The sequence below is a fragment of the Eucalyptus grandis genome, chromosome 5, assembly GCF_016545825.1.
Source record: "Eucalyptus grandis isolate ANBG69807.140 chromosome 5, ASM1654582v1, whole genome shotgun sequence".
Lineage (NCBI taxonomy): Eukaryota > Viridiplantae > Streptophyta > Magnoliopsida > Myrtales > Myrtaceae > Eucalyptus > Eucalyptus grandis.
Genome location: NC_052616.1, coordinates 25058913 through 25199023, shown reverse-complemented (window position 1 = coordinate 25199023; position 140111 = coordinate 25058913). Strand labels below are relative to the sequence as shown.

Sequence of the window (140111 nt, the reverse complement as noted above, 5' to 3'; positions counted from 1 at the left end):
CACAATTTGCATTTTGGAAAACACATTCAACTCAAAGGCCTTTGCATTTTCCCAAAGACTTTCCCCAAAAGTCTTCCCAAACGCACCCTTAGTCCTTATATGCAATGACGTGCAAAATATGCTTTAACACTACATGACAAGTATATGATGATTTTTTTGTTTTTGTTTAATTTCGAAATTAATAATTGCCAAATAATTAAACATGCAATCCAAATTAAAAATCTAGCAACCTAAATTGATTGATTTGATTTTTTTATTTTTTATTTTAAAATTCGAAATAAGATTCCTATTCTAAATATGTAAACCCTAAAACATGCAATATTATAACCGAAACACATTCCAAGATAAACAAAGCAATCATGACAAGCTAAACCAAGGATATCACACATCATTTAGATCAAGGGATAATATTTCGCTGGTAAAATCGATAAATTGATCTTAAGCCTTAAAGATCAAAATATTAATTTTATTCCCGCTTAATTAATTATTTCATCTAAGGCCTTATAGATGAAATAAAAAATCCTGGCGCGGTTGCGAATCAGGTGATATGTTGAATTTACAATCATATACTAAAGACTAATTATACTAAAAAATATAAAAGTAAAATAAAATAAAATAAAATAAACTAAAGAAAACTACCTAATGTGTTATCTTTTTTTCAAAAAATTAGGCTTGGCAGCCGTGGGGAGTAAGCGCGGGTGGACCAGCGGCAGCGATGGGCGAGCAGGTCGCAGGCGGTGGTGGTACGGGCTGAGGCGCGGCGGCGGATCTGCGGACGTCGCTGGTGCAGGCGCGGGTGAGGCGGCGGGAGCAGCGATCCACGAACAGTGGCGTCGCGGGCTGCTGCAGGGGCGCGGAGGTGCGGCGATCAGCCCGAGCTGCTGGCGAAGGGAGATGTGGCTGTAGTGGCGGCGCTCGAGCGAGCTGCTGGTGGTTGCTCAGGCGAGGGGCGGCGACTAGCAAGGTGGCGCAGAGGTGCTGGCCCGAACGGATGCGCAGGCGGAAGCGGAGCTGAACCGCGGGTCGCTGGGCGGCGACGTTGGCAGCAGTGAGCGGATCGGCACGGGCTGAGGTGCGGCGGAGACTGCACAGGCTGCTGGTCCAGGCGTCGAACAAATGGGGATGGACCACTGAGTTGCTGGTCGCGGGTTGCGGGCGTTGCGGGGCTGGCGTAGATCACCGAAGGAGGAGCGCTGGGCTTAGGTGAGTGCCGAGCGAGGGGCTGCAGCAGTGGTGGTGCGCGGCGCTCGAGCAGGCGCGGGCTGTCGGTGCAGGGCTCGCCGGCAGGAGGAGGGAGACGTGCGGTCGTCGACGCTCGGCGGATGCGCGGGCGGGGGACCGGCGCGGATGGGAGACGCGTGCGACGAATGCAGGGCTCGCGGGTGGAGGTGCGGCCGTGGAGGTGGGCTGAGGCGATGGCCGGCGCAGAGGACAGCAGGCGGTTGCTGTGGGCGTCGAGCGGCACTGGACACCGGCTGAGGAGTCTTCACGAAGAAGATGAACAGTGCTTCATCTTTTTCCTCTCTTTTTTTCTCTCTCTGCTGCACGTCCTTTCTTTCTCTCTTTGTCGCTGCACTCTCTGCCCTCACGTCTCTTCCCTCTTTTCTTTTTTTGACTTTTTTGACTTTTTTTCTCTTCTAAAGCTTTTTCCTTTCGTACGCTCTCTCTCAAAGAACGAAGGAAATTTTTTTTACGAATTCTCTCTTGATTTTTCCGAATCCCCCCCCTCGGCTCACGAAAATTATGGCTCCTTTATAGTGATTTTCAGATGGCCATTTTTATAGCAACTTTCAACTTTCCATCTTCATTTGCATCCAAAAAAAAAAAAAATCAAGCACATAAATCGTTTAATCTATTCAGATTTCTTCCATTTTACAAAATTCTTGCCTCTTATTCACTTGATTTTTAAATTGCTTCTGCATTTAACGAAATCCAAATGATCATCGAATTTCAAATTTCCATGCATAATCAATTAAATAAATTTCCCCCATTTTTTCCTTTTATTTGTTCCAATGCAATTGTTATTTTCCTTATTTTCCTAGATTTGCTAAAAATAGGTGTCAACAAATACATATATATATAATTTTTTTTTAAAAAAAAGACCAAATCCTTCATTGAAATTTTTAAATTTTTATTTGCTTAAAATTGAAAAAATAATAATGTATGCAACATTTAAATATAAATTTTGACAATAATACTAAAAAAATCAAATACATACATATATATATATATATATATATATATATAATTTTTTTTAAAAGACCAAATCATTCGTTGAAATTTTTTAATTTTTATTTGTTTAAAATTGAAAATATAATGTATGTAACTTTTTAAATATAAATTTGAAGATAGTGCTAAAAAATAAAATACATATATATATTTTTAGAAAGACCAAACCCTTCGTCAGAATTTTTTTATTTGTTTAAAATTAAAAAAAAAAAAATAATGTATGCAACTTTCTAAATATAAATTTTGACAATAATGCTAAAAAAAGTCAAATATATAAATAATTTATCTTTAAAAAGACCAAAATATATTTAATTTTTTTAGCATTTATATAAATTTGATTTTTTTAGCATTATTTTAGCATTTTAAAAAATAATAAGAATGGAAAAATAAGAAATTTGAAGATTGAGTAATGATAGTTTTGGAAAAAAAAATTCAGCATTTGACTAAATGCTTTGAAAGGTCAAAGCTAGCATTAGGCTTTCAATATTCTCAAAACTAATTTTTTACTTGAAAGTTACTTCAAAATTATTGCCAAACAGTCTAGCATTTTTCTCTAAGGGATTTTGGAGGTGAAAAAATCCATTGAAAATCTTTGAACCAAACGCATCTTAAATATTGACTCGTTTGGAATTTTAAATGTTGTTTGAATGGAAGAAAAAATGTCATGTGTCTGGAGTTAATATAGAAATTTGGTTTCCCTAAATACAAGTTCGATGAGAACGGTTTCGACGAAACCCTACAAATTATTTCATCATTAAACGGTGGATCTTTTCACGTTCTAATTTGCCGCTGATAGATTCTTGGACGCCAACGGAACCTTTTCCCCGCTTAAAGCAGCCCCCGTGTCGCTAAATCGTACGGACAGAAGGTCATGGCGGGCCCCGACCCGTTCCACTTTTGGCATGTTCCACAAGATGTCGACTGTTGACGTGGTGCACAACGAGGCGATGGTCCTGCCAGTAGGCTTGTTTAATGTTTTGACTTTTGAGAGAGAAGAAGAAGAGGAAGTTAGAGGACGCTAGGACCCACGTAAACCGCTCAATTTGGGAAAGACTAATATATTCAATTAATTCCTAATTGAATATGTTTTCTTAAGAGATACAGGAGAATCACACGTGGATTAATAACTTCTGTACTTCATCATATTAAATTATCAAGTCTTATGTCCCTCCCCCCAATAAAAAAACACACACACAAATAGACAATCATTGCACTATCTTTGATCCTTTTTCACTGATCCAACTTGAATTAATAAATACTTTGTATTAAAGTAACACCACTTCACAACTTGATTTTGCACAACTATAGCTCGATCACTCTTTGACGATCTAAGGTGCAAAATCCATGGCATTTTCACACTTCTAATTTTGTGTCGTCTCTTCAGAAAAAGTAATAACATGAATGATGTTGTGAAAAAGAGAGCGATTGAATAATAAAATCGACAGAATAAAGAAATAAATCGAACATTAGAATTACGTGGTTCAGACGTAGTGAACTATGTTCATAGAGAGAGCAGCAATGAATTTTATTATAGATTAAATGATACAACAAAGATTGTACATTCGAATCATTCAAATACTCTTAAGCCCCAATTACACTTAATAACCCACTCAATATTTAGCCCTTAAATTCCATGCAAAATAATCTCTCAATCTCACAAAGAAATTCACAAATCTTAACGCAAGATTTTATGGCTCGAACATTGACATAATTTACGATTCCTCTACATGTCTTTGCCCAGTAAGCATTCACACACACGACGCTTCAATTTTGTGAGGAAAAAATTGGTTCAACGATTTTGTTAGATCTCACGAAACTCTTGTCCCAAAAGTTACAGAATCTAGTGCAACACGTAAATATGTCTAAAATCTTGAGGCCCCACTAGGAATCGAGGAAATCAATTATTACTCTAATTGGCCAATGAAAATGTGGCCTTTTGGCCAAGCACAGTGCACTTTAGTAATCTTGTTGTTTTTTGTTGTATTAATCTAATTTAACGGAACAAAACAGAAATTTATAGCAAATGTACTGATTAGAGATTTTTGAAGGTCAAAAAATTAGTTTTAGAAATATTTTTCACAGGTGCAATAATTTAGAATTTTTCGTAGTATTAATCTAAAAAGTAATGAGAAATCTTATTAGTTTTTATTAGCAAAATTCTTAGTTGAACTCAGGTACTAATCCTGGTGCAATGAATAGAATCAATTGCACTGTACCCAAGAACTAGAAGGTGAAGTTCGTGTTATCCTATCATATTCGGTCCACCGAATCCATAAATCAGCTTTCGCTCTCTGCGAATGGCAATCGGTTTAGTGCACCTTTTTTCCTCCCCAAAAAACTGGGGGTGAATCTAGCAAGTACTCTCTCTAGAGAGTGGCAAAGTGAGGTGGTAGAAGGAATGGTTTAGTTATTGAATTCAATGGTCAGAGACGCTTTCGTTTCGTGCATGGACGATGGCAAATAAGTGTCAAGAAGCTTTTCTCAATAAACTTCTCCTTTGGACTTGGAATTCAGCCGCTCTCTGTTTTCTTCTTTGTCCATCCTCTTCATCACTCCCGAATATGTCTTGATCCCCCTTTGGCTTTCGGTACTTTCTAAGATCCTATGCAAGCACCGCATGCACAATATTTTCTTGGGCGATTGGATATCGACAGTAGGTTTCCTATTTGGAAAGCTGATAACAGGCATGTGATGAGGCACAGAAGCCGACTAAGACGGACCAAATTTGGTCCGACTAGGATACGATGTGACATAAATCCATCATCTAGTTTCATGATCACAATCTCCACGATGCTGTAGGGTGCAGTCGAAATGGACATCCGGGTCATGCATCATCACTCTTTAAGATCAGGTGATCCATGAATTGCTCAACTCTTAGCAATCCATTAATGCCGAATGTTCCCTTCAATGTTCGTCACTTGCTTCTCCGAAGCGGGCCAGGATCAATATCTCAACGCAGGCCACCGCTGCTGTTGTTCACGACTGAGAAAGAGAAGCTTTCTTGAATGTAATTGCAGGTTTGAGTAGGGAACGAGTTGAAGGATAGCCAGGAACGTGGAGATGAAACTTCTTCCCTGCTCCAATTCTCCTTCTTCTCGCCATTATCAGCGGGGGTAACATGGAAAATGCAGGATGAAGAGAACACTGATGGTGCCGGCCGCGAGTGACCGATGGCGATTGGAGGAGATTTGCAGTTGAAGAAATCGAACATCTCGATGGGTTTTTTTTTTGCTTTCTTGTGATCCATGTTATTTCTTTTCTCTGGAGAGACAATGAGAAAGTAGAAGTGTGAAGACCGAGAGATTTGTTTTAATTGTAAAGTAGGCGCTTGAACTTCAAAGTGTTTCCTAATTATGGTTGGATTAAGAGAAACATTTTGGGTTGGGATGCTTGTTGGTTAATCTTTGATTAATCTCGGAGATGGAGTTCAAGGTTTTCCTCATTTATGGTGAATCCATATGCAAAATGGAATAGGAAAGTGAATTGTACGTGTGCATGTGTTGAGCGATTTTATCTCCTAATGCGATAACACAACATATTTATTACAAAATAAAAAAAGAGAGACAATCCCATTCTTCGCTTGTTTCACGGAAAACAAATGATCTGAAAAATATTTTTTTAAAAAAATCACTTGTATCACTCTCAAAAATAAATGAATAGAAGATATTTTTATCGTCTACAAAATTGTTTAAATATAAATTATTATCGGTAGCAAAAACATTCTCGAACAAATTGGCCGCAAGATCATCGGTTCTTGATTTCCCCTTAAACTCCAAAACCCACGGATTGGGGTCTCTGTTCAAATGAAGATCGATCCAAGAACGAGTCACGTGATACAAGATCCTCCGTCGACGCTGTCTCGTCATCAAGAATCCGAACTCTAGATATGGCTACATTAGCGGATCGATTTAAATTTATTGGAGGTGCAGCGGATTGGTTTCCTCTCTTCCTTCGTCAAGACTCGCCTGTCCTTTACTGTCAAGACACAACAGGAAAAGAACGTCAAAGAATCCAGCATTGCACCGAATTAGAAGTGCACCGGCAGTTCACGCCTCGCTTTCTTCTGATCCATGTTATTTTTTTTTTAAAGAGATGACATTAAATTAGAAGTGTAGAAATCCCACACATTTCACGCCTTAGATCTTTGAGAGTGATCGAACTATAGTTGCGCAATTGTGAAGTGCCTGATTGAACTATAGTTGCGTGTTTGTGGGGAGGGGGGCATAAGATTATATGTTTCCTAAAACATGATAACTTAATATGACAAAGTACAAAACTTATAAATCCACGTGTCATTTTCCAGTATCTCTTAAGAAAACACATTCAATTAGGAATTAATTGCATATATTAGTCTTTCCCAAATTGAGCGGTTTCCATGGATCGTGGCGTCCCCTATCTTCCTCTTCTTTTCCTCTCTCAAAAGTCGGAGAAAATATTGGGTCTCTCCAAAAGTCGAGCCCTATTGAAATCATTGTTTGATTGAAAGGAGAAAACAGGGCTGACATCGCTGTCCGGGACTTGCTTTCTTTATGTTACGTGGTAGTCAGATTGGTTTCGACGGAATCTACCCGACCGAAAGAGACGAGAGGGTTAGCCGAAAACGTGGAGATAAAAATTCTTGGCTCCGATTATTATTTTCATTGTCATCGTTAATGTTGGCAACATCAGAAACACGGCACGAAGAGACCATGGATGGTACCGGCGGCAGATGATCGATGATGATCGGAGTACATTTGGGGTTGGAAGAAATCGAAAGTATTCATGGATTTCTTCACTTCCTTTTGATCCATGCTTTTTGTTTTTTTCTGGAGAGACGGGCATGAAAGTCAAGACGGCAAGAATCTATCATTGCATACTTGAAAAGATCCACCCTTTAATGGTGAAATAATTCGTGGTTAGAATTTCACCAAAATTATTCTCACAACAAATATCTTTCATCAAAAGTAATTTAAGGAAAGTAAAGTTTTGTGTTAATTTCGAGCAGGAGATTTCTCATGCGAACCGGAAATCAATTTATTGGATTCAAATTCTTAATCGAGCGGGTTGAAAACATAAAAGATGCGGTACTGAGATAAAGATAGACATGTGGGAAGCCACAGTTAAGACGGTACACAAAAAGACAAGCTGCTGCATTGTTCGTGCCACAAGCAACCTTTTGGAGGACCTTAAAGGACCTTAAAGTAGAACTTGCGAGAGCCCTTGTTCCAGCACATCCCGACCTCGTCCCCGACCTTCAACCCTTGCCTTTTGACGAACAGCTTGGTCCAGCCACTGTTCAGCACGTAGCTGCGCGACGACCCCCAGCGGCGGAACACGAGCTGGTACTCGTTGCCTGTCTTTAAGTCCACCACGCCGACCCCCATCCCCTCCGTGCTCTCGACCTGCCTCCTCATCTCGTCGTCCATATCGCGGAGCATGGCCTTCAGGCAGTCCAGCGGAAGCAGCAGCCGTGCCGAGTGATCAACGTCACTTTTCGTTAGCTTCTTTGTGATCTCCCCCGGGTACAAGCGGAGCGTCAACTCCGTGGAGACGTCAGATGATCTATTCCTCTCTGCACAGACAAAGCGGGTTACGTCAAAGGTCGACGGCTCTGGGAGTTCTCGTTTCAGGTACACCATAAGACAGCTGGAAAAAAGTCTCCTTTTGTCTCTTTCCTTCTCTCCTTTCTTCTTCTTCTCTTTTCTTTATTAATGTAAACTACACGGAGGTCGCCATAGGATAACTTTCGTATATTTCAAATGAATGAAATGTGTCTACTTACCCTCTTGGTGTGTCACAATGTCAGCGTTCTGGATTGGAGAGGAGGGGAAGTTGCGGGGGCTGCCGAGGAAGTCGATCAGAGGGGGTGGGTCTGAACTTGATCCTGTCATTGCCCCAGTGTGTGGGTTGGGAGGGGGTGTCACAGTGTCGGCATTCTGGATTGGAGAGGAGGAGAAGTTGCCGGGGCTGCCGAGGAAGTCGATCAGAGGGGGTGGGGCTGGGCTTGATCCTGTCATTGCCGCAGTGTGAGTGGGAACAGAGTGTGGGTTGGGAGGGTGGTGGTGGTCTGGGGGAGCGAATCGGGGCCAATCGGTGATGGTATTTACAGGGAAGACTGGACAAAAGCGAGAGGCGAACGAGAGTAAGGGATATCAGACAACAACGAGAACGAAGGAGCATGAAAGGCCGACAAAAGCGACAGGTGAACGAGAGTAAGGGAGATTAGACAAAAAGGAATTATAACGAGAATGACGAACACAAATGCGAAAGCTGACGAAATCTTTCGGAAAGGGAAATCAAACCAGAAGGCAGGCGACGGGTGAACGAGATTATTTATCTTTTTGGAGCTGTCGGAGATTGACTAAGGATTCGATTGTAGGAAGGCGGCTTCAGCGACACGTGCACCAATACCGGCGTGTGTATATAATACATACGTACATGTATATTTATAATCCTTTTCTATTAATTTATTCTCTAAACTAATATTCTTATTGAGACACAATAATCGCTGCTTTCCTCATTGTTATTTCCCTGTTTCTTGATTGGACTTGCTGCTCTATTTTTATTTACTTTGTCAATAATATACTCCATATAAAGCGACGGCACTGTATACTGCAGTTATCATCTGCTCCCTCATCCGTAACAGGAGATCACTTCTACCTAATTCAAATTCAAGAAAAATTAATGAATTTTAGAGTCTATTTATTTTGCAAAACAATTGAACTTTTTCTTAAAAACTCTCTTTTGTTGGTTCTGATTTCGGTTAGTTTTTTTTTTTTTGGGTTATCTAATTCCATTTCTGCTGCTCCTCCAGAAGCCAATGACTTCTTGAGGCTATAGTTGGGATGCCAACAGGATACGAAAATTGACAAAGATTAAATTTGTCATAAATATATCAATTTAGAGTTTTTTGTAGTCAAAAAATTAATTTGTGGTGTATTTGTTACATACGTACCAATTTGAGATTTTTAGTGGTAAAAAAAAATTAGTTTGAAGTATATTTATCAAATGTACCATTTTGGATTTTTTGATGTATTAACCCTAAAAAGTGATGAGATATCTTATTGTTTTTCTCAACAAAATTCTTGTTTGGACTTGGGTACTAATCCTCGTGCATAGACAGAATTGATTGCACCGCATCCAAGAATGAGCAAGTGAAATTCGTGTTATACTATCATGTTAAATTGACTCAATCCATAAATTAGCTTTCGCTTTTCACGAATGGCAATTGGTTTAGTGCATTCTTTTTCCTCCCTAAAATACTGGGGGTAAATCTACCTAGTACCCTCTCTAGAGTGGCAAAATTAGGTGGTAAAAGGAATGGATCTAAAAAAACCTACATACTTTCTTTAGATTTATCATAGGACAAGTGAATTAATTATTGAATTCAATGGTCAGGACGGTCGGCCATCACTTCGACGATTTTCAACCGACGTGAGGTCTAACAAAATCATTGGACAAATTTTTTCCTCACAAAATTGACTTGCAATAACATATACTACAATATAAGTGTGGCAAAAAAACAATCAATCTTTGATCGAATCAATGTCGAAGAAGTTAATATTCAAACCGTGGATAAGTACTCACCAAAGTCCTAGATTGAATACGTGCATGCTGCTTTTCTTCATGTTAGATTTTATACATGCGTGCGGTTGTCACCGATCGAGAAAGATGAGCTTTCTCGAATGTTAGTGGAGGGTATTAGTGGGGTACAAGTTAGGTTAGCCGAAATCACGGAGATACAACTTCTTCTTGGCACCGATTATTATTCTCATTGTCATCATTAATGTTGGCAACATCTAAACGGCTGGACGAAGAGGGGGCGAGTGATAAAAAAATGAATGGAGGAGATTTGGGGTTGGCAGAAATTGAACGTATTCATGGGTTCCTTTGCTTTCTTTTATTCACGATCTCTAACTTGGTCCTGTGTTTGCCTGAGCGTGTGCGTGAACAGAAGTGTGGGAAAAGCTGTCTAGAGAAGTGTTTGCGTTTGTGCTTTCTTTCTCTTCTACAGCGTACATCGAGTCGAACCAAGAATCCTTGTCGGGTGTCCCAGACACTTCTGATAAATCTTAGGATTAACAAAAAGGCTTTCCTTGGAAACAGAGAAAGAAGAAAGATCTGATCCACCAGAAAAAAAGGGGAATTGAATATAAATCTTGGTGCGGCGTACTTATCAAGGTGAAAAGAAGATTCAGTCGCCTGTCTGCGTCGCAATTTTATTGAGATTTTGATTGATGTCTTTGCGAAGAACGTGCGCATCTCCTAGGCTGAGCAAGCTGAAATTCTAGCAACGGTGGAGACAATGAAGTTTCTCACGTGCGGCACAGCTCACTTTGGAGTCAGATTGTCTCAGCTTAGTGAACAGCTTCAAGTCTACAGAGCACGTGCTTTGGGAAGAATGTGCACTGATCAGCGAGGCCGGTGGGCTTTTGCTTCTTTTCTCAACTTTAAAGATAGCCCATTATAATAGGGCCTTAGTGTAGCTGATTGGATAGCAAAATGCCATAGGAATAAAGCCCTCCCCAAGAACTGGTTGACAAGCCTTTTGCAGGCCCTCTGGGATCGGCTCTGTTTGGATACCACCGCAAGTGGGTTTGGTTTTTAAACGAAGATATGAAGTTACGACCAAAAAAAAAAAATCTCAAGAAGCTTTTCTCAATGAACTTCTGCTTTAGACTTGGAATTCAACCACTCTCTGATCTCTTCTTTATCCATCCTGTCATTCCTGAATATGTCTTGATGCCCCTTTGGCTTTCGGTTCTTTCATAGATCCTCTGCAACACCACATGCACAATATTTTCTTGGGCGCTTGGAAATTGACAGTAGGTTTTCTATTTGGAAAACTGATAACAGTCATGTGATGAGGCATGGAAGCCGTCTAAGACGGACCAAATTCGGTCTGACTAAGATAGGATGTAATGACATATACCCATCATATAGTTTTGTGATCACAATCTCTATCATGCCATAGGGTGTGATTGAAAAGGACTTTTGAGTCATTCATCGTCACTCTTTAGGATTAGATGATACTTTAATCACCCAACTATTAGCGATCTATTCATGCCGAATGTCTTCTTAATTTTTCGTTGCTCGTTGGCTTGAAGCAGGGTGGGATCAATATTTCGATGCGGGTTGCTGCCACTGTTGTTCATGACCAAGAAATTGAAGCTTTCTTGAATGTTATTGCAGGTTTGAGTAGGGAACGTGGGGATGAAACCTCTTCTTGGCTCTGATTCTCCTTATCATCGTCAATGCTTGTAACATCGAAAACATTGGACAAAGAGGCCATTGACGGTGCTGGCGGCAAGAGGTTGATGACAATTGCAGGTATTTTGCAATCAAAGAAATCGAACATCTTAATGGGTTTCTTTTACTTTCTCGTGATCCATATTATTTCTTTCTTTGGAGAGACAGCAAGAAATTAGAATCGTGGAAATCCCACAGATTTTGGGTTGTAGATCATTGAGAGTGATAGAACTACGGTTGCACAAAATCAAGTTATGAAGTGCGCACTTTGTTGGATGCAAAACGCGCAACCCCAAGATTTCTATAACCAGAACAAGAACACAAACAATTAAATAAAAAGATTAATGCACCTAATTTAGAATACATCGTTCTTGAAGCGAAAGCAAAAAACCTATGTTCCACGTGCAAGTCATTCTCCTCTATTGCCCTTCATATCACTGGCTCAATGGAACGGCTCCCTCACCCTTTAGCGCTAGGTGTAAGTGTATATGTGATAATTATGGTTAGAGGAGAGACTTGAGCACTATTTATAGAGTTTCCAACCAGGCTCCCTCATTATGGGCTAGGCTCAACTCGATCCACACTAACTAGCCCCATATTAAACTAATTAATAAACATTCTATCTCACTTTAGATCAACTCCGTTTTACAATAACTGTAAAACAGTAAATTACAATATCAATTAATATAGTAAACATTAGGAAAACTCTTACATTCTCCTACTTGAACTATATTAATTGAAATTGTAATGTGTGTGCATACATTGGTTCAGAGATAATTCTTAATAGTCAATCATATCCCATAAAGTCTCAAATACCGAATCATGGCAGTAACTACATGTATATACACAAAGTATTCCATCGTCACGAATATTCTCAACTTTATTCATATGAATTCAATATAGTCGTGTGTCAAATGAATAACATCTCTTATAAAGAGATTTCATTTGTCAGTCAACATTCTCTTACCTTAAGCGTCACAAAAAAGTTGTGTCACTAGAGAATGTCTTTATGGTTCCAATGAACCCACATATGCCTTATCGTTACCGTTAACGTTTTTTTTTAATTTATAACAAGGCATATCTACAGGGCTAATAACCCGATGCCCCTAGCCTTCACTCAAGATTTATACAATATATTGAGACTTTATCAATATGTATTCAATATAATAGCAACACATTCAAAAAATATTTTATTGAATGCAAAGTGGATACATATTATACCGTTACTAAGTATAACGAACACAAATGTGAACTTTATCAGAATAAAACCAAAATAGCTCCCACTAAACAACAGTATCTCATTATACTCTTTACCTTATATTAATGACATGTCATTCAAGAATAGAAGAGCGCAATCCTTTAGTTAGTAGATCTGCAACCACATCATCTGTGGAAATATGCTATATTATAACGCCGCATTTTTGTACTGTTTATTTATGGTAAAAAATATTTGACTGACATGTATTTAGACCCCTTAAGACGTCTGTAGTTAATAAATAATAGTACAAATTAATTATCGCAATACAACTATATGAGTCTATACATAAAGTTAAATATAACCAACTCCTTAATGAGGTTCTAGAGCCTATTAGCCCAAGTAACAATCTAAAGGAATGTTACAAATTTTGCTTCCATAGTAGAATAAGACATAGAGGGTATAAGAAAAATAAATTTCCTCCCACTGACCTCAGAGTATTTAGAGAAAAATAAATTTCCTCCGGCTGCCATATTCACTCTGAAAGAATCTTTAAAAAATATTAGAAAGAAATATTTATTTCTTCATTATAAACTATGCACCACTCTTTCAGAGTGAAGACTTTATCATTTTTTATGGCATCTAATCACATACTTGATTGAGAACAAGAAACGACATTTGTATATATGTCGTTAAATCAACCATATAATGGATATTGTAATCATATTCTCACAAATATACTATGTAGTCTGATGGTATAATTGATTGTCTTTTCTTAACAAATCTCTTGAATAAAACTACAACCACTTCATTCTACACTTGAAAGGCTTGAGAAATTTCGTTATAACTATATCAAGAATAGTACCTTGAATCTCAACAAGTTTAGTCTATGATATAGGAGATTTCATAATTGTCTGTACCACAATTGTTTGTATAAGTAAAGACAAAGACACAGTGATCTTATTCTTACCTTTTACGAAAAAAAAAAAAAAAAGACACAGTAATCTTCCATCTCACTATTATCCTTAATAGTCTGAGAGCAGTTATTCTCTATAACTATGTCGAACTTTAGAAACTTTACTGTATGTGATTCCATAATTCTTATACTTTCATTAGAGTCATAAAATCAATACCCCTTTGAACAATATGGGTAAGATATAAAATAATTTTAAGTGAATCTAAATTCCAATGCACTTAAAATTGGATTAGATAACCTCTAAATTTAATATGATTCAAGTAATTTACATTCAGTCCATAACTCAAAAGAAGTTTATGAAACAACTTTGGTAAGAAATACCTTTTGTGTGTGAAAAAGTTGCTTTCAAAATATTAGCCCATAGAAGATTAGATAAATTAGTCTTACTAATCATACCTATCACCATGTTTATTATGATGTAATTATGCCTTCCGGCCAAATCTTTTTATTAGGATTTTCAAGTATAGTAATTAAGTTATCACCTCAGAATTCACCAAATATTTGATAAACGACCCTTTAAGTTATTTCTCATTGTCATACTTGCCAAAATATTCACGGCTACTATTAAGCCTGACAACCTTTAAGACTAATTCTAACAAATTTATTCTTTATCTCGATCATTTTACTTCCACAATAATCTATAGAAGTCTTTAGATAACCGTTAAGAGTAGACAGAATATCAACATTGTCAACTTTTCTACTCTTTCTTTAGACATGTGTGAGATTATTCTTTAAACAGAAAACTTTTGGAAACAAATTTTCAACCTTATATGAGACGTATATATTATTAGAACTTAAAAAAAAATCTTTGCATATGTGTCCTAATTTCGGTATTAAACAAAATATAATTTTAAGCCACTAAGGCTTCCATTATCTTTTAGTAGCGCAGTCAATAGTAGGGTTGAGCGGTGGTCAAGGGTCGACCCTGGACCGGCCCAACCCTGCCGGTCATAGTCCGGTTCTCAAGGGGATTGGGTCGGTCCTTGGTCCTGGAATTCCATGACCAACACTGTGCGGGTTGGTCCTCGGTCCTAAGAGTTTTGGGTCGGTCCAACCCTGGACCAACCTTGTATATTATTTATAATTCTTTTATATATTCAAACCTAAGTAAAATATTTGTTATATTATATTATATTGAGATATTCTATCAATAGCACTAATAGTAATTTTAATTTAAAACTTTTGTTGAGTATTAATTATGTGTCGCTTGTTTTGTTTTCAGGTGTTTAGAAATTCAAGTGAATTAACAAGATTTGAAGTTATATATTTATGGTTTATATTAAGTATTTTGAACTTTTTATGGTTTAATTGTATTTTACTAATGAATTTCAGCTACACTTTGCTTTTCAATTTGTATCAAATGGTAGAAGTTTTTGAAGAGTAGAGTAGTACTGCAGTTGCTACGGTGATTTGCTAGTCAAATGATGTGAAGTTCATTTTTTGGTTGAGTGGACTCTACATGATCAAATGCAGGAAAACGCTTTTGCATATGGTGTTATGAATATTAAAAATAGATGATTACAATAATTTTCCATCTTGTCCCATATCTCGATGAGCAGTGAGCAGGTACAAAATTTCTATTATTGTGTCATTTTAAATTTGCTAAATATGTATTGGTATTTATAATTTAGTTGCACAATACTGCATTGTCGATGGATGTGTAATTCGAATTTATAGGTTTGCTTTTTTAGGGAATATAAAAAATAAGACGAAAAAAATTATCGATCGGTCCCGAGTTGACCCTGGAACCGGACCGAACCCATTGGGTCGGTCCGGTCCTTGGTCCCAAGCTCAATAGGGTCGGTCCTCGGTCCTAAAAATTGAGGACCGACACTATACGGGTTGGTTCTAGGGTTAGGGGGTGGTCCGGACCAACCCGGACCATGCTCACCCCTAGTCAGTAGACAAGCCACTTTTCAAGTATTCCTAAATGGAACGCTTCATGGACAGTAAACAAATTCTATTACTCTTTTCCCAAGTAACAAATCATAAGTCAATTACTTAAAATTTGAACTAGTAAAAATCTCAATAATATTAGAGTTATTAATTACAGAAAATGTGACTAAAATAACAGGCAATGTATGTAATTAGCATCATGTGAGCACTGTGTAACTTGACGTACAAGTACACATCCAAAGAGTTACATACAAAATCATATAATCATCTTTGGGCTAAATACATGACATGTAATTGTGTACTCCCCACACATGATAACGGTTATGAGAATATATTCAAATCTTTGTGAATTCATCACCTTTGGGCATATGAACCACTAGGATCAGTCACTTTCCACCATACCATCATATATCCCTCCATGAACTAATACATAATCACCTCCTTTGAGAGTATGACTACGTATTAAACCAGGAGACATCCCAATCAGCATACGAGATCGAAATTTCTCAAATCCAATCAAGCGTGCCACTTTGGCGGTTACTGAGAGTGCTAGTATGAACACCTAGAGGGGGGTGAATAGGTGTTTAAGATAAATCTTGGCAAATATATGCGGAATAAAATAAACTTTAAACGAAGGAGTTAGGGAAGAGAATAAGAACACAGAAATTATAGTGGTTCGGCTTAATCCAAGCCTACGTCCACTCTCTCACGCTAACAGCCTTCTTGGCTGGATTCCATTATGCAATCAACAATAGATTACAACTCCGAGTGTAAACACTTAGTAGATCACACTATCTCACCAAGTCACTCTCTTGGTATTTCTCTCACGATTATAAACGTTTAAGCTCTCAAGAGACAAGTATATGATCGAAGGTCGCTCAGACTTTGGAATTATAAATTCTACGCTCCGTCTCTTACTTGCTCATCGGTCCATGATCTCCTTAAATACTCCTCCACTTCCAAACTACCCGTTGGACAGCATCCCGGAGAATCATCTTCCAATATACCCATTGGACAGCTCTGTATCTAGAAGATTTGGTAGCCGTTGAGTGACAAAGGTAAAATCCCAAATTGATTCCGATCGCCCATACAAACGAAATCTTGGTTTCCATAAGTAAAGCTTCTTCGTATAGAAAGATCTTGTCTTCAACATCCAATTGTCAATCAAATAGATTGAATCAATCAAATCAATCTTGATGTGGAATCCAAATCAGATCACTAGCCGTTATATGATTGGGCTTGAGTTACGTTCTGTCGAATTTAGATGTAAAGTCTGAGAGCTGTAGACTTTACAATCTGAGTCTGTAGACTTTACAATTTGGGTCTGAACATATCTGCTTACGAACAGATTTAGCTTTAAGGTCTCGTACCCAATTCAGCTTCAGCATAGAGTCTGTCTTCTGGTTCATCATTCACGTTCAGTGCAGGAATTAGTCGAGTGAGCGGACTTCGATGTAGAACAGACTTTGACACTAAAGTCTGGCGGTCTTCGACTTTGAGTCTTGAGTCCGGCGGTCTTCAGACTTTGACACGAAGTCTGGAAATCTTCAAAATATACTGGACATATGTTACGTTCAGTCTTTTGGTCGTCTTCACACTTTGACAATATCCTTTACATGTTCTATCATTTGCATGGTCTATTACTCAACCATCAAACATGTTAGTAGCCTTTAATTTATTTTGTCATCTTCAAAACATCATAAGGGATTTCCCTAACAATCTCCTCATTTTTGATGATGACAAAACAATCTCTGAATATGCAGATTTGTAAACACGCTTTTATTAATTTAAATCAAAAGATATCAGAAGATAACAAATAGATTGAGCATAATAATATTTAGAAAATAATCGCAGCTCAATATTATGCAATAAATAATATCAACCAATCAACACATATGCATATTCATATCTTCTCCCCCTTTTTGTCATAATCAAAAAGCGATAATGGATTCACGTAGAGAATGATAACAAATATCTTGCATGAATCACAATTTCCAAAAATCAGCTTTTATCAAATATTAAAGATATGCAATATAGCTCACTTCGATTATATCAGCAAATATCCAATAAAAATCACGGATGCATCATAAAATTTACGTACCATTTTTGTCATAATAAAATGATAATATCAATAAGAGATTTGTTAATGACAAAATGTAATAAAAGATGCACTAACCGGATTTTGTAGATCTTAACAATTCTGACACATTTACCTTCCTTCTTTTCATAACAAGATCACGATCAATCAAAAAAGATTTTTCCATAATTGATCAAAGCTCCCCCTCAATTTGTTGCATTTTTGAGATGATCACGATTCTTTTCCTTTTCTTTTGGATTTGCTTTCTCCCCCTGTGATCATGACAATATTTGCAAATAGAATTGTTGCTTGTGCACGTTGAACATAATATATTTCCAGTATTTCCTTTGTAGCAACAACATCCGCAATGATCACTTGCATTTTGAAATTCGAGGCAAATTTATTTTCTTCAATCAAGCTCATCTCGAATTCAACCTGCATCAACTTAACAAACTTTTTCCATAAATAATATCCATGTAATATATAATGCCATTTCTTCAAATAAATAAGTTGAATAGCATATATAAAATTATCAAATATTAAAATTCAGAACTATTCAATCTTTTGTACGATGCATAAGGGATTTCCTCAATAAGCAAAAATTTTGCACAAGGAATGGAATCTTTGAACCTCCAGAAGATATAATAAAATCTTAATGGTTTTCTGATCGAGTTTTCCAAAATCCATATGGAAGATTCTGTTGATACCTGCAAATTCTTGTATAATAGATAATCATCTTTGCAAAAATGTCACGTAATATTTTTCTTCGATTTGCGGATCAAACTTGCTAGATATAATATATCTTCTAAGAATATAGCAAGAATATCCATGAATATGCAGAATATCTTTCAAGATCAAAGAGATTTCTTTGAGCATAAATTTCAAATATGCATTTTGCAAAAGGAAAATAGATATTTATGTCACGTGCCAAAATTGCAATACCTTATATTTATGACAGAAGATATTCGCAATATAATAAACAATCATCCAAAATCATGATAAATGCACGTAGAGATTTGCAAGGCGGGATAAAAGATTTCTCTTACCCGAGGTATATATTTCAAATATACCATTGATTAAAAAAATCATTACCAATTGTCGCAGGAGATATTTTCTGATTGCACCAAAAATTGCGTAGATTCGCAATCATCCTTGCCTTATTGAATTTCCTGCAATCAACTCATTTCCCTTTTTGGTATCCATCAATTTGGATCCTTCCATTTTGTTAGAGTAAAATAGAAAATCTCCATAATCAAATATTCTTTCTTAATTCATCGTAACAAAGTATTCAAAGAAATAATATTATGCACAATAATATCTTGAAAAATAAATTCTCACTTAGTCATAATACGATAAAATCAGAGAGAATAAAATCCTTGAGTATCTCAGAAAAAAATATCTTGCAAAATTAGTATCACGTAGAATCAGATTTTTACTTTGCAAAATATGACAATTTGAGAGCATAAAATTAAACCAAATAAATTCATTTGTCTTTAAGCATGATATCAAAAATGATTACACCTATCAAATTAAATCTCGTCATAAAAACAAATCATGCGATTCTTTCTTCAGCAAATCAAGGAATATGATCATTATAAAATCTCAATCAACCAAGGATATATCGAATATCAAGTATAATGAGAATTATTGCCCAAGTCAAATTGAGAATAAAAATTCCTTACCAAATCCTCTTTCTTCTTTATATCCTGCAAAAATGACTCATCTTTTCTTTGGTACCCATTTTTTTCTTGGGTCCATGAGAGTTAGTAAAATATGCTGCTTTTACCCAATTTTTCTTAATAGGTCTCCAGACTTTAGGACAATCTTTCTCAAAGTGTTTTGAATCTCCACAATTTGAACATTTGACGTCATTTCCACCAACAGGTTTTACAAACAATTTTTGAAAATGACTTTGCTGACCACCTGGCGCCGCTGGGCTATCGATCAGTGACAGCCAACCACCCAACGCAGTGACTATACCTAAGGGGAAGCTAGCACAGGATCTCATTACCATGACCCCCCACTTAAGATATGTTAGCAATGCGAAGATTCGAACTCATTATTTCTGCACTGAGGTAGCAGAGCTCAACCAGCTGTGCTGCCCATCGGTGGGTAATGATGAGATTATTCATGATTAGAGTTTCACCAAAACTATTTCTTGTAACAAAATATGTTTCACCGAAAGTAACTCTTCGGTTTTTATTTAAGGAAATCAAGGTTTTGTACTAACTTGAGACAAAGGATATCTCATCTTCGATTGAAACAAAGCTGTATCATTCCAAATTGAGCTGGAATTATCTTGTTTTCAAAATCCTTATATTCTCCATTGATACATCCAAGTTATCTTGTCATTTCTTATTTTTTTATTCTCATGTAAAATATGATGAATAATAATAATAATAATAATAATAATAATAATAATAATAATAATAATAATTTAAAACTTAATGAATTTTTCTTTTTTTCACTGGTCGAGTCTTGGCAATCCTCACTGGCCCATATTCACTTCCTGATTCCATACTTTATTCTACCAAAAAAGGGAAGAAGTCCAGAATTTATATTTGCGTCCCAAAAAGCTCGTCTTCGTTTTCTCTCTCTCGATATCCAAACTGACAGTGGAGGATCAGTCGTTATGCATATAATTGAAAAAACTCGTCTTCTTTTTCTCTATATCCAAACTAACAGTGGAGGATCAGTCGTTCAGCATATAATTGAAAAAGCTCGTCTTCTTTTTTGCTCTCTCTCGATATCCACACCTGGTCGGGACGATAAAAAGCTCGTCTTCTTTTTCTGTCTCTCGATTTCCAAACTTGGTCGGGACGAATTTAGTGACCGGCGTCGGAGGTTGCCTCTCCCTCCCTCCTTCCCTCTCTCTGAGTTCCCAATGGTCATTTTTAGTCTTAGGTTTCAATTTATTCAAACTTGCTATCTCCATAATAAAGTCGGTTGAAAGAGTAACGGAGATGTCAATGAGTTTGGTGTTAGATTTGCCCACTATGATATATGATTTCTTATTTAGGGAATTATACACAAATTTGAAACAAACATATGGTTTTTTCAGGTCATGAAATGATTTGCAGGCTGACAAATTTAAGATTTGGATTCGATCTAAAACCACATTTATTTATTTTGTTATTGTCATAGACATGGAGTGATGTGTTAAAATACCAAGATGATTTATTTGGTGAGAAGACATGCTTTGATTAACTATTTTAAAACACAAATGATATCCAGCCAATTAGTAATGAAATACACACTTGCTAATTAGGCAATGTTAAAATATATGCCACGTATACATTGTTGGACCGTTTAAGCTTTTCTTTGAGGAAAAAAAAATCTGTCTTGTATGGAGCACGAAGCAAGATAAAAATTGACGCTATCCATTTGTTTTGTGAAAAATGAATATTTTTTAAAAAATATTTTCCTAAAAATGATCATCCCTATCGTTTACAAAAATTGAATGAGCGAAAAATATTTTTATCATTTACAAAAATGTTTCAACATAAATTGTTGTTATTAATAAAAATGTTTTTCATTAACTAATTATATCAAGCGATACAAGCAATAATTTTTAGGAAATTTTGCGATACAAACGGAGCCTAAACTTCACTTTTTTTTAAAAAATCTAAACAAACTCAGGTTAAGTAAAAAGGCACATACCTCCTGACTCCGAAATGATTGAATCTGGAAAGACGATGTGAATAATCAATGTTAGATGATTGTCCTAGTTGAAGCACTCAACGCATTAGTTTTTCCTTAATCCCATTTGAGTTAGGAAGCTAGAAAGATTGGGATTAATACAAGAGTTCGCCTGTTTCGCAGATAATCCATATATTGAAAAGTGTTTTTCCTAAAAATGATAGGTTTGTCACTTACAAAAATATATAAATGAAAAGAATTTTCATTGTTGGCGAAAATTTTTAGGCATAAATTATTTTCAATAATGATTTTTTTTTCTAATTATTTCAGGCAATATTATTAGTAATTTTTAGGAAAATATTTTCTAAATCATTCATTTTTTAGCGAAACAGACAGATCTTAAGAGTATTGCTAAATAAACTAAAACCAATCTACTGATGATGTGTCGGGACATTTATTCAATACCCAATTAATATTTTCTACATCATAATAGTAGTGTGTCAATCTTATCTTAAGATCTAGCATTTCTCTTTAATTTGCAGCACTAAATGTATTTGAATCTTTTAATATTTGCTAGCATTAGTCTCTTTTTAGGGAATCGTACGACTATAGTAGTCGGTAATTCCAATCCCTCTTGTTATTTGAAATTGGCTGAATTTTTCATTGCTTCCCATTATGGGCATAAAAATCCTCAATTCACTTATTCAATGAAGAGTTTTGAGTAAGATATTTCCATAATTCGAAAAGAATTATAAATTTTACGTGACAAAACTACCCTACAATTTCAAATCTCTCTAGATTAGCATGCAAAGATACCATTCCTAACATAAGGTATCTCTCATCGCAAGATTATTTATTTATTTATTAAGACAAAACCCAAAAATCTGAACTTAAACAGCAAAGAATTTTCTAATTCAGGTAGGATTAAGAGCATATGGTAATGAGTGTGCGTGTGCATCTGCCGTAACACTATATATTTCCTAAAATGCGATACATTAACAGAAATATAGAAAAATTATAAATTAAAATCGTTCTATATAATTAAAAAAAAAAGAGTCTATCACTGGAAAATTAAGTAGAGATTAATGTACTTGTCCTGTAATCCCTTAAGAAAGAAAAAAGGTGATCTTCTAGTATTAGTAGGAAATCAATCTTGAATCTTTTTATTTCCTTTTTTTTTTTATTAATTATTCCCTATGCGCACTAATCTTAACCTGACTCAAATTATTCCCTTACCGACCCCGTCTCTTTTCTTTATTTTGTGTAATTTTTTTGCAATGTAACTACCCGCTTTTTTTTTTTTTTTAATAAACCCATCATTATGAACATTTTAAATTCTTCATTTTGTTAAAATAAATCAATTTTTTCCAGCCTTTTGAAAGTTCTGTCCTATTACATGACAAAAATAATGTAACAAATTAGGAAATAAATCTTGAATCTTCAACTTATTTCCTTTTTTATTAATCTCCACGTACACTAATCTTAACCCGACTCAAATTAGGAAAGAAAACTCTCACTCCTCAGTGCACTCTCAAAACTTGACTGTGAAGATTGATGATGGCACTCCCCATCCTATTTCCAACGGTAAACTAACTATATATCCCTATTTAACCTCCGAGTCCTTGTCGTCCTCTTTCTATTATTCTCTCCAACGTTGTCTTCTCTCTTTTAGTTCTATCTTAATTTCTCTGAACCGTGTTGCCCTATGTTGTTTTCGCAACGCATTTTTCTGTTTCTTCAACCGAAAACCCATGAAGCTCATCGATTTCTTGGGCCCCAGATCGCCTCTGACTGGTGACGACGGCCCCAGAGGTGAGGTACGCCCGCTGCCATTGATGGACTCTTCATCGCGGCGCCTTTCTTATCTGCATGATCACAAGAAGAATCGCGACAATGAGGCCAGAGGAATTTCATCTGCAGCAGCGGAGGTGGCGGGTTGCGAGTTCTTCCCCTCACGCTTGATCCGAAGGTTTTCTTGGGCACGAAGGAAATCAGCGACTCTCATCAAGAAGCCGTTCCCACCCAACCGAAGCGAAAGTCCACAAACTCACTCACTACTGATTATGGAACCCGGTTTGTGGAGAAGAAGGCAAAGTGTTGTATGTCGCGACCTACCCCTCGATAGGGAGGAAAATATGTTTAGAATTATTACCTAAAAGACAGGCTTATGCCCTTAGTTTTAAACTCAGGCTCTCACAATCCCATATCCCACGTGACATTGGGTATTCAAATTGACACTTTAAGAGTTTTCTAATGAAGAGTCGCCACTAACCTATTAGGATCAGCTATAAACCAAGTGAAGCATGGAAGCGTACTTCACTTCCTACGCAACCAAAGAAATTAAGGTTGGGGACTTGATTACACTGATTAATCAACTAGTGCTATTTTGGTACCTAAACTTGTTCAATTCTAGAAAATTTGTGTCAGGCAATCTAGATTGATTTTAAGTTTATCCACTAATGTATGAGGTGATCATACGGTTGCGCAATCATTAAAGTAATAATTAGCAACGTGGGAATGTTAATAAATTTCAAGTTAAAGCGAGCATCTAACGCTAACAAAAGTGCCATTTCTAACACGATCAACATATTGAAAGTGTGCAATCAAGGGCATTAGTCCCAAAGGGAAACATTCAAACCCTATTATAAAGTCCTAGGTTTGTTCAATTTTGAGCACCATTTTAGATCAAAAGGCTTCCACTTTTTAAAAGAAGATTACGCAAAAAAAATATTTTAAAGCTTTTAAGGCATTCCAACTTTTTTTGGAATTTTTAAATTTTTAAGAACTTTTTGAATATTCCAAAATTTTAAAAAGCTTAAAAATAATTTAATGCTCAATATGTACAAGTTCATCAATTCGACTACTTTCGTAGGTCAATTTTTGACTTTCCTAGCTAAGTGGCACTCTCTCTTCTATGAATTTACAAACTCATATCTTGAAATTGATAGAGATTTCATAAAGAATGAGTTATGAAAGAGCATATTTCTTGCATTAATATTTTATGTATATCATATACTGGATTTGGAATTAATTAGTTATAATATTGTTTTATTGAGGTGCATAGTGAATGTTTCATCTGCTTAGAAAAAAAAAATATTACTCACTGGGTTGTGATTGCTTATTTCATTCATCTTACTTGCTTTTCATGTACTTCAGTGAGCCATAAGTAGAATGAAAACATTACCGTTCCCAAGATGACAATATGATTGAGGGGATTTTTTTTGTATGAGTTGCATATGGTCATGATGCCTTTTTGAGTTAGTTGTTTATTGAATATGTGTATATATCTTCTTCTTCTTCTTCTTCTTCTTCTTCTTCTTCTTCTTCTTCTTCTTCTTCTTCTTCTTCTTCTTCTTCTTCTTCTTCTTCTTCTTCTTCTTCTTCTTCTTCTTCTTCTTCTTCTTCTTCAATGGAATGTAGAAACTTTGTTATTATAACCAATTAACTCTTTTATTAAATACACACACACACACACACACACACACACACATATATATGAATATACATATTTTGATAACAGGTAATCGACGATTATATTTGATGCCGTGTTCTTTAGGTGGAAGAACAAAATAGTCATGCTTGTGTAGTTTTACTATTGGTTGAGCCTAATTTTGGGAACTGTTTCATGGACTAAATATATCTCGAAATATGGATGGATTAACTTCAAGTTGTAAAAGGTTCTGTATTGATTGTGGACAAAAAATTTAAAGGTATAAATATTAAGAACAAGTGTTGTTGGTAATGTAAATTCCATAAAGTTTTTTTTTTAAAAAAGATAAATTTTCAAAAAAAAAAAAAGGAAGTGGAAATGTACAATTAATTAAGGTGGAGTCCTTGCAAAGAAGACAATGTGGGTACTTATAACCATAGTTGATGGTTATCAAGAAAATAAATTTGTCCTATTGAATATCGAGTCACACAACTCTCGATAACACTCTCACAAGAGAAGCTCTTAAGGAAGGAAATGAATACACTACTTTACTCACTGAAATTTCTTTGCACTCTCCATTACTATGAAACGATTACAAAACTCGCTTATATATAGGCTTAAAACATGACCCTTAACATACCTTACATACATGAAAAGACATGTCTAGAGACATAGCAATAGAGACATTTTAACGTGTGTGCTGAAAAGACTTCCATCGAAAAATTGAATAGCCTTTTGACCAAAACACGAAAAGTCACGAGAGATAGGCGGTGATATCTTCAATACTCCCCCTCACCGACTACTCTCTCTAAGGATAGTCCTCGCGACCATACCAAGCTGAGCTCGGAACTCTTCAAACTTTGTAACTCTAAGACCTTTGGTGAAGATATCAGCAACTTGATCACCTGTCTTGATGTACTTCATCTTAATCTCGCCCTCCAACACTTTCTCTCACATAAAGTGATAGTGGACTTCCACATGCTTAGTCCTAGCATGAAAAATTGGATTCTCTACCAAGCTTATAGCGGATAGATTATCACAATACAATATTGTCAAATAATCTATTGACTGATGAAGATCATCCAATAACTGTACTAGTCACGTGCTCTCCTAAGCTGCCGTTGCTGTTGCTATATATTCAGCTTCTGTTGTAAACAAAGATACAGTCGGCTATCTTTTACTATACTAGAATATTACCGCTGATCCAAGATTAAACAAGTATCCAGTAGTTGATCGCCGTGTGTGTTGATCTCTAGCATAGTCGACATCACAATGACCAACCAACTCACTCGATGATTCCTTTTTATACAAAAGTCCAAAATCAAAAGTCTTTTTTACATACCTCAAGATATGCTTGGCTACATCCAAGTGAGGCTTCCTTGGCTTCTCCATGAATCTACTTACTACTCCAACTGTAAAAGTGATGTCAGGCCGAGTTATGGTAAGGTAAATTAGACTACCTACCAGTTGCCTATACATAGTCAAATCTTCTAGCTCTCGACCTTCTTCAGCACATAGGTTTGCGTTCCCATCCAACATAGTAGATATAGGTTTGCAATCAAGCATTTCAATTTTTTTCAAGAGATCTCGTTTATACTTTTGTTGACATAGGAAAAATCCTTCCATTGTCCTATCAATCTCGAGCCCCAGAAAGTGTTTCAGTTCTCCAAGCTCCTTCATCTGGAACCCCACAAAGATTGGCTCTAATTCGACATATCTCATCTTCATCATCTCCAATAATGATAAGATCATTCACATAAACAAACACAACTGCAACCTTTCCATTTCTACTTTCACGAACAGGCTTGAGTTTGCTGGAGCTACATTATAATCGTTCTTCAACAAGAATTCCGCAATCTTTCCATATCACGCTCTTGGGGCTTGCTTCAAGCCATACAACGTTTTCTTTAGCTTGTAGACATATTCTGGATGAATTTGGCTCTTGAAGCCATCCAGTTGCTCCATGTATATCTTTCGCTTGAGTTCTCCATGTAGGAAAGCATTCTTCACATCCATTTGCCACACATTCCACGACTTGCTTGCTGCAAGTGCTAATAGAACTTGAATTGTTTTAACCTTTGCCACCGGGTTAAAGGTCTTTTCATAACCAACCCCATATTTTTGCAAAAATCCTCGAGCCACTAGACATGCTTTATACCTCTCATTCGACCCGTCTCGTCGAGTTTTAAGTTTATAAACTCATTTGCAGGAAATAAGGCATACCTCTTTAGGTTTCTATACCAAGTCTCATGTCTCCTTGTTCTTTAGTGCGAGGATTTCTTCTTCCATGGCCTTCCTCCATTATGTACCCTTCAAGGCTTCATCATATGTTGAAGGCTCGACCATGCCAATATCTTCAGTCAATGCTGCATTGGCATACTTGGGGTTTGGCTTCCTTTTCCTCATCAATCTCTGAAGTTGAGGCTCCTCCTCTTCAAGTTCTTCGACCTAACTTGGTTGAAGTTCTTCTGTCGACCTTGGACGCACAACATATGAACTTGTTGATCTTGGTGATTGTGCTTCAACATCTTTTTCAACAGGCTGATTCTCATCGAATCTTTCAGCCTTTCTTCGACCTCTTCGTTGAAATGCTGTGAATTTGGCAATTCGACAACTTAAGGTGACCACCAAGACGACATTTCGTCAAACACCACATTCCTTGAAGTATAGCACCTCCCTATTATAAGGTTGCAGCATTTCCACCCCTTTCGTTGATCATCATATCTCACGAATATGCAGTGGATTGCCTTCTTGTCGAATTTGCTGCAAAGATGATCAGGCACAAATGCATAACATATGCATCCAAAAACTCTAAAATGACTTACCATAGGCTTGCGATTCCATAGCTTCTCGTATGGTGACATAAAACCAAGCCTTTGTTTGTGGCAACCTGTTAGTCACATGAGCCGTCGTCTTCATACATTTGGCCCAAAATCTCGATGGAACATTCTTCACGTGCAACATGCTCCTACATGTCTTATCTAGATGCTGATTCTTTCTTTCGGCAACACCATTCTGTCGCGGCGTATACAGAGAAGTATACTGTCGACGTATCTTGTACTCTTGCAAATACTTCGTAAACTTGTAGGAAGTGTACTCTCCCCCATTATCGGTGCGTAGGTAACGAATTTTTCTGCCTACTTCACTTTTAACCTTCTCTTTAAACACCTTAAATTTGATAAACACCTTAGATTTTTCCTTCATGAAATCAACCCAAACGTACCTGGAGAAGTTATCGATGAAAGTGATCATATACTTGAATATGCTAACAGATAGCTACTTCACTAGATCAAACACATCCAAGTAAACGAGCTCGAGAGGCATCCGAGCTTTGAACAACGATTCCTCATATAGAAGTTGATGTGCCTTCCCATACTAGCACCCTGCACAAACCACAGTTTCTTGCACTTCTAACTAGGGAAGACCCCTTAGCACATTCTTTTGCATCATCATCTTCAACTTGTGATAACTTACATACCCAAGCCACGCATGCCATAAATCAGGTGTATCATTCCTTTGGATTTTGTTTATATATGCCGTTTGAGCAGACATCACGTAAATGGACTCTAACTGACATCCCTCCATGATTGGTCAACCAGTGGGCTTCATACTTCGGTACACATTAACATCTCGTGGACTGAACACCACATAATTATCCGAGTCTATGAGCTGGGACAGAGATAATAAATTCTTCATCATTCTTGGCATGTGATACACACTTTTCAATTCAACTTGCTGTGAATTGAACCGAGGAGTTATCATCTTCTCGTTGATATAAGTAATTGGCAACCTCGAGCCGTCTGTAGTAATAACAACACATCCTCTAGTATAATTACACATGTTTTACAGCTTGCTTTGATCTCCAGTCATATGACTCGAACATCCTGAATCAACAATCTAGTCGTATTAATAATTAATCGACTTTTCACTTATAGAGATTGATGCCATCGCATTGTTTAACTCAACCGTGGAAGAGGCAGCAAACTCATTTGACACCACCATTGCAATAGACATTTGGAAATTCCATTCCTTATCTTCATCAAAATCATTCCTCTTCAATGATGCTGCGACATTTCCTTCAACTTTCTTCACTCGACAATCTTTGGCAAAGTGGCCCTCCTTGCCGTAGATGTAACATCATCCACTACGTCTTTTGCCATCGTGCCGCTAGGCTCCCCCTGGTCGAAGGCTCGACTCTCCTGGACACTTTTGCCATCCTTCATGAGTTGGCTGCTTTTGCCATTCAACATGGCTTTTCTCGGACTTGACATCTTTATTGTTAGCTTCGGTCCGCCTTTGGCCCTTGAACCCTCTTTTATCATTGAAGATGTCACTTTCTTCTTCCTTAATTGAAACCTTATACATTTGACTATCTAAAGTCTCTTGGTTAGCTAGAATATTCTCCAGATTGGTCAACGTTAGTTGAATTCCCCATCCACGAGTAGCCGTAATAATACCGTTATAATTCGGCTTTAACCCGTGAATAATAATTCTTCTCATTCTTGTTTTTGAGATGGCATTAGTGGGATCTAGCCTTTGTAGCTTGGCATCATTCAACCTTGCGAATAACGCTACCAAGTTATCCCATGCCTCCTTGGGAGTCTACTCACTCTTAATGTGCAGCAATAAGTCATCTTCGACAGTTATAGCAAGAGCATAAAGAGCCTTACCCGCTCTGATCCTCCATCTCCTCTGTTCATCATCGTCTCTGGGTGCTGTGGTATTGTTGATGCCAACAATATCCCATAAATCCTAACCCAGCAAATAAAACTGCACTCGGATACTCCAGTTATTGTAGTTGGAGTTGTTGAGCTTCTCAATGCCATTCGTCAAATTTGAAACATCTGCCATCTAACTTGAAATAATGCCCGGCACTACTCCAAGAAACCTTGATCCCCCACCAATCGATCACAGTCCCTGATTGTACACTGGCAAAACTTCGACGTATTCCAGTCCTCGATCGCCTGCGCACAAACAATGGTCATTGACCATTGTCTTCATGAACTACACTCCGGAAGACTTGACTCACGGTCCTTGACAACCGTGCTCTCGGTCCTAGATAACTTGGCTCTGATACCAATTATTGAATATCAAAGTCACACAACTTTGATAACACTCTCACAAGAGAAGCTCCACTACTAGGAAACGATTACAAGACTTGCTTATATATAGGCTTAAAACACGACTCTTGACATACCTTAGATACATGAAAAGACGTATCTAGATACATAGCAATAAAGACACTTTAAAATGTGTGTCGAAAAGACTTCATCGGAAACTAAACAGCCTTTCAATCAAAACAGGAAGAGTCACAAGAGATAGGCGGTGATATCTTCAATATACCCTATGTGGCTTCTATTATTTAGCTTATCTTGTCAATTTCCTTCGAGTTGTCAACTTTTCTCTTCATTGACATCTTCCGATTTCACCAAAACTTTACTTACGTCGATTATATTTGTTGCTTATTGATAATTATCGAAAGTTATTCAATTTTTTTTTTCAACATGAAAATTTCGAGGATGCCTTTTCGATCATTTTGATTGGGTCCACTAAGAAATTTCCAATCGCTCTTGTACACGTAGGCCTTTCTTTTGCCGCATGTTAGTTGATCCCAGGGAGGGTCCATCTTACAATTTACTGCACTCACATTAATGGCAGCTTAAAACCAATGTATTAGCGACTAATTGCCTTTGTAGAGAAGGTGTTTTTTGTTTTTGTTTTTTTTTTTTTTGCCAGTTAGAGGGTGTTTACCCAAAGAAAATGATTTCTGCATACCTTTCAACAAAAATTCTGAATTCGTTCCACGATGTGTGAAGTGAAAATTGAGCTGTCATTAATGGAGAGCTTGTGACAAACAAATATACCCATCAAACAGGTAAATCGGATCGAAAATGGTCAGACCTAAATTTAACCATTTTGACCAATTTATATACAATACAAAAATTAGTTACTCATACCGTACCCAAGATCCATTTTTAGCAGTTTTTCTTCTTAAATTGTTGCATGTGATTAATGGACGCCTCCATGGACTGACTCATCAAATTAGTGAAGGAGCTCGAATGTCGAGTTTATAGACAGGGCAATAAGTATCAAAAGAAATATTATAAAGGAAAATGTTTCTAGGATTTGTAGCTAAGATAATTAGCATGGACGATTCCGACAAAAATTTTATGGAGCTCGTCTCCTGTTTCATTTTCTTTTGGGGGGGTTGAAACCCTAACTTTTCGTATTACTTGAGAGGACATATTCATACTCATTCAGTCCGAAATTTTGTTCTTTCATAAACAAATTTAAGGAGATTGGAATGTTTCGGATAAACCTGTACGTTGCCTTCAAAGGCACGTACCATCTAATTAGAGATATATTTGGGAATCCCATTAATGCATTTGATACATAACCACAAAAATAATTAAGGCGTTTTATATTTTTCATATAAAACAGAGAGAAAATGTTTTCTAATTAATTTTCAAATTTTAGTCCGATATTGAAAAATATCGTCATTTTTTTAGAAATCATTTCTTAAAAATGCTACGTTTTTCGCAACAGCTAATTTCCCAATTCTTACGACCGAGACGTGGGATGAAGCCTGCTATTGGTCTGTACCGGCCGGGGGTGGGGTTTAAAGCTAGACTAGTTCTCCTTAAAGGAAGTCGTTTTGGAGCTCCACCAATAAGATCGAAGTCCACGTGGGTTAGTGCCAGGCGATGGGACGGTTGTTGAGAAAATATTGGGTGGGTTTTACCCTCCACGTAGGCGAAATGTATCACCATACAAAATTCGACACGTGGCAATTTTGGGCCCACCTGTTAGCGCCCACTCTCCCCCATTAACTCCGTCTCTCTCCCATTTACCCTCTCTCCTCCCCTCCGTTTCTGCCCACAACTGTTTCTCCCCCTCTTCTCTCTCCACTTCTCTTTTCTTTTTTCTTGTGTCTGCCATGGCTCGAGCTCGAGTCGGCTCATGGCCGCTTCAGGTCAAGGAGGGACGGCGCGCCGCTGGATGGAGACTGTGTTGAGCTTCGTTGGCAGTGAGATACTTGAGGCCGAGCTCAAAACTCGAGCGCTAACCAAAGCTCCAAGTTTGAGGTCGAGCAAGTGTTGTCCATGGCTGGCCACAGTGGCCGCCACTGCCTTGATGATCGTCTTGCTTGAGGAAGATGACGAGTCCGGCGGCGGCGCTTGGAGCGAGTCTATTACAGAAGGAGGAGGAGAGCCGGGGGTCGGCGGCGGCGAACGACATGGAGGCGGCCTAGGAGAGGAGGGCGCGGACACAGGAGGGGTCGGCGGGCTGCTTCGGGGTGGTGATGCGCTCCACTCCGGAGCGGCGGTTGGCAACGCACTAGGACTGGATGAGGCGGTGGAGGGTGTGGTTGGGGATGAGGGCGGAGTCGAGAAGTGGGGCGCGGGTGACGGGGCAGGTAGTGTTGCCGGCGGCGATCCAGGGCTCGATGCTGGACAGGTCGTAGGTCTGCCCCGTCGACACCGTCACCGGGTCCCGCATCAGCTCCAGCGAGATGGGGCACTGGAAGTGGTGCGGGATCTGGACGCCCACCATGTCCAACGGCTCCAAGCTCAGCCCCCACACATTTTTCTCTCTCTAGGAACGACGCAAAAGCTCCCTTTTGTTCGTTACTACACTCCCTCTCTCTCTCTCTCTCTCTAGAATGTGGGCACTGGATGAAGTGAAGGATCGAGCCTTGCAGAGCGCGCAGATGGGCACTGGCGAAATTCCTTCTCCGTTCGTGAGAGGACGCTGGTTTCTTCCCTATACAAAATCGGGAGCAGAAGAGAGAGAAAGAGGGACGAGAGAGAAAGAGGGAGGGAGAGGACAATCGACATCCTTTCTCTGACAGCTGGTTTTTGTGGGCAGAAACGGAGGGGAGGAGAGAGGGTAAACGGGAGAGAGACGGAGTTAATGGGGAGAGTGGGCGCTGATAGGTGGGCCCAAAATTGCCACGTGTCGAATTTTGTATGGTGATACATTTCGCCTACATGGAAGGTAAAACCCACCCAATATTTTCTTGATGGTTGTTAAGCAAAATCCGGGATTGGCCGACGGTGCTGACGTGGAATCCTTTGGAAGGCCCAAAATTCCAGCTTTTTCACAGATTTACCGATATAAGTGAAACCCAAAAATCGTGGACACTCATCATTTTATATGAAAAAGCGTTTTATATAAAAAATCTGAAGTTGACACTGTCGCGGACATCTTTTTATATATATATTTAAAAAAAAATTGCATATCATAATGTATAATTGGAAAATGATTATACATTAAGTAATATAAGTAAAATCCGAAAATCACTAACGTGGACAGTTGTTTTTTCAAACATATGTGTTTATGTCATAGCTATTTGTAAATCCATACTAAGTTTGGTCTTGATCATGGTTATTTGAATTATAGGATATACATTTCAATGTCAAAAACACAAACTCAGAAAGTTGTGGTCTTTATAATCTAGGGGCCACGAGCGCATTTTGACAACTTAGAATTTCATGGAACAACTTGCAACAATGATGAACTAATTAAGTATTAGCGTTTGACCTTTGTAAGGGATTCTGAACTAAAAAAGCGTGGTAAGATTACAATGAGTGACCTCTAATTTCCAAACTGAAATTATCGCCATATCACAATAAGTTATATTGGCCCTGTTTTTTAAAAGTTGTTTTAACATCAACCTTTTACCAATTGACTTCACAAAAGCTTGTGTTTTACATTAAATTAATAAGAATATAAACGTGATTCGAAAGTGAGCTAAATCTCTCACGCATAAATCACAATTCTTTAAATTTTTGTTAGTGTTCAAGTTAAATCATCTTTCTTTTTGGGTAATTATATTAAATCATTCTTATTTTGCACAATAATTAAGTTTATATTCCTAAATAGATTGAATCTCCCCAAACAGAAAAGCATTCTTATTTAATTAGGCTCTATTTATTTCATGAAAAATAAATGATTTCAAAAATATTTTCTTAAAAATGATAGATTATATTGCTTAATATAATTAGGCAATAAAGAATATTTTCAATATCAACAACAATTTATGTCCTAATATTTTCATAGACAATATAAAAACTAGATGTTCATTCATTTTTATGAGTGACATAATTGATCAATTTTAGGAAAATATTTTTCAAATTATTTATTTTCCGTGAAACAAACGGAGTCCAGGTGTTGTTTTTCCTTCCGACGATAATCGGACTTCTGAAATCCTTCAAGCACTCAATTAATAATAATTTGCATTAAGCACGATACTCCTCTCGTTCTATACATATTTGTCTACACGCATCAAATAATTATTGCTTTTCTATATAGATTAGTATGCTCATAACAGTTACCTCACTTAATTAAATAACTCTTTCTCAAGTTAGGTTTCTCTTTCTTATTACTCCAGTTTTTTGACCGGTGATATCAGCAGCATATGAAGGTTAATCGTATGTAAGTGATGGTTTATACATTGAGATAATCAAGATCAATTGAGGATTGGCATGTCTACAATCGTCATGCCATTGATTATTTTTGTTTCGTGCAGTCTAGATAAACATTTTTGTCTTTGGCTTTGGCTTGAAGTTTTGAAAATCTTCCCATGCATGTTATTCTGAATAAAAATGTCTGGCAAGGTTACTTTAGAAAGTCCTATGTAGTCCTGGGATGTATTGAGTTTGTGTTTGTGCAAGTGAGAGCTTCATTTTGTTCACTAATCATGATGGGAGAGTATGGCTTTTCATTTTTATTTTTTTTTATCGATGTGTATATATTAGTCTCTTGATGATATAAACGCATGTTTCGAATTACCCACTAAATAATAAGGATCACAGTTTTTTGAATGAAAAATTGGTCATGCTTTTTCATTTGTAAGTTTGAATGTAGTTTAAAATCAATAAAATATTGGGAAAAGTGCCAAAAAAGTCCTAAACCTTTTGGCTTTGTGCCGATTTAGTCCTAAACCTTTTTTTTGGTGCCGATTTAGTCCTAAACCTTTTTACGTTATGCCAATTAAGTCCTTTCCGGCCAATTTTGACCGGATTTTGTTGACTGGACGCCGGTCGGCGACGTGGCATGATCGGCGGCGACGTGTATAATTTTTAATAGTATTTTAATTTTTTTGAATTTTTTTCTTTTTATTTTTATTTTTTTTATTTTTTCTGCTCATCTTCTTCCTCCAGCCGGTCGCCGGAGCTCGGCGCGGCGGCCGGCGAGGTCTCGACCTCGCCGGCCACCTCGCCGGGGCCGCGAGGGCGGCCTTGCGCCGGGCGGGCGAGGCTCGCCCTCGCCGGATCCGGTGAGGCTCGACCCTCGCCGGATCCGGCGCGAGGAGGAGCCGGCGGGGCTCACCCTCGCCGGATCCGGCGAGGGCGAGCCTCGCCGCCCGAGGCCTCGAGGGCGGCCTCGTGCGGGTGGGCGAGGCTCGCCCTCGTCGAATCCGGCGAGGTCGAGCCTCGCCCAAGGCTGGCGAGGTTCGACCTCGCCGGATCCAGCGCGAGGAGGAGGCGGCGGGGTCGCCCTCGCCGGTCGTGGGCGAGGCTTGACCCTCGCCGGATCCGGCGAGGGCGAGCCTCGCCGCCAGTCTCGAGGGCGGCCTCGCACCGGGCGGGCGAGGCTCGCCCTCGCCGGATCTGGCGAGGGTCGAGCCTCGCTCACCTGCTTTGGCGAAGCTCGACCTCGCCCGATCCGGCGCGAGGAGGAGCCGGCGGGGTCGCCCTCGCCGGCCGTGGGCGAGGCTTGACCCTCGCCGGATCCGGCGAGGGTGAGCCTCGCCGCCCGGGTCTCGAGGGCGGCCTCGCACCGGGCGGGCGAGGCTCGCCCTCGCCGGATCTAGCGAGGGTCGAGCCTCGCCCACTGCCGGCGAAGCTCGACCTCGCCAGATCCGGCGCGAGGAGGAGCTGGCGGGGCTCGCCCTCGCCGCCCAGGCCTCGAGGGCGGCCTCGCCCGCCCGGCGCGAGGCCGCCCTAGCGGCCACCGGCGAGGTGGCCGGCGAGGTCGACCTCGACCTCGCCGGCCGTCGCCTCGGCCGGTCGCCGAGCTCCGGCGACCAGGCGGAGGAAGAAGATGAGCAGAAAAAAAAAAAAGAATAAAAATTAAAAGAGAAAAATATTTTAAAAAAATATTTAAAATTATTAAAAATTGTACACGTCGACCCGGCCGGCGTCAATCAGCAAAATCCGGCCAAAATTGGCCGGAAAGGACTGAATGGGCACAACATAAAAAGTTTAGGACTAAATCGGCACCAAAAAAAGGTTTAGGACTAAATCGGCACAAAGCTAAAAGGTTTAGGACTTTTTTGGCACTTCTCCCATAAAATATTAGCTTGTGAAGAATCAATCACATGCGCATTGCTGTTATGCTTTTTGTCACTCTAAAATATTTGTTTCGCGTGAAAAATGTCGCGTGCAAGCATAAGCAAGATTTATCTTAGTTTCATCTTTAACTATACATAATAGATAATTGTTTTGTGTGTAAGATCAAAGGGTCGAATGTTTCTGACGCAAACAAAGTATCTTTCACCAATGTAATTCTCAAATCTCTTATTATAAAAAAATGTTGAACATTCAATTAATTTTAAAAGATCATAACTGAATACACAGAAACAGGCGAAGTGGATGCTCATGAGTCGAAGAAAAAATGGCATATAACATACAAATTTTCAAGAACTCGAAGACTATTACATATAACAAGCCACACAATAAAATCAAATTTTGGCAGGTTTGGATTAAACCAGATATTCTAATGCCAAACCATGTTTTTGCTTATTTTCTCGTATCAATTTTGCCAACAAAAGTATAAGCTGAGTATACTCGCTCGAAAAATTTCTTGTGAAAACAACTCTATCCTCAGAAGAACTGCAAGGAGAGAGTGTCCCACAAAAGCTGCATGAATCACGACTTGAGATAATACTAAAGAAAGACCCATATCTTGCTTCTATTCAGGTGCTTTCTTTTCTCCTTTGATGAAGTCTGATGTTGCTTTATTTTAAGATGGCTGGTAAAAAGAAATAATAAAGAAAGACCTGAATGAATTTGAGACGTACTTACACATTCTTTTATAATCACGACAAAGTAGTCTTCACGTTCGTGCCGTTCGAAACACTTTCTTCCCTCATCAACGGCTGGTCTTTTGATTACTATTATGACGACTGGGGATCCAACAAGAATAGTCTGATCCCGAGGGAACGTTAGATATACGATGGTTCCAATTTAAAGAAAGGAAAACTTCCAGAAAGGCTTATTTTATTTGGGATGCTTCCTGAAAGCATAAATGGGAATCTCAAATAAAAGATCATTTGACCCCACACACGGACGTATAATCCGAATAATGCATATAAGTGACCATTTCAAAAGAGATTACGTTTGCTAATACCACAAACGGATCATCAATTATAAATATGACTCCTCTCAAACCGATGCTTCGCAGGACAGGTTCATTTTAAGTTTTTAGACAACCTAATAACATCATCTAGGGGTCACCACTAGTCTCTTTGTTGGGGCCCAACTGGATGCTCAGTCAAGGGTCAAAAGACCTCCCTTATTTTCTACCAAATCAAAGATTTATGAGGTCGAGGGACTTGCATTATGCTAAGGATTTCTTCTAGCGCCATTTCGGTACCTATGAGCTTGGTTGTTTATCTAAGATAGTCAATCAAATTTTTTTTTTTTTTTTTACATTTTCGTGCAATTTGTTTGGAAGGAAAAAGTGGCCATGCATGAAAGGTTATTTCGTGCAATTCTATGTTAACCAGAACGCAAAAGTAAATCACACAAGAAATGAAATTGCGGTGCAGAAAATAAAACACCCAAGATAAGCATGTAAAGAATTATTCTAAGTGCAAGAGAAGTAAACCCACAGCTCATCAAGTATTTATACAATATGAATTGAAAACCGAAGACATATGTTGGGGAATGAATAACTACAAATAAACAAAGGTCAAATTGGACATCAACCATAACACCATCTTCAAGTCTTCTTGGCCACACCCAGTTTGGATCGTTTCAAAGAACTAATGCTAAACTAGACATTCATCTCGCTCAATGCATTCAATGCAATCACAAGAGTTCAAACAAATGCAAGCCATTCAAGGTAATTCATGATCACAACGCACTGGCCCCAAGGTCGATATTTAAGGTTCATGTATATCTAGCCCTCTTAAGACCACTAATTGATTAATTTGTAATTATCGATACTTGGCCATCCTTTTGCATTCGTAAATGGTGGTCAAGATCAGACGATCCCGAGTTTAGGGTCTAGGTTTTGTCCCTTTGGTTTGCCCCATGACTATATATTGGCCCTAGCATACATAAAAAATCACACGCATAAAAGAAAATGCATGCATTGAGACCAGAAAAGTCTTGGTTCTTCAAGCAATCAATCAATATGAAGTGAGCCAAAATGGCTCACTTAGGATGTATTTGGTAATATTTCTATTCAAAAATTGTTTCCGAGAACAGAAATAAAGAAAATTATTTCTGTTTCAGAGAATAATTTTTTAACATAAAAACGCGTTTGGTAATCGCACAAAATTTTTGTTCTGGAATAGAAAAAGAACATAAAGACATTTGATAAACTTGTATAATATTTTTGTTTCTTTTAATTTTTTAATAATTTTATTTTATTTTTCCTAGTCTATTTTATTTTTCTTTCTTCTTTTTGGCCGGTTGCTAGCCTCGGCCATGGTCAATGACCAGTCGATGAGGGCTAGCGGCCTCGGCCAACCACGACAAGGCTCGCTGGGCCCTAGTGAGGCGGAGCCTTGCCGTGGCTGGGCGAGGTTCGGCTTGGCTTCACCTAGGTGAGCTCGCCTAGATCTAGTGAGGTTGAGCTCGCCCAGCCACCGGTGAGGCTCGGCCTCGCCGAGCCACCACTAGGTCGGCCATCGCTAGGTCGCGTGGCACGAGGTCGGCCTCGCCTTGGCTGGGCAGCTAGCCCGGATCCGGCGAGGCCAAGCTCGCCTAGCCAAGGTGAGACCAAGCCTCGCCGGGGGCCGACGACACTCCGGCGAGGTTGCCGGCCCTCGATAGCTGGTTGCCGTCCATGGCCGAGGCGACAACCGGCCAAAGAAAAAGAAAAAGAAAAATAAGTGTTTCTCGAAATTGTTCCCGGAACAATAAACAAGTTTTTTTCTACTTCTTGTTTATGTTCCAAATCTATTCCCGGAAATAAAATAATATATTTTTTTATCTCGGGAAAAAAGTGTAAACAAACATGTTTCTGTTCTTTTTTTGTTCCCTGGAACAAAAGAACAAAAATTTGTGTTCCAGGGAACAAAAACAAATTTAAACAAACAGCCCTTTAATCAACATATAACAAGTTAGGTCATTTCAAACTTTACAATCAAAGACAATACTTTTATATAATTGCAAAGAAGTCCTAAAAGAAATATTTTCATGTTTTGGGTAATGGCAAAAGAGGACCTCAATTTTTTTGAATTATGAAAAATTTGATGTTCGTCGGAAATAAATTCTAGAATCCGAGTGTGGACAATTCAGCACTCTGGTCGAATTCCTTAAACGACCAAATGTTTGTCAATTTCAACAAAATTGACTTCTAAAGAAAGATTAGATCATCATCTTTAACTTTCGTATTTCGAAAATCTTCAAATAAGAATACTGACTTCATCGAAATTACCAATGCACCTCCAGGTATCCAAGAAAGACCTGGGGGTGAAATAAACGACACTCTGATAAGGTCATTTGGATGCCTTAATGAGTTTCAAATTCAATAAAATTAATGTCGAAATCGAGGGTGTATTTGTTTGACGGAAAACGTAACGTTTTTGGAAAATGTTTTATGGGAAATCATTTTCCAGGAAAACGGTTAGTTTTCTTTTATTTGGTGATACATGACTAAAAATATTTTTGGGTGTTTGGATTGCATTTAAAAAATAATTGAAGTTGTAAAAGACGCCGACGAAAAGGAAGAGGAGGGAGCGAAGCCAACGGGAGCGTGGGAGGGGCTAGGGTTGGAGGAGACGGTGGTGACGAAAGGGAGGGGGCGAAGGAGAAAGAGAAAGGGGAGGAGGAGTTAGGGTTTATGTTCACAGGCAAAGAAAGAAAAGAGAAAACAAGAAAAAAAAAAAGAAAGAAAAGAAAATATATAATAATAACAAATTCAAAATTGTTAATTAGAAATTCTTTTTAATAATAAATTTTTCATTAAGCAAGGACCTTAAAATATTTTGGAAAACGTTTTCCGATTCTTTCAAAAGGAAAATCGTTTTCCTGAATTTAAACTTTGGAAGGAAAACATTTTCCATTGATTCATTTTCCTAAATGAACCAAATGCTGGAAAATGAGGAAAACATTTTCTCGGAAATTGTTTTTCGCAAAACAAACACTCCCTAATTTCCAACAGCAAACAACGGTAAACTATATATTCTCTCCAACCACCTAGTCCTCGTCGTCTTAATCTTAATTCCAACGTTCTTCTCTCTTTCTCTCTCTCTCTCTCTCTCTCAATTTCTCTGCACCGTGTTGCCCTCTGTTGTTCTTGCGGAGCACCTTTTCCTGTATCTTCGACCTGAAAACCATGAAGCTCATCTATTCCTTCACCCCGGAATCGCCTCTGGTTGGCGACGTCCCAAGAAGCGAGGTCCACACGCCGCCACCGTCAATCGACTCTTCGTCATGCGTTTCTTATCTGCACGACCACAAGAGGAACCACGAAGAAGAGGGTGAAGAAACTTCGTCTGCTGCAGTGGTGGTGCCGGCTCGCGTCTTCTTTCCCTTCACGCTGGATCCGACGAGGGGTTTATTGGACACGAAGGAACTCAGTGCCGCTCCAGCCCGACCGGAGCGAAAGTCCATGGCCTCACTCACTGACGACGGAACTCCGATTGTGGATAAGAAGGCGAAGCGCTGTAGAAGCCAGAAGGGAAAGAGAGGGGCCTCAGAATGTGAAGCAGAGGAAGAGAGATGCGGGGACGTTTCCACGGAGCTGGTGCTGCGCTATGACCCTTACAAGATCAAGAAGACGCTTACGAAGAGCGATCTTGGCCAACTGTCGAGGCTCTTGATCCCTCGGGCGGGCGTGGCGACCTACGTGCTCCCGTGCATGGATGAAGAGAGAGCGACGCGAGTCAAGAGCAGCGAGGGTGCCGAGGTCGTGGTGTGGGACGAAGACACACACTCCGAGCACCAACTGGTGTTTGCTTACTGGGCATCGTCGGGGTCCTACGTCCTGAAAGGGTGCTGGATGAAGGAGTTCGTGCAGCGGAGGGGGTTGGCTGAAGGCGATGAGATCGGGATACATTGGGATCCTATCGCCAGCAAGTTCGATTTCAGCCTTCTTCACAAGGCGAATTAGCATCTCGTGAAACCGACCACTGATCAATTAAGTGACCGGCATATCATTCAATTAGATCTGAACTTGAATTAGTATTTCTTTTGTTGTTAGGTGACCAAGGGAAATTTTTTTTGATCTTTAGAACTAGAATAGTAGTGATGGAATCTTGCTGCTATTCAATTCTTGTTGTGTTTCTTTTAAAGCCCGATTCTAATGTCTTCAATATTCTTGAGTAATTTCTTTTCTATTATGATAATATACTAAATATTCCAAATCAATTATGATATATTATATACACGTATGAAGGTATACTTTAGAGAGAAATATTTTATGTTGGGTTCTTTAAATGATATTTGAATAATCTTGAACATGAAGAAAGTTAACGGTTTCCTGCTTTGTGGTGAGAGCGCACGCGAAAAAGAATAGGGAAACCGAACCGCGTATGTACATTGGTTGCATGGTTTATTTCTTGATGCAATAACCTCATCGTCTCAGTGAGAAATCCATCATAATTAGGCAATTGTTAGAAACGAGTCAACGTATACATTTTGACTGTTTAAGCTATTGAGAAACAAAGTGTGTAGAATTGATCCGCAAACTGACAAATTTAAGATATCGAATTGATCGAAAGATATTCCCCAAATATATTTATTTTGTTATTGTTAAGAGTAGACATGGAGTGATGTATTAAATCTGCCAGATGATTTATTTGGTAAGAACAAATATTTTAATTAACCATTTTAAAACACAAATAATATCCAGCCAATTAGTGATGAAATACACACTCGCTAATTAGCAATGGTTAAGAAATATGCTACGTATACATTGTTATATTTTCTTTGAGAAAACAGACTTGTCTTGCAAGGAGTACGATGCGAGATAAAAACTGACACTTTCCTTTTGTTTCACGGAAAAAAATGAATAATTAAATGTTTACCTAAAAATGATTATCTTATTGCTTTTAACAATTGATCAAATAAAAATTACTTTCACCATCCACGATAATATTTAAAAATAAATTATTATTTTTAATAAAAATATTTTTCATTGATTAATTATTTTAAGGGATATAAGCGATCATTTTTAGGAAAATGATTGTCAAATCATTTATTTTCCACGAAACATATGCAGTTTAAATTTCCTTTTCTCTAGAAAAATCTGAACAAATTGGTTAAGCATAAAGACACATACCTCCGAACTCAGGCATTATTGAATTTGGAGCGATGATGTGGATAATTAACATTAGATCATTGTCCTAACCGAAGCACTTAACGCATTAGTTTTTCTCTAATCCCATTTGAGTTAGAAAGCTAGAAAGATTGTGGTTAACTTAAGAGTCCATTTGTTTTACGGAAAACATTTTTCCTAAAAATAAAAGCCTGTGTTGCTTATAAAAATGTATAAACAAAGAATATTTTCATCGTTCATGAAATTTTTTTAGTATAGGATGTTATCGATAATGAAAAATATTTATGAAAAATATTTTGTTGCCTAATTATTCCAACTAGTATAATCAATAACATTTTGAAAACATTTTTCAAATCATTTATTTTTTAGCAAAACAACAGAGTAGAGCAAAATATACTAAGACCAATCTATTGATAAATGTGTCGCATATATACAAATATTGGGTCTTTTTGTATAAAAAAATAGAGTAAATGTATGACATCGATATAAGTTTAAATTTTCCTTAAGTATACGTAACTTATTTTCTTATTAATTGTTTGTTATATTCTGGATTTGGGTTAAAAGAGTTGCGTTTGGTTTGGTAAATATGCAAAAGTGGGTGCTCGATCCGCTTAGCAGAGATGCATTACTCATTGAACTGTGGTTGCTCACCCCTCTATTTTCCAATCTTTTTTAGGTTCCTTGACTAACGATGAGTAGGAATGAGAGCGATATGGATGTGAGAACTTTTAGGAGTTGAATTTTAGGAGCTCTGAGGCTGCGTTCTTCAGGAGGAAGAACAGATGTGTCATCCCCCATTCTTATAGGTTTTGGGGTGTGACAGGGTGAGTTGCCAACATCGTAAGGTGCAGGGGAGCTGGCCATGGGGGGCGATATAACTGGCCATCCCACCCTCCAAGAGGATTGGCGTGGCTTGAGCTCGGCAAGGCGCGGGTGCCATAGATCAGCCGACAACGCAGAGGTGGGGTTTTCATGCTGTGGAGATCGACTAGCTCTTTGAGAGTCGTTATCTCCCCATAGCAGCCACGGATCGGGTCCCGCTCTCGGGTGTTGGCTTCATAGACCATGCTCTCCACTGCAGCTGCTCGCTGGTCCAGTGGTAGCTTCTGGAAAAGTTTCTCACCCAATGTGTCAATGATCACATGGACATGGTAATGCATGACAATGCAGGGCTTAATTTATTCAAGTTAAGCTTGTGGCTACAAAATTTGATGTTCTGTTAACGCAGAGGCGGGGTTTTCATGCTGTGGAGATCGACCATGACGGTGGCGCAGAGAAGTGTGGGGCGTATATCCCACATAATTATATCGGTCGGTGAGGGCGTCTATTATCATTACACCAGGAGAGTATTTTAATCAGTAAAATGAATAGTGGGGGACGAAAAGAACGTAGAAAAGGGAAGCAGACAGGTGAAAATTGGGCGGGGACGGGGGAGAGTCTTCTCAAGCAAGTCCCTCTAGCGAATAATTTAGTTCTAGTAGTGAATTCCAAGTGGGACATACATCATTGAAAGTATGTCCAAGGGGAAGAAGAAAAAGAAGACAGGAATAGTCGAGCGTGCATGGCTGAGCTAGTGGGAAAGGGAGAAAATTTGTTAAAGAAACTTTTTTCCTATCCACTGACCAGCGGATCAAGACAAAAGTAGAAGTTGCTCTGCATGTGCACCTGGAAGGGCTTCTTTATCTTCATAAGCCCTCAGAGCCAGGTAAAGAAAAGAAAAAGAAAAAAAGAGATAACCAAGAGGTGCAAACGAATCCAGCATGCAAAGCTCATACACTATCGCGGAATGCATAGTCTACAAAGATAAATTGCGCGACCAGAGAGGGAGGCCCCCACGAACACTATAAATACCTCTTTTCCGCCACATCCCTTGTCTCCAAAACACACACACACACACACACACAACCCACCGAGCAAAGCTTCACTCTCTAGCAAGCCAGAGAAGAAAAGAAAGGATGGAGGGCGGTGATCCTCTCAAGAGGAAGCCTTGCGCAAAGTGCCGCACACATAAAAGAAAGTGCCCCGAAGTAGGGGATCGGTTCCCGGTTCGGTCCGGTTCCAAGGTGGAACCGAGAACCGGATCGGGAAACCGGTTCCCAATTTTGGGAACCGTGGACCGGACCATCGGTTCCGGTCCGGTCCGGTTCGGTCCAATAGGATCAACACTTTCTTTTTTCACCAAATAACGACCATTCATTAAAGAACGATCATGCTTCGGACCGATCAATCCAATTCGGTTCCTAGCGATTTAATAAAACTACTCACATGTGTTTTCATGTGCAAAATATTCAAACTTCACTTGCGTGAATATTAATCATAATTCATGTGTTTCACTCTTAATTTTAAGCATAAAAGCCATGAACAATTTGAGTAAAATTTGTGCTTGGCTTAGGTTTTATACATAATCTCTCTTCTATGCTTTGAATGTTTAGTCGATGTCGGATTCTTTGAGGCTTGAAGTGCCTTGTCATTTGCAAGTGAGGGGAGCAAGAGAGAGAGTGAGCATGAGGAACTCCTAGAGCCTTATCCCACATCGAGTAGAAGATAAAACTAACAAATAAATTTTCTAAGAGCTTTGGTGGTCTCTTGGCCACATAAGATATTGTTACCTCAATTGCAATTCCGATTACAACAAGTTTCATATATAATATTCATATATTATATGTGTTTATATATTATATGTATATAAATTATATATAAAAAAATTTAGTCCGGTCCGATCGGTCCGGTTGGTCCATTCCCACCTTAGAACCGGAACCGCCCAAAACCGGCCGGTCCGGTCCGATCCGAGCCCGATTTGGGCGGTTTTCGCTGCACACCCCTACCCCGAAGACTGCCCGAGTGCCGAAGCTTCCTCAGCGTCCATAAAGTTTTCGGCGCAGGCAAAGTGGCGAAAGCCTTAAAGGTTCGCTCCCTTTTTCTCTTTTGAAGCAAATTTTTTCCCGCTATGCTCAAACTTTTTACCAAGTCTTACGGGCCCAATGGTTTGGCTCGGTTCAAAACGGGCTTTTAGGAAAACCAAACCAAATCATTTGGACGTGTATTTGCTCGAGTCTTCTCGAGCAAGTCCACTAGCATATAATTTAGTTCTAGTGGTGAATTCCAAGTCCATGGCAATCATTGACACACTTGCATGAGAAACTTCACAGGGGTTGCCCGAGGATCAGCGAGCGGCCGCCGCGAGTAGTATGGTGTCCGAAGCGGATGCCCGCATAAAGGACCCGGTCAATGGCTGCGTCGGGGAGATAAATGGACTTCGAGCAGAAGTAGAGATGCTTCGGGGCCTGCTCGCCGAATGTGAGGCCGAGGTGGCCCGTCTGAAAGAACTGGTCGAGACAGGCCAGTCTAAAACCGATCCGAGACCCAACGACGACGGGTCGCCCCTCCCACCGGCTTAAGGGTCTCTCGCGAAGCAAATCCAGCCACCCGCATTCCACGGACCTCCATAAAGCGTAAGTTGCTCTGCATATGTACTGGAAGGGCACCTGTAAAATTTCATGTCCAGCCAAATCCTCTATTAGCTAATAGCCGGAGACAAGCCGAGGGCGAAGTCGCTTTATCCCGCACGCCTCTCTCTCTCTCTTTCTCTCTGTCCGACGATGAGAACGGGAGAGACATGTTATTATTAAATAAATATTCTTATTTTTAATTAATTTGATTCAAATTCATAAATAAATAAATAAAAAGAGTTTATAATGAATTTACACTAATAATATTAATAAATCTATTCATAGAAAATTTAAAAGATAATATTTATAATTAATGCATACCCATATTTGGGAACATGTTTTTAACTTTAACAAAAATTATGAATGAAACTAATGACTAAAAAAAATAAAATCAACTTTATTTAAATAAATTTATGATATTCTATAATCATCAAAATTTATTATTATTTAATATTTAATATTTTTATTTTTCAAAATTACTTTTTAACTCATTTATTTATCAAAAATAATTTGCTGCTCAAAATTATTCCCCTGAAAAAATCTCCCAAAATTATTATTATTTTTTTGGGTAAAAACTCTCAAAAATTATTTCCCTCTTTTTCTCTCTAAATTCTCGTCGCCAAAAAATCATTTCCCTCCCCGTTTCTCTCTCCCCCTCCCCCCCCGCCCCAAGATCTTCCCCTGCATTTCTTCCCTTCTCTCTCCCGCCCCCTCCCCTTCCCTGCACGACAGCACCTGCTCCCCACGCCACCCCAAAATCTTCCCTCGATTTCTTCCCTGCTCTCTCTCCCCCGCTTTTCATCAACTATAAGCACTCGTTCTGTGAAAGAAACTCGAACTATTCCTCCTCCTTCTGAACGCGTTGTCGAAAAACTGGGTCAATCCATATCTAAGGACCTGAAAAGAGTGGATGTATCTGCTATTGAAGGAGGCAATACTGCTGAGCAGAGTGATTCTAAGCCCGAATGCAATGGTGATGTAGATGCTGGAGTACTTGCTAAGCCTAAGAAACTGATTAACAATAATGACCCTCCTGTTGAATTGTCACAACTTTCAAGGCAGAGTTCCTGGAAGCAACCCATGGATCCAAGACAGCCGAAAAGTTCTCCACTTCCTAACAAAAAGCCAGGTTTAATCAGTCAGATCTCCTTGGATTCAAAGTCAGTGAATAAGAAGCATCTTGCCCCCAAGAAGCAAACGATAATTAATTCTACCTATCAAGATACATCAGTTGAGCGCCTGATACGTGAGGTGACCAATGAGAAATTTTGGCAACAACCTGGTATAATAACATCAGCCATGTTTCCTGTTCATGTTTTTTAAAAAAAAAATTTGGTAAAGTTGTTCATGTTTTTAAAAATTGGTCTCTGTGCACTGGAAAATTTTGCTGATGCTACGATGCATATGTTTCATTCCTTTGGATAACTTTTTTCCAATAGTATTTTGATGAATTTAATGCTTGAAAGACATCAAAAGGGCATATTGTGCTGTGCAATCAAAACTCTTGACTTTTCATCATTGCCTCTTAGCTTCACTGAGAAGGGCAGGGCTTCCCATGAAAGGCCATGCTTATTACTTAGACATTTGTGTAGCACGTTGTAAGAACCAAGAAGGTTCTTTCTTTTTGTGCAAGGTTGCTGTAAAGTTTACAGTTAAAATCAAGGGGCTGTTTTGGCTGGTTGGGCTGGAAATCAGTTTATAGTCAAGTCTGGTCTTGCCTACTTAACCATCTCTGACCAAAACCAGATCAAACTGAAATCAACCCAATTCGACTGGTATAATGGGGACAATTGGACTGGGATGGCTAAAACCTAAGTTGTTACTTGTAATTTGAAACATGCGGTGAGTATAAGAGTCAGTTGGATGTTAGGGTTTCATCGATTATTGAAGTGATTCGGATCTGGATGTTTCCTATTCAATGGGAGTTTTTGGCCTGTATGTGAGATCTGAGATCCAGATTAGAGTTAATCTTTCCACAGATGAATTCTAACCCTTTCTTTGGCTGGCATGAGACTCCTGCGTGACTATCCATTCATTTACCTGCTTATTGCAGCACTTGAGAACATGTGTTTGAGTTTGGAAGGGGCCCAGAATATCTTGGTCCAAATGCATGTTCTTTTATTTGTATGCAGTCATACCACAAATGGTGATATCGGCTTTTATTAGCCTATACTGTCTTGTTTGTTTCTGCAGGTGATGATACTTGTTTCAATTAGCTTAGTTATGTGTCTGATTCCTTACTGGTTCTCTTAAGTGTAAAAGGTCATGTGGCTTCTTGTGTTCTAGGGGAGACTGATCTACAGTGTGTTCCTGGTCTGTAGAAGAGTACATCAGAGTATTTGAGCCTTTACTTTTTGAGGAATGCCATGCACAGCTTTATAGTACATGGGAGGAGTTAACTGAAACAATTTCGAGAGATACACATGTAATGGTTCGAGTGCAGAATATCGAAAGGAGGGAAAGAGGTAATAATACTTTTGCCAAATTGGAGGTATTTTCCTTTTCAGGAATTTGGAGCTTATGTTGCATAGTTTTGAGGACATTTTACACATCTATCATTTCCATATCACTCTTTTTATGTACAACATCGTTTTGTAGCCAACATTTTGAAAGGGTTCTGTCTGAAGTGGAATCACATTATGTAAGGCATGTTGCGCATTTGCTGCAGCAGTGGTGCTTTTGTTATTTTGGGCCAGACTCTGTAATTGATTGACCTAAATAATAGCTGAAAGTGAGTAGGCCTGTCCATGGCTGATTGGATGTTGTATTTCTTTAACAGGTCAAGCATTTGATTTTTACTTGGCTTACATGCTTCAGTCTTGTGAATTTATTGTTTAAGAAACATTCTGACTTCTGTCTTACCCAGTGGGACGTTTTAATAGTCTGTCTAGAAATTGAGGATTTCTTAAGTCGGTCATTTGGATGTTGTCAGATGTGAAATCATTAATGCATGGCCTTGTGTATTCTTAGAGTAAAAAATTTTTGAGGAATTGTGTGGTAGGCATGAGGCACAAAAAATTCATCTGAGAAAGTTCACATAAACCATGCTGCTCTTGTACTGGATTTAAATGTTGTGGACCTCTGACCCAGCTTTTGTTCCGTTGAAGTTCTTTTGTACCTACTCTTCCATGATGGATTTATGTTCATTAGGTGTGCTTGCAATTGAAGATTAGTGCTTGCATGGTCTTATTCTTTACTAAGCTTTGTTTTAGCAGTTCAGGCATCATAGGTTGTAGAAAGTTAAGTTGGTAAATGTACTAATTATGGCTCTCTCTCTCTCTCTCTCTCTCTCTCTCTCTCTCTCACACACACATGCATGCACGTATGCACGCACTCGCGCACATGCTCACATTTTTATATGTATATTTGTACTGATTAAATTGTTTCTCGGGATGGTACGAAGTGATGGTTCTTCCAATAAATGAGTGCAAATGGATGTTTAAGGAGGGGGGTGTTGGGGTCCTTTCAACCCCTAGGCCTGGATCATTCAGATCCAAAAGAAACAATTTCTCTGTCAATGGCGAGGGGGACGAGCATGAGATAACTGGACGTGTGGCTGGTACGGTTAGGCGATTTATGCCTATTGATACTTGTGACCCTCCTGGAGCAATCCTTCACTTCTATGTCAGCGATTCTTATGATCCCAGCAGGTTAAGTTTACCGTATTCAGCGTTAGATTATTTTCCCTTGAATGGAATTGTTTCTATATATTATCTATGTTGTGTCATACCCATGTACTAACTCTAATCGTGTTCTCCTAATGGACATTTTCAGTGAGGGCAATGAAGAACACATCTTAAGGAAAATCCAGCCTAGAGGCATCTGGTATTTAACTGTCCGGGGCTCTCTTGCTACCACTCAACGGGAGTATATTGCTTTGCATGCATTTCGTCGCCTTAATTTGCAGGTACAACTGGATTTTTTTTTTTTTTTTCAATATAACTGCAATTTTACTTGGGTTAAATCACGTCTAACTGATTCTCTTCTTTTCAGATGCAAACAGCGATACTTCAGCCTAGTCCTGAGCAGTTTCCTAATTATGAGCAGCAGATCCCTGCCATGCTGGAGTGCTTCACTCAGAAGTTTGCAGAACACTTAAACAGGACCTTTAACGGACCCCAACTGTCAGCAATAAAGTGGGCTGCTATGCATACGGCTGCTGGTACAAGTAGTGGGACAACAAAGAGGCAGGAACCATGGGCCTTCACTCTCGTCCAAGGCCCTCCAGGTACAGGCAAGACACATACTGTATGGGGTATGTTGAATGTGATCCATCTGGTTCAGTATCAACATTATTACAACTCATCGCTCAAGAAACTGGCACCTGAAAGCTGCAAGCAACCTAGCGAGGGCAGTTCTGATAATAATGCAACTGGATCAATTGATGAAGTTCTTCAGAGCATGGATCAGAGTCTTTTTCGGACTCTTCCGAAGTTCTGCCCAAAGCCTAGAATGTTAGTGTGTGCTCCTTCCAATGCAGCAACAGATGAGCTCCTGGCTCGTGTTTTTGATCGTGGTTTCATTGATGGGGAAATGAGGATATATAAACCTGATGTAGCCCGAGTTGGAGTCGACTCACAAACACGTGCAGCTCAGGTTGTCTCTGTTGAAAGGAGAACTGAACAACTTCTTGCCATGGGTAAAGAGGAGGTGTATGCCTGGTTGCACAGATTGAGAAGTAGTGAAGCTCAATTCTCTCAGGAGATAACCGAAATTCAAATGAAGCTCAACTGTGCAGCTGCTGCTATTCGTTCTCAAGGATCCGTAGGTGTGGATCCTGATGTTTTGATGGCAAGGGACCAGAATCGTGATGCATTGCTCAAGCAACTTGCTCAAGCAGTTGAGAACAGGGACAAAGTGCTGGTTGAGATGTCTTGCATCCTCATTGTAGAAGTAAAGTTTCGTACCGGTAGTAATTTTAATTTGGAAGAGGCCCACGCCAGTCTTGAGGCAAGTTATGCCAATGAAGCTGAGATTGTCTTCACTACTCTTTCAAGCAGTGGTAGAAAGTTATTCTCTCGCCTTTCTCATGGTTTCGATATGGTGGTCATTGATGAGGCAGCACAGGACAGTGAAGTGGCAGTCCTTCCTCCCCTTTCTCTTGGTGCTGCTAGATGTGTTCTGGTTGGGGATCCACAGCAGCTTCCTGCCACTGTGATCAGCAAAGCAGCTGGGACTCTGCTATACGGCAGGAGCCTTTTGAGAGATTTCAACAGGCTGGATGCCCAACAATGTTGTTGTCTGTTCAGTATAGGATGCATCCACAAATCCGTGATTTCCCTTCCAGGTACTTTTACCAGGGACGCCTGAGCGATAGTGAGAGTGTATTGAAGTTACCTGATGAGGTATATTACAGGGATCCATTGCTAAGACCTTACTTATTTTATGATATTACACATGGTCGGGAATCCCACCGAGGTGGTTCTGTCTCCTACCAAAATATACACGAAGCACAGTTTTGTCTCCGTATATATGAGCATTTACAGAAAACTCTGAAATCTATGGGTGTGGGGAAGATTACCGTGGCAATAATTACACCTTACAAGTTGCAGTTAAAATGCCTTCAATGTGAATTTGAGGAGGTTCTGAATTCAGAAGTAGGGAAGGATATTTATATCAATACTGTTGATGCTTTCCAAGGACAAGAACGTGATGTCATTATAATGTCGTGTGTTCGTGCTTCTAGTCATGGAGTTGGCTTTGTTGCAGATATTCGTCGAATGAATGTTGCTCTAACTCGTGCTAGGGGAGCTCTATGGGTATGGGTTCATCTACTCTGTTCTTTTACATTTCTGTTTTTTGCTCTCTCCGTCCTGTCCGCTTGTCAACTCACAGGGACAGATTCTGATTGTTTTTGTGTCTGTTTATCTTAATAGGTAATGGGAAATGCTAATGCTTTAATTCAGTCTGAAGACTGGGCTGCATTGATTGATGATGCCAAAGCCAGAAATTGTTACATGGACATGGATTCTGTCCCCAAAGAGTTCTACATATCCAAAGGACCAACTCTAGCTCCCCTTCCAGGTAAGGCTCCTTTGAATTCAAGGGGTTTGAGGTCAAGTGGGTCGAGGCATAGATTGACAGACACAAACACAGAGCCCAGGTCAGTGGTGGCACCAGAAGATGATGAGAAGTTGCCAGCATCCCTAATCTCTAGGAAAGGAAATTTCTGGCCTCTTAAGCCACCCGTGGAGAATTCGCCGGAAGGTGTTGATAGGTGGGTGACAGATCAAGAGAATCTTGGCAATACGGTGCACAGAAGAAGCAGCAGGGTTCCTCTGGACCAATGTGGAAGAGAGATCACTAATTGCTTGTCCTCTTTGTATTTTGATCTTTGCCAAACTCAAGCTCCACCTTGTGTTCTGTTTATTAAAAATGCGGAACACAGTGCTTGCCTGAGGGGGCGAAAAGCTCCGATGGCTGGAGATGTTGCTCAAACGAGTGAAAAAAGGACAGAATCAGGTCTCCGCTGAACTACTTTTCTACGGATGTGGCTGTGCTCTTCCACCCCACACTCGCACACGCACACACTCACCCCACCGAGCAAAGCTTATCACTTCCTAGCAAGCCAGAGAAGAAAAGAAAGGATGGAGGGCGGTGATCCTCTCAAGAGGAAGCCTTGCGCAAAGTGCCGTACACAAAAAAGAAAGTGCCCCGAAGACTGCCTGTTGGCCCCATACTTCCCTGCCGCCAAGCGCCGAAGCTTCCTCAGCGTCCATAAAGTTTTCGGCTCAGGCAAAGTGGCGAAAGCCTTAAAGGTTCGCTTTTTTTCTTTTGAAGCAAATTTCTTCCCACTACGCTCAAACTTTTTATCAAGTCTTAGGGGCGCCAATGGTTTGACTCGGTTCAAAACGGGCTTTCAGGAAAACCGAACCGAATCATTTGGATGTGTATTTGCTCGAGTCTTCTCGAGCAAGTCCACTAGCATATAATTTAGTTCTAGTAGTGAATTCCAAGTCCATGGCAATCATTGACATGCTTGCATGAGAAACTTCACAGGGGTTGCCCGAGGATCAGCGAGCGGCCGCCGCGAGTAGTATGGTGTCCGAAGCGGATGCCCGCATAAAGGACCCGGTCAATGGCTGCATCGGGGAGATAAATGGACTTCGAGCAGAAGTAGAGATGCTTCGGGGCCTGCTCGCCGAATGCGAGCCCGAGGTGGCCCGTCTTAAAGCACTGGTCGAGACAGGCCAGGCTAAAACCGATCCGAGACCCAACGAGGCCGGGTCGCCCCTCCCACCGGCTTAAGGGTCTCTCGCGAAGCAAATCCATTCTTCATACTCCGAGGGACGTTATGTTTTATGACTATGTACTTTTTTCTTTAATCTTTATTTTATGACTATGTACTTAATAATTAGAAAAATAATGGAACTTAAATTATCCGGGTTGAAAAGAGAAGATGAGGCTCATGTTTCAAGTGTCTAAATTGGAGGCCGCGGCCCTACTCACTCCCTTTATCTGAATAGGCGTGGAACAAAAGTAATTATCCTGTTTCAAAAAATTTAAGACTAAATTGATACAAATACAAAAGATTTAGGATTATTTTAGTACTTTTTCCACTATATTTCTAGTCGCCATATAATTTTCACGGGACGTCAATGAATTGCTCCGCTAGCTTATAATTTAATTTTAGCGGTAAATTTCAAGAGGGAAAATACTTTATTCCCCACCTATTAGAGTAAGTGGTGGGCGGGGCCCTCCACCCACCCGCATTCCACGGACCTCTATAAAGCGTAAGTTGCTCTGCATATGTACCGGGAAGGCACCTGCAAATTTTCATGTCCAGCCAAAGTCTCGCCCAGCAAAGCCGGTCTGCATATGTACCAGGAAGGCATCTCTAAATTTTCATGTCCAGCCAAAGTCTCTCGCCCAGCAAAGCCGGGTGAGTTGCAGACATCGTAAGGTGCAGGGGAGCTGGCCTCGGGGGGCGATATAACTGGCCATCCCAACCTCCAAGAGGATCGGCTTGGCTTGAGCTCGACAAGGCGCGGGTGCCATAGATCTGCCGACAACGCAGAGGCGGGGTTTTCATGCTGTGGAGATCGAGTAGCTCTTTGAGAGTCGTTGTCTCCCCATAGCAGCCACGGATCGGGTCCCGCTCGCGGGTGTTTGCTTCATAGACCATGCTCTCTCCACTGCAGCTGCTCGCTGGTCCAGTGGTAGCTTCTGGGAAAGTTTTTCACCCAATTTATTCAAGTTAAGCTTGTGGCTACATAATTTGATGTTCTGTTGGACGTGTTGCTCTTGCCTGTGTGTATATGTAATATATATAATCCTTTTTCTATTAATTATTCTCTAAATTAATATTGTTATTCAGAAATAATCATAACTGCCCTCCTAATCATTGTTTTCTTGTTTCTCGATGGACTCGTTGCTCTATTTTCATTTACTTTCATAATATTAGACACAAAAATAAAGTAAAGATCATACTTATTTCACTCTTCCTTTGACTTAAATACTCCCTTTTTTTTTGTGTTTTGATCATATTATTTACGCCAAAGGCGTAAAAAAAAAAAAAAAAACGCATTGCTCTTGCTTTTGTGTGTGTATATATAATATATATTTATAATCCTTTTTCTATTAATTTATTCTCTAAACTAATATTCTTAATCAGATATAATCATCGGTGCTCTCTTAATCATTATTTTCTAGTTTCTCCGCTGGACATAAAGTTCAAGATGGTGAATGCATACGTGAAACCGAATAGAAAACTGAATTGTACATGCGTATGTGTAGTAAAATTTTATTTATTTCCTAATACAATAACTCTATAGATTTCTCAAAGAACAAAAGTAAAAAGATAATCTCTTTGGGTTCACAAGACTCTCGAGTTTTAATTTCTTGAAACTTGCTAATTCCACAATAAAATTGGCTATGCACATTAGCCAATATGTATAAGGAGAAATAGGGATGTTGCGTAGTTGGTATTAAACGTGCTCGTTATAATATATGACTTTTCCAAGGATATATAGATTATGTAACAAATATATAATTTTTTTCCTGTTATGTATTAATTTGAAAGCTAACAACTTAAGATGTTTATTCATTGAAAAATATCTCCCAATATATTTTTGTTATTGTTAAGAGTAGACATTATGTTTAAGAAAACCTAAACAAACTCAGGTTAAGCATGAAGACAACTCCAAAATTATTGAATCTTGAAAGATGATGCGGATAATTAACAGTAGATGATTGTCATAATTGAAGCACTCGACCCATTAGTTTTTCCCAATACCATTCAAGTTAGGAAGCGAGAAAGATGGGATTAACTTAAGAATAGTGCTAAATATACTAAGACCGATCTACTCATGATGTGTCGTACCCTAAGTGGGCATTTATTCAACACCCAATTGATATTTGCTACGTCATAACAGAGTATCAATTTTATCTTAAGATCTATATCTTAGTGTTTCTCTCTAGAAAAAATATTTTTCAAATCTTTGTCTCTTGAGAAACAAAATGAAGCCCAAGTTCGCAATGCTTACTCTTAGGGTGTGTTTGGTAACATTTCGTTCAAAAATTATTTCAGGGAAAAAAAAAAAAAAAAACTATTTTTGTGCCGGGAACAATTTTTTAATAGAAAAACACGTTTGGTAACTATACAAAATTTCTATTTTTGTAATAGAAAAAGAACATAAACACGTTTGGTAAACTTGTATAATTTTTTTGTTTCTTTTAAATTTTTAATATTTTTATTTTATTTTATTTTTCCTTTTTTTTTTTTCTTTTCCTTCCTTTTGGCCGGTCGCCAGCTTCGGCAATGGTCGGCGACCAACCAACGAGGGTTGGCAGCCTCACCTTGGCTGGGGGAGCTCGGCCTCGCCGGATCTAGGCGAGCTCGAGCTCGCCCGCCTAAGGCGAGGCCAAGCCTCCCAAGGGCCGGTGACGCTTGGCCTCGCCGGGCCAACAACACTCCGGTGAGGTCGCCACCATCAATGGCCAAAGAAAAAAAGAAGAAGAAAAGAAAGAGAAGAAAAAATAGAAGAGAGAAAAATTGTTTCTTGGAATTGTTTCCGGAAACAAGAAACAAGTTTTTCTTGTATTTTGTTTATGTTCCAAATTTGTTCCTGGGAACAAAAAGTAGATTTGGAACAAAAGTGTAAGCAAGCACGTTTTTGTTCTTTTTTTTTTTTCCCCAAAATAAAAGAATAGAAATTGTGTTTCGAGAAACAAAAAAAAAAAAAAAAACACAAACAAACACCCCTTAGTGGTTTCAATTTCTTGACACTTGCTATTTCCAGTATAAAAATGGTTGCACACACGGCCAAAATGGATAAACAGTAAAAGCCATGTCATGGATTCGGGGTTAGATGTGCCCATTGTAATCAATGGTTTTCTTTAAGGGAATTATACACAATTTGAAACAAATATATGATTTTTCCACGAAATGATCTGCAAACAGACAATTTAAGATGGAGAATTGATTTTAAAATATATCCCCAAATTTCTTATTTTGTTATTGTTAAGAGTAGACATGAAATGATGCATTAAAACTGCCAGAGGATTTTTTTTTTTTTTTTTTTTTGGTATTCAGAATAAATACTTGTTTTTGGGCATGCTCGTGTGTTGAGCACATGATGCTAACTCCTATGGTGCATGTAGGAACAAATATTTTAATTAACCATTTTAAAACATAAATATTATCCAGCCAATTAGTAGTGCAATACACACTTGCTGATTAGGCAATGGTTAAGAAATATGCTACGTATACATTTTTGGACCGGTTAAGCTTTTGAGTGAAAAAAAAAAAAATTTCTTGCACGGAGCACGAGGCAAGATGAATGTTGACACTCTAGATATTCCCTTTTTTTCTAGAAAAATCTAAATAAACTTGGGTTAAGTATAAAGACACGTACCTCCGGACTCCGGAATTATTGAATCTTGAGTGACGATGTGAATAATTAACATCAGATAATTGTCCTAATTGAAGCACTCAACGCATTAGTTTTTCCTAATACCATTTTGAGTTAGGAAGCTAGAAAGATTGGGATCAACTTAAGAGTCCGTTTGTTTCCCGGAAAATTCACATGTTGGAAAACATTTTCTTAAAAATGATAACTTGCATTGATTACAAAAATGTATAAACAAAAATATTTTTACTGTTTATGAAAAATTTTAAACATGGATTGTTGTTGATAATGACAACTTTTTTGTTACCTAATTATTCCAATCGATATTATCAATTATTTTTAGGAAAATGTTTTTCAAATCATTCATTTTCTAGCTACATAAACCAACCCCTAGAGTAGTGCTAAATATACTAAGAGCAATCTACCAATGATGTGCCGTACTCTAAGTAGGCATTTATTTGATACCCAATTAATATTTACTGCTTCATATTAGTATTGTATCAATTTTATCTTAACATCTAGAATTTCTCTTTGATTTGCACCACTAAATGTATTTGAATATTTTAATGTTGCTAGCATTAGTCTCTTTTAGGGAATCCTACAATTGTAGTACTTAGTAACTCCAACCCAATCCCACTTGATATTTGAACCTGGTTGAGGTTTGAACGAAAATCAAGTTTCGGATACTTCTTGTATATATTCTACATCTTATTTTCGGGATTAAAATCCTTAATTCACTTATTCGAGTAAGGGTTCTATAATTCAAAAGGAATTATTAATTTTAGTTGACAAAACTACCCTGCAAACTCATACCTTAAAGAAAAAAACACCAAAAGCCCTAAACTATGCCAACTATGACATATTTATCCCAAATTCTTTTTTACAACACAAAAAATCATATACTTATACCCATGCAACATATTTACCCCAAACTTAGTTTGGGGTAAATGTATTGCACAAGTGCAAATTTGAGGTTTTTTATGTCACAAAAAAAAATTAGAATAAATATATCACACTACAAAAAAATTTAGGGTAAATATGTCACACGAGTATATGTGTTGGGGCTTTTTGTATTACCAAAAAAAATGTTTTGGGCAAATGTATCATAGTGAGTATAATTTAAGGTTTTTAGTGGTTTTTTCCTGTCTAAAATAAGGTATTTACTCATTTTATTGTGCCTAATAAAATAGCTGTTGTTTCTTTGTGCAAGATATTTTTAATTAAGACAAAACCCAAAAACCAGTGTGTGCGTGACCGGTACGAATTGCTCAAAGTGATCAAATTATAATTAGAAAGAATCAAGTTGAACTACAAAGTATTTCCTAAATCTAGTTGGATTTAAAGCGCGTGGTAACAAGTGCATGTGCGTATGTAATGTAAGACTATATATTTCCTAAAATGTGATAATTTGACTGGAGTAAGTAAAACAATCACAAATCCATGCGGTTCTCTATTATTGAAAAAAGAAAAAACCATTAGTGGGAAAATTTAAGTGGAGATTATTGAATTTGTCCTTCAATCCCTTACGGAAAAGGAAAAGAAAAGGCGATCTTCGTTAGGAAATCAATCTGGAATCTTGGATTTATTCCCTTTTTTTAATAATCCCCGACGTACACTAATCCGAACAGGACTCCCAATCCCGTTTCCAACGGCAAACAACGGTAAACTATAAATTCTCTCCAACCTCCTAGTCCTCGTTGTCCCCTCTCTCTCTCTCTCTAAATTTCTCTGCACCGTGTTGCCCTCTGTTGTTCTTGCGGAGCACTTTTTCCTGTTTCTTCGACCCGAAAACCATGAAGCTTGTCGATCCCTTCACCCTGGAATAGGCTCCGACTGGCGACGTCCCGAGAGGCGAGTCACACACGCTGCTGCCGTCGATCGGCTCTTCGTCATGCGTTTCTTATCTGCACGACCACGAGAGGAATCACGAAGAAGAGGGTGGAGAAACTATTAGATGTATGCCCTAAAGCTGCTATGTAATAGTTACATATTAAGGATTTCAGTTGTATTTTCATTATTATTATTTAATTAATGGCAATGACGTACTCATTCATTTGTCCAATTATTTTATATTGATGAATGATTCCATAAGATCAGTTGCAACTAGATCTATTCTTGAGACGTCAAGAATATATGTGGCGGATTCATAGTTAGACTGAATCTTTAAATTGTTCCCGGTCGATGGATTATTGAGTGGATATTAATAATCATGTTAAGACCGGTGTGTTCTTAACTTCGTCATTAAGTATTGGATACTTAAGGGAATGATGAGTCACATGTCATTGGGTATTATGATACCTGAGTTAGAACACAGGTGTTTATATTAGACAAATTCACTGAACATGACGCATATGGAACAATTAGCGACATGGAAGCTTTTAGCGTGGTCAATGTCTAATTGTTCATGCTTTGGTCTTGTGTAAATAATCCTTAGACCTGAGGCACGGTGTTAACTTGTGTATCGAACAACTATGGTTCACGGGTGCACATAATGTCGGGTTGTCGATCCGTATTTATACCTGATGGTCATAGTTTGTTCATATACGAAGTTACATGTGTGCGCAATATAGAATCTGTCTCCTTGTTATATGCAAGGTATGATAATGATGTCCTATGCGATCTAATTATGACACTGCATTGAAATCCTCGGCCGGGGTTGTAATCGAGAATAAATTGTTTATGTCTCGAATAAAATGCATGTTAATTAGATTTGTGCATATGATCGAATTAATCACTTGACTAATATTCCATGGTCTTTATTTGATCGGGACATAGTAAGATAGAGGGATTGAATTACACTGTAACCAAAGCTGACAGATTCATTATGTTCTTAAAATATTCACACTATCTGGGTAGCCATGACATATTGCTAGATGTCAATCATGGCTTGTAAGACCCAAAGATTAATCGGGACAATTAATTCTTGTGGGAGTACTAATGTGTTAGTACAAGTCTTCCTACCAGCTTAGTGATGAACCTAGGGATGTCACACACCATAAACAATTAGGATAACGTAGAACAAGAGAGAAATATAATTGCAAATGTGTTTGCAATTACTGCAATCGAATTATGTCGATTTGAAATTAAATTAAATGTTGTATTATAGTCACGAGCCTATTTGCATATGATGCACACGCATGCCCGAAGTGGATATATGTTAACGTATTCTCAAATGTACATATAAAGAATATGTTCTTTTTATTTTTAAAAGGGATTGATTAATTAATTATTTATTAGTTTAATTAATTAATTAATGCCTTTTAATAACTAATAAAAAAAATTAAAGTGTGCATGTGCACGAAATCGTGCACATGCACGATTTGCATAAAATCGTGCGAGATGGTCATCGGTTGCTGACCATCATGCACGTAGCATGGGTGGTCAGCAATGCTGACCACCATGCACAAAATTGTGCACGAACGGTCAGCGGTTGCTGACCGTTTATGCACAATCGTGCATAATCGTGAGGATCAGCAACGGTTGCTAATCCCACGATCAGCAACCGTTGCTGAACCGTGAAGTGCTCGTCCAAGAAATGTCTTAAAAGGGTTAAAAAATTGGTGCGAAAAGAGAAGTGCTCATTGTTGAAAAACAGAGAAAAGTATCATTGTGTTTTGGTTTTGTTCGAGAGAAACACAAGCGAGGAATCAGTGATGCTTTGCTGAAAATAGAGAGCAAAGTGTATGCGTGTTCTTGTGTCTTTGAGACGCAAGAAAGAAGAGCGTTATCTCGTTCGGGCCGTGACTATTATATATCAAGAATACAACGGATTGTTTCCACGTGATTGCTAGCACGATCGAAGTGGCGAATATCTGAAAAATTCTCTCTTCCGTTCGACGTTCGTTGTTGGTGTGTCTGAACTAGAGGTCCGACGCTTGTGGGACTTGAACTGTAGAACATCTGAACCGACTCGTTTCAAAGTGCGATTCGAGAGGTATTTCGTTTAACTCCCTTTTATGTTTATATTTTTGATTAAAATGCACGAACAACGCCTTAGGAGAATCATGTGTAAAATATATTTTTGTTTCCGCTGCGTTCATTTCGTTAATTTTTCTTATACATGATTCATAAAACCCCAACAGAAACTTCGTCTGCTGCAGTGGTGGTGCCAGCTCGCGTCTTCTTTCCCCTCACGCCGGATCCGACGAGGGGTTTCTTGGACACGAAGGAACTCAGTGCCGCTCCAGCCCGACCGGAGCAAAAGTCCACGGCCTCACTCACTGACGACGGAACTCTGATTGTGGATAAGAAGGCGAAGCGCTGTAGAAGCCAGAAGGGAAGGAGAGGGGCCTCAGAATGCGAAGCAGAGGAAGAGAGATGTGGGGACGTTTCCACGGAGCTGGTGCTGCGCTATGACCCTTATAAGATCAAGAAGACGCTTAAGAAGAGCGATCTTGGCCACCTGTCGAGGCTCTTGATCCCGCGGGCGGGCGTGGCGGCCTACGTGCTCCCGTGCATGGATGAGGAGAGAGGCGAGTCGAGTCAAGAGCAGCGAGGGTGCCGAGGTCGTGGGGTGGGACGAGGACACACACTCCGAGCACCAACTGGTGTTTGCTTACTGGGCATCGTCAGGGTCCTACGTCCTGAAGGGGTGCTGGATGAAGGAGTTCGTGCAGCGGAGGGGGTTGGCTGAAGGCGATGAGATCGGGATATGTTGGGATCCTATTGCTAGCAAGTTCGATTTCAGCCTTCTTCACAAGGCGAATTAGCGTCTCGTGAAACCGACTACTGATCAATTAAGTGACCACCATATCATTCAATTAAATCTGAACTTGAATTAGTATTTCTTTTGTTGTTAGGTGACCAAGGGAATTTTTTTTTTATCTTTAGAACTAGAATAGTAGTGATAGAATCTTGCTGCTATTCAATTCTTGTTGTGTTTCTTTTAAAGCCCGATTCTAATGTCTTCAATAGTCTTGAGTAGTTTCTTTTCTATTATGACAATAAACTAAACATTCCAAATCAATTATGATATATCATATACACGTATGAAGGTATACTTTAGAGAGAAATATTTTATGTTGGGTTCTTTAAATGATATTTGAATAATCTTGAACATGAAGAAAGTTCAAGGTTTCCTGCTTTATGGTGAGAGCGCACGCGAAAAAGAATAGGGAAACTGAACCGCGTAGGAACATTGGTTGCATGGTTTATTTCTTGATGCAATCACATCATCGTCTCAGTGAGAAATCCATCATAATTAGGCAATTGTTAGGAACGAGTCAACGTATACATTTTGCCTGTTTAAGCTATTGAGAAACAAAGTGTGTAGAATTGTTCCGCAAACTGACAAATTTAAGATGTCGAATTGATCGAAAGATATTCCCCAAATATATTTATTTTGTTATTGTTAAGAGTAGACGTGGAGTGAAGTGTTAAATTTGCTAGATGATTTATTCGGTAAGAACAAATATTTTAATTAACCATTTTAAAACACAAATCCAGCCAATTAGAGATGAAATGCACACTCGCTAATTGGCAATCGTTAAGAAATATGCTACGTATACATTGTTATATTTTCTTTGAGAAAACAGACTTGTCTTGCAAGGAGTACGATGCGAGGTAAAAACTGACACTTTCCTTTTGTTTCACGGAAAAAATGAACAGTTAAATATTTACCTAAAAATGATTATCTTATTGCTTTTAACTATTGATCGAACAAAAATTACTTTCACTATCCAGGAAAATATTTAAAAATAAATTATTATTGTTAATAAAAATATTTTTCATTGATTAATTATTTTAAGGGATATAAGCGATCATTTTTAGGAAAATGATTGCCAAATCATTTATTTTCCACAAAACATATGCAGTTTAAATTTCCTTTTTCTCTAGAAAAATTTGAACAAATTGGTTAAGCATATAAAGACACGTACCTCCAAACTCAGGAATTATTGAATTTGGAGCGATGATGTGGATAATTAACAATTAGATCATTGTCCTAACCGAAGCACTTAACGCATTAGTTTTTCTCTAATCCCATTTGAGTTAGAAAGCTAGAAAGATTGGGATTAACTTAAGAGTCCGTTTGTTTTGCAAAAAACATTTTCCCTAAAAATAATAGCTTGCATTGCTTATAAAAATGTATAAACAAAAAATATTTTCATTGTTCATGAAAATTTTTTAGTATAGGATGTTATCGATAATGAAAAATATTTTGTTGCCTAATTATTATTATTATTATTTTTTGTAACCGAGGACTCCACCATGGACCCTCCCTGTGCCCGAATAGCTCCTGAGGGCCAGGCCCCTATACCTCAGAGGAGACTAGCCCAGTAACCCACTGCCAAAGCTCCCCACTTAAATCGTTAGCAACTACAAATTTCGAACTCTCGACCTCTGCGATGAGGGAGGAACTCTCACAGCTACCCACAAATGGGTCTAATTATTCCAACTAGTATAATCAATAATTTTTTGAAAATATTTTTCAAATCGTTTATTTTCGAGCAAAACAACAGAGTAGAGTGAAATATAGTAAGACCAATCTATTGATGATGTGTCGTATTCCAAATGGGCATTTATTCGATACCCAATTAATATTTGCTACTTCATAATAGTAGTGTATCAATAAAGGTATTCGAATCTTTTAATATGGCAAGCATTAGTCTCTTTTAGGGAATCGTACAGTTTTTGGACTTAGTAATTCCAATCCCACTTGGCATTTGAAATTGGTTGGGGTTTGAATGAAAATCAAGTTTCGGGTGCCTCTTGTATATATCGTACATCTTATTTTCATCTCTCCCAAATTTTAACATCAAAACATGGGAATCAAAATCCTCAATTCACTTATCCAAGTAAGGGTTTGAATAAGATGTATTTGTAATATAAAAGGAATTATAGATTTTAGGTGACAAAACTACCCTACAAATTCAAATCTCTCTAGATTAGCACACAAGAAACCATACTAAAATGACAAAAACCACTAAGAACCCTAAATTATGACAAATGTGACACATTTACCCAAAAAGAAATTATGACATAAAAATTTTAAACTTGTACCAATACAACATATTTACCCCCAAACTAAAGTGGGATAAATGTGTCGCATCGATACAAATATTGAGTCTTTTGTATAAAAAAAAGTTTAGAGTAAATGTATCACATCGATATAAGTTTAAATTTTTTTGTGTTACAAAAATATTTTGAGTAAATGTATCATACGGGTATAAGTTTAGAGTTTTTTGTATCAAAAAAGAATTTGAAATAAATATGTCACTATGGGCATAGACCTTGTTTGTGTTTGGTAGTCAAGATAAAATTCGGAATAAGATAAAATTTATCATATTCTATATTTGGTGCATACTCAAGATAGGATAATTGGGGATATAGACCGGATAAAATTATCCCAAAGGGAAGTGGAATAAAGATGAATAAGATTTATAACATCCATAATAAGAAAATTATTTTTCTTGAATGACAGACTTTTTAAATTAACAAAATTAAGATCATATCTCAATATAAATAATATTTGAATTCTAATATAAGAAATTCAAAATAAAAAAATAGCAATTTTATTTTTTTAATGTAATCTTATATATATATATATATATATATATATATATATATATATATTAGAATTTAAGTATATTTTATATAATAATTTCAATATATAAGTATAAATATATATTAAAATTTATTAGGTTTTTTTAGCTATTTTAGTATTTTGGTTATATAAGCACAGTCTACTATTTAATAAAATTTTGTTAGAGAACGATGGGAGGGGAAGAAAAAAATAAAAGAGAATGATGGGAGAGGAAGAAAAATTAAGAGTGCCATGAAAGATAAAAAGAGAGGAAAAGCAAATAAAATAAAGTAAATAAGAGTGCCATGAGAGATAATTATTTTTCTCAAATGAAAAAATTAAAATTAATAAAATTAAAATTATATCTCAATATAAATAATATTTGAATTATAATATAAGAAATTCAAAATAAAAAAAAATCAACAATTTAGTTATTTTAATTTAATCTTATTTTTATTTTCATATATTCGAATTTAATTATGTTTTATAAAATAATTTCAATACAGAAATATATTTATATTTATATTTATATTTATTATATATTTTAGGTATTTTAGTATTTTGATTATATTAGTACAATCTACCATTTAATAGAATTTTATTAGAGAATGATGGGAGAGGAAGAAAACATTAAAAAGAAATTAATAAATAAAATAAATGAAAATAAAATAAAGTAAGCAAGAGTATCGATAGAGATTTTTACTATCTTTATTTGTAAAATTTTTGGTTTAGTTTTATTAATATGTTGTTTATACCAAATAATATACATGATATGATGTGAATATATCCAATTTTATTACTGTAATCATTAAAAAGTAGATAGGATATATCAAAATCTCTGAATTTTATATCTTATCTTATATATTCATTTCCTGATCAAAAATTCAAAGAGCCCACTTAAATGGATTTAAAAGTTGAAAGCCTAAAATAAACGGATCTAATGGGTTGAACTTTAAAACTAATTTCCAACCCAAGGCTCACACACTATCTTTCCCTCTTTACCCTTGTAAAAATAATTATTTAAAAAATTATGTTTATTTTTTATATTTCTTTTTTCTTTCCCTTTTTTTTTTTCTATTTCCTTTCATCTTCCTTAGCCGATGGCCTACACAGTGACGTGCGCAGCGACTGGCCAAGCAAGGGATGAGCTTGTTGGAGACCAATGAGGTCAATATTGCCGGATCCGATGAAGCTAGAGCCTCGCTCAAGGCTAGCAAGGCTCGACTAATTAGAATTAGGTGAGTTCAAGCTCGCTTGTGGCTAGTTCTCGACCGTTGTCGTGCCTAGTTGCCGACCGTCGTCGTGCCGACAACTGATCGAAGAAAAAGGAAAAACAAAAATTCTACTTAAAAAAGAAAAATAAAAATAATTTAAATTTTGATTTAAAAAAAATAAAAATAGAAAAATAATTATAATTATAAATTCGATTTAAAAATAAAAATATTTAAAGGAATGCACGGAGGAAAATTTAGTCATTTTTTTATACCAAACAACAATAATTATTTTCTAATTTATTTTTGGATGTTAAGCAAAAACCAAAAAATATTGTATTTTTCCTAAAAACTACTTCTTGGAAAATATTTTTCAAGAAACAAATAGAGGCTTACTTTTTAAAAATATATATAAAAAAAATTCTACTAAATTTCTAGGAAAAATTCTTAATAAGAGCTCGAAGTGCACTCATTTTCTCAAATAATAGCTTAAAATGAACTTTATTTAAAATAAAAGCCTGAAATGGCCATATCAATATCAAAGAATGATGTAAAGTGGTTATATTTGTTTAAAATAAAGGTCTAGCCTCACCAGCTCACCGATCAACAAAAAATTCCAACCAACTAGAGGCATTTCACAATTTAAATTTAGATTAAATTATATTTTTTGGTCTAAAAATTAAATTTAAATTTAATAATAAAAAAAGAGGCGAGAGGAGGCCGTCGCCACACCCTAGTTGGCACCTAGGCAAGGGCTGATGACTCTCGCCAACCGAAGATAAGGGCCTATTGGCCCTCGCCAAAGGCAAGAGAGGACAACGATCCTCTCCTAGATTTCGGCAAGGGTTGCCCGCCCTTGCCCCCACCCGGGCGAGGGTAACTAGCCCTCTCATAGATGCTTGGCATCCCTCGCCCAATATCCATAGACTTCGTCCAAATCTAGGAGAGGATCATCGCCCTCTCCTACCTTTTAGTAAAGGCCTCACATCCAGTTAATAAGGGTCACCGGCCCTAGCCCGAGATGCCAAAGAACCCCACCGCCATCGTTATTGCCCAACCGGGGAGGGAGCCCTCCCTCCCATCTCTCGTTCTTTATTATTATTATTATTATTATTATTATTATTATTATTTTGGTTTTTTTATTGAAAGAAATGGAAAAAAAAAGACAAAATTGAAAGACAAAATTGCCCTTGTCAAATAGTGAGTTAAGATCTTTTTTAGATTGATATAATCACTTTAGACCTTTATTTGAAACAAGATTTACTTCAAGCCCTTTATTTGAGAAAATGATAGTACTCAAGGCCTTTATTTGAAATGATGTCTACATCAAGCTCTTATTTGAGAAAATGATAAAGACTTCGATTCTTATTTGGAATTTTCTAAAATTTCTATTACATGAAAGTGTTTTAGTAATACCATTTTTAAGAGAAAAAAATATCATGATAAATAAGCTTTATAAGGTTTAATTAAATGGATCGGGTATATGTTAGGAATTAGTCGTGTTGAGTATGGATCAAGAATTTTGCATTACAACAAATGGATCAAAAAGAAGTTAAATGGGTCGATTTGAATTGGATAATTTATAACCCAACTTGATTGGATCCACCCATTTGACAGGTCTAAGTAGACATAATTTAGGGTTTTTAATGACTTTTCTCTACTTAAAATAAGGTATTTACTCATTTTATATTGCCTAGTAAAATAGCTGTTAGTTCTTTTCGCTAGACTTTTTTATTAAGACAAAACCGAAAAGCCGGGGCTTGTATGTGAGCAGTACGGATTCCTCAGGGCGGGTTGGTTGTTGTTAAGAGTAGACAATTTAAGATGGAGAATTGATTTTAAAATATATCCCCAAATTTCTTATTTTGTTTTTGTTCAGAGTAGACAAGAAATGATGCGTTAAAACTGCCAGAGGATTTTTTTTGTTATTCAGAAAAAATACTGGTTTTTGGGCATGCTCGTTTGTTGAGCAGCATGATGCTAACTCCTATGGTGCATGTAGGAACAACTATTTTAACTAACCATTTTAAAACACAAATATTATCCAGCCAATTAGTAGTGAAATACACACTGCTAATTAGGCGATGGTTAAGAAATGTGATATGTATACACTTTTGGACTGGTTAAGCTTTTGAGTGAAGAAATTTATCTTGCATGGAGCGCGAGATGGATATTGACACTCTAGATATTCTCTTTTTTCTTGAAAAATCTAAATAAACTTATGTTAAGTATAAAGAGATGTACCTCTGGACTCCGGAACGATTGAATCTTGAGTGACGATGTGGATAATTAACATTAGATAATTGTCCTAATTGAAGCACTAAGCACTCAAGGACCTAATACCATTTTCAGTTAGGAAACTAGAAAGATTGGGATCAACTTAAGAGTCCATTTGTTTTGTGAAAAATCCACATTTTGAAAAACATTTTCCTAAAAGTGATAACTTGCATTGCTTACAAAGAATGTATATACGAAAAATATTTACACTGTTTACGAAAAAGTTTAAACATAGATTGTTGTTAATAATGACAACTTTTTGTTGCCCAATTATTCTAAGTGATATAATCAATTATTTTTAGGCATATATTTTCCAAATCGTTCATTTTTTTATCGAAATAAACGAACTCCTAGAGTAGTGTTAAATATACTAAGACCAGTCTATATATGATGTGCCGTACTCTAAGTGGGCATTTATTTGATACCCAATTAATATTTGCTGCTTCATATTGGTATTGTATCAATTTTATCTTAGGGAATCGTACAATTTTAGTACTTAGTAACTCCAATCCAACTTGATTTGAAGCGAATTAGGCAACACTTTGTAGTTCAAGCGCCTACGTCACAACTTCATCTTGTCCGACTGTAGCTGGATCACTTGCAACCTTGTCCGGAACCCGATTGGGTTAAAACAAAAGGGGAGGACGGTGACTAGGACAATATAAGGGGCTCTGATAAAAGAACTCTTTTATCTTAGTGGAAAGAAAGAAGTAACGTCGCTTCTTCCTTTAGTGGGGGTCGGTCAATAAGGGTTTGAACGGGAGAGGACCCGCATGCAGGGACGTAAATGGTTCGGTTTGGTTCGGTTTTTCCGAAAAACAAAACCAAACCGAACCAAAAGAAAATTTATTGAACTGAACTGAAATCTAATCTGAATCGAAACCGAACCGAACCGAAGTCATGGTTGAGTTCGGTTTTTTGTTTTTTACTTTTGTGTTTGTTTTTTCCCTACATACACCCTTTTCTATAAATTTTTTATTTTTTTAATTATTTTTTAATTATTTTTCTCTCTTTTTTTATAAAAAAAAAGGACTTATAGGTTTCATTATCATTTTGAGAAAAAGCGTGATGCAAAAATTTCATTTTCATAAACAAATTGCTCTTTTTTAAAGGCAAATTCTCAAGACCTCATGGTTTTCCATTAGTAATATTCACTTCCTACTCAATAATCTCCCTTTCAAGCATCAAATAGAAAAACTTGATTTTTGCTTACGGTAAAGGTTACACAGAAAACACTATAACGATTATCACATGCTTGCAACTAAAACAATTCATCCCCACCTCAATGTAGCTCTCAATTCGTGAAATGTCATTGCCGCAATTTTGGCCGGGTCATTATTAGGCAACACGACTTCACCAATGCTTGCACTAGAATTTTTTTGCAAAAAAAATGAATGCTAAATGGTCAAGTCCCCAAAACAGGGGTGGAACGATAGGTTTGATTAAAAGACAATACCTCGACATGACTTTTGGTAGAACTGGGAACTGAAGCCACCAATCCTTTCGATTTCTTCCCTTTCTTGTCCTTAGAAGTCGCCGCCGACTCAAGTGTCGACAAATTCAACATGCCCCTTTTGGACACCATTTCGCTCGCTCCAAGCAAGACGATAGAACGACCAACCCAAAATCTTGAAGCAGCCGTGAAGCTACAACATGCAAAAAAGTCAGCAAATTTTTAAGGAACCAAAGCAAGGCTTAGCATCACAGAGTGAAACCCAGGATTTGAAACTACCGTCGCATTGTCGCTTAGCAGTCAGCTTTTGCTGAAGGACCGATCGAAGTGAAAAGGGTAGTCATATGGAAAGAAAGACTATAAAATTCACGCTGGGTTCACGCAAAAATGAGAGGTGCTCGAACGAACCTCTAAGAAAGGGTGGCAAAACCCCTAAACCCTAGTCGAAAAATGCTTGCCTCATGGATGAAAGAATGCACAGAGGGTGGCAAGACCCCTGAACCCTAGTTGAAAAATGATGAAAGAATGCACAGAGGGTGGCAAGACCCCTGAACCCTAGTTGAAAAATGCTTGCCTCATGGATGAAAGAATGCAGAGAGAGAGAGAGAGAGAGAGAGAGAGAGAGAGAGAGAGAGAGAGAGAGAGAGAGAGAGAGAGAGAGAGAGAGAGAGAGAGAGAGAGAGAGAGAGAGAGAGAGGCAGTACGGTGTTGCTGAGCAAGGAAGAAGTGATGCAGCATGAGGGCATACCCGAGACCTCACCGAACCACGAGGGAAGAACTGCCAAAAGCGTGGAGGTCGTGGGAGAGGTGAGCAAAATCGGCCGTTGGGAGAGAGCGCGATTTAGGAAGAAAGGCCGTCGTCGGGAGGGAGCGACAGTTGTCGGAGGAATCGCTAGACCGGAAGGAGTGTCGGAGGAGGAAGAGAGAGCAAAGAGGAGAGAGAAGACAGAGGAGATAGAATGCCCTGCCCATGATTATTTTACTTGCAGAAATTTTGCAGGCCAGAAGAGAGAGAAGATTATCTTACATGCAAAAATTCCATCTTGGCGAGCTGACCCCACAGCGCTTTGTCGGTCCACATGGCGCTCCATGATTGGTCTGAGATCACGCTGACATGGCACTCCTAGACCATCCAATATTGGGTCACTATCTAGGCACCCTAAAAGAGGGGTCCCACGCCGACGTTCGGTGCCTACATAGTGAAAGGTTATGTGCTGGAAGCTAAGCAAAGTCAAGAAGCTGGCTGACTATGCTCGAGTCTTACTTGACTACGCTCGAGTCTTACGCTCGAGTCTTACTTGACTACGCTCGAGTCTTACGCTCGAGTCTTACTTGACTCCGCTCGAGTCTTACTTTTTGTAAAGCTCTGTTAGTTTCTCCGCTAACCCCTTGCTTTTGTGGTTCTTTATATGCTCACCCATAAACACATCTTCACCACCACCCTCCCAAACCACACTCTCCACATACCGCTTCGTTTGTGCAGAGAGGAAGATGCCATTAGACGTCTCCACGGAGCTGGTGCTCTACAGAGACCCGTGGGAGATCAAGAAGCAGCTAATGGAAAGCGACGTCAACGGCTCGTCACGGCTCCTGCTTCCACTGGACTGCCTGAACGCCCATGTGTTCCCCAAGATGGGCGAGGAGATGGTGAGGCGGATCAGGGGCGGTGATGACGAGAAGGTCCTCGTGCTGGACATGGACACAGAACGCGAGCACCAGCTCGTGTTCCGCCGCTGGAAGTCGGGAAGTTACGTGCTGAAAGGAGGTTGGACCAAGCTGTTCGTCAGGGGGCTAGGGTTGGAAATTGGGGACGAGATCGGAATGTTTTGGGACGAGGCCTCTGGCAAGTTCTACTTTAAGGTCCTTCACAAGGTTGCTCTTGGCACGGGCAATGCAGGGGCTTGAGTTATCTTTTCTGGCACTGTATTTTTAAGTTTCCTTCCTTGTTCGCGTCGTCGATCAAATAGCTGCATGTGTTTTTATCTTAATACTACATCTTTTGTATTTTCAAGCCGCTCTGTTTAGAATATGAATAGAATCAATCCATCTCTTTTTGCTTGAGATATCCCCCACTCAGAATTAGCAGAGAATCTTAATTTCCTTGAATTACTTTGGGAAGTGATTGCCTAATGGTATTGTTAGCTTGGAAAAGAGACCGTCAATCCTCAACCACGTAATTTTCATAGGAGAGAGAAAGGTTTGTGTTTTGTTTAATAATTTCCCACGCGCTTGTGTGTGAAAAAGGAAAAGTTTGTTATTATCTTTGACTATTATACCATTGTACCACCCTGCTAGCACAATTCAATTACTTTTGATGAAACATATTTTGTTATGAAAATAATTACAGCGAAATCCTAACCATTGATTATTTCATCATTAAAGGGTGGATCTTTTCAAGTATGCAGTGACATATTCTTGCCGTTCAATTTCGTGCCCGTCTCTCCGAAAAAAATAGCGTGGATCAAAAGAAAGCGAGAAACCCATGAATACATTTGTATTCTTCCAACACCAAATCTCCTCCGATCATCATCGATCACTCGCCGCCAGCACCACCCATGTTCTCTTCGTGCCGTTTTCCGATGTTGCCAACATTAACGATGACAATGAGAAAAATAATCGTAGCCAAAGGATAAGTTTTATCTTCATGTTTTCGGCTGACCCTAAACTTTTTATCTACTAATACTCCGCCCTAACATTCGAGAAAGCTTGTCTCTCTCGGTCGGGGACGTCAAAATAGATTCCTTCGGAACCAATCTGAACTGCCATGTGACATAAACAAAACCTTTTTTTTTGTCGAAATTCATGAATGGTTTGACTATTAATTATTTCGACGTTGAGTCGATCAAGTATCAATTTTTTTGTTTTTTCTTATTTGCCACATCTTATGTGGTAGTATATGTTCTTGCGTACTGATTTTGTGAGGAAAATATTTATTCAACGATTTTATCAAATCTCACATCAGTCGGAAATCATTGATGTGACCCGCAAGAACAAAAAAAAAAAGAAACAAAAAAAAAAGAGGACCTCTTGTAATAGAAGTGAGGGGCCCCATAATGAATCATATGATCAAAACACAAAAGGAGAAGTGAAAAAACGCGACCCTTTGTTACTCTTTTTTAAAGGGAATTATACACAATTTGAATTTTAATATATGATCTTTCCACATTATGAAATGATCTACAAACTGACAAATTTAAGATTTAGAATTGATCAAGAAATATCTCCGCAATTTTTTTTTTTTTTTTGGTTATTTTTAAGAGTAGACATGGAGTGATATATTAAAACAGCCACATGATATATTTGGCAAGAATAAATATTTTAGTTGACAGTTTTGAAGCACAAATAATATCCGGCCAATTAGTAATGTAATACGCACTTGCTAATTAGGCAATGGTGAAGAAATATGCTACGTATACATTGTTGGACCATTTTCTTTGAGACAAAATTAAATTGGTACTATCCGTTTGTTTCGCTAAAAATAAATGATTTGAGAATATTTTTTTGAAAAATGATTGTCCGTATTGCTTACTAAAATGAACAAGCGAAAAATATTTTTGTCATCTATGAAAATATTTAAATATAAGTTTTTGTTATTAATAAAAATATTTATTATTGACTAATTATTTCAAGCAATCATTTTTAAGGAAAATGATTTTCAAATTATTCATATTCCACAATGAATGGCGTCTAAATTTTCCTTTTTTCTTGAAAAATCTAAACAAACTCGGGTTAAGCATAAAGACCTATGCCTCTAGACTCCAGAATTATTGAATCTTGGAAGACGATGCAGATAATTAACACTAGATGATTGTCCTAATTGAAGCACTTAACGCATTAGTTTTTCCCTAATCCCATTTGAGTTAGGAAGCTAGAAAGATCGGGATTAACTTAAGAAGTCGGTTTGTTTCATGGAAAATCCACATTTTGGAAAAAAATTCTTAAAAAATGATAGCTTGTGTTGATTATAAAAGTATATAAATGAAAAATATTTCTATCGTTCAAGAAAAAGTTTAGGTATAGGTTGGTGTTAATAATGAATTTTTTTAGTTGTCTAATTAAGTGACCACCATATCATTCAATTAGATTTGAACTTGAATTAGTACTTCTTTTGTTTTTTGTTAGGTGACAAAGGGAGAAAAAAAAAGGAAAATTAACCTTTAGAGAAAGTGATGGAATTTTGCTGTTATTCAATTATTGTTGAGCGTTTCTTTTAAAGCCCGATTCTAATGTCTTCTATATTGTTGAGGCGTTTCCTTTCTATTATGGTAATTATGGTAATATACGTACTTTTCCGTTCCGTTCTTACATATTATATACACGCACAAAGGTACACTTCAGAGAGAAACATATTGTGTTGGCTTCTTTAAATGATATTTGATTAACCTAGAACATGAATGAAGCTCAAGGTTTCCTACTTCGTGGTAAAAGCTTGTGCGAATTGGAATGGGAAACTTGACCACGGATGTGCATTGATTGTTGGTTTTATATCTTAACACAATCACATCATCGTCTCGATAACTCCAATCCAACTTGATTTGAAGTGGTTAAGGTTTGAATGAAAATCGAGTTTCGGGTACTTCTTGTATATATTGTACATCTTATTTTCATCCCTCTAAATTTTTAACATTAAAATGTGGGAATTAAAATCCTTAATTCACTTATTCGAGTAAGGGTTCGAGTAAAATATATCTGTAATTCAAAATGAATTATTAATTTTTGGTGACAAAACTACCCTGCAAATTCAAGTCTCTCTAGAGTAGTAGGCAAGAGCCCATACCTTTAAGCAAAAAAGAAAAAAAAAAACCAAAAACCCTAAACTATACTAATTGTGACACATTTACTCCAAATTCTCTTTTGTAACACAAAATATCATAAACTTATACCTATGCGACATATTTACCCCAAACTTAATTTGAGGTAAATGTGTCGTACGGATGCTAAATTTGAGATTTTTTTGTTATAAAAAATTTAAAATAAATATATCAAATGAGTATAAGTTTAGAATTTTTTGTATCATAAAAAATTAGTAGTAAATATGCCACATGAGTATAAGTGTGAGGTTTTTTGTATCACAAAAAAAAGAAGTTTAAGGTAAATGTGTTGCAGTGAGTATAATTTAAGGCTTTAGTGGTTTTTTTTCCTACCTAAAATAAGGTGTTTACTCATTTTATTGTGCCTAATAAAATAGCTATTGTTTCTTTTTGCGAGATATTTTCTATCAAGACAAAACCCAAAAACCTGTGTGTATGCGACCAGTACCGATTGCACAAAGTGATCAAATTACAATTAGAAAGAATCAAGTTGAACTACAAAGGGGAAAGTGTTAAAAAAAAGTCATAAACTTTTTGCATTTGTGTCAATTTAGTCATAAATCTTTTTTTGTGCCAATTAAGTCCTAAACATTTTTATGTTGTGTCAATTTAGTCATTTCCGGCTAATTTTGGCCGGATTTTATTGACTAGACATCGGCCGGGTGACGTGGCATGATCGGCGCTGACATACACAACTTTTAATAATGTTTTAATTTTTTTGAATTTTTTTATTTCTTTTTCTTCTTTCATTCTCCTCCTTCTTCCTCCAGCCGGTCGCCGGACCTCAGTGACCGGCAGAGGCGACGGCCAGCGAGGTCGAGGTCAACCTCGACCTCGCCAGCCACCTCGTCAGTGGCCGCGAGGGCGGCCTCGCGCTGGGCATGTAATATAAGACTACATATTTCCTAAAATGTGATAATTTGACTGGAATAAGTAAACAATCACAAATCCATGCGGTTCTCTATTATTGAAAAAAGAATAAAACCATTAGTGGGAAAATTTAAGTGGAGATTAATGAATTTGCCCTTCAATCCCTTACGGAAAAGGAGAAAAAAGGCTATTCGGAAATCAATATGGAATCTTGGATTTATTTCCTTTTTTTAATAATCCCCGACGTACACTAATCCGAACCGGACTCCTAATCCCATTTCCAATGGCAAACAACGTTAAACTATAAATTCTCTTCAACCTCCTAGTCCTCGTCGTCTTGATTTCTATTCTCTCTCCAACGTTGTCTTCTCTCTCTCTCTCTCTCTCTCTCTCTCTCTAAATTTCTCTGCACCGTGTTGGCCTCTGTTGCTCTTGCGGAGCACTTTTTCCTGTTTCTTCGACCCGAAAACCATGAAGCTTGTCGATCCCTTCACCCTGGAATTGCCTCCGACTGGCGACGTCCCGAGAGGCGAGTTACACACGCTGCTGCCGTCGATTGACTCTTCGTCATGCGCTTCTTACCTGCACGACCACGAGAGGAATCACGAAGAAGAGGGCCGAGAAACTTCGTCTGCTGCAGTGGTGGTGCCGGCTCGCGTCTTCTTTCCTCTCACGCCGGATCCGACAAGGGGTTACTTGGACACTAAGGAACTCAGTGCCGCTCCAGCCCGACCAGAGCGAAAGTCCACGGCCTCACACACTGATGACGGGACTCCGACTGTGGATAAGAAGGCGAAGCGCTGTAGAAGCCAGAAGGGAAAGAGAGGGGCCTCAGAATGTGAAGCAGAGGAAGAGAGATGCGGGGACGTTTCCACGGAGCTGGTGCTGCGCTATGACCCTTACAAGATCAAGAAGACGCTTACGAAGAGCGATCTTGGCCACCTGTCGAGGCTCTTGATCCCGCGGGCGGGCGTGGCGACCTACGTGCTCCCGTGCATGGATGAAGAGAGAGCGAGGCGAGTCAAGAGCAGCGAGGGTGCCGAGGTCGTGGTGTGGGACGCGGACACGCGCTCCGAGCACCAACTGGTGTTTGCTTACTGGGCATCGTCGGGGTCCTACGTCCTGAAGGGGTGTTGGATGAAGGAGTTCGTGCAGCGGAGGGGGTTGGCTGAAGGCGATGAAATCGGGATACATTGGGATCCTATTGCTAGCAAGTTCGATTTCAGCCTTCTTCACAAGGCGAATTAAATGACCACCATATCATTCAATTATATTTGAACTTGAATTAGTATTTCTTTTGTTAATTCTTAGGTGACCAAGGGAAAAAAAAAATTAACCTTTAGAGAAAGTGATGGAATTTTGCTCTTATTCAATTCTTGTTTAGCGTTTCTTTTAAAGCCCGATTCTAATGTCTTCTATAGTGTTGAGGCGTTTCCTTCCTATTATGGTAATTATATTAATACACTTACTTTTCCGTTCCGTTCTTATATATTATATACACGCATGAAGGCATACTTTAGAGAGAAATATATCGTGTTGGCTTCTTTAAATGATATTTGATTAATCTGGAACATGAACAAAGCTCACTTCATGGTAAAAGCTTGTGCTAATTGGAATAGGAAACTTGACCACGGATGTGCATTGATTTTTGGTTTTATATCTTAACACAATCACATCATCGTCTCAGTGACCAATCTTTTAAGCTTGAAAAAATATAAGAGGTGATTGCTGTAGATTCTCGACCATCCAAAAAACATGGAATAGAGAGTTGCAAATTTTGCTGAGAACCGCAATGGCCAACACACCACGATCCTACCAAAAGGATCGTAAGTCAGAATATCATTAAGGGCACCGAAACTGGTTCGCAATCCTCACGAGCATAGAACAATATAGGAGCCAAACCATAGTCATTACATTTATATATGAAAGATTATATATCACACGCCCTTGATAACACTGTGCATAAGAGGGGCCTAAATTAACATAGCATGTACAATTCCGCGATATTTCGGCAGAGACAACATCTGAGTGACGAAAATTCATCATGCATTTTGGGGGAGAAGGCGTCATGGGCTTTTACAGAAAGCACAGACAAAGGCTACTTTAAGAACAACACGATGCAGCTGCCGCCCTCTCGGCAGGTCTGTCCATGAGAACCATTCCTGACGGGTTCGGTGCTGGCTGAGCTCTGGGTAGTCTTTTAGCTGTATCCATGAAAAATCAAACAGTAAGTTACATGGAATCGACAAACTAAGAAAATGTGCACCACAAAAATTGACAGGAACATTTCATTATAGAAGGTATTGTAGATAATTCGCTGATATCACCAGCCTCGGTTGAGAGCAGAGACAAATTATAAGCAATATCCAAATTTCTAAACCTAATAACGGAGTTCACAGCATGCAGTATCTACAGCTAAGACGAGTACATGTACATGAAAACCAGTCAAGCAATGGCATGCATGCTATGAACTAAGCATTCGCGAGACAAATACATTGACAAGACAGTAATACCTATTTCATAGAAAATGTCATTGACGTTTGCAGCAGTTTTTGCAGATGTTTCCATAAAGAAGAGACCGTGTTCTTGGGCATATGTTTGTGCTTCCTGCAGTAAAATGGGACCAGACATAAGCAATTTATAGAGGACAACAATTGAAAATGAGTCTCATTATCCAACAATCTGGACCAAACCTACAGTTTCTCCTTTGACTGATATCAATTATAAAGATGATCAATTAAAACCTTTATGCTGACTGAAAACCAAGCCATAAAATCATTGTCAACAGTGCCATTGCATAATCAATCAACTTCTTCTCATGCCTTGCCTATTGACAGTGAGCTCGACAAAGTTAGGCTTGGTTTATTAATACAAAGCTTGACTTCCAATTGAGCTCCAAAAAAGTCAGTCATCTCCGTAAATGACAATGACCACTTTGAATTGGAGTCAACTCACATCATAAAAAAATCAATGAAGGGTTGGATAGGCATCAGATTGTGCAAAGATAAACACAAGTATCCACAAAAGATTTCTCAAACAAGATGTTGTCTACAGAGAAGGGAGAGGAAGAGGAGCGTGCACAGAAGTACACAGTAAATAAAAATGAGTATCGGTTCTTCTCAATTAATTTCTTCTCCAAACATTGCATGAGATTGGAGGATGTAGATATCCAACATCTAGCGTATACTGAGGTAGGCACCCCTTATTGCCACCTCAATGAAATCGCACTTACCTCTTGATAAAAGAAAATATAATTTCAGACAAAACAGAAGCAATCACCTCAAAAGCAAAACAGCAGGAAAACTGTAATTACCTCAGCTGTAACCTTCCGGGCATCCAACAAATCTGCTTTATTTCCGGCGAGCCATAACCATGTTAGGGTTACCTTTGATAGGAATGGAGACAGCTAGTTAGCTCAACTACTACCCATGAAATTATTATAAGATGATATAAGGTTCTTGCTGAAGAAACATAAGGAGGTCAAATCCAAACACCTCCATGATAAATTACACAATAGAATTGTGTATACCCCAAGGTTATACTAAGCATAAAAAAAAAATTAATAAAAAAAAAAAATTTCTCTTTTAACACAAGAAAAGAAGAACAAAAAGTCACAAGCATATTGGAGATCAAGAAGTTAAAAAAGTCTACCTACTTAGAAGCCACAAAACATAAATAAACATAAACGCCAATGGCAAAGCCAAACACATAACTATAACATAGAGAAATTAAACAAAAAGATTTAATCACTACCCTGTGCCTGAAGTTCTTGAACCCACTTTTTGGCTCGCTCAAATGATGCCTACAAGCAAGAAAACAGTCTTGTCACTTTGCTAGGAAAACATCTAAGCCAAAAGAAAGCACTAAGCTGCAGAGCACCGAAGCAGATGCAGAACTGTACAGTTAAAGTCTTCTGATATGGACATAGATCTTTAGCAAGGCAGATAAATACAACCATATTTGAACAAATCATACGTCATGTCATACAAACAGTCAGATCATCAATGCCTCACCTCCATATACAAGCCTGACACTCAGGTAAATATGAATAGAGAAAAAGAAAAGCTAGATTATAAGGGCAATACGAGTAATTAGCAAGAGGAAACACGAACATCATGCAAAGGCAGTTGAACATAAGAAGGAAAATTGGATCATGCACCATGATTAGAATAATACATCAACAACAAGTTTCAAGTATATCCTGTGGAAAAAAAGAGAGAATAAATCTTCAACAAAAACAGTTGAACATAAGCAAGGACAATAATATAGTATGCACCTAATAGAGATATACTCAAGACAAGCACACTTATGACACCACAAGATCATTAAAATGCAATGTTGATATCAAAGAACAGAACAATTGTGAGACTGCCAACATTACCACCATTGATGTGAGACTGCCAGTGTGGAACGTCTTAAGCAATTAGAATTGTTATACTCATTGAGTTTATAAGCCATCACTTCCAGATACACAGCAAGAACAAAAGCACTTTCACAACCAAAACCAAACAATTAATCATAACTCCAACCCAACAAAGGTCAGCCAGGTCTCTAGAGAAGGATTAATTGGTTCGCTCTTTGATAATTCCACAGAGAACTCATACCATGGGAGCAAAATTCAACTAAAGAATATGTAATGACCCCTTGAGGACACAACCTTGTACGTGGCAATTTGGCCATGGTTCCCAAGAATCAAAAGTAAGGGACCAGCTTAACTCCATTATCAGAAAATGATCATCTTTCAAAAACTTAGGTGCTAGAATGCTAAAATTGGAAGCCAAAAGAAGCCAATTCGCATGTTACATGAATTCATTGTAGTGAAAATTATTATTTTGCATGAAGATCTCTTCCAACAGTCAAAGATTAGTAGACTTAGCAACATCATACAGCATTGGAGGCAATAATTGGATTGTTAGCTTCACTTACTAGGTTTGTCATGTCATACACAATGATTGCTGCTGCAGCTCCTCTATAGTACATGGGAGCCAAGCTGTGGTATCTCTCTTGGCCAGCTGTATCCCAGATCTCAAACTTCACAGTTGCATCATTTACAGCCAAAGTCTGAGAAAAGAAGGCAGCGCCGATGGTGGATTCCTACAACATCAGAAGTACTTCATAGTCAAGCTACTATGACAAGAAACGAAATCGGCTGAAAATTATAAATCAATACTCTAGTTTTGTGAACCTGAAATTCAACGAACTGGCCTTTAACAAACCGCAGTACTAAGCTAGATTTTCCAGCTCCAACATCTCCAAGAAGCACCTAATGTACAAAAAAGAACGAGCAAAAACAGAAGGTTCAATGAAATAAGTAATCAGCTCGTGAAGAAGCGCAGAAATAAATAGATCACGACACTGAATCATAACCATTTCAAGTTAAAGCAAGCATGAAACCTTAAGAAAATATAGATGGGGTCATCAACAAAAGCCTGCAATTATGAAACAGCGAGATGATACGCTTTTTGCTGTGCAAGTTTTCTAGGTAAGCAGAGGAAAGATATAATATGTTTATCACACTTATCCTTCCGGTGTCATGATCAACATCAGTAATGCACTAGATTCTCTGCAACCAGGTCATTGGCATAAGGCCGCAAAGTCACAGTAATGCAGAAAAATCACAAGGGCCTCTAGCCACTAATCTTTATTTTCTCATTATCTTTCTATTGCACCCATAAGCAGTTTTGATCAACTATACATTGACTTTTTCAATCTAGCGTTGCCAAAATTTCACTTTTCTACCCTGCTATATTCCCACCTTAAAATTTTCCTTTTCTTCTTTTTTCGTTGCACCTCTTTAGCACTATCTTCTCCAAATGATAACGTAGCAAAGCACAATAGGGCATTCAGGAAGTTTAGAAAGATGACATGAGGAATAGAACTCCCAAGAACCAGAAAGACAAAGCAAGAAATGATCAAAACAATAATTTTCATTTCAAATTTTGAAGTCCAATCGAAGCTGCACACCACACGCAGCCCGCAATATGAAGCACCGCATATTCAACATAAGCAAGCAACAGCACATATTACAGAACAGAGAAGCCGCAGTACGAAGACTATCAACCACGTCATCACAGCTCGAACACACAAATTTACCGCGAGCATCAAAACCAAAATTGCTCCACGAAGCTAAAACGAACCCTTCCTTACTCATAAACAGCGAAAAGTATCGAATTCCCAACGGAGAAGACGTACGGAACAAAGCACGAGCACTTTAGGTCATCCTAACCCCCAAATCCTAAGAAAAAAAAATCAAACGGCCGACGCTCAAGTAGATCGAAACTCTCCCAGCGAAAAACGCACACGCCCGAGCAGACGATCATCCTCCCTAAGAAACAATCCCTCCCGATTCCGCGACCGAAACCGACAGGAAATCCGCAAGCCGAGGGAGCTCATCCCCGACCCTAAAAAAAAAAATCGCGATCGAAGAAGACGGGGCAGGAAATCCGAAATCCGAAATCCGCAACCGCATCAAGCCCCCGGGGAAAGACCTCGGGAACACCGACCGCAAAAACGAGCGCCGCGATTCCCCCGATCGCCGGCGACAAGCATCGAGAAAAAGGGGAGGGGGAGCCAGGGGGCGAGCTTACCAGTTTGGCATTGATGTTCTTGTTGCCGGAGGTGGCCATCGGTCGGGATCGGAGATCGGCGGTCGGCGGTCGGCGGGCGGCGGGCGGCGATCGAAGGGAGGGCGGAGGCGGAAGGGGGAGGCGTTGACGGCGGAGGAAATTGGGAGGAGGAGGAGGAGGAGGGGCGAACGTTCCCAACCAACGGAGCTGTTTTCCTTTTGCTTCTTCTTCTTCCTTTGCTTCCTTCCTTCCTCGTCGTCGTCGTCGAAAGCGATTGATTTTTTTTTCGCCTTTTCAAGCGACGCCAGCGTATGCGATTTCCTACCTTTTATTTATTTTTTGTTTTTTTCCGCTATTGTTATTTTATTTCTTTATTTTTCTATTTTCTGTTTCTTTTGATTTTTTGTCTTAATTTCGTGGTGTCGACGCAGAAATTCCACGCGGCGACACCGCGGCCGCCGGCCGGTGCGTCGCCGCTCGGGATTAACGTGTTGCATGCGTCCGTCTTTTCCTTTTCTTAGTCAGTCAACGCTACCAAAAATTTCAATATTGTTACATCTAAAATTAAATTTCCAATTGATATAATTATAATAAATTTATCTTTCATTTTTTATGTTAAATTTTATTATTAAATTACTCAATTTGATAAAGCGTGATAATTGACGCATATACCAATTTAAAATTTTACTATACATTTGTTATAAATGTATCAATTTGTGATTGAAAATGTATATTTGTCGCAAATATATTAATATGAATTTCAATGACCAAAAATTAATCTAAGATAAATTTAGAATTTTTAATAAAAAATAAATTGAGATAAAAAAATTTATGCTCAAGATCTCGCCGAGCTCGCCGGGCAACCCACGGCCCGTAGAAAATGTGGTGCACCCCGAACCAAGCGTCAATACTTAGGAGAAAGCTAGCACAAGACCCCATTATTATGTTTCCCATTTAAGACATGTTAGTAGCTATGAAATTTTGATCTTTAGGTGGTTGGGCAAGGGAACTTTTCATGAGAGATCCCGAGTTCGATCCACGGTGTCATCAAGCATTTAAGAGGTCGAAGAGTGGTGGTGACTCTACATGTCCCTGGGTTTACCCCATTGTATGCAAGGGTGGTGGTAAAAAAAAAAAATTTGATCTTGAAATCTTTGTGATGAAGTGTCCAAAATCGAACCAATTCAATTGCCCACCGGTGGGTCATTTGAGATAATTTTTTTTTTTTTTATAACCCAGGGAAGCCCTATACACCGCGGACAGTTGGAGTAAACCTTGGGGGCAAACTGGAGGACCCACCACCCCAACTATCAGGTAAGGCGCAAGCGTCTTCGTAGAGAGTCGAACCCTCTCCTTCCAAGAAAGGGTCAGTGGGTCCCCCCACGATGGGAAAGACTAACTAGCGGAACCACCGAAGCGGGTGATCATTTGAGGTAAATTCTTTACGTGTACCTATTTTGAGTTTTTCTTTTTCGTGACACTAGCCATGTTTGCTTCTATTTTTATTTCTTTAATTTCTTAATCTTAGTGTAGGCGCAGAAATTCCACGAGGCGACATCGCGGCCGGGGCGTCGCCCTTTCGGGAATGACGTGTTGAATCCGTCCATCTTCTCCCTTTTTTTTTTCTTTTTTTTTTCGGTTTTACTTTTCGGTGTTTTCCTTATTTTATTTTTTGTGGGAGGTCAACTTGGGGTTTTCCGTGCCCATCTTGCTCTCGTCGATTGAAAAATTCCCAGCTGTCTTTCCTTGATCATGTCTTCGGCCATCTTTTGATTGTTGAAAGGGAAAAAAAATGTATGAGACGGTTTTATTTAATCACAAGTGCACCCACCGTGACGATAAATAATAAAATAAAAATCTAAAGAAAACAACGATGATGATGGAATCTCAATAGGATAATAATCCTATTAAATGTTTGGCTCAAAATTTTAACCTACAAATATCTCGATGAAACCAGAAAATAAGTAGTTTAAACTCAGCATTGAGTTAATGATAATTTTAAATGCAAAAAAGGAAATACGATATCATCCAATGATAATTTTCTTTGACCATTTTGAGTTCCACGGTATAACATTAAATGAATTATTCATTCAAATTCACTGATTAAGTTAGTTGACGGATGAAAGTCGTCGAAGGTGCTCAACAACTTCAAGTGCCGAAAATTAAAGTGTGATCATCAAATATGCAAAGTAATTATTCAATTAATATATTAACTAACGTAATAAATTATAGTTATATGAATTCAAATGAATATTCCCATATGAGAAATAAAAAGTAATACGATAGTGTACAGAAAATGAGCGAGAAAGGGATTATGAACAAAAGTAAGAAAAAAATTAAAGCTAGGTTGGCTTTTTTTTTCAATTAGTAGTTGCTAACTTAGTTGTTTTTTCATGCGGCTACACAGGAAATTGACATCTAAACCATCGAGCACCATCATCACATTAGGAGATTTTGAGTTATGAGAGTAAGATAAAGAAATTTGTGATGAAAATGGACAACACGAGCAATATGCAGTGCTCTTTATGGAAAAGAATAATATTTTTAAAATTTTGAAATCTTATAAAAAAAAATTGTTATAGGATAGAAAAATTTTCAATATTAAAACGTGTGAAATGACACATTTGTCCCTGGACACGATATTCACGAAATATAGAAGTCAAAAAAGATGATTGAGACCCTTAACAATAGAAGGCTCGTTTATTTACATCGGTCCAATACGCAAGTCCTTTCCTAAATCACTTCTCGTTCATTTGCTGAAAAATGGAAAGACTTCTTTAAAACATATTAAAAATATATTTATTTTGCCGAAAAATTCCTGATAAAGGAATATATTTTTCGTGAAAATCATCTTTGAGAAAAATGGTTGATTTTCATTTGTTTAGCAATCTACATAAAGTGATTTCTTTCTTACCAAAAGGAAAATTTATTTTTCATCAATCTAAACTTGTTTTCCATAGTCAAAAAGCAATTTCCTAAAACACTTTTCCTTTAAACAAACCTATGCCGGCTCAAAAGATTCGCTTTTAACTTGCTTAAAAGATTCGTTTTTAACTTGCTTACTTCTTACTCCTAAAGATCCACCCACTCTTTCGGCTTTCGATCACCTACTTTTATCCCGTCTTACGTAGATCTTTCCCCAAAGTTGAACCAAACGGGCCTAGCCCCCCTCCAACCACATCATTTTTGCAGGCACATTGCCTTCTCTTCTTGGGTTTCATCTGCCACCCTTTTGTCTGTGATGATTGCTGTTCTTGGCTTCATCGATCATTGACTCTCTCCCGTTTGGCTGCTTACCTTCCTGGCTTGTCGCCCTCTCGTTTGATTTTTTACCATGTGAGAAAAGTCTCAATCTTTTCCATGTTACTTGCAATTGCCAGTGGCCTTGGAAACCATGTTTACTTGTACTCCATGAACCCACTTGGCATTGCAGGTCTCAAAACAGATCATGTGAGTGCATCATCAAGACTACAAAATCAGCAACACCAGTCCACAAAGTCAAGAAAACCTCACTCACTTCTTCCCATTATATATGGCATCGGAATCAGAAACTATTGACATGTACAGTGACAAGATTATCAGTCAGTTTGATGATCATATTGATTCTGTGGGCTGTTTAGACTTCTTACTATGAGGGTAACGTGACCACAAATTTTACAACAGAGAATCTAGGAGGGCATGTGGCAAAACGGATGGCAGAATGTACGTGTGATCTTCACCGCTTTTTAGCTAATGTCTTCATCAAACCCTTGATGATCTTCCCAAACCACATCAGGTTCATGAGCGCAAGCGCTGCCGGCACCACAAAGACCAATAGATACCCGAATATGTGCATCTCAATGACCTGCCAAGAAGACAAAAGTGTCATGGTATCATCGCTGAGATTTGTTTGTGAATACAGAAGTAACCGATGGACAGGTCAAAAGACAACAGACTACACTACTACACAAGAATACCATTGAACTAGTAGGTATTGGACTTCTAAAAAAATATACTTGCTGTACTATTAATATGATTAAAAACGATGAGATATGCATCACATGCCTGGGAAGCCAGAAAAATAATGTTTAACAGGCTGAGTTCATTACGTCTTTCTTTTTCCCTGAAGGGCACTTACTCAAATCTTGTTAGAATCCACAAATTTCTAGTTCTAATATCAAATTCTTGACATCTCCAACAGCCAGTGCTGTCCATTAAAAAAGGTGCCATGACTTTGTATGCACACCACGAAAGAAGACACTAACTAGTTATGATGAAGGACATAACAGGTCTTCCAAGGAATCTGAAGTTGGAGATTCCTTGGAAAGTTGGAGATGCAAATTAAACGCATGTTCTCAGAAAGCTGCTGTCACCTGATGATAGTGCAAATAAACGTGGTAGAACAAGTAAACGAACAGAAGCACCCTGGCTACCTGCACATAACATAGAGTATGCTTAGCACTATATCAGAACCAGCTCAAAAAAGAGCTTCTCCCTCATAAGTCATGACAGTTCATGATATATCTGAATATGAAGTGGGAAAATATCTCTACAAGGTTGACAGACACAATCAGCATACCCTGGCCTAGGTGTAATAAACAACCCTCCAAGCAAATATCTAAGATATTTTCTCTGTCCCGATATTGCCTCTGAGAGTCTAGATCTCGGAAGGACAAAGAAATAGAATAAAGACTCACCAACCAGGCAATGAAGATGACTATGCCATTGATGAGGTACGCAGCAGACTTCTTCATCCCAGAAGTGTCGAGAAACCTTCAAAATGCATATTACAGTGACTACTTGAAAAGCTAATAAAGGACTCCAGTTATAACAAACATACCATCTCATATTGATCTCTGGAGTCGTAATCTCGGATATAAGGACCATGTATGTATAAAGCTGCCCTTCCCCAGAAGCCATAGCATAGGCTACGGCAATTCCAGAAAGTGAATGATGTATAACCTGAAACCAAGGGGCACTGACTCATCAGCAGCTATTACTTGCCTCTATGAAGAAATCTACCCTTTTCTCTTGTTCAGTGTATTTGCATAAGTCAAATCATCCACAATACCATATTTGAGCATATAACTCTGTTCAAGGTTATTGTTTCAGAATTGAACTTTGTTTTGACAAACGGTATTTAGTAAATTCAATAAATCATCAGACTCAGCCAAAGATCTGTCTTAATTATGAAGATTTAACTCTTTTTCAATCTCCCTATTCATTTAGCTAGCAATTCAATGTTAAGTCTCACTACCTAGCTAAATAGAAAGAAATAAAATTAGTTTGAGATGACAGTACAGACGAAAAGATGCATGAGCAAGAAAACTTTACTGATGCTCCAAAAGGAAGGGAAACTTAATATAAAATCCATGGATCCATAAGCAAGAAATCACTTACATACTCCATTCCACCTAAAGAAGGATAGAGCCAAAATATCATTCCGAGATCTGAAAGAAAATACCCAACAGAAACCTGCCAAAAGATTTTCCACCAGCTGAAGAACCATCGCAACATATATTGGCAATAATGCAAGCTATCAATGCAGCAACAAGGTGCATCCATAGAAAGTATATATGATAACAGAAGTAAACTTCAAGTGAAGCCTACCATTCTAATATATCATTATCACACAGGATAGTCCACTTAGCTCAGGCCACTTCAGTTCACACAGCACTTACCTGTGTTTGTTCAGAGGAACTCTGTTGATTTCCCAAACATGAAGTCAAATCTAAGCCAAGGTTCACCATTCAAAAAGTGTCCCGGTGAATGTATGAGATATTTCCAAAGTACAAGGTATGAGGAACAAAATTTACTCAAGAATAGCCGGGAATCCAGTGTAGTGTATTTTGTGGTAGTGATTGCCGCTCATTGACTACTAGAGCTACTCTGGTTCAAGCTGGCACTGCATCTATAATTATGCTAAGATCTATTTATGCTACTAAATACTTTGTTCAAAAATTGATCACTGAGTGAGGATTGACAGTAGGTAAGAATGATTATGGACAAAAATTTCTCAGAATTTTGAGCTCATTTTGAAGAGGAAGGATTATAACAGGCTAGAGTTCATTAATTATATAACTCTAAATGCGTTACTTTGCATCTAGGAGTGGAAAAGCTTGAAGGATGATGGAATTGTGTTTTAGATTTCTCAATTGAAAATATAATGCAGAAGAAGAGATATTGGATCATACAAATTTCGAAAATTCTAGCTTCTTTGGAAAAGCATTGGGGTCCCTAAGTGGTGCATGATAAGCAGAGAATAGGCCAGGGCAGGGAGGATCATGGAGGGCAAGTGATTTCACTTTGAGCAATATCTTCATAAGGGCCATAACTGTTGATTATCTAGGCAAGCAAGTAAAAGGACATAATGAAAAAATGGTGTTGCAACCCTGCAAAACATTCCCTGTAAAAAATGTTACAGATTCTTTTCAAAGAAGAACATAATCAGGTGAACCTTATCTTGGACTGCTGCCAAGGATAGCCAATTTAGCACATAACCAAAGAAATTGTTTCTACAAAGAAGTGGTGTGCTTCTACAAGTTCTTTAAATAGATTTGTCCTCCAAAAATTTTGGTGCTGCTGACAAACTTCAAACATCAACTAATTAAGAGCAATGATTAATAAAATGGATCATAATACAGCTGTTTTTGCACTGTCTACTGATGGCAATAAATATAATTTGCTCCTCAAGAGGCAGTACGCATTATGAGATCTACATTTCAGAATGGCTACTGTACATATAACTTCAAATCGCAGTTAACAATTGCTCAAATTTGCTACTTTAATTTATGTTTTCACTTGGACTGGAGGAACAATTCTCTATCCAATCAGAAGGCTTCTCTGCTTGTTCAAAAATTCTGGCATCTACCTAGGGAACTTGCTAGCCCTCTCAATGAAGACCTACAGAGTGTTTGTTACAACAGAAGAAACTAAACCTCGCTAGAGAAGACTTGGGAGAATAAAAATTATGAGAGCGCATCACCACCAAAACTGGAGGCTGGGGCTGGGGGAATAAAAAACTATCATCAAGGCAGCGGAGGTCTGTATAAAAGTTACAGCTAATTTTGTTCATAATTCACAAGGTTTTTTGTTAGTGTCTTTCGCAAAGTCATATTTAAGTTGGATTTGAGGTGGCTTTATCACTCATGTGCACACCCCGCAAAGATCCGGATAAAACCTTAAGCACGATTTCCCTCTTTGTAAATGCAAGGCTGTAGGGAGTCAATTATTAAGGACTTGTCCTATGGTTTCAACATGTTTATTGGAAATGGAACCCCGGTGGAGACTCTTTCTATCCACAGTAGTAGTGAGAAATGAAGAAAATAAATAATTTCAAGAGTAGATGGCTCCTCTTAACCAGATTTCAAAGCAATTTATGCAGGAAAACTTCCCCATATCGAGTTTTGACTTGAATATGTTGTCCTCCCCTTTTTACTTTGTTGAAAAGGAAAGAAATGTCAGGATTCAAAACTTATGTCATTGCAAATATATATTCATTTAATGAGAAGTCACATAAGAAAGGAGGTGGAAAAGCACAACAATATGATATAGGCTATCTGACTAAAGAATATGCTCATAAACTCTACTTATTGCCCAACACATTGCCAGTTAAATCAATCCTAGTTACATCGATATAATATGAACGTATCAGTCTTAGAAAATAAGTTTCTGCATACTATAGACATAGGACCTTTCCAAAGGGAAAAAGACTTTCATTAATAGATAGTCTTCTGGCATAGAAAGGCTTAGAACTAGTCTACATTGCATTCTATGCACGGACGGTCATGTTCCAACCATTCAGAAAGAAGACAAAACTTCAAATGAGTTCAGAAGGAGAGAAACTTACCCCAAGGAAAAAATTAGAGAGAGGTGAATGTCGAAAAGTCACAGGGCCAGCAAGTCGATCAGAGAAGAGATCAGACCAGAACACAAAGTATAGTGACATGGTCGTGATGAAAATGGCATGGACTGTTGACATACCACTAAAAAAAGATTGATATTAGAAGCAACCATAAAGCTATACTTATAACTCACTAAGCAGGTTTTATCATATCCACCCACCGGTTATTCCACTCAGTGCGTTGTGTTTTTGTCAGACTTGAATAAGTTCTGAAGTAAAACATACTGACTAACTCGGAGAGATCATACACCTGTAAGATATTTGAATGTCAGGAAAAGGAAAGTAAAGGAATAACAACGCTACTAATGTAGAAAGAAGATGTCTGATCACATGTATACTTTTCTAGTTAAAAGAGGTTTTGTCACTGTCAATTATGGAAATAGCATTGCTACAACCGAGGACCCAGCCAAAACTCAGAAAGCCAAGCAAAATTGGAGAAAAAAAGCTTCACATTGGAAGGGAAAAGAGTAAATTCGCTGAAAGAGCATACCAATTTACAGGCCAAAATGCCAGCTACGACGGACGTAAATGGAACTATGGTATCAGCTAATAGATAGCTTTTGACCAACACTTCAGCCTGGCTCCTGTAAGCCTCCATAGTCGTAACAGTGTTGTTGGAAATTGCCCGCATGATGAACTCTTTTGGTCACATATGGATCTCCAGGTTGTTTGTGCCTCCTGCCTCTTCTAGTACTGTCTTCCCCTATCCATTTTGGCTCTTTATGCTGCAACAGCAATTCATAAGAGAGCTGGTAAATTTGCAAGGCATATGAAAGGATAAGTCATCTCCAGCACCATAATGACAAGTTCACCTGATAGAAAATAATTTTCAGCGTCTTAGTGAAGTTGATAAAGAAAACTTCCCTATGTGCTTTTCATGTACGAGCTAGAAAGAGTCATATCTTTAGAAAGGCTTGCCAATTCAAGAACTATTATTGCAAAAGGAAAAGGACCAAGAAATAAACTCCAGTAATTGAGAGCAGCATCAGCAAATTAGTCAGTCGTAGCTAAGAGCCTATGATGGATTTTCCCAACAAATTATTGAATATGCTTTAGCAGACTATTACTCTCTGGACAATGTTTAAGCATAACCAGTTAAATCATTCTAATCTGCATCAACCTCACATCAATGCTTGTTGTTCTTTCCCTTACTTTGTTCTCTCTAAACTTGCACAACGATAATGTTTGAAAGGAAATTATTCAAGATAATTGAACACATCACACACACCAAGAACTCTACTTTGGGAACAGCCAAAAATAAAGAACATGAAAATCATTCAGAGCTTCAAGATTATCCATCATGGTTTTCATTCTACTCTTTAATGCACACATCAAGCACTTTAATGTGATATTATGACCCAAAAGAAAGAAAAACAGGAGTTCAATGGAGGCAAGGTATCCAACACAAGAGCTGTTCCGAGAAGACACTTTGAAGGTGTCAACGGGAAAGTATGTAACGTCAACAAGTGAGGCATCAGGGCATGGACAAACAAATAACAGCGACCAAAAGAGATCTGAACCGCAAACACACATCGATGCATGCCGGCACTGATCAAACAACCAAAAGCACAACCAGAAATAAGAATGCTCGCACGCTCTGCTCTGTTAACCAAAACACGGTCATCCCACGAACAGATGTTACCTTAAAATCGCACCACAAGATGGTGCTAGATAAGTCCTTACTAGCAGAGCAAAGATCAGCTGCCAGAACAACAACAAGTACAAAACTCGAACTGGAAGAACTCTTAATACAATCACACACCTATAAATTCCATCTATCCCGCAAAAAACGAAAAGGGGGAGCAGAGAAAAGCAAATGCCTGCAAGGTAATGAAGAGGGTGCTCGAGCAACACACGCATAGAAAATGGACTCCCAGCCCAGAATCACTTCCCAAGAAAATAGTCCACAACCCAAGTCGCAGAGCACAAATTACCACGAATACAACCGGAGAGCACAATGCGGGGAAACGAGAACGCCACTCACCCGAACCGAAAGAGCGCGAACGCCGGCCGAGCGCCCGAACCCAGATGAGGGAATCGAAGCCGGAACCGACCCAGAACGCAGCCAATCCAGGGGGAGAGGGAAAACGCGCAATGCGGGTGGGGGAGGGGTTTTCGACAGATGGGCAAATCGGAACTCGAAATCACAAGGCGAAACGACGAGAACCCAGATGAGATTCAACCACCCCAGAGGCTAACTCCCGATCGAAATGGAATCTCCCACCGAAAGCAATGATTTTTGGGCGAATTGCCAAACCAATAAAGTATGAAGGAAGGCTAGAGAGAGAGAGACAGAGAGACAGGGGGATTGGGTGGGCAGGCAGGCGGGCAGGCAGAAGTGCGTGAGGGCAAATAGGAGTTGCTGTCTGATTGTGAATTCTACTTTCTCTCTCTCTCGGATTGGGTCGTTGGATGGGGTTCCCATTCCTTGCAATTCCATCCAAGAAAAATCACAACTTTAGATTTCATTTTCATAAAATAAAGTTCCCCTTCTCCTTTTTTTGCCAACCACCGGGAAAATTAATTGAACAATTCACGGGATAATTCGAACACCCCGATGCCTAGGGCATTGGAATTTAATGTTCCCAAAGTCAACTTTTCTTGTTTTTACCTAAAAAATTGGTCGAATGACCAAATTCGTTTGCCTAGGTTTATGTGAGATCAATCTTGTTTTTTTTGCTGAAGTTATGTAGGATCAATCGTGTCTCCCACCCAACCATAGGCAACGTAGTTAGTGTGAATTATCTTCTTCATTGCAGAGTTCAGGATTCGAATCCTCTTATTGTTAAAGTGTCCGAAGGGGTTCTAGTGTTGAGGTTCTAGGATAGCCTCTCCTGAAATTTACATCTAAATAATGCCTTGCGGTAAGTCGTGTGATTCCCGAAATGTGTTCTTCAGCAATTCCTCTATAAAAAAATTGTCGTTTTTCTCATGTAAAACTCCTTCTATATCAAATTGTTACGAAGGGGTCATGCATGGTGGGTCTATGAAGAATTGTCAAATCGAAGAAAATCGATGAAGTTGATTTAATGCATTTCGATTACTCATGCTTTTAAGTTTTTTTTAATGGAATTTAATCTAATGAGATAACTTAACAAGCACGGATGTGTGAGCTTTCTGTATCATCTAATTGAGGTATTGAGAATATGTCACATGTCCCCCACGTCATGAAGGATGCGGCTATTCACTTTCGTTGATTTCTAAGGAAAACGAGGCTCGTTTGACTTGTATGACAAGATTTAGAGTTTTTAGTTACTGAATTTTTTGTTTGAATTCCGACTTATTGACTTGTATTTTGGTATTATATGATCAATTAATACTTCAAAAATTAGACTTCTTCCAATTGGATCAAAAAGTCAAAAAAATTTGAGAGCTCATGCCAAAATTAAGAATTTCCTCAATTGATGGAAGAAATTCTCATTTATTTTTAAGATCGCAAATAGTGTAATCATTTTAATTGGATTTTATAATAATCACATAATCAACACTTACGATTAACTCGATTATCATGATAAACAAACATGGAAAGTTAAGGTTAAGGGTCTGCAGGGTAACATTTTTATTTCTTTTGATTTTTGTTTTTTATTTCAATTTTGTAATCTTGACATGAAATAGAAAAGTGGTAAGAAATAGATTTGAAACAAATAAAAAATAATAACTTTTTATTTCCAAAATAAAAAAAAATCATTTTTTTCTTTTTTAATTTTCTTTTGTTCTTCTTCCAACCGCCGACGGCCTTCGGCCACCCACGGTCACCGGAAACTGTTGGCAGAAACTCCGTCGTTGTCGCAAGATTGCCAAATTGTCGTCATGGAAAATAATTAAAATACTTTAGTTTACCTGGTACCTGAAGTAAAAATAAACTATTTCTGAAAATCCTCCAAATAGAAACGTTACCCTAAATTACCCGCCTGTGTTCCCTCCCTGCATTCCCCCCTTCTTCTTCGAGGTTTACTAGGGTTTATCTTTTCCACCATCCCTTGCGTTCCGCCGGAGCCGAACTCGAGCTCCGGCGCGCGTGACCCGGAAGCAGCCGTCGGTGCTGGCTTCGCCGCCGCCGCCGCAGAGCAAGCCGTCAAGACCCTCCTCCGGTTTCTCTGCCGCCGTTCCATTTTCAGCTGCAGAGTCGGCCGCGAAGAGCCATGGTGAATGACCCACGAAGCCTCTTCGCTTAATCATTCCGCATAGGCTCAACCCAGATGGTGCCGTGACATGTTTACGGCCAGAATCCGCGGAAAGTTGGCCCCTTTGTCTAGAATGATGGCTCAACTCGGTGACCGTCTGCTATGCCCTCCTCGTGTTTGCGAAATGTCCCGAACCAAAATGGACCCGTCTCCCATTTCCTTGAAGTTTCGATGTTTTAGCCGCTCGAGCCTCGAGCTGGGTGAATCGGCGGGGACCCGGTTGGCTCACCGGTTCTCTCGTGTCACCAGGAGCAAGGCGCAGGAGGCGCTCTTCGACTACTTGCACTGCACCAGGAGCTTCAGCTTCTCCGACGCCGAGTACATTAGCAAGAACTCGCCGAACTTCGTGCAGGATCTGCTCTCCAATGTCAATGCTGAAAAAGAAGTTGCTCCGGCTATAGAGAGATTTCTTAGGTATAATCCTATCAATGAGTTCGAGCCCTTCTTCGAGAGCTTGGGCGTGCGCCCATCTGAGGTGCAGTCGCTTCTTCCGCGGAACATGATGTTTTTAAGCGATGATCATCTCATGCTTGAGAATTTTCAGACTTTGTGTAATTACGGGATTCCGAGGAACAAGATTGGTAAGATTTTTAAAGAAGCGAGAGATATTTTTCGGTGCAATATTGGGGTGTTGATATCGAGATTGGAGGCATACGAGGATATAGGTCTAAGTAAATCGACAATAATCAAGCTGGTGATTTGCTGCCCTACACTGTTGGTCGGCGGCATTGATTTACAGTTTGTCAAGGTCCTAGATAAACTGAAAGGGCATGGCGTAGATATTAATTGTATCGGAGAGTATTTATCTGATAGTAAAAGATACAGTTGGGGCAGAATTCTTGACACCATAGAGTTCCTTGAGAAAGCGAATAATGGAGAGAATCGGATGGGTGAATTATTCAAGAGAAATCCTGCTTTTCTGTTCAATGGCTCGGGAAGGAAGGTGTATGTGGTTTTTGGCCTATTATTGAAAGTGGGCATCAATGTGGATGAGGCCTATGTACTGTTTGCTGAAAATCCCTACATTCTGTCTGAGAAGTCCTTGAAAAATATCTCAAAAGCTGTAAGCTTTCTGACTGAAATCAGAGTGGAAATGGATTTAATAGCTGATATAGTTTCCAACCACATGAAGCTTTTGGCCTCATCTTCCCTCAAAGGACCCAAAACTGTCTGTAAAGAATTGAAAGTAATAAGAGACTGCTTAGCTGTTATGATAAAGGAAGATCCTTTGAAATTGTTCCAGCTGGCATCCAAGTGGAGGGTAGGGACACTATACCAAGATCCAACTAAATACATAGAGAAAAAAACATTCTTGATGAGGTTAGGCTTTGTTGAAAACTCAGAGGAGATGACAAAAGCATTGAAACGGTTTAGAGGAAGAGGGGATCAGTTGCAGGAAAGGTTTGACTGTCTTGTACAAGCTGGTCTGGACTTCAATTTGGCCTCAAAAATTGTTAAACAAGCTCCTACAGTGCTGAACCAGACAAAAGATGTCATTGAGAAGAAGATTGATTACTTAATCAACCGATTGGGCTATCCACTGGAAATCCTTGTGGCCTTTCCAGCATATTTATGCTATGATATGGAGAGAATACAAAAAAGAGTATCAATGTACATTTGGTCAAGGGATAGAGGTGCAGTCAAGCCAATGATGTCCATCAGCTCCATCCTTGCATGCTCGGATGCTCGTTTTGTACGGTATTTTGTAGGTGTTCATCCTGATGGTGCAGAGATGTGGGAAAGTATAAAACATTCACCAAATTCAGGCTAAAGATACCCTTCCTGACATTCTTTTTAGTGTAGATTCTCTGATGCCATCAGTGTACACAAAATTTCTAAAAACGCTTTCAATGAGAGCATTTTGGTACATGGTGCTAGGTTCTTTTGCCAATGAAATTAAGTAATGAAAAAGTTGCCAGATGCTTTCGTCCCGGTTCTTTGCATGTAATTGCTCATCACTGTAACATTTAATCATAGTTAGATGTGCTTCAACAATGTTGTCTGTGAATCGTACTAGGCAAGGTTGATTGTTTTGATGATTTGGGGAGACTGTATGGGCCTAGGACTCTCTCTTTCAGCTGTGAAGGATTGTTGCAGTTATAATTTTCTCTCTAAATTAACAAAGAATCTTATTAACAAGTGCCTTCAAGACCCTGCTTAAGCAGGCAATCAAGGAAAGTTTGCAGTTATCAATGCACTGCGTTTCTCATTTTGTGTAATCCTTGCTTTGAAAATCGAATGTTCTGAAAGTTGCCCCATGTTATTGGTTTACCAGAGTCCAGACCTATAAATAAGCATCATCTGAACATGCTGGTTTGCTTTCAAAGTCGCAAGTTTAGTGGATCACGTCCTCGTTCCCATGTCCGCGAACCATTCCTTTATACGTGACATCCTTAAGTTCTGGGTGCTCTCTTGTCTAGCATATCTAAGCAATTCTCTAGTTTGCTCTCTTGTCTAGCATATCTAAGCAATTCTCTTCTAGAGACCGTCAACCATGGCATCAGCATTGATCTGCACCCGGAAGCAGGCCGGGGTTTGTGCCGCAGCCACTGTCGATTGGTAACCAATCTCGTCAGGAGGGTATCAAGCAAATATCCAGGAGCATAAATGGAGATCCCAACCTGCAGGATCTCTGCAGTTTTCTGAAGGGTACTTTTCTCTGCAGTTACATTCTGTCGCTGCTGTAAAAGAGTGGAGTGCATTTGGTTTAGTCCCAATCTTTGTGGCGTCACCTACCTCGAGAGGTATTAGGGAAAGATTTGATAATTATATATATAAAGGCAATTATAAGTTGGGCCAAATTTTTTTATTTTTTGGGACCAACTATCGATATAGTGATGAATACGGATTGTGAAATAGAAAGATTACAAGGGCTGCACACTTCAAATTAATCCAAGAAAAGGGAGTTAATCCTTGGGATTCTATAACTTTTCATTCAAACTGAACATGTTTTATGAAGAGATAAAAGCGAAACACATGGAATCTAATAATCTTTCGTTATTTGCTTACGTTAAATCATCACATTTTAGGAAACGTGTAGTTCTGCACTCACTGCACTACCTGGAAATTTCTACTCTGTATTTAAAGTTCGCACTTCACAACTTGATTTTGACTTAGGAAATGCATGTTCGATTTCTTCAACCCCAAGTCTCCTCCGATCATCATGGATGGAGGCTTGCCACCAGCGCCGTCGTCGGTGGCCTCTTTGTCCTGCGTTTCCGATGCAGCCCACAACAACATTGATGATGAGAGGAGGAATGGGAGCACGCGAACCATCGTCTTATTCCCTACTCAGGCCTGCACCGACATTCAAGAAAGCTCCTCTTCCTCGGTCGGGGACAACAATGGCAGCAACCGGCATCAAGGAACCGCTCTCGCCACGCGTGATGGGTGGGAATCTTTGGAGCCGTCGGCCTCCGACGAAACCCACATTTCATGTGTGGAGACGAGGCGATCGTCGGGCAGTGCCGTCTTAAGAAGGAACAACAACCGGCCTGTCCCGAGACGCGAGGAAGGAGAGGAGCGCTACCCGGGCGTTTCCACGGAGCTGGTGCTCTACGAGGACCCGTGGAAGATCAAGAAGAAGCTCAAGCCCAGCGACCTCGGGCACCTGTGGCGGCTGCTGCTTCCGCGTGAGGATCCACGTGCTCCAGTGGATGGGTGAAGAGACGGTGAGGCGGGTCAAGAGCCAGGAAGGGATGGAAGTGGCTGTAAGGGATGTGGACACGGGCGACGAGCACCGGCTCGTGTTCCGGCATTGGGCGTCGTCGAACAGCTACCTGCTGAACGGGGATTGGAACCGGCGGTTCGTCCAGCGGCGAGGGCCGGGGAAGGACGACGAGATCGGGATGCTGTGGGACACGAACGCGTGCGTCGTCCATTTCACGGTCCTGCGCAGGGCTGCTTGCGGCGCAAGCAATGCAGCAGCTTGAAGTCTTCGTGTTTGGAAAGTTTTCATGATGGGTTTCTTTTGAAAAATAAAATAAAATAAATTGACCTGTGACTGATTAAAGTCAAAATAAGACTGCCACTAGGGCTCAAGAAGTTCTTTTCTCTTCCCACAAATTAATAAATGTTTTTCTCGGTTTTAGGAGATGCGTTTTGTTCACTTTATTAAGTATTCGATAGCCATTGAATATTTATGACTCGACTTTTTGTATGTACATCGACTAATCTAAATTGAAGAACCAATTTTCCGAAGAATAAATAATTGGAAGGAGTCACGATAACATAAGACAAAAGGTATTAAAAGACAAAATGTATTAAAAGGTATTAAAATAGACGAGTAAGTCGTGTTAGAAGTATCCCATATTAGAGAATTGGTGTGTATAAATAGTTTATATATCTTATAATATATTAATTCAATTCATGATACATTAATTCGAGGTTTTAAGTGAAGATGGCTCATATAGGCTACGCATGATAAAATTTTTGTTTTTTGATTTCTTTGTTCTCTGAAATAGGTTTGTCTCTGTTATCTGAAATATATTTGGAACAAAAATCCGTTTGATTTCGTAATTTAATTTCTAATTCTGAAACAGATTTCTATTTCTCGAAGCTAAAATTTTTAACTTCTCGTTTCGAAATAGAAATTGAGAAATCAATTTCGATCGAAATCAATTTCTGTTCCAGAAATTTTGTCATGCGCATCCATATCAATTCGATTCATGATACATTTTTAAGTGCTGCTCTTGCTTCCAGCAGAGCTTGGATCTTGCAGTTTGCCCCTTGCTCAAACCCACCTTGCTCCTAAGCCTCGTCGGCTTGAGTCAGAAGGAGCTGCTGCTGAGAAATACAAAAAATACAGTAAAGATCACCCTTTTAATAGTACACGAGCTAATCGAGGTATGAACCTGGTCATGTGTGGTTAAAGTAAGTTAAAGTTATCATTCCTGATGAATTTATCATATTTTGATTGGTATGGTTGCACGTGGAAGGCTTGAAGGAGGAGAATGACCCGTTTCTTATGTTGTTGCCCCTTAGAAGCTGATGCTGAGATGGCTTTTTTTAGCAATCCATGGACGGGTCTTTGTTGCCCCTTACGAAGCTGATGCTGAGATAGCTTTTTTGGCAATCCATGACGGGTCTTGTTGCCTCTTATGAATGCCATGACGGGTCTTGTTGCCCCTTACGAAGCTGATGCTGAGATAGCTTTTTTGGCAATCCAAGGACGGGTCGATGATTTACTTACGGGGATTCGGATCTTGTAGCATTGTGTCACGGCCCAAAAGCAAGCATGTCTAAGAGGTTTCTCGAACGAACGAGGAGTGATCGAGAGTGGATCGATTGACCCGTGACAATTGCTTGTAGTTTGGATTGCTTGCGATTTAGGTTCTTTTGGATCTTTGTTGCCCCTTACGATGCTGATGCTGAGATAGCTTTTTTGGCAATCCATGACGGGTCTTGTTGCCTCTTACGAATGCCATGACAGGTCTTGTTGCCTCTTACGAATGCCATGACGGGTCTGTTGCCCCTTACGAAGCTGATGCTGAGATAGCTTTTTTGGCAATCCAAGGACGGGTCGATGATTTACTTACGGGGATTCGGATCTTGTAGCATTATGTACGGCCCAAAAGCAAGCATGTCCAAGAGGTTTCTCGAACGAACGAGGAGTGATCGAGAGTGGATCCCTTACGATGCTAAGATAGCATTTTTGGCAATGACAATTGGACTTGTAGTTTGGATTGCTTACATTTAGGTTCTTTTAGATCGCAACTTTCAGATCACGGATTCTTTTGTAGGCTCTTTTGGATTGGATTGATTTAGGCTCTTTTGGATTTCAGCTTGATTTAGGCTCTTTTGGATTTCAGTGAGACCGTGATTATAAAATGGTTAGATGATACAAATGAGGGAGAAAGCGCCCCTTTTTATACTCAAAGCCTTTAAATTACAACCATTGATCGAGATCTCATCCCGTGGACGAGATTGCATCTCCTAAACTACCACTTACAGATATTTATGCTAGGAGAGCTCTAGATCCTAGCGCAATTGCCGTTTCGTCCATCCCCGAGAATCTTCCAGAAATCCACATTTATGTAGGAGAGTTCTAGATCCCGGCGCAATTACCGTCTTACCTATCTTTGGGAACATTCTAGAAATTCTAGTGGGAACCATGGGAGATCTTCCTCGATCATGCACGGTCTCTTGGTTATGGAAATTTCGTGACTGTGACACATGACTATGGCCAATCTCCTTTCGGCAGAGGACTAGTTTTCATTCATTTTTAACTCGTCCTCCATCGGAGGCTATTCTTTTTCTTTTTCAATGATGTAAGGGCATGCATGTTTGTATTTTTTTTCATGGACAGATTTTTTTTTTTTTTCTTTTTTATTCATGGGAATAAAAAGAACAGAAACGCGTTTATTTGCGTTTTGTTCAAAACCTATATTTTTGTTCCTAATAAAATTAGAACAGAAATAAGAAACAAAATACAGTTGTTTTTTGTTCCAAAACACTTTTGAAAAACATATTTTCTCTCTCATCTCTTTTCTTCTTTTTTTTTTTTTCTTTTTCTTTGGCCGGTTGCGGCCTCGCTATGGCCTACACCGGTCAAAAGAAGAAAAAAAAAGGAAAAATAAAATAAAAATATCAAAAAATTAAAAGAAATAAAAAAGAATATAAATTTACCAAACGTGTTTTTATTTATTTTTTTATTCCCGAACAAGTTTACTGACTGGAACAATTTTTGAACAGAAATATAAACAAACGCGCTGTAAAAGTCCCAGCTGCTTTGGCGGTAGCAGACTCCAATCCATGCTCAAGAGCTTATTCAATCGACCCAGTTGCATTGTATCGTCGGAACTGCCCCCGCTAAGCTTGGTTGTATAGCTTTCAGATGCCGGTTTCTCGAGCAATGAACTGCTGTAATGTCGATACTTTCGGTATGCATCTCGCCTGTACCTGGCGGCCCCTGGGCGTTCTTGCCACTTTGCTGTCCCGCTACTTGTAGCAGCCACCGATGGCCACAGCTGGGGTCCATCTGTTTTAAGTGTTCTACGAACATCTGAGTGAAGCAAGTCCGGCATGGCATGGATCTGCTGCTCGCATAATAGGAAAACTGTTCAGGATCAGGCTCATATATCGGTGTTTGCATCTAAAGAGGATAGAATCCATAAGACAAGGTGTAATGCGAGTACCGAAATATTGCTGCGAATCGAGGCGACAGAATGCATATATAGCGATTACTTCCATCGACACTGCTCAATCAATGTTGATAAATCATCCGTGTCGTAATTGTTCATGTATTAGAAAAAAGGCACTCTGCTTCTGGAGATTGAGCTTGTAATCATGCAAGATGCAACACCCTCTTGCTCCCTTTTTGAGCAGACTCCTGGTGTGTTGGTGTCGGTAGTCTGGTTAGATCCCATTAAATTCGACGATCCATAATCACTTTAGCTATTGATCAAGCACAACGAAGTAAAAGAATTACAAATCCGAAGCATCATCTCTTACATGCTAATCTTCAGAAATCTCGAATTGCAGATGCAGAGCAATTTCGTCTTCAAATTTGATATAGATTTCTTACTTGAAGAAGTGGTACCGCCAGCGGATGGAGGCTTACATATATTTGAATGCAGTGAAAGAGCGATAGTTTACAAGCTGTAAGTGTCATCGGTGATACGAAAATCATTGTTCACCAGTTGCTCTGATTTAGTTTTGTACATTATGAGATCCGCACCATGCCGGTGCCAAGAACTATAGCGGTGAAATCGAAGGCCAAGATGTTTGTGACATCGCTTGATCGAATCCAGTAAAGACATCGCAATTCGTAAGGCATGCTTGCAAGCATTTGAGATCAGAGCCATTGGACTTGGCAGGTTAGGCTTGCCATTTAGGAAATCAAATCGAACTTGCGTGCAATGCTCAGTACACATCAACCATCATCCCTCTGATGATCAGGAACACCTGATCGTATCGGCTTTACCTTCAGTTTCGGCATACTTCACTGATCAGAATCCATGTTTTAGTTACCAACACGGATTTTTTTTGGATTATATTACTTTTGTCTGCTCAGAGATGGATCGAAATGGTCAGAAAAAAATAAAATTTAAAAGCAAAACATGGATTCTGATCTGTCGAAAATAACTATACCTGTACATAACATTTGCAAAACAGACAGATGCAAATCAATGCACAACTGTACATAATCCAATTCAAATCCCTTTGTTGGCTAGCATGAACAAGTGGAGACCTCAAAAAAAGACCAAAACATCTTAAATCACTACCAAAACATCCTATGAACATCTGAATTTATCTTTGTCAGCTCAACAAATTGAGGAGAGAAGCCAAATTTTTCGCTTCTTTGCCCAGAAAAAAAAGAACAGTTGCCCTTCAATAGGTTGGTTTATTCCATATTGGTTCGTGTGCGTCCTCACGATCTTCTAATCTTGTTATTGTATTTTAAGGATGATGAGGACGATGAAGAAGAGATCCCTGACCGGCTCATCTCTGCCTTGTCTTTAGAGAAGGCCTTCTGGACGTCGTCCTTGAGTTCCATGAACCTTCTCGTCTTTATCCTCTGTTCATCAGGTGTGCCCTTCTCGAGGTAGCACAGGTCGGGCAGATCATCCTCCATAAACTTATCGAGCACCTCCGAGCAATTAGGAAAGTAGCGCCGACCCATTTCCACTGCCAACCATGACAATGGGTTCTCATCAGTGAATTACACAATTGAACTGAACTGACCTTATCCGCATGAAACTTTGACGACGGAAATCAACAAAGAAACTTTGTTTGCATAATATCAACATGTAATCGACCGACTTCCGAAACAAATGAGTTCGAATTTACAATCGGATAGATTGTGTTCCAAGTCAGTTTGTTCAGCATTAGAAAGCATGCTCATCACAAAGACTGTGGGATCTAAAGCAAGAATGTTTCCCAGCGATGCAAGAGATATTAGTTAGACTGCTCAATCAGCTTGAAATTGAAGTTACGATAGGAAATGACATGCATTCACTTTGGCCCCGTAAGCCACCGAAATGCCCAACTGGCATTACCCACCATGTGCGCCACGCACTCTATATATATATATATTTAGAGAGAGAGAGAGAGAGAGAGAGAGAGAGAGCACAAGGAGGAGGAAAAGGACAACAGCATGGAGCACTTTTAGGAAGCATGTAGAGAGCACTCTCCTGTTTTCATCATGAAGTCACGAAGCCTCTTATGACTCTTTTTACCCCATTTCAACATCACAGCATGAAGTAGCATTTTGCAGCTATTATTAGCTGGATCTTTATTTCTCTTTTCACCTTTATAGTAAGAAATGCAATTTCTTTTCACAAAAGCCATTGGCCCAGCATTGGATTTTATAAACTAAATCATTTGAAGCAAGAAAAAATTAACTAAACAAGCCAAGTTATGCTCTTCCCCTTTTTCGAACAAAGAAACTACTAGTCATAGACTCAACATCATTCCAAGATGAAAGAGGAAGAACTTTACTTAATCAATAAACCTGATCAGCAAAATAGTCCATTTCAAGTTACCTGTTCTTTGGAGGGCTTCCATTCGAGATCGCAGTCTTTTGTTTTGATCTATGGGGGTCTCATTCAAATCAACCTCCCTCAGATTTCCACTAGAACCTTTTCTTGCAGAAAGACCAGCAAACTCAGCTGTCATCTCAGCATGAGCAATATCCATAGCTAATTTAGCCTCAGTTGGGAAGAACAGTCTTGCAAATGCAACTGCAGTTGGTGATATCAACAGCGTATTAAGGTCTTAATTAACTTAGCAATGAGGGAGATAAATTCTGCAGAAATGATTGATATCCATGAAATGCAGAAGCATAAATACAAATTGATAAATAAATAAATAAATAAAAGTGTTTTCCGGGAAACAATTTGATATCAAAATGTACTGAGAATATTGGAATTTTTCTTAAAAAACAACAAAAAGAAAAGTACACACCATGATTCTCAGAATCCCTCTAAGTAAAACCATCATGAAATGCAGAAGCATACATTGATTAAAAAAGAAGAAGTGTTTTCCAGGAAACAATTTAATATCAAAATGTTCTGAGAATATTGGAAGCTTTCTTAAAAACAACAAAAAGAAAAGTACACACCAGGATTCTCAGAATCCCTCTAGGTAAAACCATCATGAATTAGATGCCTCATCAAAGAGTCATCGAGGTCCTAGAAGCATAAATATACATTGATTAAAAAAAAAGGTGTTTTTAAGAAAGAAAACAATGTGAAATCATAATGTACTGAGAATATTTGGAAGCTTTCTTAAGAAACAACAAAAGAAAACTACACACCATGATTTTCAGAATGCCCCTAGGGAAAACCATGATGATTTAGATGCCTTATCAAAGAGTTATCAAGGTTTAAAAGCAAAATGGACCTATACAACCAACCTTAAGGAAATCCTCCACTAGAACCACTAGATTAGGTGCCTCTATGTCCATCAATTCATTGACTAATACAGAAATCACTTCTATCCCCACAACTCTCTCCATATTATAGAACAGTGGGATGCCACTGGATCTAGGCTTGCACTAGCATGTTGCTCTCTTCCAATCTTCCAAATGTCTATCTCACTTAAAGGTTTCAAAAGGACAAGGAAAGCAAAGAAATGTTAAGACATGCGACTTATCGTGGGCTAAATTCACAGAATCAACATATACCAAACATTTTGCAAATTACTTCAACACAATCGAGATTATTTGTTATCCTTCCAGAATGGGGAACTTTCCAACAACTCAAACCATCATTTATTTTAATTTCTTTTTAAACTCCATGAAGCGTAGGGTGTCCTCACTTAACACCTGACATCTCCGCCAGAACTATTCATTGCACTGCACGCACAGGGACATAAAGCACTCAACCTTTGGCGTCCATCTTGTAAATTTTCACTAAGAAGCTTGGAACATCTTAATGATATTCAGGCAGCATGCTGTAACATTCAGCGCAACACCATAATCTACAAGAAGCCAAATATAAGCCGAAAAATTCAGTACCTCTGTTTTCCAGATACAACAGCTTCATGTGTAGATCATCAGATACAATAGGATACGAAACAGAAGCATCTCCTGCCAATGGATTCCTCCACAATTCCCTCTCCAGTACATCTATGCATAGCCTGTCCTTGTTTGCTTCCTGGCACTGCTCTGTTTTAGCATTATAATCCTTAGGCCTTGTCAACCTTCGGCAGATGCTGACAGCATTCTGTCCATCAGGTGTCAATTCCGATGCACAAGCACCTTTTGACAACAATGAGACTATTATCTTAGTCTCCTTCCTCATTGCAGCAACATGGAGCACAGTGTATCCCCTTGGGTTCCGAAGGTTGACGTTAGCCAAGCCCAAACCAAGCAACTCAGAGACAACCTTGGGGTCACAGTAAGCTGCAGCATAATGTAAGCCATAGGCTTCATCTAAGTTGATATTGGACTCGCTCAAGAGAAGCGTAACAAGTTCAATATCATCGGAGTCTAAGGCTTTGTGAATTCTCTTAATTCTCTTCTCACGTAAGGGGTCTGGAATTTCCAAATTAGTTTCATCTTTAGGTTGAAACTTGAGACGTAGCAATTTAATCTCTTCTGCAACCTTAGGGGGAAGCTCTTTCTCAAGAGCAATGTTGTCAAGATCAGATCGAGCCACTCTATCAACACATTGCATCTCAAGTTGATTCAATTCACAGTGGAAAGCGACGGTGAGGATGGGGATGATGTCTTCCGATCGAGCCTTCCCAACAAAGTTGACAAGATGTCGCTGCAGTTGCACGACATACCAATTTAAAAATTATCTACAGCACAATGCAAATCATCTGAATAAGGAATTTTTGTTTGTTTTGATTGATAAAAAAACAAAGGTCAAATGCGCAGGTTTCCAGCTTATAACAGATCACAAAGAGACAATGAAGATGATACAAACAATCCTAGATTACGCCTACACTTTCCTTCTTATTCCACCACTTGGCCTTGCAAAAACCAAATTAAGGCATCTGCTAGTTAATATATCCGTCACAAATTTCAGCAAAGTCTGGTCACCCTCATGGCTCCAAACATTCTTGAAGTAGTCATTCTCAAAGAAACTTCCGGAAGGAAGATTCTCATAAGATGCAAAGACCATGTAGAGGAGTTTTATGTGACAATGCTATCTTGACATTCCATAAATCTTTCACCATATAAATGGGGCCATAAAGGAGCAACCACTTATGGAAGACTGAATTTTGAGTGTTTTAATTAACATATGCTGGATGGACAAATCTATTTTCACAGGTACGGCACTTTGCTCAGCATAGAGAGGGAGGGACTGACCTGGAGAAGGGAAACCAGCTCCCGGATCTGAAAGATATACGAGGCATACATCAACTCCACCGCAAAATTGATAGCTGGGCTACATGCATCATGGCTACACATATCATCAACGCAGGTAGAAACCTCCAGTGGAGAACGCTTCAGCTTTCCCGTGTATGCATAGCTCAAGAAAATCAGAAAGGCTTCATATCCGACCTTGCCATAAGGCAAAAGATCGTCCATGTTATACTTTGGTTTACCCTCCTTCTCAGAGGATCCCTTCTCTCGCTTGAAAAGGTTATTGAAGAAGTCACTCCTGGCAGCCAAAATGCATCGATGAACACCAACCGAGATGTTCTCAACAACAATATCGGCATCGCTATAATCAGGAGTGGAATCAGAAAGAAGCCTCTCCAAACTAGAGCTGAGTTTCCCAAGACTGATGGCATCAGGGCTATGCCCTGTCTCAGAGCCATAAGGACCTACTGCGTTGTTGCTGACGGAGTTATTGGACAAATGGGAAGATGAAGTGAAGCTCAAAGATGACGATGGCTCCATCGAAAAAGCCATAAATCTAATTAGGGAAGGCTAGGTTACTCAAGGACCTGTAGTGCACTGAACTTCAACCTTGAAACCCAGACGTAGGGAAGACACTTCCTAGCGATGACTGGAGCTAAAACTCAATTTAGCTAGCAGTGCTCATAAGTGCAGGACAATCTGGAAAAACACAAACCTCATGTATTCTCAAAAGCACTACGCATATAAGAGGTAACGGGCAGGCCAGATTCGGTGATATCTATTCATCTGCAAACACGATACCTCAAGAAATCCGTTCTAAAACTTCTGAATGGGCATCAGAGAAACCCCACATAGAGATGAAAAATATACATGGGTTTAGGGAGAGACAGACTCAAGAGATCGATAGCTACAAAACCTGAAGCACAAAGATACAGATTAAGCGCCCATGCACATATAGGTGATATAACCAAGGGACTATGACACCGGAAATCAGCACACTACGTAATCAGAAGAACGACCCTGAATCTAATATAACCCGCTTGGGGTATGAAACATCAAGAGAACGGAACCGGGACGGGTTCCGGACACTCTAACACAAAATCTCAGAGAACGTCCACCAAAATCACAAAATGCCCAGCAAACATCATCCCCAGAAGAAGCACCAGGAACACCTCTCTCGCTCAATTCCAAACAGATCTCACCGAGCCAACCCGAGATCAAGCAACCCAGTTGCAAGAACGAGCCGCAGAGCCCCGGGGCGGAATCAAGAACCAGCTCCAAGATTGATGGGTCGAGGGCGACGGCAAAAAGCAGCAAGAATCAAGGAAGCCGCGACGTACGAAACCCGGGGGGGGTGGGCGGCGGTTCAACGGGGGCGAGCAGTGACCGAACCCAGAAAGGATAAGGAAAGAAGGGGAACACGAAAACGGACGAAGACCGGACGAAACTTCAGTTTTCGCTTTCACACACATCCACACACGCACAGAGTAATAGAGAGAGAGAGAGAGAGGGGAGAGAGAGAGAGGCAAAGGGAAGAGGGGGGACGTGGGTAGGAAACGAAGGGGAAAAGGGAAAGGCGAAAAAGAAAGATTTCGCTGTTCCTGTGGGGCTTCGGTTGACTGGGTGTGTGAATGAAGAAAGGAGAGGAAATTGGGGGAGGGGAGGGGAGGAGGTGGGGGGAGGTGAAGTCGTGTGGGTGACGAAGGGGATGGCGTCACCCGCGGTTGCTGGCTCCTGCTTACGTTCTCAGCTGCGTATCTCTCTCTCTCTCCCTCTCTCTCCCACTCCGCGTGGGCCTGCAACCCCATTTTCTTATTATTCCCCTCAAGTTGCATCACAGTAGAGAGAGAGAGAGAGAGATTTCTTTCTTTCTCCAAATTGCGTCACGGTGGAGAGAGAGAGAGAGAGAGAGAGGGAGAGGAGGGGTTTCTACGCATTCGCATTTCTTCAGGACGCCACTCAACCATGGAGGTTTTGCATTGAATATTATTTGGGAATAGGACAGGATCCATGGCCGACGTGAAATTAGGAGAGGCGAGAGAGAGAGAGAGGAGATTTCTTTTTCCCTTTTCTTTCTTTAAGATTGATGATGTTGCTTGCGTAAGCGTGATATGATTCGCTTTGGTCGGGATTTTACTTAGACTATGATATGTGACATAATGATTTCATAGTCTCTTGAAACGAAGCAAAAGTTATTTGCCTAATAGAACTGGCGTAACTGGTACGGATTACGTGAGGTTAGACTTTCTTATCATTGCGAGCAATCTTATCCAATGTCGTCGCTAGCATGATTGATGTAGGCGAGGGGGTTCCGTATCCATGTCCAAATTATTGTTGGATTCCAGTCATGTGTTCATCGAATAATTAATGAGGAAAAGTCAATAGTTCCCTCCCTTCTCTCTCCTCAGCCTGTCCACCGTCGCCTCGTCTAATGAAGCCACCACTAGTGCTCGATGCCCATCCCCACGGTCGCTCATCAACATCTACCTGACGAGCGCGACGGAGTGGTCTGTGATATGTCCGAAGATGATGGCGGTGCGCGTCAACGTTCTTGGCATAGTAGGGATGGGATAACACCTGAGTACAGTATCCCCTCATTCTATTCTCCGCTCAACTCGCTGAAGTTTCACAAAGCTAATTTGTCAACCAAACCAGCTAACAATTTTGAGATCGGAGACAAATTTGCTATCTTCAACGATAGATATAGAGACGGACATGAGAAGTTACTAGATATATTACTTATGTTTGGATCAAGTATGTCTTAAAACTGTTTCGTCTAAATTTTGGGATGTAAAATTCGAAAATATTCCTAAGGACAAAGGAAGAAAAACTCTCTCCAATTGAGGGAGACAAGGCATGCGGGCACTAGCATGTCAAAATAAGGGACGCATTTAGGCTAGGTATTGAGTTATTGGACTAACGTTAGAAGCCCCATAAAAAACTTACTTCTTGCTAGTTAGACATGTGATTTGCATGATGTCTAGAACCAACACATCTAACTAGTACCCTTTAGGGTCTAGTATGTACCTAAAATGAGCCATTAGGCACAAGGCTGGCTGAGGTTGGAGCGATTTTTGCATCATGTTATATAAATAGAAATTTGCAATTTCATATAAAAGATGATGATGATGACGACGATGACGATGACGGAAATTGTTCAAAAAATTATAAATTTATTGCACTTTTATTAATCAAATCCTAAGTTTTTCAATTTTACTCTAAATATTTTTATATTTTGTCAATTGAGTTCATTTAATCAATTTTGGCCGGAAATTGTTAATATAGACATTAGCCCTTCTTATATGGTACAGCCGGCCTTGATTTGAATAATTTTTAATAATTTTTTAAAATTTTTTTCTAATTTTTTAATTCTATTTTTCTTTTTTTTTTTTAACCCTAGGCATGAAAATATATATAAAAAAAAATAGAATATTAGTAAAAATTGTCTACCTCAGTATTGGTCATACCCATAGGATAACTAGAATTCACGTTAGTGATTTCTGATTAAAATTAATCAAATAGACTCAATTGGTAAAATATGACAATGCTGATAACTCAATTATAAAATTGAAAGATCTATGAATGAATTGATAAAAGTGCAACGGGTGTAGGGTTCTTTGGACAATTTTCCCATAATAACAACAAAGGGATTGTCCTTAAAGCCTTTTTCTTTTTTCAAATTTCTGTCTATTTTCATCAACTCAAGGGAAAAGAAATAAGCACAAGATCCGCCCTAAGTGAGACTCTACGATGTCATCTCTCGTATTTTCGCTCATCCGAGAAGAAAAGCTTGGTTGGGAACTAAGGGACCTTTTCGAAAGAGAAGATAAACTCAACGTCAGTACATATATACTAGCTTTCGTCAAGTAAAGAAATAAAGTAGCTATTCACGTCTGGAGTGAGTTGAGGGTAGTTTGCAAACTTATTACTATCTAAGACGGTTTTATCCTCCTAAAAAACTCCCAAGAAAAAGATAATGGACCCCTTGTCGGCCGTTAGATCCAAGCATTTTGCTATCGATCGTCGGATCGTGGGTGCCGGTAGTTGTCCTTGTCGACATGACGTGCTTTTTGTATAGCTCACGGCAGCATATGACTTAGCATTTCTTTTCATATTCAGCAGCATAAAGCGAGGGCCATTCTCTTTTTCTCGAGACATGACATCATGTGCCCGGTAACCCCTCCAGCTCCCTCGAGGCTACCTCAAATTACAAATTATCTCCATGAAAATATGATTAAAAAAAACATGTCAAATCACATCAACTTTGATGTTATTTTGACCATGTTAAATATAGAATTCAATTACTTGCTCAAAAAAAAAAAGGATTCAATTGATTAATTGATATAATTTTCTCATGTCATCTCTCAAGATATCATATGTCTTATCTCCACTAGAAATAGTGTAATTTGAGCAAATAAATAATTATATATAGGTAGCGGTAACCTTACATGATTGGAATAACACGTATTTAGTGTATGAAAGATGGTAAGAAAGAAGATAATAATAAAATCTTATTATGATAAAACCAAAGCGAGTTTTGAAAGCGGCAAAGCTTTCAAGTTCGCTGGAGCTTATTGTATGTGAAGTTTTATTGATTTTCCTTCCATAAAACCATTTTCTCAAGTAAGATTGGTTTTATGAAACAAAAGTTTTCCATAATTGACAAGCATTAAAAGGAGCAAAATGGGCAGTGGCAACAGCTGTGATTAGAGTGGTTGCACCCACCGACGGAGGTGGCCTCGTTATAGTGATATTGATATCGATTACGATATGCTGGGATTTCATGAATTAGAGTGGGCGATACTTCAAAGCTCCTTCCTAGTTCTCATGGGTCCTGAACATTTTCCAACGAAGGGTACCTCTTAAGGAGACCATAATGGTTCATTCCTTGGAGGAGGGCCATTATGACATTTCACCTTTAGTTACGAGAAAAATGATTCTTTCCTTGGAGGGTTAGTAATCGCCGACTGTTCTACGTGATATAGCGCATTATTCATGATTCTCGATAAGAATTTATCGAAATGATTATAATGGAATTTCACACAAAGATTAAAAACTTAATTAACAAAACCAAAAAGTTAATGAATATATAATTAATGGAACGATTTCCCATGCGATCGTAACAGGAGCCGATATGATAATTTATCTCGAGTCAATATCACACGGTGACCTACCGGCAATCGTCATGGCACAATAAAATAGGTAGTCGCAAGAATATGAATTGCGGTATGACCTGCCACGTACTGCATCCATATGTTTATCTTTCTGTGTATTTTATTATCAGATTGAAAAGACAGAAATAAAAATAAAAATGAAACAAAGGAGGACTCAAAACCGGTTCGAGCCGGTGACCTCTTCCCCACATCTTTTGCTTTGGGATTGGTTCAATGAAAATCAACGGCCTCAATCAAACGTGGGGTCCACCGCTTTAGAGAGAGAGAGAGAGAGAGAGAGAGAGAGGGATGGTGGGGGTGACGGTGGAGTGGGGTATGTCATGACGCGTTTGCTGGGATTCCAAAATTGCATTTGTGCTTACAATAAAGCTGTGATTGCAATGGTTTTTGTTGATGGTGATGGGTCTTTCAGTATATGCACATAAAGACCAGATCCAAAGCACAATCTTAATTCCAAAATTACATCAATACGACCAAATTATTATTAGGATTAATCGTGAAAACACAATTCGATATTTGAACTTGCATATCAAATGCCTTCGTAACTTTTGAAACTTGTAACTCACATCTCGATTATGCTGCATCATATGAACTTGCACCTTTTCATCTCGATAAGCATTTTACCTCTCTAAACTAGTTTCGTCTCGAAGATAGCAAGTGAAATCTAACCTCCACTTCCCTCTTCTCCACCGTCTCTCTCCTACCCCCATAATTGGCTGCTGCCATCCCCTCCATCCAAACCTTAGGTCCAAGGCCGGTGATGCCCGACTTGGAATCGAGATATTAATCCTAAAGAAAGTCATTAATCCTGTTTCCACTCCCATATTTCAAGAAAATTATATTGAGAGAGAGAGAGAGAGAGAGAGAGAGAGAGAGAGAGAGAGAGAGAGAGAGAGAGAGAGAGAGAGAGAGAGTAATTTGATTGGAAAAAAATATGAATTTAAATTTAGAAAAATAGTAACTATGTTGGGCCCACACCAAAAAACGCAACGTTTAGATTAAAGCCTTATGAATGATGTATTAATAACTTGAACTGTATGCCGTCAACAAGCAAATTGACGGATTTGTGATCAAATAGAGAAAATTTATCTTTCAACCTTGAAAAATTATTTTTTCTAATAAAGACAGTTTTTTACTACTACTTTACATTTGAAGTTGGTAAACAATTATCAAACATTTTCTACTATCATTATGGTTTAACAACGACAATAAGTTAATTCATTTATCGAAAAATTTCAAACAAGAGCTTAAAATGAGGCATTTTCCTCAAAAAAATAGTTCATAATGGATATTTTCTCAAATAAAACCTTATAGGGTGCGTTTGATAATATTTTTGTTCCTAAGAACAATTAAGAACAATTTCTTTTCAGAAATAGTTATATTACATTTCTATGCCTTAGAATAGTTTCGAAATAAAATAATATGTTCTGTAACTACACAAAATTTTCATTTGCGGAACAGAAAAAAATATAAATGCATTTGGTACTATTCACAAATCTTTTGTGACGTGGAATTTCTTCTACTTTTTAAATAATTTTTTTGAGATTTTTTTGCTTTTTTTTTTCCTCCCTTCTTCTTCCTTTAGCCGATCGCCGTGGCATGCCGCCATGAGCGATGGTGGCAATGACAGGCGACTGGTTGTGGTGGACGGGGTTGACAACCTTTGATTGGCGACAGTGGGTGGTGAGGCTCTAGCAACCAATTAGAAGAGGAAGAAGAAAAGAACAAAAAGAAAAAAAAGAAGACTTATTTTTAGAAATTATTTTTGGGAACAAGAAACTACTTTTTTTTTTTTTTTTTAATTTCTTGCTTATGTTCCAAATCTATTTCTTAACCACTTTTCTATTTCGGAAAATAGAAAAATTAATTGATGTTACTAAATGGATTTCTATTTCTTTTCTATTCCGGGAAATAAAAAATTAAATAATAAAAAAGCAGAAGCGTTGCATCCATAATGGCCAAGTCTCAAATATGGCTCCGTTAGCATTTTTCAAATGAGCATTTTTGTTGAAGGCATTTTTTAATTCTCTTTTTCATTCCTCCTATTAGAATATAATACGCAGAAATGACATGATTTTGCAATTTACGTCAACGCGAAATGGCTAGAGAAATAAACGAGAAATAATAAGGACACCGGAAATTTATGTGGTTTGTCCAAGTATTGGTACCTACGTCTACGGGGAGAGCCAGCGGCAAATAATCTATTATAATCAGAGAATCGTAGTTCACAATCACTCACACGCTCGAGTGCTTCCCACACCTAGATTTAACCAAAAACCCAAAGTATTTATAAATAAGCAACTCACTTTGATATAAACTCGTGGTACAAAATTACTGCTCGTTCAAGCTCAAAATAGAAACGCTCTACGTACGCTGAAAAAGAACTCCAGCGTCTTTTCTTTTCTTTACGTATGTATGGCTTTGCTTCTCTTCAAAGGCTTCGAGCGGCTTCTCTTTCTCTCGTACGAGTGCAGCAGCTTCTCACGGCTTGTATGTATGGTAGTCCCAAAAAAGAAAAAAAAAACTACGCCTTTTTGTTTATATGTGTGTGCCCAAGGTCAAAAGTTTGACCTTGGGCCCCACCACTTTGGATTATTCACGTGCTATACATCTTTCCTTTTACCTTTTTTTTTCTTCTCTACGTGTAGGGGGGGCTTTGGCAGCTTCACTCCAAAGGGGAAAATTCCTTTTTTAATTATTTCCTTCTTTGTGTAGCTTTAACGAGTCCAAAAATAAGGGCTTATTCTACTTGAGAAATCTTTATTAATAAAATTCGGTTTAATAAATCGTTATCCGAATTCAAACTCGGGACATTAATTTAATAATTTTCCACCTTGGCTCAATGTTTGAAGCAAAGTTATTGCGTTCATCATCTATGCTGCTCTCTTAACGCCCCGCCGGGTGCTCACTCTCCACAGACGCCAATAGAGCTCAAGCATAGGTTGAGCTTTGCTAAAGGAACATACTTAGTCATCATGTCTATCGGGTTATCTGCTGTAGCAATCTTTTTGACAATAATATTACCCTTAGCTAAGACATCTTGGATGAAATGGTACCTAATATTGATATGCTTCGTTCGCTTGTGATAGACTGAATTATACGCCATATATCGCACATTGGTTATCACAGTGTATATCAACACTTTTCTGTTTTAATCCAAAGTCTGAGAGCAAATTTTGTAACCATATCGCCTCCTTCGCTACAAAGGTTAGTGCCATGTACTTTGCCTCAATCGAAGATAAGGCAATGTGATCTTATAAGGACGCTTTCCAACTAACTGCACCACCCGATAGCGTAAACACGTACCCTACTAAAGACCTGCAATTATCTAAGTCACCGGCGTGATCTGAATCCACAAAACCAGTGGTCTCATTGCCATTGCTATCCCTCTGGTACACTATATCCACGTCTGTTGTCCCTTTCAAATATTTGAGGATCCACTTCACAACTTCCCAATGAGCTTTACCATGACGTTTTATATAACAACTAACCATGCTCACAGCTTGTGAAATATCAGGCTTAGTGCACATCATAGCATACATAATACTATCCACGTCACTAGTATAAAGAACACGGGACATATGCTCCCCCTCCTCCTTAGTCTTCGGTGATAATTTATCTAAAAGTTTAAAGTGCTTCGCTAAAGGTGTACTTACAGATTTTGCTGATTACATATTAAAACATGCCACGATCTTTTCAGTATTTTTCTTTTTAGATAGACGTAAAACTCTTGCAATCCTGTCACGCAAAATCTCCATACCCAATATTTTCTTTGTAGTACCTAAATCTTTAATCTCAAATTCAGCATTTAATTGCCTCTTCAGCACATCAATATTAGACATATTCTTAGTTGCTATCAGCATATCATCAACATATAAAAGTAGATAAATCAAAGAACCATTCTCTAATCTCCTAAAGTAAACACAACTATCCATCTGACCTTTTGTGTAGTCTTGATTAGTCATGAAAGTATGAAAACATTTATACCACTGCCTAGGAGACTATTTTAGCCAATACAAAGATTTCTTCAATAAGCAAACATGATCTTCCTTACCCAGAATAGCAAATCCCTTTGGTTGCCTTATGTAAATCTACTCCTCTAACTCACCATGAAGAAACACAGTTTTCACATCTAGTTATTCTAACTCAAGATCTTACGAAGCAACTAAGGCAAGTAAAACACGAATAGACGTATGTCTTACCATAGGAGAGAACACTTCATTATAGTCAATGCCCTCACACTGTGTATACCCTTCACCACAAATCTCGCCTTATACCTTACTGCCTCGACACCGGGAATGCCCTATTTCCGTTTGAAGACCCATTTACTTCTGATAATCTTTTGGCTCTTAGGTACTTTGACCAGCTTCCATGTCTGATTACGATAGAGTGATTCCATCTCTTCAATCATGGCTCCTAGCCACTGCGATGACTCCTAACTAGCCATCGCCTTAGAGTAAGATGAAGGCTCATCTGTCTTCACCACATCATTACAGTCAATGCATAAGCAATATCTATATAACCATAACGTACCGGTGATTTAATTTGTCTTCTCTATCTATCTGTGGCAATAGTGTGCTGCGATTTTGCTAGTTGTTCACTATCACCGACTTCAGGAATTGCGGCCTCATGTACAGTCTCAACTTCTGTTACCTTCGAGGTTTCCGGAGTCTTCACCTGAAGCTCCACCTCACTAATGACACCATGATCTGTCTTCTCTGCTGGTTGTGTCTCAGAACCTCTTTGTTGAAGCATTGCAGCCTTTCACTCCATGTGTATAATCCAAAAATATGCACTTCTTCGCCATCGGCTCAAGCTTACCATCACTCGCATGAGCATACGCAGGATGTCTAAATATACGTAATCCGGAGTAATCAACAGGTTTCCCTGACTATACTTTCTCAGGAGTCTTCCACTCGATAGTAGATGATGGAGATCGATTAATAAGATAACATGCCATGTTCACTACTTCGGCCCAAAATTTCTTGTCAAGTCCTGCATGCGAAAGCATGCTTCAAGCTCACTCAAAAGCAAAGTTCTGTTCTTCCGTTCTGTCATGCCATTCTACTGTAGTGTCCTAGGTACTGTGCAGTGTCTTACAATACATTTTTTCTTGCAGAATTTAGTAAAATCTTTACTACAAAACTCCATGCCATTATTGGTTCTCAGGCACTTGATTTGTTTATCTAATTGCTTCTCAATCAATACTTTAAATTTCTTGAACCGATCGAACACATCATATTTGTGCTTTAGAAAGTATACGCATATCTTCTTCGAATAATCATCGATAAATGTCAGCATATATCAGGCACCTCCTTTCGAAGGAACCGAAGATGAGCCCTAGACGTTTGAATGAATATATTCAACTAGTCGTTTGGTCGAATGAATAGCTGTAGTAAACTTAACTCGGTGCTACTTCCCAAAAATGCAGTGCTCACATAAGTCTAGCTTCCCTATCTTTTGACCTTTCAACAACCCCCTTTCACTCAGCATCGTCATACCTAGCTCGCTCATATGCCCTAAACGCATATGCGATAATTGAGTCAAGTTAGAGTCTGACTCACCTGATGAAACTGCAACGGTTTCAATCACAGTATTTCCCAGTAGATGATAAAAGTATTTACTTTCTTCCCCTTTATCACTATCATGGCACCTCTCGAGATCTTCAGTACTCCACCTTCAGCGATGTACTTACACTAAATGTTATTGAGTGTTTCCAGAGAAATAAGGTTCTTCTTGAGCTTCGATACATGTCTCACATTTGTCAATGTGCGCACCACTCAATCGTGCATCCGAATCCAAATTGTTCATATCCCCACAGCTTTACAGACTGTATTATTTCCCAAAAGAACTCTACCACCATCTGCAGTCTGGTAAGTAGTAAATCAGTTCTTATGAGGTGTCATATGATAAGAACACCCCAAATCTAGCACTCATTCGTCTCTTGACGAAGTAGTAGTCACACATAAAACAGTTTATGCACCACTAGTGCTCCTCTCGGCAACTTTTGCCACACTGCTTGTGGCATTCTGCCTATTAGCTTTATTCCTTCGCTTTGGACAATCTTTCCTAATGTACCCCTCCTCGTGACACTCAAGGCATTTCACGCGTCCTTTGGACTTTTTATGGCATGATTTCGATCTACTTTTACCTCTGTTGCTACTAAGCCCTCGATGTTGTTCTCTACCCCGAATTGTCAGTGCTTGCATTACTCCTTGCGCTAGACCGTCATCTCGCAACTTTCTCTGCCACTCTTTAGAGAATAAAGTAGACTTTACCTCTTCTGAGGTAATAGTAATACGCCCCTGTAATAATGAATCAGTAAAGTGCTCCTATGACTCTGGTAAAAAGGCTAACAACATCATGCCCTGTTCTTCATCATCAAGTATCTTAGTGACGTTTTTCAGATCCATCATGAGTTTATTAAATTCATCTAGGTGGATTCTGATAGACATACCTTCAATATATCTAAATTGAAACATCTTCTTAAACATGTACAAGCAATTGTTCAAACTTTTCTTCACATAGAGTGCTTGAAGTTTTACCCATAATGCCGCGACATCTTTCTCCTCAGCAACCTCTATTAAGACTTTATCCAACAAATTTAACAAGATTATACTCTTTGCCTTTTCCATTAGCTCTATCCTCTTAGAGGCTTCCATTATAATAGGCAACTCATCTTCACCATTCAATGCCTTGGCCAAACCTTAAGTTGTCAATAAAGCCCGTATCTTGATACTCCATAACACAAAATTATTGTTCCCATTAAATTTCTCAATTTTCAAATTTCCTCTAAGATATAATTGCAATAACATAATTTCCAAATAATAATCAGACAAGCAAAAGCTCCAAATCACAATGAAGAAACCCGATCCCAACCAAGCTCGATACCAATTGTTGGAATATAATACACGAAAACGACAGGATCTTGCAATTTACATCAATGGGAAATCGCCAGAGAAATAAACGAGAAATAATAAAGACACCGGAAATTTACGTGGTTCGGTCCGAGTATTGGTACCTACGTCCACGGGGAGAGCTAACAACAAATAATCAACTATAATCGGAGAATTAGAGTTTAAAATCATTTACACGCTTAAGTATTTCCTACACCTAGATTTAATCCCAAACCCAAAGTGTTTATAAATAAACAACTCACTTGGATTTAAATTCACGGCACAAAATTACCGCGCGTTTAAGCTCAAAACAGAAACGCTTTACGTACACCGAAAAACAAGAACTCCAGCGTCTTTTCTTTTCTTTACGTACGTATGGCTTCGCTTCTCTTCAAAGGCTTCGAGTGGCTTCTCTTTCTCTCGTACGGGTGCAGTAGCTTCTCGCGGCTCGTACATACAACAGTCCCAAAAAAGAAAAAAAGCATATGCCTTTTTGTTTATATGTGTGTGCCCAAGGTCAAAAGTTTGACCTTGAGCCCCACTACTTTGGATTCTTCATGTGCAAGACATCTTTCCTTTTACCCTTTTTGTCTTCTCTACGTGCAAGGGGGCTTTGGCAGCTTCACTCCAAAGGGGAAAATTCCATTTTTAATTATTTCCTCCTTTGTGCAACTTTAACGAGTCCAAGAAAATAAGGGCTTCTTCTAATTGGGAAATCTTCATCAATAAAATTCAGTTTAATAAATCGTTATCCAAATTCAAACTTGAGACATTAATTTAACACCTCCCCCCCATCATTTTCCTTTTTTTTTTTCCCCTGTTCCTCTCATTCTTGTTCGTTTCTTTTTCCCTATTCCAATGCTTGATCTCGCTCAACATCATGCAGCTGCTCGTGAGCTTATATAACAACATGACCTATTATTACTCCTCCATCAAGCGTTGGCTCGATGATGTCAATGGCTGTTCTCTTTCTTTCACTTGCGCCCATGGCTGCTTGAGCTCTTGACCAAGGCCAATAAATCTCCAAGCTGGTGGCCATGGCTACTCTCTTTCTCTTCATTTGGCTATAATTTAGATATATATGTATGAAGTCAAGGTAGGAAATGTTCACCCAAATCGCATGTGAAAATCTTGGATTTGTGTAATGCATGCGAGATGTACTAATTTAATTTGTTTAGTTTGTTAATATGGAGTCGCTTTTATTTTTTTGGCTAGAACTTAATTTGGAGTCACTTATGAGCTCAGTTAACGTGATCCAAAATTTAGCATGACTAATTGGAGGCTAGAAGCATCCGAAATTCTAAGTATGTCTGAATTGCACTTTGCATTTTACTTTCACTATTAAACTTAAACTTGCTGACTACATTAGAGGAGAAGAGAGAGACATAATGGCCATGGTCCAAAGCCAACTTGGCGATTTGTTTGCCATGGCCATGGTTGAGAGCTTGGGGAATATGGCTACCATGGATGCGAGTGAGAAGAGAGAGAACGGCCATTGAGCTTGTCAAGCTAGCGTTGAATGGAGTAGTCGTCCTAGGTGATGCCAATACATAGGCTCATCAGCGACTTTATGACATTTGGATTTTCCTATATGCCATTTTAACATTTATTTTCAAGACTAGATCATTAGAAATTTGAGGCGATAGAATTTAATGAATAGATTTTGATGTGTATGTTACGAATGAGTGGTTTTGAGTTCCGTATAGGTTTTACATAGAACCTTGAACTTACAATTGAAACAATTTCCTTATTTTTTGGAACATGAAACCTATCATACATACCCTAAAATACATACCCTAAAACTAGAATCTACCCTATCACATATTCTGGGATTAGTTCCATAGTCAACACAGGTTACATTTATATTAGTAATTGATCAATTGCAGTAAATTATTATCTTTAATAACTATTACTTGATGCTATAATTCACTAACCATAAAGACAAAAGGAAAATATGAATATTAATAAAATAAAAGTCTTAGTTATAAAATTGAAGTTTGCACTTAAGTGTCCTTTTGGGCAAAGTTATGGCACTTGAAGCGTTCTTTTGCCGTTTTTAGATTATACACCCATCATCGAATGACATGAAATATCGCAAGATTGCGTGAAAACATGAATCGAGAAAAAAATTAAAACTTGTTCTAGATTATAGGTTATAGGTTACAGGTTCCAAGTTTTAGACTCTGCAACTAAGAAAACTTGGAACTTATTCATCAAAATAGATTCATTATGTTTTAGAACTTGGAACCTACCCAACATACCATGTGACCTAGAATTTACAGGTTTCCACTGGTCCAATTCTTATGTTCAAGTTTCTACCTTGAACCCATGCTCACCCCTAGTGTCCGTTAATAGTGTAGAACAACGATATTTCGTTTGCCACTAAACTATTGGTAGAACTTGATTAGTGTGTTGCAAATTTCATGTTTGAAGATATTTGAGTTTTAAATTTAATATCTTGAGATTTTTTGAATTTTTGATATTTTTAGATCATGGATGCAAAATATTTTGTCCACACATATGTTTAGAACGAGAATCGGCTTTCTAAATCTCTATTCTTTCTCCATCTACGTGCCATTTCTCATTCTTTTATCAAAGTTTTAAGCACACGTTTTAATTTGATACACTGCAATTGGTAGCCATGATATCATGAATGAGATCATCAATTTTAACTATCATTCATTAATGCATGAATGATCCATGCACTTGCTTGGCCCAATGAGAGAAGTCCAATCTTATTTCCTCCAAAATATCTACTTGTGTCAACATTCCATTAGACCATTTGTGCTCTACCTAGTTCCATAGGGATGTTTGAATTCCATTCATTAGGCCACTTGGCATTTTATCTCCAAACTCATCATGATTTTTAAACATGTTTAACTCTTCTCATCTTTTGTAACTTCTTGGCCAAGTAGAAAGATTCTTAAGTACCAAGGTTAAAACCTTTTATTCCAACCATCACTGACCACCAACTCTCTTTTCACTCTTTCACCTTCAAATAGACGAGCAAAGGTCCCACTCTTAAGATATCAAGATTTTATGTTGATTTTCTAGTTTGGGTTAATCACGGATTTCCCCTCCTTTCTATCAATAGATTGTATAGTTTTTGAAAATTAAACTTTGTTAATTTTGGTTGTACTTTTTTGTTCGAAGGTGATTTATTTTCTTAATCTAAAGTTGCTTTCGAGGTAAGTGAAAACTTTAGGCATTAAGTTGACCTGATCTATTTAGCACTTTGAACTTGGTTGATTGGTTGAGATATATAATTTTGATGTGCAATAATGTTATGGACCATATTTTGTTGAGTCTAAGACCCTTCATTTGTTGAATCTATCCATTTTTCCGACCATATTTTGTTGAGTCTAAATCATATTAGGAACCTCAATATGTTTAGGTCATGGACCTCAATATACTCATGTTTTAAACTTGAAATTTCTATGTTTTGAACCGAAAAAGATTATTTTCTAAGGCTTAGTATCTTTATGTTTTAATCCTAAAAATATTACCTTCTATATCTTAGTTTATCTATGTTCTGAAATTGAAAATGTTACTTTATGAACATCAAAATATTATTTTCTATATCTTAGTAATTATGTTTGAATTAGAAAATAGTCAATACTTTTACATTTTACTTTTACATTTTAAACTCGAATATAGTATTTTCCGAACTTTAGTATGTATATATTCTGAACTAGAAAATAGTGTTTTTTTTTAACCTTCGTATGTTTATGTTTTAAACATCAAAATGTTACTTTATGAATTCAAGTATATCTATGTTATAAATTTCAAAATATTACTTTTTGAACCTAAATATACTTATGTTATGTACCTCAAAAATATATTACCCTCTAAACTTGAGAATATTTATGTTTTGAGCATGAATATATTCACTTGGATGTTCAGACTCAAGCCCAAACTTAATCTCTTAATCTACTCATTTGTACGCCCTGACATACATCCAGACTTACTTCCTGTGTTTATTCATACATTCAAACTTTTCATTCAAAATCATATGCTTATGTTTTGGATTTTCCTATTCAGAATTACTCCTTTATGTATCAAATTTTCCATTTTCAGAATCATTTGCATATGTTTTAGACTTTTTATTTAGAAACACTTCCTTATACTTCATACTCATCAGCTCAATACCATAATTTACTATTCAAAATTATGTGTTGAATATGTTGGTTATTGAGTATTATATATGTTGTTGAGAAATATTGTTAGTAATAAGGGTAAAATAGTAACTTAGTTATTAGTAAGGTTAAGCACATATGAGCACGCGCACACACACACGCACGCACGCACGCACGCGCACACACACACACACACATATATTTGTAACCTTATTTTGATTTTGTGAATTAGAAAACAATTATCTTTTCACATGGTATCAAAGCCACACTTAAAAACAATAAAAAAAAAACCTAGCAGCCAGATTACCGGAGACCACTATTCCATCACTAGAAAAGACCGTGCCTCCGACCGGCAACACTGATCTGTCGTCAGAAAAGGTCACGTCTCCAGCCGGCAACCCATGATGTTGATCAATGACCCTAGCTGTCATCGTTTGAGTCCTGCCTTGGGAATGCATCGATCAGCCTTGTGGTTGCTGCCGCTTAGCCTTGGCGAACAATCTAACTCTATGTAACCCATTCCAACATCGCCAGATCTCGCTGGACCCAACGCAACTCAAATCCGGCGATGTCCAACCAAGATTGGACCTAAAAACCCTAAAAATCTTCTAAAATTGTGGAACTTGAACCAGCGGACTTTTCCGAATGGCTTAGACATTGAGCCCAAAGAACAACCATCGACTTTCAGATGGTAAATTCCATGCTGATGGTGGATTTGGACTCGAGGCAGAACTTGTTGCAAGTGAATCAGGAGAGGAGGTTGGATTTGCCGACCTCGGAATAGCCAATTAGCAGCCACACCAAGTAAATATCCCCCACAATCTTGAAGCCCTTCTTGAACAGGACTTTGAGCTCCTTCGCCCTGTCCTTCACCTGCTACTCAAAGCCCCCCATCGCCATTGCTGTTCCCTTCCGCAAGAGCACCCACTAAGAAGATTCCAAAGACAGAGACGGAGATACAACCCAAGAAGAAGCAACCCTATCACAAAGTCAGATTCCCCACCTCCCTCCTCTTTTTGGAAATCGGTGCATTGTCTCTTCTTGAGGTTTAGATGCGCGGGGACTCGGGTCTTCTGTGTGAAAGCTAGATATCCTAACTGCTGGACATGATGGGATACTTTCCGTTATCTTAATTATTAATGTTAAAATTTTGTGCTAGTTGTGGGGTGCTGGAAAGGCTTCTAGAAACGGCAAATGATGGGATACTTTCTAATGGTGGACGGTGACCCACTTTATTATTTGTTCTGCACAAAATTTTAGAAGTGGCCATTTGGAGGATAGAAATGCTAGTTATTACAGAGGATAGAGTTGCCGTTCCGCACTTGAAAGTGATGTTGCATTGAATCAATAGGGATATTGAGAATAAGTATACTGGTGCTTTGGTGATTCGTATGGTGATTCGATTGAAGCCTTTTTGCTTGGAATTTTTGTGTATTTGATTGAATTATTGGAATTAAGTATTGGCAACTGTGAAGTTCATTTCTTGGGCTCAATCATTATTTATTCACTAATTGCGACCAATGGATCAACTTCTAGATCTCCTTTTGGTCATTTTCAATTAACACCTGTCAAGTTAGATGGAACTAATTATCCATCTTGGTCTAAAGCGGTCAAGGTCTATCTTATTGCCACCATACAATTGGACTATCTCACGTCTACAATACCGTCTGACACAAGTAAAGCTGCCGATTGGATTGTAGGAGATGTGATGATTCGGACCCTATTGTGGAATAGCATGGACCATAAGGTCAGTCCTCACTTTATTCAATGTGACTTCGCTAAAGCAATTTGGGATAAGTGTGCATTACTCTATTCGGGGCAAAATAATATGATGCAAGTGTGTGACACGTGGGAAAAGTTATTTGATATTCAACATGGAGATCAATCCTTGTCTGATCATTATGCTTAGTTCACTACTCTCTGCCAACGATTGGATACTTATCTTCCTGCCTCGAACGATCTAGATGTTTTGGCTAAATACCAAGAGGATTTGAGGGTAATATTATATCTCAAGTCATTGGGGCCTGAGTATTAATCTCTTCGTTAGCATATTACATCTCAAAGTTCTCTTCTCACAATAGATGAAGTCTTCTCCCAAGCTCTTCATCCTACAATTCCTGAGAAGAGTTCTTCCATGCCGGCAGTGGAGATTAGTGCTATGCTTTCTCATGGTTCTAGTGGATGTGGAGGTCGAGGTCGTGGTTATCGAGGTCGTGGACGTAGTGTTGTTCATGGTGGAAGTTGTGGAGGCCGTGAAGGGGGAGTTGGGACTCATGGTACCATCAATTCTGGGAATAGTCATGGTTCCCGCTATTGCCATCATTGTCAAAGAGCTGGACATACATAAGCTTATTGCTATACACTCCACCCATAGCTCAAACCACCTCTTGCTGCATATGTAAAGGTTGAGGATTCTCTTGGTCTTCCCTCAATGGCTCCACCAAGTTCAACTCAAATTCTTAAGACAGGCAATTCAGTTACATTAACACGTGCTGAGTATGATACATTGGTTCGCTCCCAACAAATGACAGGATCTTCAACTCCTACTGCAACTCTGGCACAAACCTCTAAAGGTAGTTCATCATGTTTGTTGTTTGCATCATTTGATTCTTGGGTTATAGACTCTGGAGCTACCAATCACATGACTGGTAACTCTAACCTATTGTCTTCTTTTTATTCTACATCTCATTCATTATCAAATTTAGTTACATTAGCAAATGGTTCACAGTCCTAGGTTACTAGTATGGGAGTTGCTCATTTGAGTCCCTCTCTTTCTTTGTCATTTGTCCTTCACCTATCAAAATCTCCTTATAATTCGATTTATGTTAGCTCGTTGACCAAAGAACTAAATTATTCTGTAACCTTTTTCTCTTCTTGTTGTGTTTTTCAGGATCTAAGGATTGGATAGATGATTGGTGGGGGACATGAATCAAATGGCATGTACTATCTTGATAAGAAGGTGTTAGCTGCCACAGTTGTGAAACAGACATCCACTGATGTATATCGGATCCATTGTTGTGTTGGTCATCCACCACCAAACCTACTTCGACATTTATTTCCTTAGTCTAAGTTTGTGAATTACTTTTAGTGTGAAGCTTGTCAGTTTGGTAAACATCATAGAGCTTCTTTTCCTTCCTGTATTCAGAGTCGTGTGTTTAGTCCATTTGAGTTGGTTCACTCAAATGTATGGGGTCTATGTCATGTGTCTGATGTCTCTAGATTCAAATATTTTGTTACATTCGTGGATGATTTTTCCCGAATGACTTGGTTATTCTTAATAAAAGATCGTACAAAGATTTTTCATTGCTTTCAATTGTTCTATTTCGAAGTGTTGAATCAATATAATATCTCTGTCAAACATTTATGGTCAGATAATGCTAGAGAATACCTTGCTACAACTTCTGGTTTTCAGCCCTTTTTGGAATCTCATGGTATTATTGATTAGACGTCTTGCTCATATACTCCACAACAAAATGGCGCAACTGAATGTAAAAATCGCCATCTTCTTGATGTCGCCCATTGCCTCATGTTTCATATGCATCTACCTAAACATTTTTGGGGCCATGCTGTTCTTACGGTGTGTCATTTAATTAATAGGCTTCCAACTTCTGTTCTTCAAAGGAAGACACCATTTTCAATTTTACATCCAAATCGTCATCTTTTTTCTTTACCTCTTCGAGTCTTTGGGTGTGTTTGTTTTGTACATAATCTTACTCCAAGTCTTGATAAACTGGATCCTCATGCTGAAAAATGTGTCTTTGTGGGACACTCTCGAACTCAGAAGGGATACAAATGTTACTGTCCTACTCATCATTGTATGTTCGTGTCTACATATGTGATGTTCTTTGAAGATTAGTCATATTTTTCTTCTCAGAATGTTCCATAGATACATGGTGATAGTGATGATTGTGTCATACCAATGCTTCCACTGCCTTCCATCTCTCTAGCTACCTCTAAAAAATTTCAGTTTGCCGACTGCACCTATCATCAACGAAGTACAATTTCAATAGTACAACCTTCATCAACACCTGATTCATCTGTTCCCCCATTAGTTGTAATGCCAGCCTCTGATCTTGCTTCGCCTATTGCTTCTCGAAAAGGTACACGTTATTGTGTTGGTCGTCCTATTGATCGTTAGTATCCCTATTCTGGTCTTTTTGATCGTGTTAGTACGCATCATCCTATTTCATAGTTTTTGTCCTATGATCGTTTATCTCCTACATTCTCTGCCTTTGTCTCATCGTTGCCTTATGTTTCTGTGCCTAGCAATGTTGCTGAAGCTCTTGCTCATCCGGGTTGGCGTCGTGCCATGGAAGTGAAATCAGGCACTAATTCAGAACAAAACTTGGGAGCTTACTTCCTTACTTATTGATAAGCAACCTATTAGTTGTCGTTGAGTTTTCACCGTTAAAGTTCACCCAGATGGTACTCTTGATCAATTGAAGGCGTGGTTAGTTACGAAGGGGTATACTCAAACTTATGGTGTCGACTATAATGACACATTCTCTTATGTGGCCAAAATTCCCTTTATCCGTGTTTTTATTTCATTGGCTGTGCAATTTGGCTGGATCCTTCATCAATTGGATGTGAAAAATGCCTTTTTACATAGTGATCTGGCTGAGGAGGTCTACATGGAGCAACCACCTGGGTTTTTTTTGCTTAGGGGGAGAATGTGGTATGTCGTTTACACAAAGCTTTGTATGGACTTAAACAATATCCTCGTGCTTGGTTTGGTAGATTTAGTGATACGGTTATCAACTTTGGATTAAAGTGATGTTAGGTAGATCATTCAGTTTTCAGCTCTGTGTCTTTAATTGGCTGTATCATTCTAGTTGTATATGTGGATGATATCATCATTACTGAAAGTGATTCAGGTGGTATTCAAAAACTTAACCAATTTTTGCATAAAGAATTCAGTACTAAAGATCTGGGACATCTTCGATACTTTCTTGGTATTGAAGTGTCCTATTCACATGCTGGTATCAATTTATCACAATGAAAGTATGTACTGGACATCCTTGGCGAGGTTGGATTTCTTGGAGTAAAGCCAATCGATACCCCTACGGATCCCAATATGAAACTTGATGCAGAACATGGAGAATTACTACATGATCCAGCAAAGTATTGAAGATTAGTTGGTAAGTTAAACTATCTTACTATCACAAGACTTGATATATCCTTCGTGGTTAGTGTAGTAAGTCAATTCATGAGTTCTCTTCGTACCACTCATTGGGATGCTGTACTTTGAATCGTCAAATATTTGAAGGGAGTGCCAGGTAAAGGACTACAGTTCAAGTATTATGGCCATCTAAACACTGCAAGCTTTTCTGATGTCGACTAGGCTGGATGTCCTGTGGATAGGAGATCTACTTTAGGCTATTGTGTGTTTCTTGGGGGTAATTTAGTTGCATGGAAAAGCAAGAAACAACATGTAGTTTCCCGTCAAGTGCTGAAGCTAAATATCGTACTTTGGCACATGTGACAAGTGAATTACTATGGTTGAGAATGTTACTATCAAAGATTGGCATGTTACCATCAAATCTATTAGTGCTATATTGTGATAATCAATCCGCTATTCATATTGCATCTAATCCAGTTTTCCACAAGCGAACTAAGCACATTGAGGTTGATTGTCATTTTGTACGAGAAAAAGTTCAGAAAGGTGAGGTTTTTCTACAACACACAAAGTCGGAGGATCAACTCGCAAACATTTTTGCGAAATCTCTATGAGGGAATAGAGTGAGCATCTTATGTAACAAGTTGGGATTATTTGATATCTATATCCCAATTGAGGGGGAGTGTTGAGAAATATTGTTAGCAATAATGGTAAAATAGTAACTTAGTTATGAGTAGGGTTCAACACATATGAGCGCGCGCGCACACACACACACACACACACACACACACACACACACACACACACACACACACACACACACACACACACACACACACACACACACACACATATATATATATATATATTTGTAACCCTATTTTTATTTTGTGAATTAGAAAACAATTATCTCTTTACATATGTTTGTATGAGAAATGAAAAAGAGGTAAGCGTGTGAAAGGTGTTATGAAATGGATGCCAATTGTTAAAATGAATATTAGTTCTATTCTTAATGCATGCAAAATCATGCCATATTAATAATGTGTGCATGGCATAATATGACTAAAGATGAAGTGTGATGTGATTCCGTCACTCACATAGTGGTGTATGACGATGCATCAAATATGGGATGCCCCGTTGTGTGATTGGGATGCCCGAGGAAGTTTTTGAGATGTCTTAGGAATCGAAATGCCCTGCTATGTGATCGGGATATCTTGTGGGTGGATGGTGTAGGATGCCTCGGAGTTGAGATGCCCCGTTGTATGATCAAGATGCCCTAGGAAGTGTTTCGGGAGAATGAGTGATGATAAGCATGATACATACTTATGAATATACATACTTGCATGTTGATGAGGCACCAAACGATACTAATGCATCAAGAAATTACATACTATAAGTGGTAGATTGTACCATGCATTCGTGTAAGGCATTTGCAATAGAAGGTAAGGTGTGTGCTCATGTATTGATTATGTTGCTTCAAATGCTTGTGATTATTATGCCAGGTTGAGTGGTAACATAATTTACTAACTTGAACCTAGAGATTTCACTTGTTAGGCTTCAGCTCATTTATTTATTTATTTATTTATTTTTCAAAAATGTAGGATGCATATCTCATCGCCTATATTTTTTGGAGTGTCCATGCATCATGAGTGTGATTATGAGATTATGTTTATATCTAGGTTGGATTGCCTATTATACTAAGTGTATGTCTACTATACGAGTCGACAAAGGACTCCCATAGTAGATCTCTTACCATTTTATTGCTTAGTACTTGAACCTCAAGGGCGATTTGATTGGATCATTAAGAGGCTTTGATGGCAAAGGCGATGAATTGTTAGGTGAGATTGTTGACCCATGGTGGGTGGTTTGTCTTTTGTACATATAGGTTTTTAAGGGAGAGTAGTGATGAAGATAGGCGACTCTAACCCCTCCCAAGTTTTTTTTTTTTTTTTTTTGTGTGATGTATGGAATAATATTCTATGTTTGCAAATATAAAGTTGGCATAATGAAACATATGTTTAATTATTAACTCGTGTATTATTGTATGGAGTGTTGTTATGTATTTTGTGGTACTTCCACATGCTATTAATTAAAGGAAAAATATAATTGGTAATGAATGTGTAATGCACGACGTCCCTGTGGCATCACAGACTTCATGACGTTGAGCGGGAAAAGTACATAAAAAGTCCAAAATCTATTGTATTAGTACAAATTCAATCATAAACTTTTTAATTAGATCAATTTAGTTCTAAACGATGTTAATACCGATTCAGTCCATCCAATCAATTTAGGTTAGAAATTGTTGATGTGGATGCCGGCGTTGATGTGGACATTTTAAAATAATTTTTTAAACATTTTTTTTTCTTTTTCCTTTTCTTTTTCTTTGGACAGTGGCCATTATCGATCATGCTTGCTAGTGAGGGCTAACAAGGGTGTTGTGGCACAATCTTAAAGCTTGAATGAGGGCCTAACCGTTGCCAACTGGGTGATTGCCCTCGGTCATTGGAGAGGACCTGACCCTTGCCCCTCTAGGTGAGGGCTTACCTAGGCCATAGGGTTGTGCCCTCACTAGATCTAGTGAAGGCTATGCTCACTTAGGCCATAAGGGTTGAGTCCATAGACCACCCTCACCCAGGTCGCGAGGGTTGTGCCCTCGCTTGTGGCTATGGCCCCTCGCCGACCCTCATCTATGGTTGGTTGCTAGCTACAGCTTAAAGAAGTAGAAAAGCGAAAAAAAAGGGGAAAAAAAGTAAAAAATCGAAATTTTATTTTAAAATGTTCACATCAATAGCAATGTCCAACCTAAATTAGTAGAATGGATTAAAATGTTAATTTGATATGAATATATAAAGGTTTAGTACTAGATTAGTTTAATTGAAAGGTTTATCATCGAATTGGTACAAATATAATAGGTTTATTAGTTTTTTTAATACTTTTCCCATGTCGAGCGAGATTGGGCACTGAAAGTGGGGAAAAGAAAAGAACAAAAGAAGACAAACAAAAAGAAAGGGTAAAAGGAAAAGGAAAAGAGAAAGAAGAAATGGAAAAGATTAACCCTAAAAAAAATATAAAATTTTACCCAAAAAAAAAAGGAGAAAGAAGAAGGAAAAAGGGAAAAGATTTGCCCTAGATGAGTATGCCCCCGCCATGGCTTGAAAAACACGTTCAAGGCCTTATCTGATACTAAATCGGCCACCTCACTTCAAGGATTAAAGTAGTCAATTTGAGACTAAATCCACCCTTAGCTATCTTTTAAGAAAACAATCCCATATTCAAAATTTTGCTTTAAATTTCTTACAACTTGGTTAAATTGTGGTATGCAAAGGAGAGAGAACATGAAATGCATGAAGTGAGAGAGAGAGAGAGAGAGAGAGAGAGAGAGAGAGAGAGAGAGTAATGATATTAAATATGAAGCCAAATCTTGTTACCGAGAATAATTTGATCAGTCAAGTTAAAAATATTTGTTTTTTCCGTCCACCCTTTCCTTTTCCTTTTCCTTGTCTTCGTCTTTGTTTATTTGTTCCCTGACTTTTAGCATTCTCTGTTTGGGTGTTGACTTCACGAAGACTTTGACCGGCCCCACACGGCGCGTCCGTTTCCATTTCCACAAGAGAGAAAGAGGACATTCTTGTTGACACAGTGAGCTCGTACTGATTGGCCCTCCCGGCTTCCTTAAGCGACAAGGACTTGTCATTGTCGTCACCTGAGCCGATCAGTCGTCACCTCCTTCCCTCTCTCACTCTGCTACAGTGCTGCTACAGCTCAAAGGGTGCTCCGTTCTTCCTCTTATTCTTCCGTTCTCATGGCGGCCAGCGACGGTCAGTCGCCGTCGAGGCTGGTCAACGACCGGGTCTACGTGGCCGTGGGCAGCGACGTGCAGGAGAGTAAGTCGACCCTCTTCTGGGCGCTGCAGAACTTCCGCGGCCACTTCCGCATCCTCCACGTTCACCAGCCTCCCGAGGATGATCACGATAGCGAACACTTCAGCCTGTCCCGTAAGTTTCGGTTCTGGACCGCCACCGATGATACACGTAGAATGCCGTAAATAGAAACTTGTCTTTTTGGTCACGAGATGACTTTTTTAAGACGCTTTGTATTGGACTGCACGGAAATGGACTGAATTTGCGACCGCCTAGGATGCCGGGCTGCACCGGTAAAGTTTGATGATTTAGCTTAGGAGAATGGTAACTGAAGTGGCACCTTATAGGATGACTCTAAAAGGGCATGAGTGTCTACTGTATCGATGATGATGATGATGCTTCTTGTGAGAACTGTTTTGTTTATCTCTGGCCCTGTATAGCTGGTGAGCTGAATTCATCTGCTATACATCGTTGGAGATTGTAGAGATTGCTTTGTTTAATTCCACGGAGATGCGGCTGCATATGAGGGCGGTGCGATTTAGTGTTGTTGAACTAAGCACTTTTTTTGGATGTATAGTCCGATTGTGATGATGCATTTACAAAATGTTTGTGTGCTGCGAGGCTTTTCTTTATTCCGAGGACTGATGAACTTCGGAGGGAACTTCATTTTAGTCCTAATAGTTCTTTTCTGTGCAATTTGGCATTAGCTTAAATTCTTCCCCTTTGGCAGTTTGGTAACAGCAGTTTCCTTGACTTGTGAAATTTCCCAGTGGATCGGTCGTATGGTTATGGTACCAGGACTCCTCAAGAACTTGCCAGGCAGAACATGGATAAGATCCCGGATGAGTACATTCGCATTTGTAACCAAGCAGGGGTTCGTTTTCACCCGGATCATTTGTCTTCCTCCCCATTTGCCATATGATCAGTTCGTTGTTTCTTAGCATGATTGTTAATTTTGTAAGAATCCTTTTTTCTCATTTTCCCGTTTTAGTGAATTAGAGAAGACAAGATAGACTGTGAAGTTTGGTATCTTTCGACATTTCATATGGATATTTCATGTTACAGGAAAAACTAGAGCTTAATTCATCCAAATCAGATTTGCTTGACTTTTGTTCCCATAATTCAGTACATACTCTTCTGAATTTTTTAATTTTTTTCATACACTCTTCTGAATTAACCGAGTACAAAAGGGTGGTGGAAGTTAGAGACATTATCGTTGTATGGGATTAGGTTTGTGTCGAGTTCTGTCTTAATGTTTTAATTTGGTAATTGTACCCAGAAATCTATATGCTTACGTAACCTGACATCAGCTCATCATTCGAAACTTTTCGAAGTTAATCATTGACATGCATGCAATGTTTTCCTCTCTGCAGGTTCCTGCGGAGAAAAGATACATTGAGATGCGAGATATAGGGAAGGGGATAGTGCAACTTATTGAGGAGCAAGCCATTGAGAAACTGATTATGGGAGCTGCAGCAGACAGATGCTATTTTGAGTATGATTTACTCATGACTTGATCTTCATTTATTTAGCATAGGCATGAAGGCAAAAGAAAATGTGATTTCTGGTGTCAACAAGCTACTTTGGGTCCTAGTTTAGATTAATGACATTGACTTTGCTCAATGAGTGCATCTTAAGTGCATTGCAAAAGTACTTTCTTGAGTCTCATATACAATTATATCTCCAATGAAGATGAGCTAGTAGTTTTGCATGAATATGGTTCCTCATATCTTTGTGCGGCAACTGGAGAGAGAGTTTAAGGTAAGACTCAGGTCATTTTGGATGAGGACTTATTTAGTTGAGCTGTCATGTTGCTTCATATGTCTGCACCTATTGACAACTGCAGTTTTTAACAAAGTCAGATGCAACTTTCTCATTCCTTTTTTTGAAATCTTTGGTTGCTGATGTGCCTTGGACATTGCAGAGGGATGCCGCAACTTGAATCCACGAAGGCAATATATGTCAAACAGGAGGCGGATCCATCTTGTTATATTTGGTTCATCTGCAAGGGACATCTAATTCATTACCGGTAACAACACGACCATACTACTTTATTTCTCCATGTAGTCGATGGCAGGACAAATATGATAACTACCACAAAGTAAGTTTTCGTTTTATGTACTCATTCTCGGTACTTTTCCTGAGCAGGGACAGAGGTAAGGAGTTAAGCCAGTGTATGGAGAGTAGTTACTACCACCAATATCTCTAAACATAGTTGTTAGAACTCGACATCTTGGCTAGAATAACATCCACGGGGTTTGGAATAACATGTAGAGAATTACAAAACAAGTCATTGAAACATGAAAGATGCAACAAGCAGAGTAAGAAAAGCACTTACCTACAACCGAATGGCTGACCTTTTGGGAACCTCTAACTTGTTGATGCGGGGCATAGGAGAATATTATCTATTTTCTCGGGTTAACATTCATGGTAAGGGTGACCGGTTTCAGGATGGGTAGCTTCCAAACTGATAACCTAAAACCTATCTTGTAAATAGGGATCGGGTCTAATTTTTGAGTAATACAACATTTAGTTTAGGAAAACATACCCTGTGACAATTTTAGCATTGCGGTTTAGACATTGATGGATTTCCTAGACTTGGAAACTAATTTAGACATTGGGAGCCAGACCCTTTCCCCAATTTTTTACCCAAAAACCTACCTGGTCCCTGTGGGAACCGGACGGGTAAGGTCAGTTTGGTTCGGTTAGGTTCCTGGATTGAACCAGATTGGTTGCTCACCCCGATTACAGGGTTACCGTAGCAGATTTTAATTTTTGTCTTTGTAGTTCTTTTTTGTATTTACTTACGTTTTTAGAATCCTAGTAATATTAAGTTTACTTTCTTAGGTGGGAGTCCTATGAATAAAGGTCTTTTATGCCTAGTTATCGGTCTTGAAGGGTTGCTTTCTGATTAGTGAATTTTCTAGATTGAGTGCAGTTTTTTCTCAAGAAACGGAAGACAATCTTTTACATTGTTTGTTTTCTTTTTGTTCTTAATTGCTCCTCCCATTCTGCTCTTGTCCGAGTACCTTGTTAGGGTGTACCCTAAATCACTTGTGGAAATTGGAACTATACCTAAAATTGAATTTTTTGTTTTGTTTTTTTTCAGAGAAGTAGGCCCTTTTATATAGATAGGGACTGTGTCTGGCTAAATCACCGACCCTTTTCATATGATAAGTAAATTGCTCAATTTTTTTTAGGCACTCGAAAGTACAATTTAACACGAATTTTTGGTTTTATATACTAGCAAGTGATCATTATGGTCGCACGGTACTATATGGACATTTTGAGTTTCCAGAGTGCATCTTCATATGCTGATGAGAGTTTCTGCGTATCTTTTCTGGAACCTATTTCTGAACGCTTTTTGATGTATTCTCTTAAGTTCACTCTGTATCATTATCAATTAGTTAAGGCCCTCTCCATCTTATGCTCATGAAAGAGATTGTTACTCAAGTTTCTTCTTCGACTTTTCATGCGCTGGATGCAACTATGATGTTAGCTGATGTGGATTATTAAAAAATTTATAGGGCAGGAGATTTGAGCAATTCCGATGTGGATTTTTTCCCGTCATCATTATCAGCGAATTCTGCTGCGGAATCTGGATCACAAAACTCAGGAAATTCTAGAGGGTCATCAGCTCTTTCACGATCCAGCTCTAGTGAAGTTGAAGATGTTCGGCCCTTGGTTTCGATTGAGGGAGGCTGGAGGATCAATCATGAATCAGAATCGAGCTCTGGACCTTCTTTTAAACCTTCTGACGAACTTTCTTGTGAACCTCCAATGCCATTTTGTGCTACGGTAGAACAAAATTTCTTTACTATCAAGTGTTTTCATCACTTCAGTAAACTAGACAGTTTCATATACAACTGAACACGGGGATTATGAGTCATTCTTACGGCCCCAAATTTCCTGACAGGAAGGAACTAACGATGAACTCTATAAACAACTTGACAGAGCAATGGCAGAGGCTGCAAAGGCAAAACGAGAGGCATTTGAAGAGTGGAACTGTCGTCAAGAAGCTGAAAAAAAAGCAATTGATGCTATTCGCAGAGTAATGTTCTTGTCGTGATTATCTTACTATGTTCTGTGCACAGATGTATTCATGGATTCTGGAGTATTTGAGATAGAAACAGTGACAACACATGCATGAGAGAAAAAATTTAGTTATCAATGTTCAGAATCTTCTTTTTTTTTTGCTAGTTTTGCTACCTCACGTCGATGTCTGGACAAAGTACTCTAGATGGTGCTCTTGAGGATGCAGAATTCTCGTAGACCAATCTAAATGAAGTTCCTTCATCTGGAATTGAAAGAACTTAGGAAGTTAGTATTTTTAAAGTTTGAGCAGACTCTGTTAGGAGGAAGTTGCTAGTCCATCTTTGACGCAAGTGCTTGGCACAGCCCGAGTCTCATAAGCTGACATTGGTAGGGACAGAATTTTGAGTATCTTAGTAATATAATATCATATCCGAACATCGTTGCTTATTTACAGGTTATAGCACTTCAGGAGGAGCTAAAACGGAGGAAGGGTCTTGAGGAATCGCTAGCTAAAGAAAAGGAAGCATTTGAAATGACAAAGAACCAACTTGATGAGTTGAAGATGCTGCTAGATAATGCACTGAAAGTAAACGAGGAGCTCCTTACGAACCAAGAAAGTGAACCCTTGACTGCAAATCAGCGGGACTTCCTTTCTGAATTTTCTTTCTCAGAAATCACAGAAGCTATCAACAGCTTCGATCCATCCCTAAAGATTGAGGAAGGAGAGTATGGGAGCACTTACAAAGGTTTTCTTTTTAACATTCCAGTGACCATTAAGTTGCTTTCACAGGGATCATCATCACAGTACCATCAAGAGGTGAGGCAATTGCAGTCTTATATTTTCAAGAATAGTTGAGATTGTCTTGACAAACGGTTAAAAGTATGCGGGCTTATATCAATGTCCAGTCATTCAAATATGTAATCCAAAGCATAAGATTCAAAGGTCATTCAACTTTCATTTGATTCCAGGCAAATAAATATCTTTTTTAACTTTTCCATTCAAGAAGTTCGAGAGACGATAGATGCGTGAAATTTTTGAAGGTCCTAAGTGGAAAGTCTGACAAATTTGTGGTTTTCTTTTCCTCAGGTCCAAACAGCAAGTAAGCTAAGACATCCGAATTTGGTTAACCTTATTGGAGTCTGCACCGAAGCTTGGACTCTTATTTATGAATATCTCCCCAGTGGCAGCCTTGAAGATCGACTCTGCTGCACAGGCAACGCTGTGCCTCTCTCATGGCAAACTCGTCTACACATTTGTATGGAAATATGTGCTGCAGTAATTTTTCTACATTACCATGGTGGCATAGCTCATGGTCACCTGAAAGCAGGAAATATTCTTCTTGACACCAACTTTCGGTCAAAACTAATAAAATCTGGACTGTCCTGTGAGCCAACAGCTGGGGAACGAACTTTTGCCTCAGATGTTTATTCATTTGGTCTTATAATATTGCAGTTATTGACTGGGAAATCGACTTTGAATTTAATAGAGACGGTAACAGAGTCATTCGTTCTAGAGAACTTAAAGGGCATATTGGATCCTACAGCAGGGCAATGGCCATTTGAGCAAGCCAGAGTGCTGGCTCACATGGCATTGAGGTGCTGTGACATAAATCCCAGCAACCAGCCTGATCTCAAGTCCGAAGTGTGGCCGGTGCTTGAGCAGATGCAAATTCTTGGTGAAGGTTCATCATCCAATTGGTCAGATCCTGAAGAGCCTAGCCAGCCTCCTCCATATTTCATTTGTCCAATCTCCCAGGTAAGTTTGCTTATTATTTTTGTCTTATGATCTTTGGCTGTATGTCGGCATGATTATCTCGATTCTACCTTGAAATTGTTATACACCTCATCGGCATTTTATTTTAGGAAATTATGCAAGATCCCCAAGTGGCGGCAGATGGTTTTACCTACGAGGCAGAGGCGATAAGGGATTGGTTTACTAGTGACCATGATACTTCACCTATGACGAATCTCCAGCTGCCAAACCTTGGTCTCGTCCCAAATCAGACTCTGCGATCTGCAATTCAAGATTGGCTGCAAGACCATGGAACCTTAAATTCAATGTCCTGTTCACAGTAACTGTGAACCCCGTGAGAGCGGTGCAACTTTCCTTTCCAACGAAGAACTGCACAGAGATTGCAGACTTGGCTCCAGTTCTGAAATCTATAACCCATAATTCTCCAGCTTCTAGGTCTGGAATGATTTGGGTTGAATTTGCTTCTGCACAAATTTATGAATGGATATATATCTAGGCGTGCAGATGCTACTACCATTACTGCAAAACTGCATGACTGCGTCTCTGGATTGATTAGGCGGAAAAGCCTGTGATGAGAGTTTGATGAAAAGATGGTTCTCTTGTTCTGGACCTCGTGAATCGTGATGCCACCACGTAGTGGCACGGGGATGTCTTGATGGCGAGGTCGAAAACCTAACGATGGAGGATAGGATAGAAGACACAAGATAAACCCATATCTCCCTTAGGCCACTCCAAGAATACAGAAATCGCTTGATAACTCACGTAAACTTGATAAAAGCAAACATAACAATATTCGTAGTGAACTTGCAAATTCGAGAAATATTTACCATCCATATGTACGAATAAGAAGACAATCTTGAAATTTCCAAATAAGGATTTAGAAATATTCTCGGTATCATTCCCCCTTGGTCGGAGAAGACATCCTCAAGGCCGACTTCATCAAGTTTTTGGTCTTCATGATATGGTGATAGCTCAGCAATAGTGAAAGTGACAGGAAACACCGTACTCTCCAGGAAGATAAATTCTGTAGACATTATCTTGGATGCGCTCCAGAACTCAAAAAGGACCATCCCCTCGTGGAGATTATTTAACATGAAGGCCAGGTGGGTTCTCTTGTTTCCCTCAAATGAATCCAACACAAGATCACCTTCCTTAAAAATAGCAGCAGGCTTTCTATGCTTATTTGCATAACACGGATACTTCTCTGTCTGCTTCAAAATTCTCTTTCTCACTTCTTAACGTTAACTGCTTATTTTCCTTAGCCCTTTCTTCAGCATCTCCACTAAAACTGTTGTTTAGTGGGTGATGCAGTAAGATCCAAAGGACTTGAAGAATGCTTTCCATATACAACCTCATGTAGGCAAGCTCAGTTTGAGCCAATAACAGAGATGTCATCGTTTTCTTTCTTGTAAGGCTCCCTTCAGTCTGAGGATGACTAACAGATTTAAACTGAAGTTGAGTTTCCAATTTTTGCCACGATGTACTCCAAAATTGAGGGCGGCGCTATTTTCATACGTAATATGACTAAATCCACCCTATTTTCATCAGAAATACAAAATTGCCTGCAATCGTTCAAGTGCAAAATTCAAAATGGTGGCCATAAATTTATTTACTTTCCTTCCTTATTATTATTAATTTTTTCATTTCTATTTAAGATGTAGTTGTCATAATTAAGCATTTCACATTTTTTATAATTATGTTTTATTGGGAGTATTTCTTTCGTATTAAATTCATCATGTTTTCTTTTTATTTTTAGATCTTACTTCTATAAAAATAAGTTTTTTCAAGACGAGAAAGACTTAATTTATTAAGGCCTAAGTCTAATAAATTGAAATTAGATCGAATTGAGCTCACTCTGGCCCGAACCACTTCAGGATTTTCGGCCAGCCCGTCCCCTATGGTGTGGCTGAAATTTCCTCTTGTGGGCTTGATTGATGACATGCTTAGTCCCTTTAAGGCTCATTCTAATTAAGCTCAAAGCCATTAATCATTATGGGCTAAACCCAACTTAATTAAAACACACATATTTTGATTTTTGGGCATTATCTCCCCATGCTTGGCCGAAGTTTGCTTGGATATAGGCCTAGTCCGTATGATTAATTTGGGTCCATTCACCACCACCGACTCATCGCATTATGCAATGAATGCTCCTAAAAAATTTATGACATGTAAATTAATATATTATTTTTATTTAGGGGCAAAATTTTAGTCCCTAATTTTTCTATGCAATTTATTACTAAATAAGCACTCAAAATTTATGTATCAATAGCATTTATCCCTAAAATTAATACATACTTTTTGTTCATTAAATCTAGTACTTCGGCTAAATGTTAGACCATGGTTAAGGAAAAGGTCAATGGGAACAATGTTGGACAATGGGAACAATGTAGGAACATTTTCATTGACTTTCATGCGTGTTGAAAGAAGTACAAAAAAAAGTCATAAATCTATTATATTGATACCAATTTAGTTATAAACGTTTTTACATTAATACCAATTTAGTCTATTCGGCCAATTTAGGGATGAAAATTGCCTACTAGTAGTGTGTAAAAGAATTGAGAACCACCCAAACTAGACTAAATCTGACTAAATTGGCTGTATCTAGATGGATACCGATTCCAGGGGTGGAACTGTCCACACAAGCTGTACCATTATATATATATACCTAAATTCTCTTGCCTCACCTCGCCCTCAGTTGCCCTTCGATCGAGCTCTCACCTTTGGCCCTCTATCGCGGCGTCACAGTTGTGGCCTCGCTCTCTCTCGACATTGGCAACTCGCTCACTCTCGACACTCGCAGGTCGCATCCTCGCTCACTACTAAGGCGAAACCTTGTCCCCAACGCCGAAGTGCTCGCGGACGCCGACAAGGACTCCTCTCATGTCTTCATCAAAGATCTCCACAGCCAACGCATTTTCTATCTCAGTCCAAAGCCAAAGTCAAGAGAGTTCAGTACGAATCGCAGAGAGAAAAGATTTGAGAAACCCGATTCAGTATAGCTCTGATTAGGGCAGTGGGATGGATTTGTACAAGGATGATGATGATGAGATGTCGGAGGATGAAGGCTCAAAAAGGCGACCTTTCGGGCAGAACGCGATGGAGCAAACAACGAGGAAAACAATCGGATACCTCCTGATTCGCCCGAGAAGGATGTCGCTGCTTCTGAGACAACGAAGGCATTGGATGATTCTGGCGACGATTGCGTTCAGACCACTCCCTCTGAAGCAATGGACGTAATTCTAAGCCCAGATGTAGAAGAAAATGGAGGAATATGCGATCTCCAGAGGGCGAATCGGCTTTCGGTTGACCGCTGCAGGGTTCCTCCCTGGATGAAGGTTCTGGAGCTGAAATTAGTAAAAGAACCGACTAGAGCCTCCCAGGACACGGTAGATTTCACTCAAATTTCCGGATGGATCTGTGAAACCGGTAGGCAATTCTCAATTCTCATTTTGTGGAACCGGCCATTAGTGAGCAATTCCCCTTTTTAGGGTGAGAATCGCCCACCTTGAAACTAATTACCCCTATCATTGACCTTGACCCTTGCCCAAGCCTCACCAACCAAAATGAAGAAAAAAAGAAAGAAAAAACAAAAAATAAAAACATTGTAAATGATTAAAAAAAATTAAAATATTATTTAAAAATATCCATGTTAGCATCTATCTAAATTGGCTGGA

The 140111-nt window shown here is 38.7% G+C and overlaps 13 protein-coding genes across 14 annotated transcripts; 8 read left to right on the top strand and 5 right to left on the bottom strand.

Annotated features, from left to right (window-relative positions):
• Nucleotides 1-7394: 7394 nt before the first annotated feature.
• LOC104446626 (putative B3 domain-containing protein At1g78640) lies at nucleotides 7395-8225 on the bottom strand. The gene is made up of 2 exons (XM_010060458.2): nucleotides 7991-8225; nucleotides 7395-7780 (listed from the first exon to the last, which is right to left on the bottom strand). The coding sequence occupies exons 1-2, from the start codon at nucleotides 8223-8225 to the stop codon at nucleotides 7395-7397; spliced, it is 621 nt and encodes a 206-aa protein (XP_010058760.2).
• Nucleotides 8226-40189: 31964 nt separating this feature from the next.
• Nucleotides 40190-40966, top strand: LOC108953851 (B3 domain-containing protein At2g33720-like). The gene has a single exon (XM_018873274.2). It carries the CDS (start codon nucleotides 40190-40192, stop codon nucleotides 40964-40966), a length of 777 nt encoding a protein of 258 aa, XP_018728819.2.
• A 1967-nt stretch (nucleotides 40967-42933) lies between these two features.
• Nucleotides 42934-43293, bottom strand: LOC120293770 (LOB domain-containing protein 15-like). The gene has a single exon (XM_039313511.1). It carries the CDS (start codon nucleotides 43291-43293, stop codon nucleotides 42934-42936), a length of 360 nt encoding a protein of 119 aa, XP_039169445.1.
• Nucleotides 43294-43392: 99 nt separating this feature from the next.
• Nucleotides 43393-52024, top strand: LOC104446508 (probable helicase senataxin). The gene is given in 11 exon segments (XM_039313510.1): nucleotides 43393-43479; nucleotides 45283-45472; nucleotides 46412-46864; nucleotides 47869-47895; nucleotides 47898-48045; nucleotides 48972-49232; nucleotides 49357-49489; nucleotides 49576-50776; nucleotides 50779-51341; nucleotides 51459-51798; nucleotides 51801-52024. Coding segments are annotated over 11 exon segments (3492 nt in total). The 3' UTR covers nucleotides 51890-52024.
• A 145-nt stretch (nucleotides 52025-52169) lies between these two features.
• LOC120293769 (LOB domain-containing protein 4-like) lies at nucleotides 52170-52830 on the top strand. The gene is made up of 2 exons (XM_039313509.1): nucleotides 52170-52340; nucleotides 52582-52830. The coding sequence occupies exons 1-2, from the start codon at nucleotides 52170-52172 to the stop codon at nucleotides 52828-52830; spliced, it is 420 nt and encodes a 139-aa protein (XP_039169443.1).
• Nucleotides 52831-70386: 17556 nt separating this feature from the next.
• LOC120293768 (putative B3 domain-containing protein At1g78640) lies at nucleotides 70387-70800 on the top strand. Its single transcript, XM_039313508.1, has one exon. It carries the CDS (start codon nucleotides 70387-70389, stop codon nucleotides 70798-70800), a length of 414 nt encoding a protein of 137 aa, XP_039169442.1.
• A 4247-nt stretch (nucleotides 70801-75047) lies between these two features.
• LOC120293767 (putative B3 domain-containing protein At1g78640) lies at nucleotides 75048-75824 on the top strand. Its single transcript, XM_039313507.1, has one exon. It carries the CDS (start codon nucleotides 75048-75050, stop codon nucleotides 75822-75824), a length of 777 nt encoding a protein of 258 aa, XP_039169441.1.
• Nucleotides 75825-76398: 574 nt separating this feature from the next.
• Nucleotides 76399-81417, bottom strand: LOC104444625 (ras-related protein RABF2b). Its single transcript, XM_010058343.3, is given in 8 exon segments — nucleotides 76399-76780; nucleotides 77090-77183; nucleotides 77890-77941; nucleotides 77943-77961; nucleotides 78330-78378; nucleotides 79503-79670; nucleotides 79762-79839; nucleotides 81164-81417. Coding segments are annotated over 8 exon segments (600 nt in total). The 5' UTR covers nucleotides 81203-81417; the 3' UTR covers nucleotides 76399-76679.
• Nucleotides 81418-84637: 3220 nt separating this feature from the next.
• Nucleotides 84638-91360, bottom strand: LOC104444622 (TLC domain-containing protein 4). Of its 2 annotated transcripts, none has more exons than XM_039312498.1 (9): nucleotides 91009-91360; nucleotides 89515-89836; nucleotides 89186-89274; nucleotides 88971-89106; nucleotides 86522-86596; nucleotides 85962-86083; nucleotides 85819-85894; nucleotides 85495-85554; nucleotides 84638-84986 (listed from the first exon to the last, which is right to left on the bottom strand). In XM_039312498.1, exons 2-9 carry the CDS (start codon nucleotides 89653-89655, stop codon nucleotides 84858-84860), a joined length of 828 nt encoding a protein of 275 aa, XP_039168432.1. In that variant the 5' UTR covers nucleotides 89656-89836; nucleotides 91009-91360; the 3' UTR covers nucleotides 84638-84857. The 2 variants fall into 2 exon arrangements, with proteins under 2 accessions (XP_039168432.1, XP_010056641.2); XM_010058339.3 differs by having other exon boundaries at nucleotides 89515-89749.
• A 1612-nt stretch (nucleotides 91361-92972) lies between these two features.
• On the top strand, nucleotides 92973-95075 carry LOC104444623 (transcription termination factor MTEF18, mitochondrial). The gene has a single exon (XM_010058342.3). It carries the CDS (start codon nucleotides 93237-93239, stop codon nucleotides 94977-94979), a length of 1743 nt encoding a protein of 580 aa, XP_010056644.2. The 5' UTR covers nucleotides 92973-93236; the 3' UTR covers nucleotides 94980-95075.
• A 129-nt stretch (nucleotides 95076-95204) lies between these two features.
• LOC104446504 lies at nucleotides 95205-97278 on the top strand. The gene is made up of 2 exons (XM_039312499.1): nucleotides 95205-95857; nucleotides 96326-97278. Exon 2 carries the CDS (start codon nucleotides 96333-96335, stop codon nucleotides 96870-96872), a length of 540 nt encoding a protein of 179 aa, XP_039168433.1. The 5' UTR covers nucleotides 95205-95857; nucleotides 96326-96332; the 3' UTR covers nucleotides 96873-97278.
• A 3976-nt stretch (nucleotides 97279-101254) lies between these two features.
• LOC104444621 (BTB/POZ domain and ankyrin repeat-containing protein NPR1) lies at nucleotides 101255-107015 on the bottom strand. The gene is made up of 4 exons (XM_010058338.3): nucleotides 105471-107015; nucleotides 104169-104922; nucleotides 102694-102891; nucleotides 101255-101836 (listed from the first exon to the last, which is right to left on the bottom strand). Exons 1-4 carry the CDS (start codon nucleotides 106017-106019, stop codon nucleotides 101580-101582), a joined length of 1758 nt encoding a protein of 585 aa, XP_010056640.1. The 5' UTR covers nucleotides 106020-107015; the 3' UTR covers nucleotides 101255-101579.
• A 23464-nt stretch (nucleotides 107016-130479) lies between these two features.
• On the top strand, nucleotides 130480-137023 carry LOC104446502 (U-box domain-containing protein 33). Its single transcript, XM_039312673.1, has 9 exons — nucleotides 130480-130784; nucleotides 131420-131523; nucleotides 132023-132144; nucleotides 132574-132678; nucleotides 134177-134447; nucleotides 134566-134700; nucleotides 135139-135501; nucleotides 135772-136440; nucleotides 136548-137023. The coding sequence occupies exons 1-9, from the start codon at nucleotides 130592-130594 to the stop codon at nucleotides 136758-136760; spliced, it is 2175 nt and encodes a 724-aa protein (XP_039168607.1). The 5' UTR covers nucleotides 130480-130591; the 3' UTR covers nucleotides 136761-137023.
• Nucleotides 137024-140111: the final 3088 nt, after the last annotated feature.

Coding starts and splice junctions, on each gene's coding strand:
- LOC104444623 (XM_010058342.3), top strand. CDS start 93,237: ATGTTTACGGCCAGAATCCGCGGAAAGTTGGCCCCTTTGTCTAGAATG.
- LOC120293767 (XM_039313507.1), top strand. CDS start 75,048: ATGAAGCTTGTCGATCCCTTCACCCTGGAATTGCCTCCGACTGGCGAC.
- LOC120293769 (XM_039313509.1), top strand. CDS start 52,170: ATGGAGGGCGGTGATCCTCTCAAGAGGAAGCCTTGCGCAAAGTGCCGT. Junction 52,341..52,581: donor AAGTGGCGAAAGCCTTAAAG/GTTCGCTTTTTT, acceptor GAAACTTCACAG/GGGTTGCCCGAGGATCAGCG.
- LOC120293770 (XM_039313511.1), bottom strand. CDS start 43,293: ATGCATTACCATGTCCATGTGATCATTGACACATTGGGTGAGAAACTT.
- LOC120293768 (XM_039313508.1), top strand. CDS start 70,387: ATGCCATTAGACGTCTCCACGGAGCTGGTGCTCTACAGAGACCCGTGG.
- LOC104444622 (XM_039312498.1), bottom strand. CDS start 89,655: ATGCGGGCAATTTCCAACAACACTGTTACGACTATGGAGGCTTACAGG. Junction 86,597..88,970: donor TCTCTAATTTTTTCCTTGGG/GTAAGTTTCTCT, acceptor ATCTTTTGGCAG/GTTTCTGTTGGGTATTTTCT. Junction 84,987..85,494: donor TTTATTTGCACTATCATCAG/GTGACAGCAGCT, acceptor TCTTCTTGGCAG/GTCATTGAGATGCACATATT.
- LOC104446504 (XM_039312499.1), top strand. CDS start 96,333: ATGTTCGATTTCTTCAACCCCAAGTCTCCTCCGATCATCATGGATGGA.
- LOC104446502 (XM_039312673.1), top strand. CDS start 130,592: ATGGCGGCCAGCGACGGTCAGTCGCCGTCGAGGCTGGTCAACGACCGG. Junction 131,524..132,022: donor GCATTTGTAACCAAGCAGGG/GTTCGTTTTCAC, acceptor TCCTCTCTGCAG/GTTCCTGCGGAGAAAAGATA. Junction 134,701..135,138: donor CAATTGATGCTATTCGCAGA/GTAATGTTCTTG, acceptor GCTTATTTACAG/GTTATAGCACTTCAGGAGGA.
- LOC104446626 (XM_010060458.2), bottom strand. CDS start 8,225: ATGACAGGATCAAGCCCAGCCCCACCCCCTCTGATCGACTTCCTCGGC. Junction 7,781..7,990: donor CATTGTGACACACCAAGAGG/GTAAGTAGACAC, acceptor TTGTCTGTGCAG/AGAGGAATAGATCATCTGAC.
- LOC108953851 (XM_018873274.2), top strand. CDS start 40,190: ATGAAGCTCATCTATTCCTTCACCCCGGAATCGCCTCTGGTTGGCGAC.
- LOC104444621 (XM_010058338.3), bottom strand. CDS start 106,019: ATGGCTTTTTCGATGGAGCCATCGTCATCTTTGAGCTTCACTTCATCT. Junction 102,892..104,168: donor GTTGTATCTGGAAAACAGAG/GTACTGAATTTT, acceptor CACCAACTGCAG/TTGCATTTGCAAGACTGTTC. Junction 101,837..102,693: donor GGAAGCCCTCCAAAGAACAG/GTAACTTGAAAT, acceptor CATGGTTGGCAG/TGGAAATGGGTCGGCGCTAC.